At 49.7% G+C, this 117,416-nt stretch overlaps 3 protein-coding genes, 1 long non-coding RNA gene and 1 pseudogene across 16 annotated transcripts; 3 read left to right on the forward strand and 2 right to left on the reverse strand.

Annotated features, from left to right (window-relative positions):
- Positions 1-2,859: 2,859 nt before the first annotated feature.
- Positions 2,860-27,846, reverse strand: SLC25A42 (solute carrier family 25 member 42). 3 transcript variants are annotated; one of them, XM_057541519.1, is made up of 10 exons: positions 27,695-27,723; positions 16,842-16,953; positions 16,525-16,687; positions 14,628-14,742; positions 10,509-10,614; positions 8,853-8,878; positions 7,997-8,163; positions 7,484-7,600; positions 6,840-6,991; positions 2,860-5,210 (listed from the first exon to the last, which is right to left on the reverse strand). In XM_057541519.1, the coding sequence occupies exons 4-10, from the start codon at positions 14,706-14,708 to the stop codon at positions 4,903-4,905; spliced, it is 957 nt and encodes a 318-aa protein (XP_057397502.1). In that variant the 5' UTR covers positions 14,709-14,742; positions 16,525-16,687; positions 16,842-16,953; positions 27,695-27,723; the 3' UTR covers positions 2,860-4,902. The 3 variants fall into 3 exon arrangements, with proteins under 3 accessions (XP_057397502.1, XP_057397503.1, XP_007195498.2); XM_057541520.1 differs by lacking the exon at positions 16,842-16,953 and having other exon boundaries at positions 27,695-27,759; XM_007195436.3 differs by lacking the exons at positions 16,525-16,687; positions 16,842-16,953 and having other exon boundaries at positions 27,695-27,846.
- Positions 27,847-33,007: 5,161 nt separating this feature from the next.
- ARMC6 (armadillo repeat containing 6) lies at positions 33,008-46,974 on the reverse strand. 4 transcript variants are annotated; one of them, XM_007195440.3, is made up of 8 exons: positions 46,835-46,974; positions 42,793-42,962; positions 41,532-41,614; positions 38,133-38,706; positions 36,242-36,387; positions 35,438-35,569; positions 34,926-35,063; positions 33,008-33,776 (listed from the first exon to the last, which is right to left on the reverse strand). In XM_007195440.3, exons 2-8 carry the CDS (start codon positions 42,917-42,919, stop codon positions 33,564-33,566), a joined length of 1,413 nt encoding a protein of 470 aa, XP_007195502.2. In that variant the 5' UTR covers positions 42,920-42,962; positions 46,835-46,974; the 3' UTR covers positions 33,008-33,563. The 4 variants fall into 4 exon arrangements, with proteins under 4 accessions (XP_007195502.2, XP_007195503.2, XP_007195505.2 ...); XM_007195441.3 differs by having other exon boundaries at positions 46,731-46,869; XM_007195443.3 differs by lacking the exon at positions 46,835-46,974 and adding an exon at positions 46,636-46,781.
- Positions 46,975-47,127: 153 nt separating this feature from the next.
- SUGP2 (SURP and G-patch domain containing 2) lies at positions 47,128-84,046 on the forward strand. Of its 7 annotated transcripts, none has more exons than XM_057540292.1 (12): positions 47,128-47,280; positions 48,728-48,859; positions 58,810-60,417; positions 63,532-63,652; positions 69,172-69,659; positions 70,709-70,820; positions 74,576-75,096; positions 76,939-77,000; positions 80,322-80,458; positions 81,094-81,555; positions 81,750-81,843; positions 83,790-84,046. In XM_057540292.1, exons 1-10 carry the CDS (start codon positions 47,250-47,252, stop codon positions 81,212-81,214), a joined length of 3,333 nt encoding a protein of 1,110 aa, XP_057396275.1. In that variant the 5' UTR covers positions 47,128-47,249; the 3' UTR covers positions 81,215-81,555; positions 81,750-81,843; positions 83,790-84,046. The 7 variants fall into 7 exon arrangements, with proteins under 7 accessions (XP_057396275.1, XP_057396276.1, XP_057396278.1 ...); XM_057540293.1 differs by having other exon boundaries at positions 81,094-81,214; positions 81,413-81,555; positions 81,750-84,046; XM_057540295.1 differs by having other exon boundaries at positions 81,094-81,214.
- A 6,839-nt stretch (positions 84,047-90,885) lies between these two features.
- Positions 90,886-103,972, forward strand: LOC130707284 (uncharacterized). Of its 2 annotated transcripts, XR_009007180.1 has the most exons (4): positions 90,886-91,084; positions 95,148-95,280; positions 98,842-98,984; positions 101,680-103,972. It is a non-coding gene; the product is annotated as an uncharacterized LOC130707284 (long non-coding RNA). The 2 variants fall into 2 exon arrangements; XR_009007179.1 differs by lacking the exon at positions 95,148-95,280.
- A 5,665-nt stretch (positions 103,973-109,637) lies between these two features.
- On the forward strand, positions 109,638-111,505 carry LOC103002090 (heterogeneous nuclear ribonucleoprotein H-like; annotated as a pseudogene).
- Positions 111,506-117,416: the final 5,911 nt, after the last annotated feature.

The following is a 117,416-nucleotide window of genomic DNA, read 5'->3' on the forward strand; positions in this document are numbered from 1 at the left end:
TCAAGAGGGTCAACATCATCATTCCACCCTCCACCTGGTTAGGGGCCTTAGTTCCTGCAGAACTCAAAGATACATTATTATAGGGAAAAGAATCTGAAAAAGAATATATATATATATGTGTGTGTGTATATATATATATATATATATATATATATATATATATATATATCACTGTGCTGTACACCTGAAACTTACATAATATTGTAAAGCAAATTTTGATTAAAACTTTTTTAAAAAAGATATCATGTCTATCCCTTGAGGAGGAACTAGGACTCCGCTTTATCACTGCACTGCTGTCTGACTGCCTTTTCTCTGTTCCTGAATTCCTTTGTTCCCTTCAGATCATTAATTACTGAGACCTGTTCAAGGGCAAGCATTACTGCCAGGCTTAGATCACAAAATGGCTTAGGCCAAAATGGCTTCTCTTATGTCAAGAGAGCCATTCCTGGTTCTCTTTCTCTGGGGACCCCCTAACTTATCTGCTTACACAGGCACAGAGGAAAGACAAGGTGAAGATACACAGAGAAGACAGCCGGCTAGAACTCAAGGACAGACTTGGAACACATCCTTCCCTCGTGACCCTCAGAAGGAACCAAACCTGCCAACACTTTGATTTTCAACCTCTGGTTTCCAACACTGACAAAATTAACGTCTGTTGTTTTAAGCCACCCAACCCGTGGTACTTTGGTACACTGGCCATAGGAAACTCAGACACTGAGGGCATGTGGTGTAAATGGATAACATCTCTTTGCAGGAGTAGCTGATACTTCTGTTCATCTTTGGATAGATTCCCCCAGAAGATGACCTTGTCTCTAGGACTCAGGGCCCTCGGCCTGAGGGGTGACCTCAGGAAGCCCCTACGAGGGTAGCAACTTGAGACAGGGAGGGAAGGAGCCCTGCAGGGGTTGCCAGTGAGCAGGCGACTTTGGGCAATCTGGGCTGGGTCCTGCTGGGGACCTCAGGGGGGAAAACATAGCACACAGCCTGAGAGTGGTCCCACCCAGGTGGTGAGGGGCTGCACTACATACCCTCCAGCTGTCCACAGTCATTGGTTCCTGGACTGTGTTCCCAAAGGGAACCCCAGGCTGGGTCCAAGTGGCTTACAGCAAAAAACAGTTGGCGCGAACCATGAATTCCAGGCTTGGCATCGGCATCAACTGTACTGTTAATATATCCCTGATCTTTACCCAGCAATTTCATTCCTAGAAACTTATGCCACAGGCACACTAGCTTATGAACCCAATGAGGTACCTACAAGGAGGTTTGTTTCAGAAAATGCCAGGAAACTCAACTCTGTCTTAAATAAAGAGGATGAAATGACTCGTGCTGCTGGAAGCTGAGAGGCAGTTCAGCTTCAGGTAAAGCTGAATCCAGCATCCCAGACAATGTCACCAAGAATCCAATTACTCTGCTCATCTCTGCTCTACTTCCTGCAGTGGCAGGTTCACCCTGGGGTTGGTTCCTACCTTGCAGTCACAAGACAGTGCCAACGACCACCCAGGGTTGGGGTTTCTTCCCCTGGGGCCAGTGGAAGAGGAAGGGTGCGTCTCAAAGCTCTCCCTGGAAGAGGTTAGCAAACATCTTTACTGTCACAGGCCCAGATGGGATCGTGTCCACCTCTATACATTAGGGGATGCCGCAGTGGTGGAGGAGAGTGGGGAGAGGTTGACCTCACCCCTCAGGCTCAGGAGGTGGTGTGAGAAATGGGACTGACCAGAAATTGCGGTGGACGTGGGGGAGGGACGAGCTCAGGAGCCCCAAGGAGCCACTACCACGTTTTCGTGGCAACAGCTCACTAACAACCTAGCTACCCATCAATAAGGGATGGGTGGATCTCATCACAGGCCATCCCCCAGAGGAACACTAAACTGCCGCTAAACAATGAGGCCTGTACGCAACAGGGACCGACGTGATAGAAATACAATGGATGAATGCAGCACACAAAGGAGCTCGACAGACCGTCCTGGCGCCATTTACCCCTGCGCAGGTGCACACGCGGCACATGCGCTCACCTGGCCCCGCCTACCCCGGGCACGCAGAGGCTCCCACTGGCGGTCTCTGGCTGGGTGGCCCCTGCAAGTTATTCCAGATGATGGGCTGCCGGTGAAGCGAGTCTCAGTGGCCCCTGGGAGACCTCTGGTGGCCTCATCCTCCTGCCCCTGCGGACAGTGACACTCACGCCCGAAGCCTCAGCCAGTCATGGAGCAGACACAGGGCTGGGGAGAAACCACGGGACTTTGGGGCAGTGCTTCCTGAGTAGCACACGGTCCATCCCGACTGACGTCCCCAGAGGGACAAGTGTGTGTGCAAATGATCTCTCTGGAAGGAGACACGAGAAACTGGTAATGGGAGACATCCCTGCAAAGGGAACTGGGAGATAGACCTACTTTTCATGGTAAACTCTGTGTGCAGTTTGCATTTTCTAGCCAATCATTTAACAGTCCAAACAGCAATTACATTATAAAAAAAAAAAGTTTATTCAAAAATCTGTCGATGGGGCTTCCCTGGTGGTGCAGTGGTTAAGAATCCGCCTGCCAACACAGGGGACACGGGTTCGAGCCCTGGTCCGGGAAGATCCCACATGCCGCGGAGCAACTAAGCCTGTGCGCCACAACTACTGAGCCTGCGTGCTGCAACTACTGAAGCCCACGTGCCTAGAGCCCGCGCACCACAACGAAGAGTAGCCCCCGCTCGCTGCAACTAGGGAAAGCCCACGCGAAGCAACGAAGACCCAACACAGCCAAAAAGAAATAAATAAAATAAATAAATTAAAAAAAAAAATCTGTCGAAATAACTTCAACCCTGTTTTTGGTTCATGGGGGGTGAGGGTCAGAGCCGAAGAAGAGACATGGGCAGGAGAAAAAGTCATTTTAATTTTTATTAAATATACTCTCTTGTCACAAATCTTTAAAATATATAAACATTATATATAAACAAAGTGTCTTCATGGCGTCAAAATGTAACTCCAAATCGGGCCAGGCAATCAGTGAGAGGGGTGACTGCCGAGGGTGCAGGTTCGGCTGTGTGCAGGGCTGGGGGGGTCGGGGGCGGTGCTGCCGAGGCTCGCTTGGCTGGGAGCCGCCTTGGGGAGGCACGCTGGGGCCGGCAACCCTGGGGGACCCTCCCCGCTCCTGCCCAGCCTGCAGCTCAGAGGAGGGTGCTGCCTAACCACCCATTTGGTCTCACCCGCCCGGGGTGGACCGCCAGTCCCTGCTGTTCTCGCCTGGGGGCCCTCACGTTCCCATCCTGTCTCCCTGTGAGGGACGCCCCTGCCTCTCCTGAGCACTGGGCAAGGCTGGGGGAGAAGGCGGGTCGGATGCTTACCCGACAGGACAGCCATCACAGGCTGCTTGGGCCCCCGGGAATGAGAGTCTGGGGACAAGACTGGGGCTGGCTGATGGAAACATGCAGGAAGGACAGAAAGAGGGGTCTTCACACCCACGGGACTAAGGCAAGAAAAACAGAAACAGGACAGAACGAAGGGAGGAAATGAAAATCACAACTGGAAATGCATGTGTGGCAGCTAAGATACCCTCTCAAACCCTTTCACACATCGTGGCTACTGAGCCCACTGTGAAAACCTACCCTCTGGTGGTCCTGGTCCTGGAACCAGATTGGACTGGTCAGGGTGTACTGTGTCTAGACCCAGGGCCAGCCAAATTGCAAAACAAAACCAAAAAAAATCAAACTCCAAATGTCATTAGGAAACAGGTGTTTCCAAGTCCCTGTGATTCCCGGTGGGCCCTGGGGGGCCTCTGTGAGACCAGCTCTCTGGGGTACCCTGACTCTTCCAAGCTTCCTGCCCCCAGGCCAGATGCTGTCTCGGGCTCTCACTTTGGGAGAATCAAGGAGGCCAGCTGCCTCCATGTACTCCATTCATGGGAAATCAGACAACCCCACGGGCCTTAAATTGTCCCATGTCCCAGCCAAGTAACTGCTCAGGTGGGGAGCCAGGGATGTGGCAGATGCCATGGGTCCCCCCACGAGCCCCCATGCCTATGGGCAGAGGGTCAGGGCCTGAGGCCCAGCCTCCATTAGTGCAGCCAGTGGGGCGGGAATGAGAGTTTCCTGGCAACCCAGGCAGATGCTTCAGGCTGGGGCTCAGACCCAAACCCATGGCAATTCCTCAAACCCTGTTGCCCGGAGGAGGCGTGACCCTCCTGAGAACATTACGAACTGGGGCGTGGGGGGCACAACAGAGGGGAAGACCCAATCCCAGGGGCCCGGGATAGAGTCTGGGATCGGGGTAACACTCTTAGGAGAAGGCTGTGCCCAAGCTGTAGTCTCTGGGGACAGACAAGGAGTCATGTTACCGGGGAAGTAGTGAAGGCAGGAAAGGCGGGGCAGGCAGGGTAGGGTGAGAGGCTGCATTTGTAGCCACAGCTGAGCAGGAGGCTGGTCTCACGGGGGACAGGGCAGGAGGCCAGGCCTCAGCCCCACACTCTCTGGGGCTCCCCCCGCCAGAGGACATAGACTCTGAATGAACATAGACTCGGAACAACAAGGGGCAGGCGGAGTCTGGCTCTGAGCCCAGGGGGGACCAGGTCACTAGAACCAGGAGCCTGTCCAAGGACACAGAGCGCACCAGGAAGCAGTGCCGGCCACTCGTCACTCAGGGCGTTCATGGTAATACCTCCCGGGGCAGCCCCAGCCCTACTGAGGCGGGAAGAGGACAGCACGGGAGCTCCGGTCCCCCCGGTCCCAACAATGCACTTCGAGGGCCACTGGCTTTCCCCTCAGACCTGTACGTACTGAGCCCAGGCCCCCCAGCTTGTTCCACAAGGTGCATCCGCGCACCTCCTGGGTGGAACCCAGCACGCCCTTGCTCGCTGGGCTCAGAAACAGAAGGGGTCAGCGGTCCACAGCGAACTGAAGCTCGAGAGCAGCCGACCCCACTGGCCCCTAGCTCTGCAAGTGCCGCAGCAGGATCTGCATGAGGTCAAAGGTGGTGAAGCTGATGCCCACAGCGATGGGACCCTTGAGCCAGTTCATGCTCAGGCCCTTGTAGAGGCCGTGCACCACGCCCTCCTCCCGCATGATGGTTTGCATCGTGCGCACGATGGAGGTGCGCTGGTGGCCCGTGACGCCGGCCGTCTGCATGCGCCGCCGCACCACGTCCAGCGGGTAGGAGGCCGACTGCCCGATGAGGCCCGCGCAGGCCCCGAAGATCATGCGCTCAAAGGGGTAGGGCTGCGGGCGGCCGCTGTACTCTGCAGGGGGAGGGGTAGGAGGGGCTGTGAGAGCGACGGGAGGGGGCACACTGGCACCCGCCCGTGCACCCCTGCGCCCCGCGCTCACATGCGCTGGCAGTGTCACAGCTGCATTTCAGGACCTGACCGGCTCTCCTGGGCCTTCCCACCCAGGCCATGGCTTCCCTACTTCCTCACCTACTGGTCCCTCGTTTTTAATCAAATTTGAGAGATAAAAGATTTTTACAAGACAGAAAAGCACAAAGAATCATATAACCAAGTCCTAAGACCAAGAACAAGCTCACACCCAGTCACTCTTGTTTCTCGTCTAGTAAAGAAAGAAAACATCACTCAGTGGGAAGCAGCCGCATAGCACAGGGAGATCAGCTTGGTGCTTTGTGTCCACCTAGAGGGGTGGGATAGGGAGGGTGGGAGGGAGACGCAAGAGGGAGGGGATATGGGGATATATGTATGCATATAGCTGATTCAGTTTGTTATACAGCAGAAACTAACTCACCATTGTAAAGCAATTATACTCCAATAAAGATGTTAAAAAAAAAAAAAACTGGAAAAAAAAAAAAAAAAGAAAACATCACTCATGTCCGGAACCCTCTCCACGGCCCAGCCTGCCTGACAGGCGCCCTCCCCTGGGTGCTGTGAAGACGAGTGGGCTGGAGGGAGGAAGGGGCAGCAAGGGATCAACAGGGGTTCTTTAAAAATGTGTTGTAAATTGGAAACTAGGAATTAAAAACAGGGAGATGCCCTATTCACTCAGCAGATTGGCAAAACATTAAGGAACCTGCCAGCAGCACCACTAGGGGTGAGAAGCGGGCAGGGCGCCACGGCAAGCGCAGTCACTGGAAGAGCAGAGGGGGGAGAGTAAAACCAAAAAAACGGGGTCTCACATCCACACAAGGAGAGGAGCTCTTGATGTCAGCTGATCACAGAAAACCCACAAATGGCCTCACGGCGCCCCAACGGGGGACCCCCCCGCCTCCACTGCTAAAAGGATGGGTCAGAGCTGCACTACCCGGAAGTGCAGGAGGTGACCGCTCACTCACTTCCCATGACCAGGAAACAGCACAAGGCTTGTTCCCGCTACACAAAAGCACAGGTAGAAGGGTTTCCAACGGAGGTGAGGGGTGGAGCCCCACCCCTAATAAGGAGGCTCAGGGGAGTGGGGCTGGGGGTTCTGGACAAGGGATCTCAGCTTTACCTGGACTGTTTTCCTTCTTTAACAAAAAACATCCTGGAGCAAATAAGGCAGTTTGTTAATGACTCATCGGACCGGGCGGTGGCAGGTATGGGTGGGGTTACAATGTTCTTTGTACTTTTCTAGTTTCTCAAAATTACCAAAACACACGAGGGCACTTCCCCTCCGTCTAGGTTTTACCCGTAGGCGTGTGTGCGCACCAGGGGCCTCCAGCCCTCTGGGTGACACTCTGGACTTCACAAGGTTGCTCTCAAAATGAGGCATTAAAGGTCAGGAGTCAGGCTTCCCCGGGGCTGGCTTGATATGTGTCTTCTCCTGATCCAGACCCTGGGCCCCCGGCCTGCCCCTCCCAGGGGAGTCCTAGTGCCCCCCTGCCTCCACCCGCCTCCAGCTCTGCGTGACCCGCAGAGGCGCTGCCCTGGCTCCACACTCCTGACCTCTGTGCAGGCTCTTGAGTGTCTCGTAGGTGAAGAAGCTCAGGCCAGCGTAGGGAATGACCCCCAGCACGGTGGGAATGAAGCCGTGGTAGAGCGTCTTCAGCCCCTCTTCTCGGGAGATGCGGATGAAGACGTGAAAGATGTTGCTATACCTGCAGGACAGAGGGTGGGGGGGAGAGGGGGGGAGGCCTCAATTCACTAATTCTCCCCTCTTCCCGCGTCAGCGGGGACAGGCCTGGATGCTGACGGACAGAACCTCACAGAAGTTCTGGCATTCGAGGGGGCCATGCACGCCCAAGGCCATACGCCACCTTCACCACTGGGATCACTCTGCCATGCTCAGCGCTTGGCTGTGTCTGACTCCACATGAACACTTCGGGTTTGATGGAAGCAGAAACTGATCCCCAAGCTAAGAGACCCGATTATGGCCTTTCCGGAACAGCTGCGGAGCCGCACACCTGGCCCGCCCTGCGGTACCCGTGGGGAGGTGTAGGTAGCAGAGCCTCAGCACAGCTGTCTGCAGCTGGATGTGGAGGCCCAGACCCAAACCCCAGGGACCCAGTGAAGGGAGCCCACCCGGGGACCCCACTAGACACAGAGCACCCGCTGCCAGTGAAAACGTCGCTGTGCGTGGTAGGACTCACATTTCCTTTGGGGTCACGGCCATCCGTGCCCTGACCAGGTCCAGGGGGTAGGTCAGCGAAGCGGCCGTCGTTCCGGCCAGTGCACCCGCGAGGAGGCGGGGCCAAGGGGGCAGGGCTCTGAAAGAGGGTGGGGAGAAGGTCAGATGTCAACGCCCCGGGCGCCCACAGGTCTGGGGGGGAGGGATGGAGGAACGGGCACCGGCTGCAAGGAAGCCAGCCGAGTTGAAGCGGGTGGAGCGGGGGAGAGTCTCTGGGTGGATGCCATATTGAAGTCCCCCTGGCTGCCTCGCCTTTCCCCCTCCTCGTACGAATGAATGAACAACGAGCATCTTCCCTACCCGCTCTGGGGCATAGGTAGGATCAGTGGCCGTCCTGGGACTTAGGTTCTGAGGGGAGACTGGATAAACAAGAGAAGTTCTGACATGGTGAGCAGGTGGGAGGCAGGAGAACAGGGTGATGTAATAGCGCTGAGAGGGGTTTTTTTCTATTGGGGGGGCGGGGGGGAGGGCTCACTCTCCGCGGAAGCCGTAGTAGCTGCCCAGTAGGCGCTTGTACTCCTCGTGCGCGCTGAACTGGATGGCGGCGTAGGGCACCACGCGCACCATGGTGGCCGAGTTTCCGCGCCACAGGCTGAGGAAGCCTTCGTTGAGGTAGGTGAAGTAGAGGACCCGGAAGGCCTCCTGGGGGGAGGGCAGGGGAAAGGGGCAATGTCAGTGCCCTCCGCCTCCGCCTGAGCAGTGCCTTTGCTGCCAGAGCGCTGGACCTCCCTGCCCACCTTATGTTGCCCAGCCATGCGCCTGGGGGAGCCATTGTCCCCCTCCCCCACATTCTCTGGGCTCTGCGCTAGGACCCCCGCACGCCCAGCCCCAGTCCTCCGGCCCTGGGAATTGGAAAGCGAGCCAGGGGGAACCAGGCTTGCAAAGCAGGCTTAGAGCCCCACAGAGGGTGTTTTGTTGGCGTCTGGTAGTCTAGCTTTTAAAAATATTCTCCTTTTCCTTTATTAAGAAGGTTAACACCTGCTCCGTGTTTAAAAATAAATCAAATACGACAACTGTGAGTTTAGACTGTCAAGTCCCCTCACTGCTACCCCAAGGATAGGGGGGTCTCCCGTCAATTCCCAGGGTGGGCTGTGTCCAGGCAGAGCTCAGGGTGCAGACGGGTGGCCTTGGCCCTGGTGCCTGGCAGGGGAGGGCTTGGTCAGCCGGTGGGCCTGGAGCTGGCCTGGGGCAGGGGTGGGGGAGAACCAATGGGGAAAAGCACCTTGAAAAACGTTTCCCCAACCTCTACCACCCTCCTCCTCTGGCGCTGCCAGCCCAGCAGGGCGGAGGTGAAGGTCCTAGAGCCGGGGGTCCTTGACCTAGTGGCTCACCTTGGCAGAAAATCTTTTTGAGGACACTGGAAAAAAACAAAACACAACAGAGAGTGTGAGATATGAAGGACGGGACCCCCCCGCCACCCCAGTCTGCATGACCCCCTCCGCAGGGGTCTGGTCTGAGCACGGGGAGTGAGAGCCTCCCCTGGGAATGCCCCCCCCCCCGCCACAAGGGCTGAGGTGGGGGCCTCCGCAGCAGAGTCAGCCTCCTCCCAGGAGCCTCCTTACCGCCCCCGCCCACGTCCAGGCCCCTCTGCACACCCGCTTCTCCCCAGGAAGGGGAGCCCAGCTGCCACCTGACCCCCAGGACAGTGAGGATCTCTGTAGGGGCCTGTGGGAGGACGCACCCCGCCGGGCTTGACACCCAGCAGTCCCCACCCCTGCTGGACCCCAGTTCCACCAGACCCCTTTGGGGGAGGCATCCCAGCCACCAGCCGTGCGGGGGTCAGCCGAGGGGCTCTGGCTCCTGCAGGACAAGGCCACGGGGGTGTCTGACATCTGCGGCCTGCCCTCTCTTCTCCACGGCCTGGCCCAGGCAGCCCTAACGCCCACTCTCCCGCCCTCCAGGGCTGCCTGGCTCACCCCCCCCCATCCCCCGCTTCCCAAGCGTCGGCTGCGTTCCCGTCTGCATGGACGTATGCACACCACCTGCCTTCGGAGTTACACCCAGCTCCCTGTGGGGCGCTACACTGAGCATTTGTTCCAGGAACAACACAGCTGCCTGGGCGGGCGTGTGTGTGTGTGTGCGTGTGTGTGTGTGGTGGTGGTGGTGGTGGTGGGGAAGGGACGTGTGCTCAGCTGCATGCCCGTCCTTTCCCACGTCAGCTTGCTCCTCCTCCCCCTCCTCCTCAGGGAGGAGGTTGATATCAACGCTCCTGTTATATGGATGAGGAAACTGAGGCCCAGAGAGGCTAAGGGACCAGCTTGAGCAAGTGCGAGGGGCCTGGCACGAGTCTGCAGTCCTCTCCTCCTAAAGAGCTGAGAGGGAGGGCGTCCCACATTGTGACCGTCCTCCTTCCCAGCACCCCTCACGCACTGGCCACCATCTGCAGGACAGAAGGGCCTCATCTTCAGGGGACCTTGTGCCTGCTCAACCCTAAGAAGGGAGGGAGATGGATTCTTGAACTGTGTCCTCCCCAGAGATATATCCACGTCCTCACCCCCCGCACCTGTGAACACGACCTTAACTGGAAACAGAGTCTTTGCAGATATAATTAAACTGAGGTCATACTAGAGGAGGGTGGGCCCTAATCCAGTGACATGGGTCCTTATAAGAGGAGAGGACCCAGACACAGAGGGGAAGGCAGAGACTGGGGGGAAGCGGCCACAGCCAAGGATGCCTGGAGCCACCAGAAGCTGGAAGAGGTAAGGAAACGTCCACCCTCAGGGCCCCAGCAGGAACCAATCCTAGAGACACCTTGAATTTGGACTTTTGGCCTCCAGAAAGTGGGAGAATAAATTCATGTTGTTCTAAGCTGCCTCGTTTGTGGTACTTTGTGACGCCAGTCCTAAACACTAACAGACTTTCTAAGTGGATTCTACAGAGGCATTTTAAAAACCACTTTGCAGAGCAGTCTGGGGGGCCGCGGAGGAGGAGGAGGATTGCTTGGCAGCTTCTCTATCACATGGGATAGATGGACAGGCAGCGTTTACCTTGGAAGATTATTTTGGTTCGGTCCAGGGGAGCTACCGCCGTTTTGGCAAGAGCGCCAGCCAGGGCCCCTGACAGGAGGGAGCTAAGAACTTGCCTGTGATCACTCTGCAAGAAAACACACGAACACGCGGTCTGTCATCAGGGAGAGGAGGTGGCTCTTCTGCTCGGGAAAGTTTCCTGAGCGTCTTCCTTCTCCCCCTGGTCCAGGGCTGACAGACACACAGTGGCCAGAGTGACACAGCCCTGCTAGGCCCTGAGCATGCCGGGCACGGGCTGAGCCATGGTGGGTCCAGCAGCCACAAAGCCTGGTGGAACACAGTGAAAACCTCCTGGGCCACAGGGACCAACCATGACTTGAGAGGTCATGCACTGGCTGGGCTGTCCCGTGAGGTTCCCAGTTCTCGGAGATGGCCTACGACGGGACGAACTCCAAACGTAAGCGTCCCCCCTGACCTGTCCTGCTTTCAAGCCTTGGTTCCACCCACCACCTGTATGTGAGGGATTCTCCCGTTGCAGTGTTTCAGGGTAAATGTTCCTGGTGGTCTGGGGGGTGGGTGGGGCGTATTAGGCAAGCAGACCCTGACTGTTCAGCGTGTCTCCTTTCCACAACTTTCTATCAGGACTTCAGGGGCTGGCTGGCATCTGTGGCTCTTCATCCAGCCAAGGCAAGGGCGATGGTGACAGATGTGGCTGACCAGCACTGTGCACTCCTGTGGCCAGCCCCAGAGCCAGTGCTTGCCCAAGTCTTCCTGCGGCTCCCCGAGCCCCGGCTCCAACGGCCCTCCTTCCCTAGAGGCCCAGGGAGCCCTGAGTTGTCACACAGGAAGCCACCTGCTCATCGGGTTGGAGTCTCCATCCCCTCTGCTGACTCAGCCACAGAATTTTCTGGAAGTGCTCTTCTGGACATGCCCCACATGTCCTCAGTCTGCAGCGCGCAAGGATGGTGAGGAGCAGGTAGCTCAGTGACCCTGGGAATCTGTGAAGTCCACTCGGAGCAGGCGCCCTCAGGGGCCTGGAGACACATGGAGCGGGGCAGGGGTATGTACAAGCCTTCACCACTCCCCGCACGGGGCTGCCAGGCCACGGGGGGAGCCAGACATGAACTAACTCTTCAGACAAATGTGTGAAGAATCACCAATCTGGGACGGGCTATGAGGAGGGGGCTCGGGGCTCCAGGAGAATGCGGGGTGAGGGGTAAGGGACCGAGGTTGAAGGATGAGGTACACCTAACTGCAGGGCGTGTGTGTGTGTGTGTGCGTGCACGTGTGACACTCTTAGAGGGGGATGAACGCAACACTCAGAGGCCCCAGTGAGAAGGAGTGGGGGGCCCTGGGGGACCACGAGGAGGGCAGGGTGGCTGACACAGGGGAAGGGAGGGGCACAGGGAAGAGAGAAGAGACGAAAGGTGGGTGGCTGGACCCCACAGAGTGTGAGGGCCTGACGAAGAGGCTGGTCTTTGCCTAAAGAGAAATGGAGAAGTGTGGAAGGTGAACAGGCTATTTTAACTGGAACCAGAGAAGACGCAGCTCCTGTGAAACCCAGGATGGAGATGGCAGAGGCTGGGACGAGGGGAGGCTGCGAGGGGGGTGGGATGAAGGGGCATGTGGGGGGTACAACTGGTAGCCTGGGTGCCAGTGGGCATGGTGGAGTCCAGGGCTACGCCCCAAGTTTGCTCAGCTCAGCGGGTGGCTCAGAGGGAAGGGCTGGGTCTGTCCACACTCCTGGCCTGAGTCTGGGCTCAGCGCTCCCTTCACCAGCCCAGCCGACCTCTCGCTAAAAGAACAGAATCCCGTAGCAGTGTTTTCTCCTCTCAGTTTCTGAGGCCGAGCTTCACCATGGGGTTCCCTCTTCTTGCTTCACAGAGGCCTGTCACTGGGGACCCCTGCCTTTTCTGGGTCACACAGCAAGGCTCTCATCCTTTGGTCCCATTGGCGTTGAGGGGTGTGGACATCTGATGCCAGAAGGCTCAGTGGTGTTCCTGGCACCAGCTCCGAGGCCCTCTGCCTCAGTTTCCTCTCTGTGAGTGAATGTGGTGACAGCTGACCTCGAGCCACCGTGAGCAGAGGGAATGCCCTACGGGGAGTCCCTGTGCTCTGTGGGCACCAGAAGTGGAGCCGATGTGTCCCTTCACCTCCTTCACCAGGTTACTTCCTGTGCAACCTGTGGTTCTTACAATCACAAAGCCAGCTCTGCACATGGGGAACACACATCCTTAAACCCTAACTCTCAATGTGGCGCTCCAGGGACATGCCGTGAGCCCACTTCACACGCTTAGTGGAGGAGGCTGCTGCTGCCTTCGGCAGACGCTCCCACTGACTTTTTTTTTTTTCTTTAAAAGAGGCATCGGGGCAGCACATAGCTTATTTATTTATTTATTTATGGCTGCGTTGGGTCTTCACTGCTGTGCGTGGGCTTTCTCTAGTTGATGAGAGCGGAGGCTACTTTTCATTGTGGTGTGCGTGCTTCTCACTATGGTGGCTTCTCTTGTTGTGGAGCACGGGCCCTAGAGCGCGCAGGCTTCAGTAGTTGCGGCACGTGGGCTCAGTAGTTGTGGCTCGCGGGCTCTAGAGCACAGGCTCAGTAGTTGTGGCGCACGGGCTTAATTGCTCCGCGGCATGTGGGATCTTCCTGGACCAGGGCTCAAACCCGTGTCCCCTGCACTGGCAGGCGGATTCTTAACCACTGTGCCACCAGGGAAGCCCCCCACCCCCACTGACTCTTAAATGACCACAGCTGGCTTATTCTTTAAAGAGCTTGGTTGGTATAGGCATCACTGAATGGTCAAAGTCTCCATACCCATCATACGGAGAGATCCTGCAAATGAGAAAGGAGGCAGGCAGCCTGACGGAGAGGAAACAGGCGATCCACAGATGGGATCCACACCAGCGGTGAACATCACAAGAAGATGCCCGGCTCCTTAACCAAAGAAATGGGACTTTGCAGAGTGAGCTCCCTGCACTGGGCTGGCCAAGCAGGCCAAGACTGACGTGGGTTGTGTCAGCCAGCGCAGAGGTAAACCGGCGCTGTGTGTGTCCCAGTGCACGCCAAGCACAGGGGCCTTTGCTGGGCATGTCCGCTTGGCGGGATCCATCGGGCCCGTGGAGGGAAAGCCACGTCTCCCTCACACTCTGCCGCGAAGTTCACTAAACTGTGAGGGATGGGTGCCTGCTCTGGGGTTTGCCCCCCGCCGCCCCCAGCATGGTGACGGTGGCCCCGAGAATCAGTCCTCCTGCCCGCCTGGCATTCCACAGGGAGACTTGGAATTTGGGGAAAGGTCAGGAGGGCCAGAGGATGATGCTGCTTCAGGCTTTGAGCCCATGGACTTTGAGAACTGCCTGCGGGTGTCTGAGCCAGCCTGGCAGTGAAGGTGGGTTAGTCCATGTTCTAGGTTCAGCTGGGAGAACGTCTACCAGCTTCTATGGTGAACAAGCACAGGGTTGATCCAATTTCTTTTCTTTTCTCGTTTTCTTAAATATTTACTTATTTATTTATTTGGTCACGCCAGGTCTTAGTTGCAGCGGGTAGGCTCCCGCAGGTGCAGCTCACGGGCTCCTTAGTTGCAGCACATGGGCTGCTTAGTTGTGGCATGTGAACTCTTAGTTGCAGCATGCATGTGGGACCTAGTTCCCTGAACAGGGATCGAACCTGGGTCCCCTGCATTGGGAGCGCACGGAGTCTTAACCACCGCGCCACCAGGGAAGTCCCTGATCCAATTTCTTTATGAGGGAATAAGGCTTTTGTCTTCAGTTGAAGGGCGTAATCAGAGATGAATTTCAGAGCTGAGGGTAAACTCCTCCCTGGAGCGAGGAGTTCCCCTGCAGCCCACCCCACCTTTGGCTAATTCTCCTGTGTTGGCAAATCTGAGTGAGAAAAGGGGCTCAAGGACACCTTCGACATCCCAGCCAAATTTGGGCGAGGTTTTGGCTTCTTGCCAAGCGGTAGGGTAGCTGGATCCACAGCACAAATGGAGCTATAAAAATGGAATAGGAGGCGGCCTGCATCACCCCCTCACCCCCCCGGCCTCGCCCTCAGCGTGTTAGGGGGTTATTTGTAATGGGGTTCGAGTACAGAAGAGGGACTGGGTGAGAATGTCCAATGGGGGGGGGCAGGATACTTGCCTTTGAAGACACATGAGCGGGCAGGACGGGCTCGGCATCCTCACGCAAACGCACCACGCCTTCCTTCACACCATTACCCATTCCAGGCCTGCTCAGGACGGCGGGAGACTCAGTCCTGAGGAGCAAGAAGGGACGAGGTGAGAATCTGGCCTCCTCCACCAGCCTGGGGCCTCTGATTCATCCTCAAGTGGCCCGATGCCAGCACTGCCCCAGTGGCACGCTTCTCCTAACCTGGCTTCTGTCTCTCTGCAGGATGAAGACACCCGAACCTGCATCTGGATGCCACAGTCCCCTGACCTGATTGCTTAATCATTCACAAAAGCTCTTCTCATCAGCTCTTTTATTTCATCCTCACAAATGGGCCTCTGAGTCCTGTTTTTTTAACCTAGTACCAACCGCCAAGATTGGCTCAGAGAGGTTAAGCTGACATCTAGGTCACACAGCAGGAGGCAGGGGCGTGGCAGGATGTAGGGTGTGGAGGAGGCTGGAGGGCTCCACCTGCCCTGGAGCCCAATGCCCTCTGGGCTTATGCCAGCTTGGACCTGAGACTCCGTCCACAGAAATACTTTTCGAAAATTAATCTTTGTCCTACTGTGTGGCTGCCTGCCCTTTGCGGACAAGTTATAGTAAAGTGTCCTAATACTTGAGGATTCCTCCCTGGAAACCTGTGAGCAGATAAGTTAGGGGGTCCCCGGAGAAAGAGAATCAGGAATGGCTCTCTTGACATAAGAGAAGCCATTTTGGCCTAAGCCATTTTGTGAGCTAAGCCTGGCAGCAATGCCTGCCCTTGAACAGGTCTCGGTAATTAATGATCTAAAGCGAACAAAGGAATGCAGGAACAGAGAAAAGGCAGTCAGACAGTAGTGCAGTGATAAAGAGGAGTCCTAGTTCCTCCTCAAGGATAGACATAATAATAAATATATCTTTGAGTTCTTTGGGAACTAAGGCCCCCACCCAGGTGGAGGGTGGAATGATGTTGACCCTCTTGACTTCAATCAACTAAAGCTTGGACTCTGTGGACCTTTGCCCCAATTCTATGCTGAATTCTCCTCTGTTCAAGCCCTTTCATGAATATGCATGTACCCTGAGCTTAAAACTTCCCCAATTTTTTTTTTTTTTTTTAATAAATTTATTTATTTATTTATTTATTTATGGCTGTGTTGGGTCTTCGTTTCTGTGCGAGGGCTTTTCTCTAGTTGCGGCAAGCGGGGGCCACTCTTCATCGCGGTGCGCGGGCCTCTCACTATCGCGGCCTCTCTTGTTGCGGAGCACAGGCTCCAGACGCGCAGGCTCAGTAATTGTGGCTCACGGGCCCAGTTGCTCCGCGGCATGTGGGATCTTCCCAGACCAGGGCTCGAACCCGCGTCCCCTGCATTGGCAGGCGGATTCCCAACCACTGTGCCACCAGGGAAGCCCCCCAATTTTTTTTTAAATTAATTAATTTATTTATTTATGGCTGTGTTGGGTCTTCATTTCTGTGCGAGGGTTTTCTCTAGTTGCGGCAAGCGGGGGCCACTCTTCATCGCGGTGCGCGGGCCTCTCACTGTCGCGGCCTCCCTTGTTGCGGAGCACAGGCTCCAGACGCGCAGGCTCAGTAATTGTGGCTCACGGGCCCAGTTGCTCCGCGGCATGTGGGATCTTCCCAGACCAGGGCTCGAACCCGTGTCCCCTGCATTGGCAGGCAGATTCTCAACCACTGCGCCACCAGGGAAGCCCAAAACTTCCCCAATTTTGCTGTTCGGGGAGACACTGCTTTGGGAAAGGTCCCCGGTGTTCCCCTTACTTGCTGAAAGTCATAATAAATCCTTCCTTCTCCCCTCCCCATCTTTGGCTTGGTTGTGTCTATTGGCTTGACACCCACCAAGACGTGAACCCAGTTTTCGGATAACAAACCTACCTTTAACCTCCTAGTGCAGGAGCACTCAGAGCTCAGCCAACCACAGGGAGGGGACCAGGAGGAAAAAAGGATGAAGGACTGGCGTCGTGGAGATGCCACTGGGCACCGGTATGCTTGGAGGTATCCCTTGCTTTAAAATCACCCAGTGAATCAATATGCTTTCCTGTAAAATGATGCAAATGAGGCAGATGCCCCCCTGAGCCAGCTCTGGAAGCCCCTCCTGCCCTCCAGGTCCTCCCAGGCACCCGCTGGTACGGAACATCCTAGGAAGCTCAAGCAGGATTCTGTTCCAAGTGGCCTCTGCCGCTGTTTCCTACCTAAAATGGTCCCTGGCTCGGGGATGAACAGCCGCTTCTAAGACGGGGCCAGAAACTCAACGATGAGCCTGGACCACCCCGAGGTGCCAGGCAGGAACCAAAGTCAAGGGGACTGTGAAAATGGGACACAAAGGCAAATCAAAGAGCTCCTAGTGGCCAAAGTAGGAACACTGTGAGCAAAAAAATCAATAAAGCAGTGTTGTGTGGTTTTTTTTTTTTTTTTGGCTGCACCAAGGCATGAGGGATCTCAGTGCCCCAACCAGGGATCGAACCCGTGCCCCCTGCAGTGGAAGCACGGAGTCTTAACCACTGGACCACCAGGGAAGTCCCAGAAGTGTTGGATTGTAACCCAAAGGGTAAAATAAATAGCCAAGAGTCCACATGGATATAAATAAATGATTGAATAAATAAATAAATGGGGGAGAAGAGACAAATCTCCCAGGCAGAAGAATCCTAAATAAGTTACGCAGATGCTCAGTGCTGGAGGAAGGGAAGCGTCAGCACGACCCCTTAGGTGTGGGCCACGTGGCAACTTCCTTCCAAAGGGCACAGCACAGAAAGGGGGGAAGGGAGTAACTTTACAGTGAGGACACCTGACAGACACCACCTCAGCCACGTGATCAAGGTCAACACCGCAGTGATAAGTCACACTGACGGCACGTGCCCTGGACACATGTGTGATGAGAAAGGCACTTCCCCTCTGAGGTCCTCCTCTCCAAAGCCCAGTCCAACCATGAGAAAAACACCAGACAAATCCCAACCAAGGGCCAAGGGCCATAGGACACCTGACCAGTTCTCATCAAAACCGTCAAGGTTGTCGAAACCAAGAAAGTCTGAGAAACTATCTTAGCCCAGAGGAGCCTAAAGAGATGTGACGACTAAAGGTAACGTGAGGATGCTGGGACAGAAAAAGCACATTAGGGAAACACTAAGGAAATGTGAATAAACAATGGACTTCAGTTAATAATAATGTATCAGTATTTGTACATCAGTTGTGACAAATGTACCATACCAAAGGAAGATGTTATTAACATGGGAAATGGGGTGTGTGCGGTGGAGGGGAACTCTGTATTACTTTTGCAATTTTTCTATAAACCTAAAACTGCTCACAGACAAACAAACAAAGAGAAACTAGGCCTTAGGGATCTTTTCCAGCCAGTGGCTGGGGTATCAGTCTGTGGAGGACACTGTGACTCTAGCACCCTCCATGCGTCCAGCTGCCGCTCAGTGTCACCCCCAACATGATGGACCCCGGGGGACTGTCCTCACACCTGGGCACCCGGATGCAGATGGTGCAGCCTTTCTTTGTTTCTTCTCGCTGCGCTTCGCAGCATGTGGGATCTTAGTTCCCCGACCAGGGATCGAACCCGTGCCCCCTGTGCCCCCTGCAGTGGAAGTGCGGAGTCCTAACCACTGGACCGCCAGGGAATTCCCGGTGCGGCCTTTGTTAGGTCTGGGTAGGCGTGGTGAATGTGGACTCTGTTCTGCAAAACTGCCCTCCTGAGAAAGGATCCAGCCCTTTAGTCCCAGCCTCATACAGTCTAGAGTCTGAGCACTCGCCTCCCTCCCTCCCTCTGACTCCTGCTCCAAGCTCCCCAGGAGGAAACTGTTTCCCCAGGCAGGCGGTACAGGCTCAGGCCCAGGCTGCTCGTGTTGCCCTCTGAACCATTCTTCAACCCCTGGCCCGGGCCCAGGGCCTGCCCTGGGAGCTCTGCAGACGGCTCAGACAGGGCCTCAGTGTGGTGGACGCAAACAGAAACAAAGGCACCACACAAATCAGTGCAGACCTACAAGAGCGTGTCACTGCAGGTGACGGAGCGCCAAGGCTGAGTCACGGGAAAGCACCTGCAGGGAGCTGAACGGTGGCGCCCCCCCCCCCAAGACATGTCTCCCTGGAATCTGTGAATGTGGCATTATTTGAAAAAAGCGTTCACAGATATAATTAAGGTAAAGATCTGGAGATCCTTACCCTGGATGAGGGTAGGTCCTAACAACAATGACAAGTGATCTGATAAGAGACAGAAAAACAGACACAGGCAGGGAGGCCGTGTTTAGACAGAGGCAGAAATTGGAATGATACACACAAGCCACAAGCCAAGGAACACATGGAGCATAAAAGCTGGAAGAGACAAGGAAGAATCTTCCCCTAGAGCCTTAGGAGTGGCTCTACAGGAGGATTAATTTGGGATTTCTGACCTCCAGAACTATGAGAGAATAAACTTCTGTTGTCTTAAGACAGTTTGTGGTGATTTGTTACAGCGGCCAAAGGAAACTAAGATCCTTTTTGGCGGAGAAGCTGGGGTGCCTCAGGCCCCCCAACCCCAAGCAGAAGGGGCAGCCAGAGTCTGCAAGCTGCTTCCGCCAGGGCCCGGTGCCGCCAGGAAGCTCCCCAGGATTGCAGGGCGGAGAGAAGGAGATTCCTGTCCTGGGGCAGTGGCCGGTTGGGGGGTGGGGGGGGAGGTCTCAAGCTTTTGCCTCTTAGGCCAAAGGCTATTTTCCTAGGAAGTAAAGAGCTCTTTGCCCTTTCATAAACAAAAACAAAAAAACTCAAGACAAAGGCAAAGAAACAGCCGGGTCACTGGGAAGGAAAAAAAAAACCTTAAAAACATGACAGGTATCAGACTGCACTCATAATGAGAAAAGTGGGTTTAACCTTTGGTGGGGGGCTGTTGGCATGTGTGGGGACAGTAATGCAACTGGTAGATGAGACTGAGGCAGGTTGCGGGGAGCATCTCTCTGCAGGTGATTTGGCAGACGCCTTGGAATGTGTGCTGTGCCCCCAGACAGGTGAGCATGAAGCCTCGTGGGCCAGTAAGGCCACAGCCAGGTGCTGGTCCCAGTGAAGGTATGAAGGTCTGGATGGGAAGCTATGGGGGAGCGAGGAGAGGGGGACAGGGAGAATGTGTGACCTAAGCCCTCACAGGGGGGACGCCACCCAGCCTGTCACTAATGAGTGAACCTACCTGAACCCAGGTGGGAGGCTGTCCAGATGCAAAGACTGGAAGCAGACCAGGTGTTTATAGAGTGCTGTCAGCAGTGATGGGGGGCTTCCCTGGTGGCTCAGTGGTTAAGAATTTGCCTGCCAATGCAGGGGACACGGGTTCGAGCCCTGGTCCAGGAAGATCCCACAGGCCGCAGAGCAACTAAGCCCGTGCACCACAACTACTGAGCCTGCGCTCTAGAGCCCGTGAGTCACAACTACTGAGCCCGTGAGCCACAACTACTGAGCCCGTGAGCCACAACTACTGAGCCCGCATGCCGCAACTACTGAAGCCCACGTGCCTAGAGCCCATGCTCCGCAACAAGAGAAGCCACCGCAATGAGAAGCCCGCGCACCGCAACGAAGAGTAGCTCTTGTTCGCCACAACTAGAGAAAGCCCGCACACAGCAACGAAGACCCAACACAGCCAAAAATAAAAAATAAATAAAAATTAATTAATTAATTAAAAAAAAAAACAGTGATGGGGACTCGCCATACAGGGGAGGAGACAAGGGCATGGAGGGAGCCTGACTGTGGATGTACATACGTTCCAGCAGCTGGCATTTTGCCTCCCCCCACTCACCTCTTCAAGAATAACAGAGGACACAACCCACGTGTGGCTGACCCAACCCCCGCTGTGCCCTTCCCAGGTCAGAGCCCCTCCCCCTGCACTCAGGCACCCCCGCCATGCCCCCTATTGGCTTCCTTCCCCCAAACTGCCACAAGGTTCTGAATTTACCCCCCAACCTGCCCCGAGAGGCCTCCCTCACTGAACTGGGGTTCCCAATGCCCACACAGAATCCATACTCAGGACAGTTGCCAGGCTCCCTCTGCCACCAGCGTGGGGTCACCGTGCCTGGGACTTCTCCGCGCCCAGCCCCCCAGGTCGGGCCCCCTTATCTGTGCCCAAGAACATGGGCTCTTTTGGGTGTTGTCTGGAGTCCATCATTGGTCAGATGGTGACCAACAGCCCACGTGGCTGAGGGTGAGGCCCAGAGTATATGGCGGGTGGCCTCAGCTGGCGCTCGAAACTCCGAGGCCGGAGCCCCCTCCCTCCCGACTTCCTCCAGCCCCTGCGGCCCCTGCTGCCTCCCTCTCTCCAGGGCAAGAGGCCTGGGCTCTGCACCAAGGCAGGCAACTGGGCCAGATGGTTTCTTCACATTCTTTTGTTTCTATTGTACCTCGTCCCTTCTGTTGTTGCCAGTAATAGCGAATTTCTTTTTTTGTTTAATTATTTTTATTTATTTATTATTATTTTTTGGCTGCGTTGGGTCTTCGTTGCGGCGTGGGCTTTCTCTAGTTGAGGCGAGAGGGGGCTGCTTTTCTCTGCGGTGCGCAGGCTTCTCATTGTGGTGGCTTCTCTTGTTGCAAAGCACGGGCTCTAGGCGTGTGAGCTTCAGTAGTTGTGGCACGAGGGCTCAGTAGTTGTGGCTTGCGGGCTCTAGCGCACAGGCTCAGTAGTTGTGGTGCACGGGCTTAGTTGCTCCGCGGCATGTGGAATCTTCCTGGACCAGGGCTCGAACCTGTGTCCCCTGCATTGGCAGGCGGATTCTTAACCACTGCGCCACCGGGGAAGTCCCTCTTCTTCTGTTTTTGTTTTTTTACCCCGCTCTGCACAGCATGCGATGCAGGATCTTAGTTCCCCAACCAGGGATCGAACCCGTGCCCCCTGCAGTGGAAGCGTGGAGTCTTAACCACTGGACCACAAGGGAAGTCCCTGGCACATTTCATCTTATAAGTTGCAAAACCACTGACAAGGTAGGTCTCCCATTCTGGTCTTCATCTCACAGTCGGGAAGGCACAGGCGGTCAGAGGTTCTAAGCTTGGGTCTACTATCTTGGCTTGCCCACAGCGGCCCGGCCTCGATGTGAGGCCCTCTTCCACATCTCTCACCAGCACCACGGACCAGGTCCTTCAACCCAATCCCCTCTCAGGACCCTCTCGTGTTCCCCAGCCCCTCGGCCTTCTCTTGGGTCCCACAAAATCCAGGCTTGTTAGTTGCCTCTGCTCATAATGCTTCGTCACCTAGCTAACTCCTTGCTGGCTTTCAGGTCTCCGGAAGCCTTCCCGGCCCCCTGAATCAGCACCCCCAGCCTCTGCTCAGGACCAATCAATTACAGCGCCCCAATCACTTGGGGAAGGTCTGAGCCACATCCATGTTCCGTACCCTTCTGAGCCAGTGTTTCTGCCTCCTCCACACCTGTCCCTGACCCTGGCACACAGATATTTACAGATTGTAGAAAAATAGTATTGTTAAGGCTTCAAGTTTGTCCCACTCCAGGAGGCCGTGCTGGTGTTGGCATTCCAGGATGCCGTATAAAACGTCCGTGTCTTACAGTGGCTGGAAGCACGGTGCTATGGGTGAGTTGTTTGAAGGAGGACAGGGATCTGGATTCAGGACAATCTAGGTCTGTCCTAGCTTCCCCATGTTCTCCCTATGTATCTTCGGGCAAAGGTCCCCTGAAGCCTCGGTCACCTTTCTGTAAAACTGGGATGATCTAGGACCAAGCTCACAGCCTGGTAAGCATGTGCCAAAGGGTGGCAGAGAGCAAAATGAAGACATAATGTTCACTTGTCTGGGTGCTTGCTAGCTCGGAGCAGATGCCCCCATCTTCCAGCAGGAAGGCAGGTGAGTGAGGGAGCCCACAGGGGCTGCGCATATGGGCCATCTGGAGGGGCTGAGAAGTGTGCCCCGACCCTGCTGGCCTTGTCTTGTCTGAAATAGCAGAGGCTGCTGGGCAAGCACCTTCTTCAATAATGCCCTGACAAGAATGCTGGCTTCACAGCTGTAGGGGTTACATGAGGTCTTCCGAAGTTCATGTCCACCCAGGACCTCAGGAAGTGACTTTATTTGGAATAGGGTCTTTCAGGTATAATTAGTTAAGGATATCAGGATGAGATCACCTTGGGGACTTCCCTAGATCCCACATGCCGCAACTAAAAGACCCTGCATGCCACAGCTAAAAGATCCTGCATGCCGCAACAAAGATCCCATGTGCTGCAACTAAGACCCTGTGCAGCCAAAATAAATAAATAAATAAATAAATAGATAGATAAAAAGATGAGATCATCTTGGATTTGGTGGACCCTAAATCCAATGATGGGTGTCCTTATAAGAGGTCACACACACACACACACACACACACACGCACACACACACACACCCAGGGAAGAAGGCCATGTGAAGATGGAGGTGGAGATTAGGGTGATGGGGCCAACAAGCCAAGGAACTCAAGGACTGCCTCTGGCAGCCACCAGAGACGGGGAAAGATTCTCCTTCAGGAGCCCCAGTAGGAACCAACCCTGCTGTCTTAGTCAGTTCTGGCTGCTGTGACAAAACACCACAGGCTGGGTGGCTTATAAGCAATAGAAATATATTTCTCACGGTTCCAGAGGCTGGGAAGTCTAAGGTCAAGGTGCCAGCAGCTTTGGTGTCTGTTCAGAATGCTCTTCCTGATTCACAGATGGTGGCCTCTCTGTGTCCTCACATAGCACAAGGAGCAAGGGGGTTCTCTTGGGCCTCCTTTATAAAGCCATTAATCCCATTCATGAGGGCTCCACCCTCATAACCAAATCATCTCCCAAAACCCCACCTCCTAATACCATCACACTGGGGATTAAGTTTCAACATATGAATTTTAGGGGAGACACAAGCATTCAGTCTATAGCACCAGCCAACACCTTGATTTTGGACTTCTGAACTCCACAACAGGGACAGAATAAACTTCTGTTGTTTTAAGCCACCCAGCTTGGGGTTATTTGTTATGGAAGCCCCAGGAAACTAATACAGCAAGAGTCTGAGACCAAGCCCCCCAAGTGTGTACTGTCCCTCGGCTAGTGACCTGCCCATGACCCCGAGGTCACTGCACCTCTCTCTGGACCTCACAGGTTGCCCAGCTGGCAGAACTTCAACAGAAAACCTGGCTTCTCCTGATCTCTGTTGAGACCCTGGAACCCAAGCACTCAGCTGCAGCAAAAGGTATTCAGTGAAGAAAACAAATGTTGACAAGCATATTTTAAAAATAGCACAGGTATTACTCAGCCATAAAAAGAAACGAAATTGAGTTATTTGTAGTGAGGCGGATGGACCTAGAGTCTGTCATACAGAGTGAAGTAAGTCAGAAAGAGAAAAACAAATACAGTATGCTAACACATATATATGGAATCTAAGAAAAAAAAAAAAAAGGTCATGAAGAACCTAGTGGCAAGACGGGAATAAAGACACAGACCTACTAGAGAATGGACTTGAGGATATGGGGAGGGGGAAGGGTAAGCTGGGAAAAAGTGAGAGAGTGGCATGGACATATATACACTACCAAACGTAAAATAGATAGCTAGTGGGAAGCAACCACATAGCACAGGGAGATCAGCTCGGTGCTTTGTGACCACCTAGAGGGGTGGGATAGGGAGGGTGGGAGGGAGGGAGATGCAAGAGGGAAGAGATATGGGAACATATGTGTATGCATAACTGATTCACTTTGTTATAAAGCAGAAACTAACACACCATTGTAAAGCAATTATACTCCAATAAAGATGTTAAAAAAAAAAAATAGCACAGGGACCAGGGAGGGGCCACTGGGGGAACATTCTACTTCTTAAACTGGGTGGTGGTTTCGTTATTTTTTCTACCGTCTTTCTTTTCATGCACACATTACATACTTTTATTATTAAGAAGTATTTCACACTTAAAATAAAAAATACAATGCATTTTTAAAAGAGCTGGCTTGCAAAACCCAAACAAGCTAATAGCTCTGATCATCTCAATATTCCTCTAATGTCTAATTGCCAAAATAGAAGAAGAGAACAAAAAAACAGGATGACACATGGGAAAAGGCCTGCCCTCAGTCTGATGACGCCCTCCACCTGGCAACAATAGTGGGAAATCACCAACAACTCAAGAAAATCTCAAGACAACTTCTCAAATAGATATAACATCTGACTTGTCTCAATCTCATGTGACACCTTCATTCTTTTGCCGGATCCCGATGCTTAAAAAAAAAAAAAAAAAAAAAAAGAGCAACAGCCAATATCTCAGACCTCCCCTCCTGGGACTCCAGGCAACGCCTGCATCTCCTTCTCTAGAAGGACCGCCTCCCCTCCACCCCAACCCCCAAGGTTTCCTTCAGAGCTCTGCAGAGAAGGGACTCAAATATTTCTTGGACTGAACTTTAGACTCTGGAAGAGAAACAGAAATCTAATGTTTAATCACCACCCCCATGGGCCAGAACACCTCAGAGACAAGATAGGAAGACTGGAGAGACCAGAACACTTGATAATAACCGTCCTGGCCGCTGGGGGAGGAAACAGGCATTCCAACTTCACAGCTGAGAGAATACTGATGACAGCACAGCCTCCACGGAGGAACATTAACCATTTAAATGGACATGCCCTTTGGCCTGGCCACTCCTAGGAAGTTGCTGCAGTTGGATGTTAAACTCCATGAAGACAGAGAGGTTTCCACGCATCTGTGCACTGCTGGAGCCCCACACACCTTTACTACATATTTGGTCATGCAAAATTATATCTGTTCATTGCAGTTGGATTTGTAATAGCAAAATACCAGCAACAACTTCAACAGCCATCAGTAAGGGACTCGTTATAAAATCACTCACCCTTTTCATAAAATTTGATACAAATTTACCAGTGGTTTTAAAGGGGTGGTGAGGGGGGATATGCACATCTTCCCCACAGCCATAGACTATCTCTGGAAGGGAACATTATCATACATGAGAAACTATTAACAATGAGGGCCTCCAGAGGGGGATGGGGAACCAGCATGGGGAGACCTGCCTGTTTTTTACTGTTACGCCCTTTTGTACTGTTTGATTTTATTTATTTATTTTTTTACCATGTACATCAATGACCTTGTCAAGGTTTATTCATATATTCGCACGTGTGTGTGTGTGTGTGTATATATATATAATATATGCATGTACATACATATATATAAAATGTGTGCATGTGTATATATGTACATCTATATATATGCATATACATACACATACATACACACACATTTTAAATGACTCCTCTTGAATTTGGACAGAAAACCCCAATGGCTTCAGTTTCCACTGAAGCCGATGGTGACAAGACCCTCCAGAACATTCCAGCACCATCTTTGCAGGGAGAGACAGGAGAGGGATAAGAAGTACTATGCAAGCGTTACAGGAAATGGCATGTTATTGCTTTTTTAACAGTAAAGCCACCAGCCTCTTTCCACACCGCACACTTGCAAATCACCCTCCAGGGAACTTGAAAAGTTCCAGAAAAATCTTTATCCCCAGCACCATGCCAGGCTCCAGTTTTGCAGTTTGTGTCTAAGCGGCTGAAACATTAGCTCTCTCACTCTGAAGAGTGTTGCCTTACTCTCTCGGTTTATCAGCTTTAAGGCCTCAGGAGCTCTCCCAGGTCAGTGAGGGGCCTCAGTCTGTAAGAGCTGGGCCAGAGGGTGGAAGCCCAGCAAACCCCACCACCACCCCAGGAGACCCTACCAGCTGGGCCGGCGGCACCCTAGGTGTTGAAGCCCAGCTGCAACAGGGCCCCTGTCTCCACCAGCCCCAGGGCTCTGAGACACGTGTTCAGAAAGCAACCAGGGGAGCCCCTTCCAGCTCAGGCTTTCCAGACCCAGTCAAAGACAGGACTCCTGAGGAACAGCTGCAGGGAGGGTGGGGCTCCCCTCCTCCCCTTCTCCCCTCCTCCCCTTCTCCCCTCCCCTCCCATGCCAACCCCTAAGAGATAAACACAACAGATGGGCAAAAGTGGGGAAGGTCCGCAGAGAAGGGTCAGCAGCAATGCTCAGGAAGGGGTGAGCAATGCCACCCCAATTCAAATCGCTTTAGGTTTGTTGCTGGTAAAATGGAGATAATTCCGGTTTTGTCTGGCCCATGGGATTATTCTAAGCCCGGAAATCACTTTACAGACCGTCATAAGTGAAAAGATAACATCTGGGTGGGCTTTTCTTTGGGGGGGTGGGTGGAGGTTGCAGTGATCCTGAGATAGCAAAGGCTTGGGTGAATGTTGGAAAACCTGGATTACGGAGGGGGCACAAACACAGGTGCATGTGGACGAAAGTATGGGTGGGTGCACAGACTGGGGGTGTTCGAGTCAGAGGGGGCTGTCAGGGGTACTGGGAAGGCGTGTGCATGTGTGGAGGGAGTACCTGAGGGCACTGACCCAGATTACTTAAGGTGGGGGGGCAGTGAGAGGGGCCCAGACTTGGTTGTGAGAAAAGCTAGCGAGGGGATAGGAACAAGCACAGATGTGAGTGGGGGGCGGTGAGTTTGGGGTCACAGGCTCAGGTGTTGGGTGTGGAGGTGCAGGCCCAGGTGTGGTGGCGCGGGGGCCGGGGGTGGGGTGTGTGTGTGAGGACGCCCTGTGGTGTGGGGCTGTCATTGAGGGAAAGTCTCAAGCGACGTGTCGGTGGGTGTTCATGAGCGGGGGCGCGGTGTCAGGTGTGTGAGGGGGAATATAAGTGCGGGCACAGAGTCAGGTGCTTGTAGGGGTGCAGCGTCAACTGTGCGGGGCGCCTGGGGGCGCGGCCCCAGGGGTGCGGGGGGTGTCGGCGAGGCGGACAGTCTCAGGTGTATGAGGGGAGATGTCAGTGAGAAGGTATGTGGTGTCAGGTATGTGTGGGCTGACGGAGAGAGGCTCCGATCCGGCTGTGGGAGCCCCAAGGGGGCACCAGACTAGCGGTGTTGGGGGCGGGGGGGGGTAGGCTTTAACCTCTCCCAGTCCCCGCGATGCTGCTGTCACGCCCCGCCTCGTCCGCCCCCGCCCCGGGCCCATGACAGCAATGGGCCTCGCCCTAGGTCGGCCCGAGGGGCGCGGGCCCCCTCGACGCCTGCGCCGCCCCGCGCCCCGCGTGCCCCCTCACCGACTGGGACGTGTCGCTGAAGCCGCTGCCGCCGCCACCTCCAGCCGCCACAGCCCCGCCTCGCGCACCCTCCGCGCGCGCCGCGGGAGGGGTCCACGCCGTACTGCGATTGGCTGCGTGCTGGCCAACCATCTCTGGAGACAGCTGAGATTGGTAGACATGAAGCGGACGGGCAGCTCCTGAAGCCAATCACTGAGGAGTAGAGGCGGGGCTATCGGGAGACCCAGTGGGTTCCCAGGGTGGTCCTGCTGGGCGCGAGGTGCTGGGAGGCTAGGGCCTAGAGGAGGGCGAAGATTAGAGCTTTGGAAGAAGACGGGCATCCCTGGTGACCAATCGCTGCGGAGTAAGGGCGGGGCTCCGAAGAAGCTGGCGCTACTGGCGCAAGAAGAACGGAGGGCGTAGCCCGGAGAGCGACGGAGATTGGCTGCGAAGCTAAAGACGGGCAGGGCCGGCGGCCAATCGTAGGGGCCGTGTGCCCTGGACAAGACTTGGAGCAAACGAGGTGCAGAGTTCGGCCCTGAGCGCGGTGCCCGGAGGTGGCCTCGGGGGTCACGCGCAGGGTCCCCTGAGGCTGTGGCGAAGTCAGACCCTCGGGCCACGCAGCGCAGAAGCAGGACCTCCAACTTGGGCCCTGAGCTTGGCCATCACGGCTGAAGGACTCGTGGATAATTCTTCATCTCCTCACTACCCGCTGTTCCCCTGCAAATGATACGGAGAGGGCAGAGACTCGCTGGAGGTCACTCAGCTGCAGCTCCGGGTAGTGCGAACACGTGGAAATAGGTGGAGTCCTACTCACGCACTTCGTGATTTTCTGGAAATGTTTGACTTCTCCGAGTTCAAGCTTTCTCCTCCACAGGATCAAATGACCTTCCTATCGGGGCCACCTCCCTGCTAAACCTTTGGTGAATTAACCGAATCCTAACCACAAGCCCATGAGGTCAAAGAGACCACTGGCCCCATTTTACAGAAATCAGAGCACAGAGAGGTCAAGTTCCTTGCCCCTGGTCACACTGCAGGTCAGCAGGCCCAAAGTAGCCTGCTTTTTGGAAAAGGGGTAAGGCAGTGTCAGAGCACAGCCACTGGGGCCCTGAGTGACTAGGGTTTGAATACTTGTCCAGCCACTGACTGCATAACCTTGAGCAAGGCACTTGTGCGCCTCAGTTTCCTCATGGGACAATGATTCCTACACCTTCATCTTTCCTCTCTGGGGCTTCTCCCCTGGGAGAATTTATATTCCAGCCCTCACCTTGACCTTCTGGTGAAAGCCTTTGACCCACTGCAGGTCACATCTGGCCTGTGAGCCCCAGCTTTTCTGTGAGGTGCGGGGTCATGGGATTCTTTGCAGATAGGGAGGCAGCTGCTGTCCAGTGCTAGGCTGTGTCATTGGCACCTCCCCCAAGCCCACCCTGTTCTCTGACTCACCAAGTGCTAGGGCAGAGAGGATTACATATGTTCCCAGATACTGGCTCTTATTTCCTCTAGGTGTGGGCTGGGGTTGGTGGAGATCAAGTTCAGAACCAGGGAATCCTGAGAGGGAGCAAGGCTGAGCTAGACCCTAATAATGGCTCACATTTCAGGGCTGTGCAAGCCCCCTGCTAAGTGCGTAATCTATAACTTCTCAAAGGGCCCCTGTGAGGAAACAATGGGGGGCTCACAAGTGGGAGTAACTAGCCTGGGGCTACCATCTGCCTCCTGATATTCCCAGGATATTCCCACCTGAGCCTCCTCTCAAATATCTCCCAACTTGGTTGGCTTCCCTGCAACTTCCAGGCCCTAGTCTCCATTCTGCCCTCTGGAGAAGAGGAGCTGAGTGCTAAACACCTACTGGGTGTCAGGTCTTTGCTGAGCCAGGCACTTCTCAAACACCATCTCATGACCTGACTTCCAGATAGGGGTGATGGTACCCACTTTGCAGATGGGAAAACTGAGCTTCGTGCAACCGCTGTTTCTTGCTGGAAGGGCCTGGGGCTGGGTTTGAATCCCTGCTCTTCCTGACTTGCTGGCGACAGGACCTTCAGCAAGTGACTCAAACTCCCTGCCTCAGTTTCTCCAAGTAGCTCCCAGGGTTGATGGGAGCATTAGCGAAATGAATGGAAGCAAACCACAAACGTGTTGGTCTACAGCAAGTGCTTGCTGAGTGTTGGTTGGATAAACTGTTCTTTTCGGGGCCTCTGTTACCCTCTCTGTAAATAGCACTTGATGGAATGTAGACACAGACCAACTATGGGCGTGGTTTGCCACCCAAAGAGGGAGATATTTATACTGGAGGAGTCCCCACCTGCAGCACCCACCTGCCAGGTCCTGTGAGGGAGGCAGTAAGCTCCTGGAAGGTCTCACAGTACCCCCAGGGACAGTGCCAACTGAGGCAAGTGTCAGGCAGTGGCCCAGCACTGGGCTGCCTCTCCTGATGGTGCCAGTGGCGCTGGCTGGGCTCTGGCTTCTGTTCACTCATCAGCAAGCTGGTGCTGGCCAACCTCCCTGCCACCTCCCAACAATGGCAGGCAATGCCTCTTGGCATCAGCAACTGACACCCCCCACCATGGGCACCTCGGCTGTACCTGGTGAGGGTGCCCAGGGGATCCCAGCTTTTCCCTGTCTACCTGGCTTCCCCTGGGCAGGACACTGACTCTCTGCGCCGCCAGTTCCCGCTACTTCTCAGGAATCCCAGGAATCATCTGACACGATGGCCGTGAGCCAGGCCTGGGCACGGTGACAGGGTTTAATCAACCGAGGCTAGAGAGCCATTTGCCCAAGGTCATGTTAGCAACGCTGGCAACAGAGGAGGGGCATGGAGGCAGGCCGAGCCAGGTTCTCATCCCATCTCGGCCCCTTGAATGCCGACGAGTCTGTTTCTCATCTGGAAAATGGGGTTCACAGGCCCTGCCTCTCAAATGTGTTCACAGTGAAAAAGCAAGTGTTCCTTTCCCAGGACGCTGGGCCCTTCCCTGGCTGGAGGGACACATCCTTAACAGAGACGACAGTCAAGACTAACTGATTCAAAGGCAGCCTCACTCAGCCTCCCAGAGGCTCAGAGAGGTCAGGCCCCTCCTCGAAAAGCACACAACAGTAGAGGCAGAACTGAATGTGCTGACCCCTTTCTTGTAGAGGTTTCCCCCTTAGCCCATGTTTCCGTGTCAAAAACAAGGACAGTATGGCAAGCACTCCTTAAAACAGTGCTCTGTGCCAGGCATCCCCTGAACCAGGCCTTGCTGTGGCCCTGTGCAGTGACACACTTAGCTCATTTCCAGGTGAGGAGGCAGAGGCTCACCTGAGGTGGCAGAGGAGGGACTGGAACACAGGCCTGGCGGACCTCAGTGAAATGTGGGGTCTTCAGCTGGAGGCGGGGCCTCACCCAGCCTGGGGATGTCCAAACAGGCCCTGACCCACACCCGCTGGAGACACCCTCAGGCAAGGTGGGGAGGACTGATAAGCAGGAGCCACCCCTCCTGGAAGAAGCCTGCAGCTGTAGGAAGGCTGGGTGGAAGCCCAGGGGAGGGGACTGGGGCTGCAGGGGCAGAGGCCTTCCCTCCAACCACCCTGTGTACCTATTAATTTACTCAGGTGTACATTCAAAAACATTTATGGGAAACGAGCAGAGCGGGGACCCAGGAGCCTGCCCATATGGAGCTCATGGACGGGGGGGGGGGGGGGGGGGGGGAGGGGCAGACAAAGGAGAAAAGCCCACAAGTGAGGTGACCTTAGATGGGGTCAGAGATCAAGGACACAGCACAAGTGGTGAGTGGCGGGGGGGGGGGGGCGTGGGTGGTGGTGCCAGGGCAGGGGAACAATAGGGAATCTCTGAGAAGGCAATGTGTGATCTGGAACCTGGTGCCAGGAAGGAGCTGGCCAAAGGTAGGGCTGGGGAAGGATGCTCCATGCAGCGTACAATATGTGCAAAGGCCCTGAGGCGGGGAGGCTGGAGTGACTGGAACTGTGATTAAAGGGGAGCATGGGGAAGATGTGGGTGGGAGGCGGGTAGGGCCTGGAGGACAGTTTGGTTTTATGGGGAGGGCAATGGGGAGCCACAGGCAGGTTGAGAGCAGAGCTGAGGCAGGAATTACACGGCTGGCACCTCAGACTTCCCCAGAAATGGACTAGTAGCTCCCACCTCCCCCCACAAGAGACAGATGAAGAAACATGATGCTCACGGGGCCCAAGGACTGCTCCAAGGTCACATGGGTGGCCAACCTAGAAGTCAAGTCGGGGCAACCTGGAGCAGGTGTGGCTGAGTCCCCAGTGAGGGAGGTCAGGGCCGGGTGACTGGGTCAGAGGTTCTCATCAGCCCCACTGAGCTGGCAGGGCCCCACCCATCCAGGGGTGGAGGAGGTTTGGACACCACAGGAAGGTGGGACCAGGGTGATGCTCCCCCCATAGCTATTTGCATGGGCCAACTTCCATAGAAACCAGAAGCCTTCTGGGCAAGGGCCTGAGCTGATGTCAAGGACTGAATTCAAGACATTCTTCAGCCTAGAGGAGGTGAATGACCTGTAGTGGGGTGGGGACTCCGAGAGGTGAGAAGGGCTCCTAATGTGTGAGCTGGAGGTGTCAGGCATGGCGCCTGGAGCCCACCAGGGGGCCTGAGGCTGCCCTGACCCTGACTGGGCCACACAGGATGCACGAGCTGCCAGGTGACCACAACATGACCCCAAGGGTGAATGCAGAGAAGGAGAGCTGGGGTCTGCCAGGCACCGCTGCCTGGCGACTCCTCCAAGACACTTGGGGAGGATGGGCACTGGGGGCAGCAACAGTGATGCCCACTTTACAGATGGGGAAACTGAGGCTCAGAGAGGGAAGCCAGGCTGCCGAAGCCAGCCAGTGAGTGAGGACCTCAATGCGGCCAGGTGGGAGAGTGCAGGACGGTCTCCTGGGGTGACTCGGGTGCTAAAGCTAGACGGTCAGGTGTCTCCCATGTGCCCAGCTCTGCTCCAACACCCTTCGGAGGGGGCTCTATCCCCTCCCCTCTCCCTGCTTTACGGAGGAGCAAATCAAGGCTCAGAGAGGTTAGGTCACCAGCTCAAGGCCACAGAGCTGGGTGGGGGCTAGACACTGAGCACTCCAGCCCCCGAAAGTCAATGCACATTGAGGAACAGCAACCTTGGCACCCTTGGATCCCAAGTCTGACAATGACCCCAGCAGCCCACACCTCTGAGGGTGACAGTGAATCATACATCCCAGGCTGCTCTCAAAACCCCTTCACTTTCCTCAGTGAACCCATGACCTCCCCAAACATGCACCCCTCTCCCCTGTTCTCTGAGGCCACTGCTGTGGCTCCCATGCCACGTGGTGCTACGGAAGAGACCCTTCCATTGATCAACCAACAGTCCTTTATTACCAGGCATCACTGGCTGGCCTGGGACACCTGGAGACAAACGAGCCTTGGTCCCTGCCCTCTGTTCAGCACAGCAAGGCATCTGTGATCCATTTTACAGGTGAGAGAAGCAGTAGCAGGGATGAGAACGGACTTGTAGGAACAGAAGTGGGATCCCTGCCCTGCTTTGAGATTGGCCAGTATGGTTTCCAGGTTTCAGACAGACCTTTGGCCCTAAGCAATGCTGAGGGGGCGCTTCTACTAGGAAAGGGCAGTGGGGTTGGGTGGCACAGGACGGATGAAGCCGAGGCTGTCAGCCGGTGAGCAGAACAGCATGCGGGGAGGCCGGGACCCAGGGGCTGCTTTCTGCTGTGTAGGTACCTCACTAATGCTCCCTTCCCACCCCCTGGCCAACGCTTGGTACCCATCAGAAAACACTTCCTGTTAATGGGGGAGGAATCTGGAGGCAGAGTAGCAGGACATGATTCCTGCCCCCACCCTCTCCCCCGCTGTTCCTGAGTCACATGACTCACCCAGTCACAGCTCACACTGAGCCTGGGCTCACGGTGCCAGGTTACCCTTCTGGCCAGTCCACAGCTCTTGGAGCTCGACGTGGCAGCCCAGGTCCCTCAGGGCGGCCTTGGCCACGTCCTCACAGTCGTGATGGGTGGCACGGGCCCGCGAGATGAGTGCCTCAGCCCCCAGGTCCAGGATGGGCTGTGAGAAGGTCTGGCTTCGGGCCACCAGGTTTCGGATCAGCATGCAGGCCTGTTTCTAGAAGGGAGAGCAGAAGGCGAGTGGCTGTGAGCCAGCAGGTAGGAGCCGGGGGTGGGGTCCACTCTGACCTCGGAGTCCTCATCATAAGACAACATGGCTGCAGCCAACATTCAGCAGGTGCCTACGCTATGACTCATCAGGCTAGACTCATGCCTCCACTTCATCCTCTTGGCAGCCCTGGAGGCAGGGCTAATCACCCCAGCTCCCAGGTGAGGAGACTAAAGCTCGGGGTAGCCAAGTGCTTGGCAGGTGGGGCTGGTCCCTCAGGTGTGAGACCCAAAGTCTCAGAGCAACATCCCCTGATGCTGGCCGGGCAGCAGGGGAGGAGGGCAGGGAAACAGTGGGAAAAGTGGGGTTGTGTACAGGGTCCATCTGTCAATTATACTGTTATTCATTCAGTCGGCATTTGTGCTCCGTGTCTCTGCCGGGGGTGGGTGCTGAGAAGCACCCCAACATGGCATCCACCACCAGTGGGAGAGCAGGTGAGAAGCAGGTGAGGTGTGAGGGCCCGCCCGGCCGGGGTGGTCAGGAGTGGATAAGGTGATGGGCCAGCCAAGGGCACAGCATCCTGGAGGAGGGAGCAAAGGTCCCCAGTGGGACCAAGCCTGGTGTGTCTCAGGACCAACAAGGAGGCCCCTGTGCTGGGAGGGTATGAAAGGTGGGAGGCAGGGAGCGCCCTGGGGGCTGCTGCAGGGAGGAATGTGGGTTTCTGGCAGGGCTGCGCATCGCCCTGTCTACACTTCACCTCTGCTGACTCCCCAGCAAGGCGTGGACAGTGGCCCCACATGCAAAACACAAAGCAGCAGCCTAAGGTGGGGCAGGGAACCTTTCCCAAACCCCAGCAGATCCCCAGCTGCTGGTCCCCACAGCTCCTCCTCCTCCTCAGATCCCTCTAAAGAGACTGTTACGAAAGGAAAAGAGCAAATGCAAGAAGAGCAAAGAAGACAGCAGCGGGCAGAATTCAGCACATTTCTGGAGGATGGGAAGTAGATGCAGGACATCAGGGGCTGAGAAGGAAGGAGACCCTGGAGCCTTGGGTCATGATGGGGATGGGACAGGGACAAAGAGGACCTGCACCCTCCCCCTCCCGCCCCCGGCAACGTGCACGCCAGGCTCCCGTCCCCTCCTCCTGTCCCCCACGCCTACCTGCACGCCAGCCTCCTGCGGGTGTGCCTTCATGGCCTGCAGTGCAGCCAGGGCCCCGCCGCCCTCCACGATGATCCGGCTGTTCTCTGGCTTGCGCAGTGCCAGGACACACAGGGCCGCGCAGCTCTGCTCACACACCTGCGGGGTGGGTCATGGGGATGGCTGAGAGGAGGCAGACAGACCCCCACTGTCACCAGCTCCCCAGGTGAGTGCCCCGCAACCTCACCTGGACAGACCGCTGTCAGTCCACGTGTGTACTGGACCAGAAGTAACAGAAACGACACCAGGTGCATCAAACCAGCTCTTAGGGGTGATGGTCTCACCCCAGGCCCCTTGCTCACCCCACCCCGGCCCTCACTCACCCTGCCCCCAGCCTCTTGCTCGCTGACCTCACCCTAGGCCTGGCCCTGCTTCGGGAGATGGGAAAGACCGTTATGTAGATACAGATACTGATCTGGGAGTCCAGCCATGCAGCCCCACCTCGTGTGTCCCCCCTGCCCTGGGGTGGGTACCTGGGGACTGGCCAGGTGCCGGGTCATGGCGAACACAATGGACTCTGTCCCGCCAGCACGGACAATGGCATCCTTCACATCATCGTTGCCTGCGATAGCCCTCAGGGCGCTCAGCACTTGCTTCACAAGGTCCTGAAGAGAGGGCAATGCACGGGTCACACCCAGCCACACCCCTCTCCTGAGAGGCACCCAGGCATTAACTGCTTGGCTGTGTCTCGAGGGAGGGTCTGGGGCTGTTTCAATGTCTGCTGTCTGAACACAGGTGGGGCCACCCCGGGGCGTGCAGCTGGCATGGAAGAGCAGGGTTATTCATCACTTGCTGTATAGAGAAGGCAGGGGAGGCTCGGGGAAGTGGACCCTGTGGTTCAGGCCACCTGCATCCAGGCGAGACGTCTGGATGACTTCAACCCCCCCCCCCCCCCGCCCCTGCCAAAACACACACAGAGAGGCATGTGGCTGGCTCAGGCCAGTGAGCAGAGTGGCCTCACTGAAGCATCACACACCTGAGCTGGGGTCTGGACCAGCCCCCCTACCACTAAAGGACAGTGAGAGAGAGTGGGTGGGTTTGTTTTCCCCCTAAATTTGAGGTCCTTCTCATGGGTCATGAGAAGTGAAAACTCATCTTTGGATCTGGGCTCAGCAGACAGGGCCAGTGAGTTCTGACTCAAGCCTGGCTGGCTGATCAGGGCCTAGAGGGGCAAAGTTCACTGGGAGGCCCAGAGCCTTCCCCAGGTGTCGAGAGAAATGACAGAGTGAAACTCAGGCGAGGGGACTTCACACCCTAAGACAACTCTGGACGCCCACCTGGTGGTCACTGCAGTCGCCCAGCAGGGCCACCAGGACGCTGAGGCCCCCGAGGTCGACGACCTCCTGGCAGAACTCGTTGCGGACAGCCAGGCGGGACAGGGTGCTGCAGAGATCACTCAGGATGCTGGGGTTGTCGGGGAACGCTGCAGATGGAGGAGGAGGAACCGCTGGGGTGAGGAGAGAGAAAACCAGCCCAGGCTCCGAGCCAGTAGTCCTGGGAGGAATCCCGAATCCCGCTCCACCAGCGAAGCCTGGCCCCTCTGCCTGGCTGGATGGCCGCCTGTACCAGGAGGGCCCCAGGGACCACAAGGTGCGGGGGAGGGGGCGGGGTGCTGCCTGGGCCTGCAGTGCCCCCTGCTGGCTGTGGGGGAAGACACAGGACTGTACCTTCCCCTCCACTGTGCCCCAGATAAATTCCAGACCAACTGATGATCTCGGCTAAAAAAAGAAAACCATAATAGTGCTATAATAAGACATCGGAGACTATTTTTATGATCTTGGGTAGGGAACGACCTTTCTAACTGCAACAGGACACCTAGAAGCTGCAGAGGGACATATGGATAGAGTTGACCTGAGCAAAATTAAACACAGATGCTGAAGACAAAGCTCAGAGGCACCAGGGAGGAGAGGCATGACTGAGAATGATGGCGGGAGGAGAGTTAGGGAGTTAGCAGGGGGGCACGGAGAGCCATAATGACACAGAGCTCAGTGATGGTCATTTATAGGACCCCCTGGCCAGGCCACAGTCCCCAGTGACTCCATGAATACTAATCCGGGTGTGCCGTGGAGGCATTCTCTAGATGTGGTACATCCACGACCAGCTGACTTCAAGTAAAAGAAATGACCCTCGACGGTCTGGGTGGGCCTCATCTAATCAGCCAAAGACCTTAAGAGGGAAACTGAGGTCTCCCTGAAGAGGAAGAAGCTTGCCGGCAGAGTAGAGTGTTGGTTCCTGCCCAAGCCTCCGGCCCGCTTCACAGATTTCAGATTCAAAAGCCCCATGACCACATGAACCAATACCTTGCAATAAATCTCTCTCTCTCTCTCTATATATACACGTATATATGTATACATATATATACAAAAATACACACACACACACACACACCCCCTACTGGTTCTGTCTCTGTGGTAGCACTCGCACTGATAGGAGCTCCTGTAAATAAACAAGGAAGATGCAAAGCACCCCTCGGAAAAGCAGCCCAACTTTGCAGCTGGTTTTCACCCTCTCTGGAGATGTGGAGGGGAGATTGAGGCAGGCCCTACTCCCCCACAGACAGGGCCAGAGTCGCACACACAGGCCTGGTGAGAGAGCCAGAGCCACAGGGCAGGCTGGAAAGGGGAACTCATTCTTCTAGCACCTTCTGTGCACCAGACCCCAGTCAGGCCTTTTCCAGTGGGTGCAGTGGACAGAGGCCAGGGGCTTTGGTGCCCAAACGTCAGTGTTGTGACCTCCCTTGGCTGCCTCATCAGGGTCACCCCAGAGTCAGGCACATGGACATGCACAAGAATGGGTGGCCAAGTATGAACCAAAGTGTAAACCTCTGCCTGGGAGCGGCCACAGTGAGTGCCAGCAACACTCCCCCATCTTCGGGAAACAGCACCCTTATTTTTCCCTTTGAGGAGCCCTCTTTTCCACTCTCAGTCTGTGTTGCTGGACAGAGCCAAGCCCCCTCCCCAAATGGTTCTAGAGATGAGCATGGGATGTGGTCTGGGCCAATGAGCGCTGGCTTGGAACTCTCCTGGAGCAACTAGTAGTAAAGACACTGTTATGCTAGGGCTGCCATGCAGGTGGGACCAAGCTGACAAATACAAGTGGTGCCCAGAGCCAGCCAGACCTGAAGCAGTCCTAAACCCTGACTCTCACTCTTACCACACCTGCTCCTACCTTTGGCGGCCTCAATGAGCACCTTCAAGCCTCCATTCTCCTGCACGATCATCTTGGCATGGTCATGGGCACGGCCGAAGGGCACACGAATATCATCGTCAAAGGTCATGATGCGTAGGGCCCAGCAGGCCTCCCTGACCACGTCGGCACAGCAGCTGTGCCGGGCAATGGCGCCGGTCAGCAGGGGTAGCACGCCGGCCTTCACCAGGCTCTGCCGGTTCTGCTCGTGCTTCAGGCAGGCGTGGCGCACACAGCGGATCCCCGAGCAGGTCACGTTGGCCGAGTCAGCATTCTGGGCCAGTGTGGCCACCAGGAGCTGCAGGCCCTGCGTGTCCAAGAGGTCAGGCTGGCCATCAGTCAGGGCTGACAGGGCATTGAGGGCCTGGAGCAGGAGACCCTGGTCACCTGCTGCGGCCAACTTCCAGGTGGCGAGGAGGATGGGGTAGGCCCCCTTCTCGGCTGCCAAGAAGCGGCAGGCCTTTTGCTGCTTGCACTGCTCGCAAAAGCGGGCGAGGTGTGCTGACACCTCCTGGGGGTGAGAGCGGGCCATGGACTCCTGCAGGTCATCCAGGGCCTAAGGGACATGGGAGAAACCTCAGTGTCAGCTCAGTCCAAAGACAGTCACAGCGACAGTGCTGCACCCCTGTGGGATTCCCTCGTGTGGGATCTGGGCCTTGGTGGAAGTTCTGTGGGGCTAGTTCCAGCTGTGGCAGCTTCCACACCTGTGCTTTTATTTATTTATTTTTTAATATTTATTTGGCTGTGCTGGGTCTTAGTTGCGGCATGCAGGATCTTATAGTTGCAGCATGTGGGATCTTTAGTTGCGGCATGCGAACTCTTAGTTGTGGCATGTGAGATCTAGTTCCCTGACCAGGGATTGAACCCGGGCCCCCCCGCATTGGGAGCATGGAGTCTTGGCCCCTGGACCACCAGGGAAGTCCCCACTGAGCTTGAGAGGCCATGGAGGGAGGGAGGGAGGGAGAGGGAGAGAGGAAGAGAGAGGCCCTGCCATCTCAGTGTCCCTGACAAGGAGCCACACACACGAGTACAGACATTAAACATTCTAGCTCTAGCTGCCATTGCATGAGAGGCCCCCAAGTGAGACCAGCAGAAGAACCATCCAGTTGAGATCAGTCAACCCAGCAAAATCATCAAAAACAATAAAATGGCTATTGTTTTGGGTTGTTTGTTGTTGTTTTTTGGCCGTGCCATGCGGCTTGCAGAATCCTAGTTCCCCGACCAGGGATCGAACCCGGGCCCACAGAAGTGAAAGCACGGAGTCCTAACCACTGGACTGCCAGGGAATTCCCCTTGGGTTGTTTGTTATGCAGTCATAACTAACTGACATACCCACCAATGGCTAGCTCTCTAAGGAAGGTGAAAGCCACCTTTACCAGTCCTGCCCATATCATATACCTCCTGTTCATCTCTCTCATTCACTCCACAAATATTTACTGAGCACCTGCCAAATGAAACCATGCTGTACACACGGTTGGTTTACCCATGTTCAACTCTAAGCCCTTAGAGAAAAAGCTTATAATGAGAGAAGACAATTTGAATAGGGCACACAAGTCTAGTGGCCACTCAATGCCGTGACCTGAGGACCTGTCTCAGCTTGAGCCCAAAATGAACCCATGACCCTGGAGCTTATGACATCATTTGCATCCAGCCCTGGAGAGGGTGGGTCTACAGATACCATCAGCCCAAAGTGCTTTGATTTGGCCTTGACTGCCATGAAAGTCAAGAATGCCTGTCAGCCAACCCTCGTTGAGCTCTCATTTGTGGACTTAACTAAACATATGTTATGATGAAACAGAATATTAAGAAATAGGTTAATTGGCCCAACACTGTAAATCAACTCTACTTCAATAAAAAAGAAAATTTTTTAAAAGGTGAAAGAAATAGGTTAAAACCTATTTGTGTGTGTGACTTGAATAGATATTTCTTCAGGGAAGATACACAAATGGCCATTAAGCACATGAAAAGATGTTCAACATCAAATCAAAACCACAATGAGACACCATCACGCCCATTCAGGTGGCTACTATGAAAAGAAAAACAAACAGAAAATAACAAGTGTTGGTGAGGGTGTGGAGAAACTGGAACCCTGTGCACTATTGGTGGGAATATAAAATGGTGCAGCTGCTGTGGAAAGCAGTATGGTGGTTTCTCAAAAAATTAAACCAAGAGATCCAGCAATTCCACTTCTGGGTAATACATAAAAGAATTGAAAGCAGGGTCTCAAAGAGATATCTGTACACCCATATTCACAGCACCATTATTTATAGCAGTCAAAAGGCAGAAACAACACAAGTGTCCATCAACGGACAAATGGATAAACAAAATGTGGTACAGCCATACAATGGAATATTATTCAACCATACAAAGGAATATTATTCAGCCACAAATACTACAACATGGAAGAACCTTGAGGACATCATGCTAAGTGAAATAAGCCAGTTCCAAAAGGACAGATACTGTATGATTTCCCTTAGGTTCACATCCACGGCTGTCTCCCCCTCCTCCTCCCTTTTTTTTGGGGGGGGGGTCCATGCTGTGTGGCTTGTGGGATCATTTCTTCTCTTTGGATCTCAATTTTCCCATCCTTTAAATGGGGATGATAACCCTACCCTCAGAGGTGTCTTTGGGCGAATAACTGAAACGGCATAAGGAAAGCACCTGGCACAGAACTGAGTCCACAGCCAGTTCTCAATAAAAACTAGAACCTTCTGCTGTTTTACCAACAGTTTACAACCATCCAGTTTGATGGATGACCTTAAATAAAGGACTTAACCTCTGTGAGCTGTACTTTCCTTGTTTGGGTCACTGGAGAGCAAGGGCAGGTTCTGGGCTTCCGTTTCCCCATCAGAAAGCCAGAGATGACACCACCTACCTTGCAGGCCAGTTTGAGTGCTAAGGGGATGGGTTGTAATGTGCCAGTAAAGAGTCAGTGCTCAGTAAGTGACAGCCTTACTGTGATTGCATTTTCTTTTCCTGGGATTCCTGTCCAATTTTCTGAGCAAATTCAGTGGTTGGGAGGCCAGAGAGAGGCTCCTCCAGGGGGCCCTGAACCCCAAGGCTCCCAACACCAAGACAAACATGAATGCTGTCCGCCCCTTACGTTTGGAGTGCTATCCACTCCCTGTCCACTCTGGCAGCTCCAATCCCAGAATGTGGCATGTGGGTGGGTGGGCAGATCACAGTGGCCTCTGAGAGACCCTTTGACATGGACTCAAGGAGCCCTGGTTGCACACTCAGGCTTGCCTGTGCTTGCTGAGTAGGCTCTGACCTTCTGAATCTGTGTCTGCCATCTGGGAACCAGGGAAAGGTGCCCCCGACAGAGTTATGAGGTGATGCAGGACCATGCGTGTAAGGCCCATGTGGGCTGCCCTCTCCTACCTGCAGGATGTCATGTGTGGGCTCCTGGGGTCCATCCGCAGAAACTTTCGGCGTCATCCTTACAATGTTGCTCAGATCAACCCCTGCGGGGGATGGTGAAGTCAGGAAACAAGTGACAGCCATCATCCCCATGGGCCTGCTGGAGTCACACCTCACGTCCCTTCAGCTGGGACCACCCTACTCTGGAGGCCTTCAGGGATCTGCCCAGCTCCCCACCCCACTCCCTCCCTGCCTGGGCAGGGCCCAGCAGCCACGCCCACACGGGGGTGTGGGGTTGCGGGGGCGGGGGTCTTTGCACCTTTGCCCTGTCTTTGTCCTGTCCAGCCAATGGGAGCAGAGGAGTAGTGAGGCTACACACCAGCGCCACAGTGAGGGACACACTCTGCTGGTGGGCTGAGAAGGGAGGGGAACCCATGGCCTTCTCCCTTGGGGCTCCCATTGTTCTTCACCCTGGCTGCATCCCCAGCCTTGTCTGCACCCCCGAAGGAAGCCCCCACTGTGCAGAACCTGTCTAGGGGCCCCACCAGCCCCTGTCCAGTGTCTATACACTACTCTGTGCCCGGGACACCAGCTTCTGACCTCGAACGCTGGATCCCCAGTCTCCCTCGCCCTCTGGTGTCTGACTGGGTTTGGCCAATGGGAAGCCGGACTCAAGATCAGGGGCAGGAGGAGTGAGAGGGTAGGGTGTTCATCCCCAGCTTCCTGCCTCTGCCTCTATCAGATGACCCTCATCCCTTGCCTTGGCCTGTCATGGGAAGGGGGAGGTCCCTGCTGTGGCTAGCAGGGTCTAACCCTGCCCACATTATTGCAAAGAGCTCCCTCTTAACCACTCTCTTCCAAGGCCTGGCTGGAGCATGCCACCTGTTTCCAGAGGCTGGTGACCAACACCCCTTCTGCCTCCATGAACTCAAGCTGGGGTGCAGGTGGGGCAGGGAGACAGGTGGCCCTGTTTCTCGGGAGGTGGTCAAGAAGAGTCTCTTCAAGGAAGCAACAGTTAAAATGAGACCCACCTTGAAGGACCCAGCCCTGCAGATGTCAGGGTAAGGTCCAGGCAAGCAGAGGGTGGGCTCCAGCAAGGTGGGAGTGGGTGGCCAGCGTGCCTGGGGCAGAGTGTAGACAGAAGATAGTGCCCAGGGCTGTCAAGCCAGGAGGGATGTGGTCATGGCAGGATACCACTCCTTTCACATTAAGAGCTGTGGACTGGAGGCGACTCTTGGGCAAAGAGCCAGACCAGCGCTGAGACCGAGCCACACCGCCCTACCTTGTGATTCAAACTGCTCCACGGCCTCTTTCACTGCCTCCTCTGGCCCCATCTCAAACTCCTCGATGTTCTCCCGAACGGCTGCATCAAAGGTCTCCTGGGTGATGCGCTTGGAGGCCATCTTCATCTCCTCTGTGCGGGGTCAAGGGCACCCAGTAGCTGCTCCCAAGCTGAGAAGGTGAGAAGTAAGCATCATCAAGGGTCAGAGGGCAAATGAGAACCTGGCTACCATTTAGGGAGCATCTACCAAGGGGCCAGAGCCTATAACCACCCTGGAAAAATTCTTACAACCCGAGTCACAGGAAAGGGTGATCTCCCAACATCCACAGAATATCTAAAAGTACAGACAAGGGCAGGTAGTTCAGTATATTTTATCTAAAAAATGGGGAATGTTAATATAATGTATGTCCTTATAGTAAACAGCAGTAACAGTAAAATAAATATAAAATAATATCTTAATAATATTATGTTGTGTGTTGTATGATTATAATATACTATAATATTATAATATAAACAATATTATTCACATATTACTCTATTATATAGTTATATACTTCAAATGTACTTATCTAATGAAATAATATGTTATGATAGCATACCATTGCACTAATAAAATATAAAATAAAATAATGATATTAAATACTTATTTAATTAAATAATAACAATAAGTAATGTTTATTACTGTTACTATTAATATTTATTATTATTACTAAATGATAATAAATAAAAAGAAAAGTAAATCAAAAGCTAATAGAAATAGTTACCTGTAAGAGGAGGTAGAGAAAAGGATGGTGAGAGCAGGAATAGAAGCTGCATTATTCTCTCTTAACGTATCTTGTTTTACAGGTTTGAATTTGGTACTCAACTAAATGCTTTATGTGATTAGGAAAAGAAATATGCCAAAATAACCAAAATAAAAATAAAAGCAATCCCTAAAAATCAAGAGCAAAATGAAAGCCATGAACCTAACAGTATCTCTATGTGGATCAGATCATTTCATGCAACTTTAAAACACAGTGATATGACTGTATATTCTTACTGGGATCTACCCTAAGGATAGAACTGCAAAAGAAAATCTTCAACAGTTTTCAGTAATCATATTATTGGAAACCACATTAGAAATATTATTCAGAAACAATTATAGATGTAGCAAATAAGTAATAATGTTTATATCATTAGGAATGAGCATAAAAGAAAAAAGATTCTAACATAAAATCAAAGAAGTAAAAACTCAGAACTAAATTTGAACTGGAAATATGATATGAACTCATGATGCATTTTCTCTTGAGCAAATAACCAATTTTCTATTAATATGAACCGAAAATGCCTGGAGGAAATGATACCACAGCAGCAATGAGCAGCACCCTGAACACCAACTGTGGTCTCTAAATACCATTTCCCACCAGAGAAGCCAGGGCTCTTGGAGTAAGAGTTGATTCCAGGTCTGGGCAGGAAATGGGCCAGAGAAGCCAGGAGCATCCAGTGAGACCAGAAAGCAAAGTCGCTTCTGAAGACCACTGGGGTCATGCCGCGCGGTAGGGCCAAAAATTTAAAAAATGAAAAATACATCACTTTTCAAACTTATAGTAAAGTTGCAAGAATAGTACAAGGAGCACTGTATAAGCGGAAGGATCTCCTAGCTTCACCAATTGTTAACATTTTGCCATGTTAACCTCTCTATGTGAGTGAGTGTGTGCCTACGAGTGTGTGACACGTACATCATTTGAGAGTGTGTTCTAGTCATGGGACCCCTTCCTGCTACAGATGTCAGCATGAAGAGGACACTCTCATATACATTCACGCAAAACTGAAATTTAACACAAGAAATTTAACACTGATACAATGCTATTTTCTACCATATAGTACACGATGGACTTTCTTGATTGTTGTAATATCGTCTTTTAAAACAGTTTTGTTTTCTTCTGGTCCCGAGTCCATTCCAGAATCATGCATCATAGAAAGCACAGAAAGTGCGTTAGGGGGACAAAGGCACATGGGGGCACTAGGACCGTGGCATGGGAATGTGTAAATTTGGGCTGTGAGGGAAACAAGCCACTCATGCCCTCACTGCTCTTTGTGGAGGCAGCACGGGATGTGATTATTCCATCTGTGTTTGTGCAGACGCTTGGGCTGGGGTCGGGGGGAGGACAGGCTCCAGGGCCAGCCAGGGGGGCTCAAATCCCCAGCCCTCCACTTAACCTCACTGTTGGTCAATTCTCATGTGTGACACAGGGACAACCACAGAATCTACCTAGAGGGCTGCAGTGAAAATTCAACCCATCAATTTCTACAAAGCACTTAGAACAGGATTTGGCACAGAGCTCAATAAACATCACCTAGTTGTTCTTTTCCTTTGTTGCTTAAGAGGTAATTCAGCCAGTTTACTGGGTGGGGGGGTGGCAGACATAAGGGCATCAAACACCTCACCTCACTCCCTTGCAGATATCCCCCTCTTTATTCTCCAGAAGAACAGGGAGCCTGTTTAGGGATTGCTAAGGATTTCCAAATCAAAGGTGGAGGAAAAGAATAAGGATTTTCTGTTTCAAGATAAAGAATTTCTCACTGGGGAGCCCAGGCTGGTGGTGGTGGGGTGCTCCTGGCCAGCTCTGAGGGGCTGGATGCTGCTGGAGGGACTCTGCTTCTGGCTCTGCCACCAGACGTTGCTTCTGCTGCTCTGGCCATGCTTCAGACCCAAGTGAGCCATTGATGAGTGGCCACTTGGTCATAGAAGCACAGTCCTAAAGGGGAATGTCATTGTGCTTACTTTAAGGATGAGGAATCTGAAGCTCAGAGAGGCAGCGAGAGGCCTGGCCATGATCCTATCCTGTCTCATTAACACTTTCCCTCCACCTAGGTCCTCTGCGGAGCTTCCACCAGCCCTTCCAGGCCGCCTCCTCATGGGAGCCTTCCTTAGATACTCAGACAGAGACTGTGTACACTCGGTACCCCCCACCGTCCCCGCCCCAAGAATCTCCCTCTGCTCAGCCCTGAGATCCCTGAGCTGGGGAAGTCAGTGTTTGGCTCTGGAACCACCACTTAGGACAGTCCTTCAGGGTCCCCTGGGTCCAGCACAGGCCTGTGGGGGGCAGGGACAGGGATGAAAGTACAGCTCATGAGAAAGATGGTGCCTGAGAATGGTCATCTGGGAGCCACCTGGGGAACAGCCCAGGCCAGGAGAGGAAACAGCATTACCAACCCCCATGCTGCGTCCAAGGCATGCTGAGGGGAAGGGAGTTATCAAGGCTCTCAACTGACAGCCTGCTTCCCTCTCTAAGCCATGGTTCTGCTTCTCAAGAAAATGGTGCCTTGACATACCGGGGACCCTGAATGATTCATCTTCCTCCACCTGCCACACCCACCCTGGTTCAGGTGGCCTCACCTGCTTCCTTCCTGCCATACCCCGTGCCTCTGTGCTCTACAGGGCAGCCAGAGGGAGACTTGAAAGCACAGAGACCACCTCACTCACCTATTCAAAATCCCGCAGTGGCTTCCCAACCCTCTCAGAACAAAACCCAGTTCCCTTACCAGCACTTTCCCTACCTACACCTTCTCACCTGTGCTTCCCCGCTTCTTTCTCATTCTTCCCAGCTACCCAAGGTACATCCTTCATAACCACTTTGTTTAAAGCAGCCCCGCTCTCCTACCGCATCGCTCTCTTTTAGTATTTTAATACTGTCTCAACATGGAGCAAAATGATTCATCTATTTATTTGCTTTTACTGTCTAGTCTCCTCCCCAATGATATTTAACCTGAATGAGAGCTGGGGCCCGTTTTGTTAAACACCTTCCCCCCCCCCCAATGCCTAGGATGGGGCCGGACATGCAGCAGGCAATCAGTACATACATAGGAGGTGAAAGAATGAATAAATGAAAAAAAGCGAAGGACACGTAAGTGGGCGATTTTGTCCCTGGGCGGCATTCGTAACAGTCTTTCATTACCCAAAACCAAGTCCCAGACAGGCGCGGCACAATCACTAGTCCGACCCCGCGGCGTCCACTTTCTGCCTCGCGCGCGAGGGGGCTCGGCGGCCACCGCTTCTCACCCGGTCTTCGCGGCCACGTGGGGAAACGGTGAGGTTCGCGGCTGTCACCGGCTGCGCCGCCTCTGGTCCCTTTCGGCCGCCGTACGTGCGCAGGCGCTTTGGCGCCGCCTCGCCTCGGCCTCCGTCAGCCCTGTGAACCGCTCCCGGGGTGACCAAGGGTGACCGTGAGTGCAGGTAAAGCCGAGGGAGCCAACAGGTGTGTGACGGCGGCGTCTCTGTCTCCTTTTTCAGACGGTTCCCGTTGCCGCCGCTCCAGGCAGAGAAATTTTTTTGCCTCAGGAGTGTCCGCCCTGAAGACGGGGCTGTGCGCCTGCGCAAGAGAGTTTGGCGGCGGCTGCCTGCGCCTGTGCATCAAGGCTCGGCGGCGGCCTGCGCCTGCGCGGCGCGGCGCTGCGGAGACCGTTGGCTCATTTGCATGTCCCCGCCTCGCGCGGTGGCGGCGGCGGGTGAGGAACCTGAGGCGGCGGCGGGGGCGGCTCTGCGCGCGGTGGGCTCGGGGTGAGGCCCGGGCCAGGGCGTCGTCGACGTATGGGCCCCGGGGTGGGGGCTTTGGGCTGCACTCCGGGAATCCCGGGTCTCCACGATGGCGCAGCGGGCTCGGCCCTTGGCTGCGCGGCGGCCGCGTTGCGGCCGGGTCGGCCTGGGGGGCTGTCTGCGGCCTGCCGGGCCCGACGCCCCCTTTTCTTAGTCCTCGGAGGCCGGTAGGAGGCAGGCCGCGCCCGAAGGGGTTCATTCGTTCGGTCGTTCATTCATTCAACCTGAGCCGGGAGCGACCCCTCTGGTGGGGCGATAACGGCGGCGGGGCGCTGAATCCGGCTGTTTGCCATTTTTTAACTGGTTCCATGCCCACAGCAACCCCCATTATGAGCTGCCCATTCCATAGATGGGGAAGCGGAGGCACGGAAAGGTTAGGTCACTTGAATTGATCCCGGGCTACTTGGCCAGGAGACCCTGCCCTACGGTAGTAGAGAACAAGGGGGCCCCGGGAAAAGGGCTGAAGGATAGGAAAAGGGGGTGATGGTTATAAGAAATGACTATAAGGCAGGGGCAGACTTGGGTTTTGAGGCGGGAGGTTTCAAGATGGAAGGGATATCTTGGTGGGTAAGGACACTGCCACTGGATTGCTCAGTGTTGCTTCTCAGTCTTTTTCTACTAAGTCTTCAGGGCTTTGTCCCCACTTCCAGTGCCCTGTTTGCTAGGTTTCAGTCTGGGCTGGCTGACCTTGGGTGGGTCACTTAGCCTGAATCTCCCTTTTGCATTTTTGTGTAATTTCATTCAAAATAGGACCCACTTTTTTATTGGGTTCTTGCAAGAAGTAAACGGGATTGTGGGAGTCCCTCCCCTGCAACAGGACCTGGCACAGAATAAGCTCTGTCAGTAGGTCATCCTCACTGGTTAGGGATTTCTCCACTCACTCGTTGAGACACCTCTCTCAGAGGGGAAGTTAGCTCTCAGAGCCTCTTCGCCATGTCTGTGAAAATAGAAATGGGAAAGATCACATCTTTCCTAACCACCATTTGCAAGGGTTATGCTCCTACTGCCCTACATTGTTGTGTTCAGTTATGTGTGTTGCTTCATGTAGTCCTTCAGCAACCCCGGAGGTAGGACTGCTTTTATAGAGCTTCTTTTAAGGGACTCTGGGAAAATGGGCTCAGAGATGCAAAATAAATTGTCCAAGATCAACATGCTTGTCTTAACTCCTTCTCAGCCAGTACACACCTGTGAGATTCATGAGGGCAGAGCTCCCCTTAAAATAATCCAGCCTCCCTCTGAAGTACCATGCCAGATTATGGATTACTGCCTCCTTACTTTGAAGATTAGGTGAAACAGATCAGGCTCTGTGAGCATTAGTTGTCATTCTTAGTGTCTTTCGTTTCCCCCTTCTCACTACAGGTCAGAGAAACATGGCAGCAAGGAGAATTGCGCAGGAGACTTTTGATGCTGTATTGCAGGAAAAGGCTAACCGATATCATATGGACCCCAGTGGTGAGGCTGTAGGCGAAGCTCTTCAGTTTAAAGCTCAAGGTAAATTAAAGTGCCTGTTTTTTTGGGGGGGATGGAGCGTGTGTTTAGGGTTGGGACAAGACCCCGACCTGCAACTCTTCAGATCCTACCTTCTTATTTGTTAGGGGGAGAGAAAATTTTCTCTTGGTCCACCTGTCATGTCACATCATTATGTAGAAGGAGGTATTGTCATTATGTCGAGGTTCTTCTCCCTGGGCACCTTCCCCCACCTAAAGAAGGGTTCTTAAATAAACCTCCTGGCTCCATCCCCACCATCGCTACCCAGGTTTGAGCTCTTATCATTTCTTACCTGGATTATTGCAATAATCTCCTCCTGAAAGGTCTTTCAGCTTCTGGCTTCATTTCCTCAAATCTGCTTTCCCCACAGATCTCTTAATGCCAACCTTGCTGGGCCAAGGCCCTGCTTGGACTCTTAGGGCTCCCCATTTTGGGTTTACATCCTCAGACAAGTGCAGGAGCAGACAGGTGACTGGTATGTGCGAGACAGGAGGGCCTGGGGGTCCTGTGGAGCTGCTGAACGTAGGCCCTGCCTGAAAACATTCCTTTTGCAAAGTTTTGAAACATTATGCCAGCAGAATTAAAAATGGTGCCCACACAGATTGCAGGACAACTTGGAGGTCCTTCACAGCACACGAGGCTCCTAGCCCTCATCCCCTGCTTTGGGCCTGTTGTTTCAGTTATACTGTTTGCCTCTCTGTGTTTTGACTCCCTCATCCCAGCTCTGCATGGTTAATTCCCTCAGGCACTAAGACCCAGCTCACAGGTGCCTTCCCCCAGGAGGCTCTAGTAGGCCTGGAGATTGATTTTGCACTGTGAACTTGCTCCTCTGCCATGCGCTGGCCTCCTCCAGGCCTCCTTTGGGCCTGTGCTGTTTGCTGCTGCACAAGCCCTTGAGCCAGCCGAGGTGTAGAGGAGGCTTCCTCAGTGTTGGCTGGATGAGCCTAAGTGCTTGGGGTAGGGATAACTGTTATTATGTGCTTTGGACCTGGAGAAACTGAGGCTTAGAGGCTGTCTCCAGATTCTGAGTTTTCAAAAATGAGTAGCAGACAAAACCATTCCTGTTACAAAAGATTGGAAGAATTAAGTAGTTAAGAATAGGATGTAAAAAGCCTCTTTGCTGTTTCCTTACCCCTCAGCAGTAACCATATCTGTGGTGTTTTGTGCATCCTTTAATTCTTTTAGCCATATGTGAATCCTGAATACTTAATGTGTTTTTATATATATATACATATATGTGTGTATATGTATGTGCATATACATGTGTATATACATAAACGTGTGTGTATATGTATGGGTATTTGAATCTTGGTTTATCTTTATCTAGAGATTCAAACACTATTACATATCTTAAGTTCCCTCAGGAAAGGTTGGGGGCAGGGGAGACTGTGAACCCAGTAGGGTGCTAGATGATTCTGGAACCATCTCTTTGTCACAGAGCTGCATGGTCCATCGGTCAGCCTTTCTCTGTGCGTGTGCTCTACTCTGCACTTTTCCAATGCCTTGTAAACCAAGTCATTGGAAGATCCTGTTGTATAGAATCCAGCCACTGCTCTGCCTCTAGTGCTGCCACCCTCACCAGGCCATCAGTAACCATCACTGTCTGGATTCTCTTTTTTTTTTTTTTTTTTTTTTTTAATGTCTGAAACATTTATATTAACATATTTCCATACATATTTCCATACAAATACAAATATAAGATTTTTAGAAATTTCATGTAATGTCTGAAACATTTATATTAACATATTTCCATACAAATAACCCAATGAAAGTTTAGTATTAGTTGTTTTGTTTGTTTTTTTATACTGCAGGTTCTTATTAGGCATCAGTTTTATACACATCAGTGTATACATGTCAATCCCAATCGCCCAATTCAGCACATCACCATCCCCACCTCATCGCAGTTTTCCCCCCTTGGTGTCCATATGTCCATTCTCTACATCTGTGTCTCAACTTCTGCCCTGCAAACTGGCTCATCTGTACCATTTTTCTACGTTCCACATACATGCATTAACATACGATATTTGTTTTTCTCTTTCTGACTTACTTCACTCTGTATGACAGTCTCTAGATCCATCCACTTCTCAACAAATGACTCAATTTCGTTCCTTTTTATGGCTGAATAATATTCCATTGTATATATGTACCACAACTTCTTTATCCATTCGTCTGTTGATGGGCATTTAGGTTGCTTCCATGTCCTGGCTATTGTAAATAGTGCTGCAATGAACATTCGGGTGCACGTGTCTTTTTGAATTACGGTTTTCTCTGGGTATATGCCCAGTAGTGGGATTGCTGGGTCATATGGTAATTCTATTTTTAGTTTTTTAAGGAACCTCCATATTGTTCTCCATAGTGGCTGTATCAATTTACATTCCCACCAACAGTGCAAGAGGGTTCCCTTTTCTCCACACCCTCTCCAGCATTTGTTGTTTGTAGATTTTCTGATGATGCCCATTCTAACAGGAGTGAGGTGATACCTCATTGTAGTTTTGATTTGCATTTCTCTAATAATTAGTGATGTTGAGCATCTTTTCATGTGCTTCGTGGCCGTCTGTATGTCTTCTTTGGAGAAATGTCTATTTAGGTCTTCTGCCCATTTTTGGATTGGGGTGTTTGTTTCTTTGATATTGAGCTGAATGAGCTGTTTATATATTTTGGAGATTAATCCTTTGTCCGTTGATTCATTTGCAAATATTTTCTCCCATTCTGAGGGTTGTCTTTTCGTCTTGTTTATGGTTTCCTTTGCTGTGCAAAAGCTTTGAAGTTTCATTAGGTCCCACTTGTTTATTTTTGTTTTTATTTCCATTACTCTAGGAGGTGGATCGAAAAAGATCTTGCTGTGATTTATGTCAAAGAGTGTTCTTCCTATGTTTTCCTCTAAGAGTTTTATAGTGTCCAGTCTTATATTTAGGTCTCTAATCCATTTTGAGTTTATTTTTGTGTATGGTGTTAGGGAGTATTCTAATTTCATTCTTTTACATGTGGCTGTCCAGTTTTCCCAGCACCACTTATTGAAGAGACTGTCTTTTCTCCATTGTATATCTTTGCCTCCTTTGTCATAGATTAGTTGACCATAGGTGCGTGGGTTAATCTCTGGGCTTTCTATCTTGTTCCATTGATCTATGTTTCTGTTTTTGTGCCAGTACCATATTGTCTTGATTACTGTAGCTTTGTAGTATAGTCTGAAGTCAGGGAGTCTGATTCCTCCAGCTCCATTTTTTTGCCTCAAGACTGCTTTGGCTATTCGGGGTCTTTTGTGTCTCCATACAAATTTTAAGATGATTTGTTCTAGCTCCGTAAAAAATGCCATTGGTAATTTGATAGGGATTGCATTGAATCTGTAGATTGCTTTGGGTAGTATACTCATTTTCACAATGTTGATTCTTCCAATCCAAGAACATGGTATATCTCTCCATCTGTTGGTATCATCTTTAATTTCTTTCATCAGTGTCTTATAGTTTTCTGCATACAGGTCTTTTGTCTCCCTAGGTAGGTTTATTCCTAGGTATTTTATTCTTTTTGTTGCAATGGTAAATGGGAGTGTTTCCATAATTTCTCTTTCAGATTTTTCATCATTAGTGTATAGGAATGCAAGAGATTTCTGTGCATTAATTTTGTAACCTGCAACTTTACCATATTCATTAATTAGCTCTAGCAGTTTTCTGGTGGCAGTTTTAGGATTCTCTATGTATAGTATCATGTCATCCGCAAACAGTGACAGTTTTACTTCTTCTTTTCCAATTTGTATTCCTTTTATTTCTTTTTCTTCTCTGATTGCCGTGGCTAGGACTTCCAGAACTATGTTGAATAATAGTGGTGAGAGTGGACATCCTTGTCTCGTTCCTGATCTTAGAGGAAATGCTTTCAGTTTTTCACCATTGAGAATGATGTTTGCTGTGGGTTTGTCATATATGGCCTTTATTATGTTGAGGTAGGTTCCCTCTATGCCCACTTTCTGGAGAGTTTTTATCATAAATGGGTGTTGAATTTTGTCAAAAGCTTTTTCTGCATCTATTGAGATGATCATATGGTTTTTATTCTTCAGTGTGTTAATATGGTGTATCACATTGATTGATTTGCGTATATTGAAGAATCCTTGCATCCCTGGGATAAATCCCACTTGATCGTGGTGTATGATCCTTTTAATGTGTTGTTGGATTCTGTTTGCTAGTATTTTGTTGAGGATTTTTGCATCTATATTCATCAGTGATATTGGTCTGTAATTTTCTTTTTTTGTAGTGTCTTTGTCTGGTTTTGGTATCAGGGTGATTGTGGCCTCATAGAATGAGTTTGGGAGAGTTCCTTCCTCTGCAATTTTTTGGAAGAGTTTGAGAAGGATGGGTGTTAGCTCTTCTCTAAATGTTTGATAGAATTCACCTGTGAAGCCATCTGGTCCTGGACTTTTGTTTGTTGGAAGATTTTTAATCACAGTTTCAATTTCATTACTTGTGATTGGTCTGTTGATATTTTCTGTTTCTTCCTGATTCAGTCTTGGAAGGTTATACCTTTCTAAGAATTTGTCCATTTCTTCCAGGTTGTCCATTTTATTGGCATAAAGTTGCTTGTAGTAGTCTCTTAGGATGTTTTGTATTTCTGCGGTGTCTGTTGTAACTTCTCCTTTTTCATTTCTGATTTTATTGATTTGAGTCCTCTCCCTCTTTTTCTTGATGAGTCTGGCTAATGGCTTATCAATTTTGTTTATCTTCTCAAAGAACCAACTTTTAGTTTTATTGATCTTTGCTATTGTTTTCTTTGTTTCTATTTCATTTATTTCTGCTCTGATCTTTATGATTTCTTTCCTTCTGCTAACTTTGGGTTTTGTTTGTTCTTCTTTCTCTAGTTTCTTTAGGTGTAAAGTTAGATTGTTTACTTGAGATTTTTCTTGTTTCTTTAGGTAGGCTTGTATAGCTATAAACTTCCCTCTTAGAACCGCTTTTGCTGCATCCCATAGGTTTTGGGTCGTCGTGTTTTCATTGTCATTTGTCTCTAGGTATTTTTTTATTTCCTGTTTGATTCCTTCAGTGATCTCTTGGTTATTTAGTAACGTATTGTTTAGCCTCCATGTGTTTGTCTTTTTTACATTTTTTTCCCTGTGATTCATTTCTAATCTCATAGCGTTGTGGTCAGAAAAGATGCTTGATATGATTTCAATTTTCTTAAATTTACTGAGGCTTGATTTGTGACCCAAGATGTGATCTATCCTGGAGAATGTTCCGTGTGCACTTGAGAAGAACGTGTAATCTGCCGTTTTTGGATGGAATGTCCTATATATATCAATTAAATCTATCTGGTCTATTGTGTCATTTAAAGCTTCTGTTTCCTTATTTATTTTCATTTTGGATGATCTGTCCATTGGTGTAAGTGAGGTGTTAAAGTCCCCCACTATTATTGTGTTACTGTCGATTTCCTCTTTTATAGCTGTTAGCAGTTGCCTTATGTATTGAGGTGCTCCTATGTTGGGTGCATATATATTTATAATTGTTATATCTTCTTCTTGGATTGATCCCTGGATCATTATGTAGTGTCCTTCCTTGTCTCTTGTAACATTCTTTATTTTAAAGTCTATTTTATCTGATATGAGTATAGCTACTCCAGCTTTCTTTTGATTTCCATTTGCATGGAATATCTTTTTCCATCCCCTCACTTTCAGTCTGTATGTGTCCCTAGGTCTGAAGTGGGTCTCTTGTAGACAGCATATATATGGGTCTTGTTTTTGTATCCATTCAGCCAGTCTATGTCTTTTGGTTGGGGCATTTAATCCATTCACGTTTAAGGTAATTATCGATATGTATGTTCCTATGACCATTTTCGTAATTGTTTTGGGTTTGTTTTTGTAGGTCCTTTTCTTCTCTTGTGTTTCCCACTTAGAGAAGTTCCTTTAGCATTTGTTGTAGAGCTGGTTTGGTGGTGCTGAATTCTCTTAGCTTTTGCTTGTCTGTAAAGCTTTTGATTTCTCCATCAAATCTAAATGAGATCCTTGCTGGGTAGAGTAATCTTGGTTGTAGGTTCTTCCCTTTCATCACTTTAAGTATTTCATGCCACTCCCTTCTGGCTTGCAGAGTTTCTGCTGAGAAATCAGCTGTTAACCTTATGGGGGTTCCCTTGTATGTTATTTGTCGTTTTTCCCTTGCTGCTTTCAATAATTTTTCTTTGTCTTTAATTTTTGCCACTTTGATTACTATGTGTCTCGGCGTGTTTCTCCTTGGGTTTATTCTGTATGGGACTCTCTGCGCTTCCTGGACTTGGGTGGCTATTTCCTTTCCCATGTTAGGGAAGTTTTCGATTATAATCTCTTCAAATATTTTCTCTGGTCCTTTCTCTCTCTCTTCTCCTTCTGGGACCCCTATAATGCGAATGTTGTTGCGTTTAATGTTGTCCCAGAGGTCTCTTAGGCTGTCTTCATTTCTTTTTATTCTTTTTTCTTTAGTCTGTTCCGCAGCAGTGAATTCCACCATTCTGTCTTCCAGGTCACTTATCCGTTCTTCTGCCTCAGTTATTCTGCTATTGATTCCTTCTAGTGTAGTTTTCATTTCAGTTATTGTATTGGTCATCTCTGTTTGTTTGTTCTTTAATTCTTCTAGGTCTTTGTTAATCATTTCTTGCATCTTCTCAATCTTTGCCTCCATTCTTATTCCGAGGTCCTGGATCATCTTCACCATCATTATTCTGAATTCTTTTTCTGGAAGGTTGCCTATCTCCACTTCATTTAGTTGTTTTTCTGGGGTTTTTTCTTGTTCCTTCATCTGGTACATAGCCCTCTGCCTTTTCATCTTCTCTGTCTTTCTGTAACTGTGGTTTTTGGTCCACAGGCTGCAGGATTGTAGTTTTTCTTGCTTCTGTTGTCTGCCCTCTGGTGGTTGAGGCTATCTAAGAGGCTTGATGGGAGGCTCTGGTGGTGGGTAGAGCTGACTGTTGCTGTGGCGGTCAGAGCTCAGTAAAACCTTAATCCACTTGACTGTTGATGGGTGGGGCTGGGTTCCCTCCCTGTTGCTGTGGCGATCAGAGCCCAGTAAAACCTTAATCCACTTGACTGTTGATGGGTGGGGCTGGGTTCCCTCCCTGTTGGTTGTTTTGCCTGAGGCAACCCAACACTGGAGCCTACCCGTGCTCTTTAGTGGGGTTAATGGCAGACTCTGGGAGGGCTCACGCCAAGGAGAACTTCCCAGGACCTCTGCTGCCAGTGTCCTTATCCCCACGGTGAAACAGAGCCACCACTCGCCTCTGCAGGAGACCCCCCAACACCAGCAGGTACGTCTGGTTCAGTCTCCCCCAGGGTCACTGCTCCTTCCCCTGGGTCCCGATGCACACATTACTTTGTGTGTGCCCTCCAAGAGTGGGGTCTCTGTTTCCCCCAGTCCTGTCACAGTCCTGCAATCAATTCCCACTAGACTTCAAAGTCTGATTCTCTAGGAATTCCTCCTCCCTTTGCCGGACCCCCAGGTTGGGAAGCCTGAGGTGGGGCTCAGAACCTTCACTCCAGTGGGTGGACTTCTGTGGTATAAGTGTTCGCCAGTCTGTGAGTCACCCACCCAGCAGTTATGGGATTTGATTTTACTCTGATTGCGCCCCTCCTACCGTCTCACTGTGGCTTCTCCTCTGTCCTTGGACGTGGGGTGTCCTCCTTGGTGAAGTCCAGGGTCTTCCTGTCAATGATTGTCCAGCAGCCAGTTGTGATTCTGGTGCTCTCGCAAGAGGGAGTGAGAGCACGTCCTTCTACTCCGCCATCTTGGTTAATCGACCTCTGGATTCTCTTGATGGACTCCTTGCTGGAACATCCACATCCACTCTTGTCCCTTGTGGTCTATTCCCCACACAGCAGCCAGTGAGGTCGTCCCTCTGCTCCAACCCTCCCTCACCCTCCACCCCCATGGCTTTCTGTCTCATTCATAGTAAACCCCAGAGTCCCGTCAAGGGCCTGGCTTGATCTGGTACCCACCCCGTTCTGTTTGCATCTCCTGTCATAATAGTCCCCTAATTTTGCTGCACATTAGAATCATTTGGGAGCTTTTTTTTTTTAGAAATTCACGTTCTTTTATTTATTTATTTATTTATTTATTTATTTATTTATTTATGACTGTGTTGAGTCTTCGTTTCTGTGCGAGGGCTTTCTCTAGTTGCGGCAAGTGGGGACCACTCTTCATCGCGGTGCGTGGGCCTCTCACCATCGCGGCCTCTCTTGTTGCGGAGCACAGGCTCCAGACGCGCAGGCTCAGTAATTGTGGCTCACGGGCCCAGTTGCTCCGTGGCATGTGGGATCTTCCCAGACCAGGGCTCGAACCCGTGTCCCCTGCATTGGCAGGCAGATTCTCAACCACTGCGCCACCAGGGAAGCCCTTGGGGGCTTTTTAAAAACCCTAATGCCCAGGTCACGCCTCATTCTGGTTAATTAAGTCAGGATGCCCCAGGGACTTCAGTGTGCAGCAGAGTTTAGGTTCTGCCTTCTTACCACTTTGCCCCTCCTTCCCTCTGTTCCATTCTGGCCACATTTGTCCCCTCCTCGTCGTACCTCAGGGCTTTGTCCTCACACTCCCTCTGCCTGGTAGGCTTTCCCCATAACTGCCCGTTCTGACCCCCACAACAGGTCTCTGCTACTCAGACACATTGTTTCAGAGCTGCCCACCTTGACCAGCCTGTCTAAAAATGTCCTTCCCTCCTCATCTTCCTGCCTGTTTATTTCTTATTAGCACTTCCTTACACCTCAAGGACTTTTTATGTTTGGCTCCCTCAACTGACAGGTCCAGGAAAGTGGGGTCTTTGCTATCTCCTTTCCCTGTTGTAACTTCAGGGCCTATAAGAGTGCCAACATGCAGTAGGTGCTTAGAAAGTACTGGTTGGACAAATAAACTTGGATTTATACAAAGCCCTGGCTTCCTGTGCCCTCTTGGCCCATCACTACTTCCTGGCATCTCTCTCTCCCTTTTCTTACATTTGACTTTTTGACTAGGTAATAGATTCTGATTCAAAAGCTAGAAAGAAAGAAAGGCACTCTGTGCAGTCTCCCTGAGGCCCACTGTTCCCATATGCCCATAGTTCACTTCTATTGCTTGCTTCTTACAGTTTCATCTTTTTTTTCTTTTTTTGGCCGTGCCACACTTCTTATGGGATATTAGTTCCCCACCAGGGTTTAAACCTAGGTCCTCAGCAGTGAAAGCGTGGAGTCCTAACCACTACATCTCCAGGGAATTTCCCTTACAGTTTCTTTATGCACAAATGAGCAAATGCAAACATAGTTTCCTATTTTTCTCATTTCTCCACAGAGGAGGACAAAAGTACACAGTGTTTAGTTTCCATTGTGGCTGGCCTCTGTTGTTGTGGCTTGTTTAGCTTCTGCCTTCCCTCCTATCTGCTTCAGTCTCTGTTTTTTCAGGTATTGGTTGGCCTAACGGACCTTTCTGAGGGAGCCTGTCAGCCAACTTTGGGTCAGATGCTCAGCCAAGGCCCAGCCAGCTGTGGTGGGTGCAGTGTCAGATATGGCTCCTGCCTCAGTGGCACTGTGGGCCATGAGTTCCTCATAGGAAGCAGGGGAAGCAGGCATCCTCTAGAAAACCCATCTGCTGTGTGATAGAAGTAGAAATACACAGGTGTTCTGGTCGCAGTAAAGAAGCCCAGGTTATTTGGGGACCAAATACCCTTCCCTGAATCTAAAAGAGGGCTTGTAAAACAGAGCCAGGGCAGGAGATCTGAATGAGTGAGAGGCACTGCTGCCCAGCCTCGATGGACTGTCGTAAGGGCAAATGCAGGCCCAGTACTTGGAGGTCTTCTGTTTTTATAAGTAGTAAATCTATTTTTAAGTGAAACCACACACGTTTTCAATGTTGGCAACAAATATGAGCTTCTAAAATGCACCCTGACTGATAAAGCACCCCTGCTGGCTGGTGGTCTGTGGATTATCCGTTTGCAACCTGTGGTCTAAAGTACCTTTGTGTTTCTTTTTGGATTGTTTATTTCAGATCTTCTAAGGACAGTCCCAAGAGCCAGAGCAGATATGTATGATGACATTCATAGCAACAGCAGATACACTCTGGGCGGATCTGTAGCTCATCCTCGAGACACTGGGAGAGAAGGCCTGAGAGGTGATATATTTCCAGGACCTTCCTTCAGATCAAGCAACCCTTCTGTAAGTGACGACAGCTACTTTCACAAAGAATGTGGTCGGGACCTGGAATTTTCCCACCCTGACTCCCGAGACCAGGTCTTCGGCCACCGGAAATTGGGACATTTCCGTTCTCAGGACTGGAAATTTGCACTCCGTGGCTCTTGGGAACAAGACTTTGGCCATTCAGTTTCTCAAGAATCCTCCTGGTCACAGGAGTATAGTTTTGGTCCTTCTGCATTACTGGGGGACTTTGGCTCCTCCAGGCTGATTGAAAAAGAGTGTTTGGAGAAAGAGAGTCGGGATTACGACGTGGACCGTCCAGGAGAGGCAGACACTGTGCTCCGGGGCAGCAGCCAAGTCCAGGGCAGAGGCCGAGGTCTAAACATCGTTGACCAGGAGGGTGCCCTCCTAGGAAAGGGGGAGACTCAAGGCCTGCTCACGCCTAAAGGGGGGGTCGGGAAACTTGTCATGCTGAGAAATGTGAGCACAAAAAAGGTACCCACTATAAGTTGTATCACTCCCAAAACTCAGGGCACTAACCAAATTCAGAAAACCACCCCAAGTCCTGATCTGACCCTGGGGACAAACCCAGGGACGGAAGATGTCCAATTCCCCACTCAGAAGATCCCTTTGGGGCTTAATCTGAAGGATATTCGGCTCCCCAGAAGAAAGATGAGCTTCGACCTGATAGATAAGTCTGATGTTTTTTCAAGGTTTGGGATAGAAATAATCAAATGGGCAGGATTCCACGCCATAAAAGATGATGTTAAATTTTCCCAGCTTTTCCAGACTCTCTTTGAACTTGAAACCGAAACCTGTGCTAAAATGCTCGCCTCATTCAAATGCTCCTTAAAACCAGAGCACAGAGATTTTTGCTTTTTTACTATCAAATTTTTAAAGCACTCTGCTTTGAAAACACCCAGAGTTGATAACGAGTTTTTAAACATGCTTTTAGACAAAGGTGCTGTGAAGACCAAAAATTGCTTTTTTGAAATCATAAAGCCCTTTGATAAATACATAATGAGGCTACAAGACCGGCTGCTGAAGAGTGTCACACCCCTGCTCATGGCCTGCAATGCCTACGAGCTGAGTGTCAAGATGAAGACCCTCAGTAACCCCCTGGACTTGGCTATTGCCCTGGAGACCACCAATTCTCTCTGCCGGAAGTCTCTAGCTCTTTTGGGACAGACGTTCTCCTTGGCCTCTTCTTTCCGGCAAGAGAAAATCTTAGAAGCCGTCGGCCTCCAAGATATAGCTCCCTCTCCTGCCGCATTTCCAAACTTCGAGGACTCTACTCTGTTTGGGAGAGAGTACATCGATCACCTGAAGGCCTGGCTGGTCAGCAGTGGGTGTCCACTCCAGGTCAAGAAAGCCGAACCCGAGCCAACCCGAGATCAGGAGAAAACGGTTCCTCCTACCAAACCTGAAATTCAGGCTAAGGCTCTGAGTGGTCTGAGTGATGGTAAGGAAAGCAGCAAAAGTTTCTATTTGTTGCGATTTGCTTGCTTTTCATGTTTTCTTGTAATGTCTCTCATTCTCTTTGATATTTGTACATAAAACTCCTTTAGCCAGTTGGAAACAAATCAGAATTTTAGTAGTAAACTCACAATGACCAGTGTACATGCCTGCCATTCATTCTGTAAGCATGTAAGCATGCGTTAGGAATCTTCTGTCTGTTACAGAAGTCCTTAGACTTTCTGGGTCATGGACTCCTTTGGGAATCTGATGAAAAGCTGTGGTCCTTGCCAGGGAAAATGCATATATGTTTGTACACAATGTTGCACTTTCTGGGGTGTTTGTGTCATCTTGCAGCCAAGTTTTAAGAAGCCTTGTTCCAACAGCACCCCTTCTCTACCCCCGCCCCCGCCAACTTATTACTAGAAGGGAGAGTAAATGCTGGGCACAGTCTCTTAAGAATTCCCCAGGCTTCTAAGGGAAAGAAATCACAAAACCCAGCCCCTCCTTTGCTGGGATTAAGGGGGCTATAGGAGAGGCCCCAGCTCAGCTCAGCCTGGGGAGTCGGGAAGGCCATGTTTGAGCTGTTTTGAGGGATGCGTGGTGGAGGCACCTTTTCACCTGCTCGCTTTTCTAGACTGGCTAAAGGTTGAGAGATCACTTAGGTATACCTGGTAACCTGCAGTTAACGAGTTGGCTTACTGGGGAGGGGAAAGACCTAGAAGAAGGTAATAGAAATAGAAATGACTGGCTGTTTGGGGTCCCTTGTCCCTCCCCCTTTGCTCTCAGGATGGACGTTCTCACAACCCAGACATCCCAGATGTCATGAGCACACATAGTGGCCATGTGGCTATTTAGGAAGTCCCCTTTCCCTCTGATACAGTTTTCAGCTTCCATTGCCCCAGCCAAGTTGGGAAGTCTCATTTGTCCCTGAGTCTCTTCAATCCTCTCCACCCTCGTGGAGCCCTGACTGCAACAGGCACTGGGTAGGTCGCTCCATGGATGGGCGGGCACACCTACTCCCAGAGAGACAGCCTTCCAGTAGTGGGCTCAGGGCTGAAGCAGGACCTCTCCTCCCCACATCCCCCAAAGTAGTGGGGTGGAAAGTCAGTATAACAGCAATACTGAAGAACCGTAAGAAGGACAAAAAAGTCCCCCATAACCTAAAGTTGCCTGCCACCGTCCCCTGGTTGTGCTGCTATGCAGGCATGCCTGTAGCTGCAGTCTTGCTGTACTGAAAACACTACAATCTGCTCTTTCACAGGATTATCAAAGGCTCTTTTCTGTGTTTCTGCGGCATTTGCAGCATCATGACTAAATGTAAATTTACCTCACCTCTCCCTTGATGTTGGACTCATAGTGCCTTTTACTAGAGGCTTCTGAGGCTGAGCAGAGCTCGGTTCCCATGAGATTGGCATCTGCAAAGCATTGGCTCCTTTTCCGGTCAGCAGGTAGACAGCACCAGCGCCCACGCCTTATGGGGCGCTGCCCTGCCATTACTTCAGTACTGTTAGAAATGCTGGGATGACATCTTTGGTTGCATTTATTATTGCTATTATTTTCGTTAAAAATGTTTTTGAATCCTCCCTTAAAGGAGATATTCACAGAATGATTGCTGGGCCAAAAGTAGGACCCACTTTCTGGCCCTTACTATGGGTCATCTTCTCTAGAGATGGTTGCAGTGATGCACAAATTTCATTGTCTTTGAAAGCTTCTGACTTTGAATATCTTATTCTTTTGTAAAATCATATAAAACTAGCAGTTCTATAAAGTAAGAGCCAACAACAAAAAAAGGGAAAGTAATTTCAGAGGGGAAATGACATGACAATTGAAGGATTGACTCATCCTGTGTTAAGAACTCACATTGATGTTTAAAATACCATTCCACAGAACAAACTGGAAAACCTCTCCAGTTCAGGGGTGATTTTTATTGAATGAATGAACAAATAGACCATCTGTGCTATTAAAACTAGCAAATATCAGAAAACTAAACAATCTTAGTGTTTAAGGACATAATGCTCTTCTGCGTTGCTGGTGGCATTGTAAATTACAAGTTCTTGGAGGAAATTCACACTTTAAGAAATGTTTTCTTTTCGTACATTCAGCAGATATTTTCTGTGAACACCTACCTTGGAACTACTGACTTTTTTAATTGGGAAATTTTTCTTTGTAAATTTATGTATATGTTTTATGATTACAAAACACATGTGTGTTTAACTTTTTTTTTTTTTTTTTTTTTTTATTTATTTAAGAGCTCTGGCTTATTTATTTATTTATTTATTTGGCTGTGTTGGGTCTTCGTTTCTATGCAAGGGCTTTCTCTAGTTGCGGCAAGCGGGGGCCACTCTTCATCACGGTGCACGGGCCTTTCACTGTCGCGGCCTCTCGTTGCGGAGCACAGGCTCCAGACATGCAAGCTCAGTAGTTGTGGCTCACGGGCTTAGTTGCTCCGCGGCATGTGGGATCTTCCCAGACCAGGGCTCGAACCCGTGTCCCCTGCATTGGCAGGCAAATTCTCAACCACTGCGCCACCAGGGAAGCCCGTGTGTTTAACTTTTATAGATAAAGCAAACACAAAAAGTGAAATCCCTGATAAATCTACCACCCATAGATAACCTCTGTTAACTTTCTGGTATATTTCCTTCTAATTTTTTTCTGTGTGTCTGTATTTATGTATCTCTTTTCCTTTTTTTCGTATTGCAACTCACAGTTTAGATATACTTTTTACATATTTTATACCTAGATACATTTTATGTCTTTTGTTCTCCCCTTAATATTGTGAACATTCAAGTTAAGATGTATGCAAAAAGTGGTATGGAGTTGCTACACACCATTTTCTCCTATAGAATATGTATATATATTGCTCTGTACAGTCATCGTAAGTTTGTGACTATTTCTCTCCTAGTGATTATGCTGTTATAGCTTTTGAGAGGATATTTTGCATATTGGTTTCGAGAATAACAGGCCCCTTTCCTCTTTTCAATGTTGGTCTGTCGTGAACGAGGATTTCAGTTCCAGGTGCCTGCTTAGGCTCCATCCTAAGCCTTCAATTCTGTCCTGGTCTTCCCAGGCCCCATGTACTCCAGTGTGTTTCTCAGAAAAGCCCTTCTGTGTGTTCCAGAGGTCCCCCAGCGAGCAGACCACAAGGTGGTGGACACCATTGACCAGCTGGTCACACGTGTTGTTGGAGGCAGCCTGTCTCCCAAAGAAAGAGCTCTTCTCAAGGAGGACCCTGCTTACTGGTAGGTCTTTAGATGTTGCTCTTCAGAATTCCTCCCGTAAAGTACATGGCAATGTTTTTGTTGCTCTGATGATGTCCAGAGAAGAGGGTGAGATGCTTATTTTGCGCTGTGGTGTAGTCAGTGGGAAGAGCATGAGGGTGGGTCAGGTTCATGTGGGTTCAAGCTCCAGCCTGCTACTTACCTGCCATGTGGCCTTCTCTCATCTGGACATGGAGCACTTTGTCCCTGCTGTGCTGGTTTGAGGATGAGGTGAGAGGTGTATGCAAAGAGTGAGTGTAAGGTAAGGAATATATCACAGCAGTTGTTTGTGATTTATTGCTACTGTTTGTTAAACTGTCTTTTCCTTTTGCCTTATTGCCTCTTCACTTGAATAGAACTTTTTAAAATTAAGGTTTTCACCATAAATACAGTATTTGCTTATTAGAGAAGGTAAAGAAGAACAGAAAATTGGGCAAAGCCACCTGTGTGCTTACTGGCATTCACTGGCATTTTTGGGTATTTGCCTCCAGTCTTTCTGCTCATTGTGAGCTGTTTGGTTTTTAACACAGTTGTGATTATGCTGTGATATACCCTACTTCTTTTAGATAACACAGGAAAATGCTCGTATTCCCTACTTTTTGTAAACATTTCAGATGGCTGTGTTTACCGGTCCGCAGAGTAGGTGATCAGTTTATCTAGCCATTCCTCTCTTGTTGGATTTTTAGAATGTTTTTGATTGTACACTATTTTTAATTTTTTCTGTGAATAGCTTAATGCGTCACATTTTTGTGTGTGTTTAGGATTATCTCTAGATTAGATTGCTGGAAGTGGAAAGGTTTTATACTTCGTTAACTTTTTAAAAAATGATCACAGTGGCATACGCCCTTCGTAAAAATAGAGAAAAGTAAAAAGGCAAAGATGGTGTTACTCAGAGCTCTCCCACTTTTCCCCCACAGTGTGTGCTCTGTAGTTGTGTCCTGTGTTTTAAACTTAACATAATTGTCCTTATTATCAATGAACGCATACTATTCCTTCGTACACAGTATACTACACTCAACTATTGCCCATTGGTGGATTCTTAGATTCTAATAAAGTTATGATGAATGTTGTTTTGCTTTTATTTATGTCTACATCTCTGGCAGTTTATTACGGTAATATCTGGGAGTGAAATTGCTAGTTTAAAAGGAAAGCTCATTTTAGAGGCTTTTGATCTGTGTCAGTGTTTCTCAACTGCAGCATTATTGATGTTTGAGGCTGGATAATTCTCTGCGGGGGGACTGTCCTGGGTATCCTTGGCCTCCACTCACTAGATGCCAGTAGAAACCTCCATCCCAGCCAAAAATACCTTCAGACATTGCTCAGTGTCCCCTGGGGGACAGAGTTGTCCCTGGTGGAGACCACTGATCTTTATCATCAGGTTATTTTCCGTGATTGACACCCTCACTGCCACTCCGTACATGTGCCATGCCCTCACATGAGTGTTTTGACTTAAGATAATTTCATAGTGTGATGTTTTACCTTATATTCCTTTGTTAATTAAAGAGATAATGTGTTTACTCATAGGACTTCTAGTTGTAGTTCCTCTTTTTTGAGTGGTCTGTTTAGGTCTGGTATAGTCAATGTTGTATTCATACCAAACTCTCTATTCTTGCTGTTGTAATTGCTAAAGATGCTTGAAAGGTGTAAATTTCTGTGTAATGGCACCAGGGCTTTGGTCCTAACCAGCATGATTTTTCAGGAGAAGAGTTGGAACTTGTTATGGTTTTATTTTTACAGAATTCGTTTTTTTTTTTTTTGGCTGCACTGGGTCTGTGTTGCTGCACTCGGTCTTTCTCTAGTTGTGGCGAGCGGGGCTACTCTGTTGTGGTGTGCGGTCTTCTCATTGCGGTGGCTTCTCTTGTTGCAGAGCACGGGCTCTAGGTGCGTGGGCTTCAGTAGTTGCAGCATGCAGGCCCCAAAGCTCACAGGCTTCAGTAGTTGCAGCGCTTGGGCTCAGTAGTTGGGGCTCCTGGGCTCTAGCGTGCATGCTCAGTAGTTGTGGCGCACGGGCTTAGATGCTCCGCGGCATGTGGGATCTTCCCGGACCAGGGCTCGAACCCATGTTCCCTGCATTGGCAGGCGGATTCTTAACCACTGAGCCACCAGGGAAATCCTTTACAGAATTCTTGAATTCATCTAGATTATGTTCATGTGTTGAATAAGATAGGCATGTAACTTAAAAGGTAAAAAAAAAAAAGAAACCCAGCAACCTAATTGCCCCAGTATCATTTATTGAATACTTTTTATTTAGCAAATACTTTTGCTTTCTGTGCACTTGGTACCGTTCTAAGCACTTTACTGCTTTAAGCATTAGCTGGCCGAACCCTCATAAACAACCTTTTGAGGTAGATATGTTGTCATCCTGATTTTACAGACAGAAAACTTGAGGCTCAAAAGAGACCTCTTGCCTCAAGGAGGCACAGCTAGTAAAAGACAGAGCTGAAATTCACATTCTGGCTCTGTGGTCTCAACCAGTGCTCATACTGAAGGAAGGAGGCTAGATAGCCTCAGATTGACAGATGAAAGCAGAGACCAAATCCTCTGGGCAAGATGTCATCTAGACTTGGAAGACCCAGGGGCAATTTCCAGGTGATTGCCGAGGTGATTGGGCTGGAGGGAAGGGGGACCCTGAGAGGACTAGGAGCATGCCTCTCTGCCACATGACCACTGCGCACTACCCAGCAGGTTCATGATCACTGACAGCCAGGGGTGGCGGACGGAAGCATAGCCAGAGCTGGGTGTATGTGTAGTGGTGGGAGGGGGTTGCAAATCAGAAATGAGCATTGAGCTCTAAACCAAGTATTTGAGGGAAACTGGCAGCATGAAAGAAGACCACCCAACTCAGCAGATCTGGCACCTAAGAAGACAGTTACTATAAGAAAAAGAAGATTGTCTACAAGTACATATGTGTAGTTAATAGTCTTCGGTGAATAATAGCATATTGTATCCATGAAATAGGAACTGCTTGTTATGGAAAAGAACCAATTAAGGATCTTGGAATTGAGAAATGTGATTGCTGAAATGATCTCAGTGGTCGGCTGATAGAACTGACCTGGATGAAGAACAGATTAGGGAGCTGGACTCAGAGACTTGATCGCCTGTGACCTCCTTCAGAAAGAATTACCCAGAGACTGTAAGAAGAAAGAGTGTGCAAAAAACAGTGTTAAAGAACTAGTAAACTTAGGTTTTTGGTGTGTATATTTGAGTTCTTAAGTTAAAGTAGTACTTGTATGTGATTTACCAAAAAAATGAATTGAAGTAAACACAAAAGGCAAAATGTTTCTGCCATGATATCCATGGCAGAAACCATGGCTGTGCCATGCGGCATGCAGGATCTTAGTTCCCTGACCAGGGATTGAACCCGTGCCCCCTACAGTGGAAGTGCAGAGTCTTAACCACTGGACAGCCAGGGAAGTCCTACTCCTTGGAGACAGTCGCTTTTAGTTCATTAAACTACTTTTAACAGTTACTTCTGTATCTCTAGAGATGATAAGCCTATGTTGCTCTTTTTTATTTTATTTTATTTTTTTTTTATGACCACACTGCAGGTCTTGTGGGTTCTTAGCTCTCCAACCAGGGATCGAACCCGGGCCCCAAAAGTGAAAGCACCGAGTCCTAACCACTGGACCACCAGGGAATTCCTCAAAGCATTTTCCTTATAATGAAAAGTGTATAAGTCAAGCCTCACAGCAACATGATGAAGTAGCTTATTATTATCATCCGTCTCATCTTACAGATGGAGAAACTGAGGCACAGAAAGATTCAGTAAATCTCATGGCTAATAAGTGGCTACACTGGGATTTGAACCTGGCAGGCTAGCTTAGGAGTATTCTATGCTCTTGATGTTATGCTCCACTAGAACTAGGGGAGATGGGTTTGTGACTTATGTCCTCACACTGCACTTGGCATTAGAACCGACCAGGGGAAAGGGACTTACATCGTGGGGATCCAGGTCACCTGGGCACTGACTCCACTTTCTGCCCTGGATGAGGGGCTGCGTTTGACTTGAGAACTGCAGCTTCCGTGTTGGTCAACCTTCCCTTATGTGGGAACCCTTGCTTGTTAGGGTGCAGTCTTGCAGGATGCTGCTGTTGGCCCAGCAGAGTGTCCAGGGCAGCAGAGGAGCCAGCACACAGGCTGTTTCCTCATATCCAGCCAGACCTTGACTGTGCAGTGAGCATCAACAGGAGCTTCATATGGGGCTGCCCACCAGGGACATGCCACATCACACGGTGCTGCCAGTGTCCTGCTGTGCACTGCCACCTCACAGCCAATCAGTTTCTGTTATTGGTAGTTGGGAACCTCATCTAATATATGATCTCAACGTCAAGCAGTCCAAAAGCCGCATGAAATATTGTCATACTCACCAAACAGTACTCGTTCTTTAACACAAACTGAGATTGAACGTTCACAAAAACCTTGTTATGAATGAGGTTGTGGAGAAAATTACAGAATATCCCAGGAAAGGAAAATCACGTGGGCCACATCGTGCAATGCATAGAAGTTGAAACCAGCAACAGCCAAAATAAAACAGGCTTCTAAATAACTTTTGTATGAAAGAGAATTAGAATTGGAATTAGAAACTCTTCAGAAGGAAGTAGCAGGGAGAGCATTGCGTATAGAATGCAGCCATAACAGTGGTTGGGGGAAAGGTGTGACCTTGCGTGTGTATCAGAAATAAAGAGTGAAGGTAAGCATTCAACTCATGAAGCAAGAAAGAAATGGTGCAAAAAGCCCAGAGACTACAAGGAAAGGGTTAATAGACATGAAAGAAAGTGCTAATGAAATGGTCAACAAAGTAAATAATGTGACCTTCCCCTTTCTAACCCGTTCCTTGAGCAAATCCTTAAGTTTGCTTTATATTCTTTCAACCTTTGTGAAAAAAACAAATATACGTGGATGTTGTATACACAAAGCAGTTTCATATGGTACGTATCAATGTTGCTCTTCTTCTCTAGCTTGCTCTCCATGGGCTATATTACAGATCTCTTTCTATGTCAGTACATGTAATTCAAACTTCTCTTTTCTGTACTGTTCTCATTATGACTCTGGCACGTGATTTCACAGCAGTGGCACACTGGCCTTAATGATGTAGTTAAAAGGTCGCTGAGTGTCCACCATTTGAAGGGCGTCATCTCCTGAAAGTGATGTCCAGGAGCAACACCTGCCTCTCCCTGACAGCAGAGCGCTTCCATGGTTTCAGGGTAACTGGTTTGTATTGCGAGGCCACCAGGAGCTGGGAGCTCCTTCATGGCTGCTGATGACGGAAATTGAGGAGGAATCGACCAGTGTTCGGTCAAAGCTCCTGGTCACCCTGTGGTCACTCTGAGCAGGACAGGTGACCAGGGCCCAGCTCTGGGTCCTTGGTGGAGTCGGGCAGAGCCTCTCCAACAGCAGGGAGGCCACCAAGTAGAAAGGGTTTGCAGAAGTGTATTTACAGTGACAATTTGGTCATGCTGGTGTATTCACAAATGTCCTGCTATTCCTTTTTTGTTATATAGGTTTTTATCTGATGACAGTAGTCTGGAGTATAAATATTATAAGCTGAAGCTGGCAGAAATGCAGCGGATAAGCCAGACCTTGCCAGGAGCAGATCAGAAGCCGATGGCGGCAGAATGTGCAGTCCGGGCCATGCTATATGCCCGGGCGGTCCGGAGCCTCAAGAAGAGGCTCCTACCAGGGCGGCGGCGGGGGCTGCTTCGAGCTCAAGGACTCCGGGGCTGGAAAGTGAGGAGAGCGACCACCGGGACCCAGACCCTCCTCTCCTCAGGCACCAGGCTGAAACACCATGGCCGGCAGGCTCCAGGCTCCTTGCAGGGAAAGCCGCCCCAACCAGACAGAAATGATGCTGCCAAGGACTGCCCGCCAGACCCAGCCGGACCCTCTCCTCGGGACCCCAGCCCAGAAGCCTCAGGCCCATCCCCCAAGCCAGCAGGAGTGGATGTCTCCGAAGCCCCTCAGACCTCTTCTCCCTGCCTGTCTACTGATGGTGAGTGCTCACTCCTGTCCCCCTCCTCTGGGCCGCAGCCCCAATGCTCATCTATCCCCGGGGGTCTCTGCAGAGACAGGTGGCTTCAGTGGGCTGGGCTGGGCAGCAGGCAGCAGCGAAAGGGACCTGGCCAGGATGGCACACACAGGGGCACTCTCTCTCCTCTTGCTTCCTCATGGGGCTGGCCCTAGACTCCTGCTGCCCCCTTCCTCTTATCCTGAGTGTGGAGCTGACATGAGGTGCTGCCTGGTGACTCTGTGCTTCCCTGCAAGGTCCTCCTGCTGGCCAGCAGGGTGTGCCATGTGCCCGTGCTTAGGGCTTTGAGCTCCTTGATCCATGTCTCTCTATTCTTGCCCGTTATATGTTCCATAAGGCTGCCCGTGTTCTCGTTCTGCTTCCTCTTCCCCGCTAAGGTCTCTGTGTTTCCTTCCTTAGAGTTAGTTGACCTGCAGTTTCTTTTGTTTCTCCCAGCCATTACCTTCTCCTACTGCAACAGGCCTGCCCTCTGGCCAGTGCTTCCCGCTCGGCACTAGGTGGCAATGGAGAGGGAAAAAATTTACACAACTGCTACATTTCTCTAGCTATTGCTACGTAACAAGCCAATCCAAACTGTGGCTTCAAACAGGAGGCATCCAGTGTTGCTTTGAGTCAGCTGGGCCGGGCCTGGACACTGTCTGCAGGCAGCGGCCAGTTGTCTGGAACTGTCAGCTGAGGTGATAGGGGTAGTGGGCTACATGCCTGTCACCCACCAGCAGTTCACCTGACAGTCGGGTTTGGGCATCCAGGAGAGGCAGAGGAGGTGCTTGAGCCCTCTCAGGCCTGGACTCCACATTTCTGTCACATTCTTAGCCAGCAAGAGTTCCAGGGCCAGCCCCAATTCAAGGGGAGAAAAGAGAGTCCACCTCTGCTGGACAGAGCTGCAGAGTCACATGGCAAAGGGCAAGGGTACAGTGAGGGGCCATCTTTGTAATCAGCCTCCACAACCCCACGATGTTCACATGGGAATTGGCAGCTCAGAACCAATACATGACAGTTGCTTTATTTTGTAGTTGATACGAAGACAATGGAGACTGCAGAGAAACTGGCCAAATTTGTTGCTCAGGTGGGACCAGAGATTGAACAATTCAGCATAGAAAACAGCATTGACAACCCCGACCTTTGGTATGTACCCATCACACCCCTTTAATTTGAGCCCATGAGTGTCCTGAGAGCCCACAGGAGTTCACCCCATGAGTGTCCTGAGAGCCCACAGTGGGTCGCCCCAGGATAAATCACAACTTCACTTCTGCTGAGCTCAGGGCTGTTAGGGAGCATCTGTTTTAGGTTGTTGGGAGACCTGCCCTCATCTGGGGCATCAGGAAAAGCCTCTCCCAGAGGGAAGTTTAAGCTGGATCTTAAGGTTCAGTGGGCGTTGGCCCGGGGAAGGGGGAGAGAATGCCCTGGCCAAGGGACTTATAGTTTCCCCAGACCTTTGCAGAGGCAAAGAGGAGAGTGTGTCCTCGCCCATGAGTCTGAGGAGGAGGAGGGCACTGTCGCTGGTCATGCTGGCTACTCTGGGCAGGACGAGAATGTGCAGCTCATGTAGCATGTTGGTGGGTTTTGGTCCGGGTGTGAGCAACAAGCACTTCCACGCAGTGATGGCTTGTCACCCTTGTGCCAGGAGGGGGCACCATTATCCTCTCCATTCTTCAGATGGCGTAATCATTCAACACTACACAGCCCAGAGGCCACAGAACCAGAGACCCACTCTGCCTGCGGGGCGCGGGTTCTCCTTCAGGAAGCGGCTGCCTGAGGGCCATGTGTTCCCAGTACTGAGCCGTAACCCGGCTGGGCTCCCCTTGAAGTGGGTGGGGTTCCCATGCTGTGTGGATTGTGTCCTATTGCCAGCTAGGGGTTCCAGGCCCTCACCCTGCTCCCAACATGCTGGAGAGTCGTGCCGCAGCTTAGTTAAGAATACAGTTAAAAATTTTACATTTCCTGGAGCATTTCTGGGACCCAGTAGTGGCTAAGTGCACACTTCTGGTTTGGCCTTACACGCAATCTCTGTGTTTGTGGTGAGAATTTTTGGGTATCTTCCAGAAGGGGATTGTTGAATCATAGTTTAATGCAAACTAAGTTTTGTTAGTGCAAATTCCCCTCCCTGAGGGCCACTCTCCTAGGAGTGTCATGAGTGCCTGTCCCCACCCCCCACCTTTTGGCATGCCTTTGAGCCAGTGGGATTGGTGAGGAATTTCTAATTTTCTCAGTGAAGTTTTAGTTTGCATTTTTCTTATGAGTGAAATTGAACCTCTTTTCATAAATGTGTGTCCTTTGAATATCTTTCTGTAAACTGTTCATATCATTTGCCCTTTTTTAAAAAAAAGTTTTGTTGAGGTATAATTGACATGCCATAAACTGCACATATTTGTCTAATAAGTTTTTTATTAATTTATTTTTGGCTGCATTGGGTCTTTGTTGCTGCGTGCAGGCTTTCTCTAGTTGCAGTGAGTGGGAGCTACTCTTCCTTGCAGAGCGCGGGCTTCTCATTGTGGTGGCTTCTCTTGTTGCAGAGCACGGGCTCTAGGCGCGCGGGCTTCAGTAGTTGTGGCACGTGGGCTCAGTAGTTGTGGCACACGGGCTTGGTTGCTCCACAGCATGTGGGATCTTCCCAGACCAGGGCTCGAACCCTGCATTGGCAGGCGGATTCTTAACCACTGCGCCACCAGGGAAGTCCCTGTCTAATAAGTTTTAATGCGTGTTTACACTCATGCAGCCATCACCACCATCAAGATGATGAACACATCCATGACTCAAAAGTTTCCTTGTCATCCCTTCCTGCAGGCAGCTGCTGATCAGGGCTCTCTCACTGTAAATAGTTTGTATTTTCTATAATTTTGTATAAATGCAGTTTGTTCTCTCCTTTTGTCTGGCTTCTTACTCCACATAATTATTCGGGTTCATCCATGTTGTGTGTATCCATAGTTCATTCCTGTTTATTGCTGAGTGTATCGCATTGTATGGCTGGACCACAGTTATTTACCCATTCAGCTGTTGATGGCATTGAGATGTTTCCAGTCTGGGATGATTTCAGATGAACCTTCTGTGAGCAGTCATGTACAAGGTCTGCTTTTATTTCTCTCCAGTAAAATACTGAGGCAGAGAAAGGCTGGCTCACATGGTGGATCTGTGTTTAACTTTTGAAGAAACTTCCAGACTGTCTTTCTAAGTGGTGGCACAGTTTTGCATTTCCAGCACCTTGGGTGAGAGTTCTGTTTCCTCCCCATCCTCACCAGCACTTGATAGTGTCAGTCTTCATGTTAGCCGTCCTGGTGTGGGGGAGGGGTGTCCCACTGTGGTTCTCATTTGTGTTTCTCTGAGGACTAACAGTGCTGAGCATCTTTGCATGTGCTTATGTATTTCTTTAGTGAAGTGTCTGCTCGGATCTTTGGCCCATTGTTTTATTGGATCGTTTATTTACTTATTAATGAATTTGGAGAGTTTGTTATATATTCTTGATACAAGTTATTTGTCAAGTGTGTGGTTTGCAGATAATTTCTCCCAGTCTGTGACTTGTTTTCTCATTCTAGCAGTGTCTTTTGGAGGGCAGAAGTTCTTAATCTTTGCCCTTTTCTTGATTGGGCTTTTTGGATTTATTCTTTCTAGTTTCTCTGACCTTTTACCTGTAATGTAATTGTATCTATTTCCTTCATAGTTGGATATTTATCTTTCACGTTACTTATGGTATGTTTTGCAGCACAGAAACGTTTGATGTAGTCAGATTTCTCAGTTTTATCTCGTTGCACCTGGATACAGAGTTACAGTTAGAAAGAATCTCCCTACACTCAGATTATAAAGACATTTATGTATTTTCTTCTACAACTTGTATGGCTTGGTTTTTACATTTAGATTTCTGATCGGTGTAGGGTTATTAAGGAGCAGAGAGTACAGCATAGATCCAATTTAAATATTTTTGTAAAAAGCTGCCCAGTTGTCCCAACACCATTCGTTGAAAAGACTGTTCTTTTTCACAGTGGTTTGAGAGGCCACCTTCATCAGATACTGTGTTTCTGGCCTTTTTCTTGGTCTGTCTGTCCATAGACAAGTAGCACGCTGTTTTAACTGTAGAGGCTTTGCACACCTTGTAATACCTGGTGGAACTGGACCCCTTGTTGATCTTGTTCAGGGGTTTCCTAGATAGTCTTACATACTCATGTTTCTATATGAACTTAAGAATCATGTTCAGATCCAGAAAAAAATGATGCTTTTACTTTTATACATTAATATTTAATTAAGGGAGAATTGACTTCGTTATGAGCCTGAGTTGTCCTGTCCAAGAACAAGGGCTGTCTTTCCTTTGGCCCAAGTAAATTTTGTGTGTTTTCAGTTTCCTACACCAGCCGCAGCTCCAAGCTGTGGCTAGGGCCATTGGACTCCGAGGCTCAGAGAGGCCTTTTTGCCAGCACATTCACGCAGCTTTGCTGCAGGACATGAGGCAGGAGGTGACACACCTCTCTCCATCTCATGGCTGGAGTATGGGAGGAACCAGAGAGTCACAGTGAGCACACGCAGGCCCAGAGTGGCCGGTGATGTAATCAGAAAGAGATGAGGTAAGGCCCAGGTCGGATCTCCTGGCTGTAGTGTTAGAGCTCGTTCTAGCATGTTCTCTGGTCGTCCCTGCATACCTTGTTCCTACAGCTCCCTCCCCCAGAAAGCAATTAGGCCTCCTATGTTCTGGCTCCTTCGTTAAATTACTAATACTCTTCAAGCCTTCTATCTCATTGTAAAGCTGCCCATCAGCCACAGCTGGTGGAAAGAGGTCATGCGTTTGCTTCTTTGTCCCACCCCCAGCTTTGTCAGGTCCATTTGGACAGTTTCAGAAAATAGGAATGTTTATAGAGAACCCTCTGGTTAACCAATGTATTTCATCTTTATCCCAGGTTTCTACATGACCAAAACAGTTCAGCTTTCAAATTCTATCGAAAGAAAGTATTTGAACTGTGCCCATCGATTTGCTTTACGTCATCTCCGCTGAACCTTCATGCCAGCAAGAGCGCCGATTCTCAGGAGAGCCCCCTGGAGCCCATGGAGGGGGAAGGAGAGTTTGAGGATGAGCCCTCTCAGCACGAGGCTGAGCTGGAGAGCCCAGAGGTGATGCCTGAGGAAGATGAGGGCGAGGAGGAGGATGAGGCGGAGGACGAGGAAAGGGGTGAGGAGGCCCCCACTCCTGGAGGGGCCTCCAGGCTGGCAGGAGGGTCGACCAAGTCCGAGGGCTCGGACGGCAGCCCCCAAGCTGATGGCCTCCTGAGCGAGGTGGCTGAGGATGGCCCGGCTGGTGCGCCTGCCCTGTCACAGTCCTCCTCAGGGGCCTGCTTCCCCCGGAAGAGAGTCAGCAGCAAGTCGTTGAAGGTCGGCATGATTCCGGCTCCCAAGAGGCTGTGTCTCATCCAGGAGCCCAAAGGTGAGTGCCTGGCTATCGACACAGTGCCCCCAGCACGGTCTTCTGTTTAACACCTGAGGAGGAGTCATGGTGCTCGGTTGTGGGCCATGAAAAATTGTGGAGACGTTGTCTGACTGTTTTGAAGAATTTACCTGGCCCTCAGCCCAAGTTCAGGTGCAAGATGACCAGCTGGCCCCCGTCACCCTTTCCGCCTCTGATTGCTCCAGCTAACCTGGACATTACCTTCCAGAACACTCCCAGGGCTAACACAACATGGAGTTCTTCGGTCTTATGTTTTTAACCTAAAATAGTCCTATTGGTTTTGCACACAGTCCAAAACGTTCATGAGAAACTGACGTTTCCAGTTGGTCTGAGGTTGGCATTCTAAGGAGATGCTGTGTTTGGCTTCTAGCACCCCACATGCTGCTTGTTATTTTCCATTATTGCTCAGCTTCCAACAGGGGAGTCCTGGCTGTGGAAGGAACAGGCCTGGGTCATCTTGGCTGTTTCCTGCCTGTGATCTTGAGGCGTGCCCAGCTTTCTGAGTGCCCCCACCCCCCCAAAGACCCCAGGGTAGTGATGACTGCTTAGTGACGATGAGGCAGGAGGACACGGACCGGGACCAGTCTTGGGCAGCGGTTAGTGGGAGCTGTGCAACCCATGCTCTGCCAACCTTGGCCATGGAAGGCCATCTCCTACCTGCCTGTGGGGAAGGTCAAGGTTCTTGAGGTACAATATACCAGCAGTAAAGGTGCACCCTTTTCAAGTGGACAGTTCACGGAGTTTTGGCAAAGGTGTATAGGCATGAGCCCCCCAGTACGGCCAAGCTGGAGCTCGTCCGAGAAGTGTCTCTGTGTCCCTCTGCAGTTTCCTCCTCTACCCAGCCCGGGCAACCACTGACCATCTTCTGGCCTTGTGGTTTTGCCTTTTCTAGACTGTCGGTAGGTGAACCACATCATGTCCCGCCTTTTGTTGGACTGCTCACTGCCCACCCAGGTCTCCACACAGCTGGGCCTGTGTGGTGCTGATGCTGCGATGCTTGTGTGGCAGGTGGTTTTGGTGAACAGGCCTCTATCGTGTGCGGAGAGCCTGTGTGTGCTACGTTATTGAGACCATCATATTCACACCCAACAGTGTCAGTATAGTTTCTCCTGCTAAAGGAACAGTTCTCGTGGTTTGTGTTTGGAAACCTTGGTGTTGCAATGGATTTCTAACTGTTCTACTAAACTCTTATGTCCTTCAGAACTTATCAGAGTGTGGTAGCACATCAGAATGCTTGTTAAGATGGCTTTCATGGGGGGAAAGTGGAATTCTTTCTACTTTAGAAGCTCTCAGTTATTTTGATAGGGTGGTTGATGAGATAGTACCAGACCTGCTGATATCTCCTTTGTCAAATATAATAATAACAATAATAATAATGTGATGTGGTGCTGTGTATGAGAAGCATGGTTGTTTTTACTATAAAGTTCTGAGTGGACTTTACTTCTCTATCTATGGAACAGTCGCAGGGACATGAGGAGGGCACAGTGTTGCAAATAGCTCATTTGTTGAAGCAAAATGTATTCCTACGGTCATGGAAAATGATCCACGTGTCAGGTCCTTCGTCATAAACGTGGGAGTCACGCTTAGGTAGACTCTCCCACAGCAAGGCAGCCCTCAGTTGAGCCTCTGTTCTGCCTCTGCACTCTGTGGGTCACACGATTCCTTAGAGGAGCCAGGGCCGAATGGCTGGCCCTGTGGTGCAGCTCCTAGCCACCTTCTGTCAGCAAAGGGGCTATAAGCCCAAACTGCAGCACCCTCATCTTCTAAATAATTTGGGGAAAGTACATTTATGTGTATATATACATTTCTTTTGTCTTCCAGTTCACGAACCAGTTCGAATTGCCTATGACAGGCCTCGGGGTCGTCCCGTGACCAAGAAGAAGGTGAGTATGGCTGTGAGTCCTTACGTGTGACGTAGTCAGAGTTTGCCAGAGTTCCAAAGGGCACTGGCGTGACTAAGCTATACTCATACTTCAGGCCAGGTGTCAGCATACAAAGCACAACACACAGCCTTTTCTCTCCCGGGACTTCATATTTTTTTAAGCTCAAGCCTCTTGTCAGTTAACAACAGCCTGTATTTATTTATTTATTTTTAATTTTTATTTATTTATTTATTATTTTTGGTTGTGTTGGGTCTTCGTTTCTGTGCGAGGGCTTTCTCTAGTTGCGGCGAGTGGGGGCCACTCTTCATCACGGTGCGCGGGCCTCTCACTGTCGCGGCCTCTCTTGTTGCGGAGCACAGGCTCCAGACGCGCAGGCTCAGTAGTTGTGGCACACGGGCTTAGTTGCTCTGCGGCATGTGGGATCCTCCCAGACCAGTGCTCGAACCCGTGTCTCCTGCATTGGCAGGCAGACTCTCAACCACTGCGCCACCAGGGAAGCCCCTTGGGACTTCTTAAAAGTGTTTTGCATTGCCCAAAACCACAAGAGGGAGTAATTAGTCTATTTAATGGACGTGTGAGGCCTGATATGTGCAATGGATTGAAGAGATGAACAAGATAATGTCTCAGCCAATGAGAAGTTCAGATTTAGTAGACTATAATTGTGGTTAAAAGAGTGCGCTACTTTGCTAGTACGCCGAGTGCATGTGCGTGCGTGTGTGTGTTTATTAACTGGTCAGCACCTCTTGTGCTCCCCGCTCCATCTGCCCACCTAGAGGCAGCCATGAGCGGGGCTGGCAGCAACAGAAATGTGCAGGACCAGGAATGGTGGGTGCTGTGGGTGCAGAGAAGCAGGTCAAAGGGAGACAAGGAATAAGGTGGGTTGGGGGGTACCCTTTAAGCAGGGAGGCCTAGGAGAAGCCCCAGATCAGTCACAGGTCAGTAGGGAGCCCTTTGTGCCTAGAATGGAGTGATGGGGTGAGGAAGTAGAGGTGGCAAGCACCCAGGTCACATAGGGCTTGTAGATGGATGTCAGCACTGTGGCCCCTTCTTTGGGAGAGTCATTGGAGAACCACGGTGGGGATTTGGGTGGAAGACATGGCCACTATGGCTGCTGTGTTGAGAGCAGCCTGTGGGGTGGGGGGTGAGGCAGAGCCGGGGGGCCAGGAGAGGTGAAGGTGGAGTTGGTGGGACTTGTTCATGAATTGGATGTGGAACAGAGAAAGCCAAGAGTCCAGGGTGACTCCAGGGTTGTCGGCCTGGACAGTTAAGAGAATGGAGCTGCCATTGACTGAAATGGGGAGCCCCTGTGGGAGCAGGTCATTGGAAGGAGATGGGGGCACACTCCAGACAGCTGGGCTGACACATGTCGGGGCAGGTGAGGCTAGACAAGCTCACCTGGGATGCATGTGGGGACATCACAGGTCTCTAGAGGTCAGGGAGGTGAGTGGGGAACCAGGCGAGGTCTCTGCTGGTGTCAGGGGGTGAGCAAAGCCCAAGTTGTGGCTCAGACCTGTTCTGAGTGCATTGCGTCAATATCAATGGCCAGAGGAGGCGTCAGTGTGACCCCAGTTACAGCTGAGAGCAGGGACCTTCCTGTACCCGAAGCTTGTGGTCTTAACAGCTGTGTTGGGTTTTAAGCTGATCCAGCACCCAGGTACCCATCTGGTGGCCTGGGTGAGGCACAGCCTGCTGAGAAGGCAGCCTTTTCAGGCTCAGCCTGGCCATCTAATCTTGGCATGTGAATCCTGAGGTTCTGTTTTTACATCTGTAAAGTGGGGCAGTTGCACCTATCCTGCATGTAGGAGATACCTTGAGGATTAAATGAAATGTGTGTTAACCCGGTGTGCAGCCAGCTGGTGTCCTGCAAACATGGGTCTCTCTTTGGGGTGACTGCAGGCAGGAAGGAGGTCTCCCCTGCAGCTCTCTGTGCACACCTCAGCCTGGCCTTTGGTGCATGGCTTTGCTCCAGCCCCAGGAAACCAGGCAGGGTGATTCTTAGACACAGTTGAACACTCACTGTGATCTGTCCAGCTGAGTGGACCCCTGTTCCTCCTGTTGCTCCCACCTGAACAGCTTTCCTGAAGGGGGATGCAAGCCTGCCATTTGGGGACCCGTGGCCAGCCTTCCCTCTGCCTTCCCCATCCTCTTCCCCTCCCACACTTCCCCTGCTCAGATCCTCTCCACTACTCCCAGCTGCATTGATCAGGACAGAGGAACCTTCTCCCTGGGAGCATGTGAGGCCCTGGGGACAGGCTGTGTTCAGTGTTTAGTAAACGGATTAAAGAAACAGGCTCAGGCGGCAGGGACTCTGAGCCCCCAGCTGCCCAGCGGTTCCAGCACACTGTGGGTGCTAATGAATATTCATGAGTGAATGGAAATCCCCTTTGCTCACATGGGGCAGGCTCCTCCTCCAGAGGCCTCTAGGCTTTTTAATTTGTCTTCCCACAGTCAGCTCTGGAGCCCAGACTTCCTCTAGGGCTTCTTACCTTTCCATCCACAGGGTCTTTCCCAGACCCCATCCTTCTTCCCAGCTGCACTGGCTCTCAGTGAGGTCTGCTCTGTGCTAGACATGGACCCCAGAGTCCAAGTAAAACCCGGTCCCTGCCCTTGGGGAGCCCTCAGAGCTCCAGACCTGGGAAGGACCAGACAGACACATAGGTCAGTCAGGTTTGCTGAGTAATGCCTGAGGGCAGCCAGGAAAGCTTCCAGGATGGGGTCACTGCTCAGAGTTTTGGAAGCCCATGAGAATGAATGAAGCAGTGGGAGAGGAGTGGGGGTCAAATAGGGAGGACCCTTTGAACCGATTTTTCCGTACAGACTCTCTCCACTGCCTTTCTGGATCCCTCCTGCCTTAGCCCTGCTGCCCCTCTGACTCCTGCACTCCAGGGGCCTTCCTGCCTCAGGTCCTGTGCCCTGTGTCCCTCAGCCTGGGATATGCCCTCTGGTCATCACAGGGCCACTCTCTTTATCCAGGTCTCCACTCTGGGCTCTTCCTACTCACCCTTTGGCCCCAGGACCCACCATCCTCTCACGAAGTTTAATTCACAGTCTCAACACTGCAACAATAGTGGTCACGGTGAAGCCTGAGAGGCTGGTCTGGCGTGGTTCTGTGGGGATACCTCAAGCTGGTGACCTCCAACCTTTAGAGGTCTCAACCCACCCAGGGAATGTTGCCAGGACCATGGCTTGATCTTGAGCATCTGTGGAGTCAGGGAGGCATTAGTGGTGTTAGTACTGGACCATGTCCAGGTGTAACCCACGCAGACCCTTGCTCCAGGGGCTTTGCTGCACCTCACATGCCACACTCTTCTCTCTCCTCAGAAACCCCAGGACTTTGATTTCGCCCAGCAGAAACTGACCGACAAGAACCTGGGGTTCCAGATGCTACAGAAGATGGGCTGGAAGGAGGGCCACGGCCTGGGCTCCTGTGGGAAGGGCATCAGGGAGCCCGTCAGCGTGTACGCAGTGGGCGCTGGGGGCCAGGGGTGGGGATGGGCAACCGTGCCTGGGGAGATGAGGCTTTCTGTGGGATTCTGGTCCTAAGTCCTTTGACCTGCAGCCTGATTCTTAGTTTCCTTCATGTCGAACATGGCTTATAGCAGATCATTTACATATGCAGGTGTTCACACAGCTCCTTGCTGCACTTGCATAGACTTGGTCCCTAGCATTTGGCCACATTCATTATTATCATAAAAGCTTGACTGGTAATGCTGGGTAGTTACGCTAAGAGCCACTTCCCTTTTCCAGGAGCCCACATGAAGACTAGCCAGGGTAGAGCACGGCCCAGAGTTTATTAAGCCCCGTTAGCATCCAGCAAGCATTTCAGTTAAAATTGAGCTTAGCACCTGCTGGGGAGGCTTTCTGCTGTAATCAGGGGCTAGCTTCTGAGCACACTTCTCAGAAAGTTTGCATGCCTGCACGGGTGAGTATCCCTTGTTCCCCACTGTGAATTGTGTCTTTATTTTCCCCCTCCCTTGCTGTCACTGTTGTGTGTCCCTCATACCTCTGTCCCACTCTGATGGCTCAGGCTATTTTCCATCTGGTGGCCGGGCTCTGGGCTCAGGTGTGGCTAACTCTCCATTTTGCTCCTTAGGGGAACTGCCTCGGAAGGGGAGGGGTTGGGTGCCGACGGGCAGGAGCACAAAGAAGACACGTTTGATGTGTTCCGTCAGAGGATGATGCAGATGTACAGACACAAACGGGCCAACAAATAGGTATGTGTGTGAGCTAGTGTGGGGGGCTTTCTGCCCAAGCTGATGTTCTGGTACACAGAGACGCTTCCTCTAGAAAAGTTAGTGTGCCCCACTCAAAACCCAAACATCAAAATATCACTCCCCCCAAAAGATCATAAAATTTTGTGAGGGAAACAAGGAGTGTTTGGATGTGGATGTGTCCCACCTCTCACCTTCCAGGCTGAAGGAACGAGCCCCATGCTCGCCAAGCGCCACTGCACGCAGCCCATGGTGCGGCCTCAGCACTGGGCTCCCAGGTGCGACTGTACATGGCCATCTTGTGGAAACAAGCCACCACGGGAGCGGCCTGGTGTCTTGCAAGTGTAAGGGTGACCTGGAAGCTGGTGCTGCAGAGGACGCCACTCTGCCTCATCCCTTTCTGAGGGTCTTCAAATCCTTTTCCTTCTGAGGGGCCTTTGGCCTATAAATATCCTATCTTTCTCCTCTCCTTTTAGTTGTCCTCCCCACCCATAATTTCCATCTCAGTTTTGAACAAAATCGTTCTCTCCCTGAATAGATGAAAACCATTGGTGAGAAAGATAAGGCTTGAAGCAGCAATTACTCTTAAAACGCCACCTCTGTCCCGGATCTGCCCTGGAACCAGTGCCCAAGTAGGTTTGGTGTGTACACGAAAAACAAACGTCTCTGCAGTTTCTGGTGCGGAGGTTCCACCCGCTGGCTTTTCTTTTTCTTAAAAAAAGAACGCACCATTTCCAATCTGCTTTTGCCTTTCACCCTCTTCCAAATGCTTTTGGCAGCAAGTCTTCTCCAAGTCTCCCCTGGTTCCGCTCAGAAGGTGGGGCTGCCCTTGAAAGCATCAGCGCCCTTTAAGTGCTCAGGAACCAGCTCCTGTCGGTTTTCCTGTCCCTGGACACATTGCTCTCTAAAAGTGATCTGCTAGCAAACTTGATACCGAAACAGTCACAGATCGTATCTTCTCAAATTTAAATAGGGAATATAAATCAGTAATAATGAGGTCTGTGCTCTGGTACCACAGCTGTCAGTCGGAGTGCTGAAGCTCTTTAAACAAGTGGAGGTACTGGATTCGATGAACGTGTTATTTATGGAGTCTCATCTCTTAAATGCGTCCCAAGAGACTTAACGAAATTTCAGCAATGTATTCAGCAGCTGTATTCAGTGGGGAGTAATCATTACACCGATGAAACTTTCCCCAAATTTACGTGTCTCTTAGAATCCACAAAACAAACTAGTTTTTTTTTTTTAAACCACATATGGAGTCTCTCCTACAAAGGGGTGGGAGGTGTAAACTCTTCAAGACTCTTCATTTTTTGCATGTGTGGCAGTGTAAAGAATTGTTTTATTAGGGCCTTTGTACAGAGCAGAAAGGATCCTCTTGGGGTGGGCTCTGCAGCTGTTTGCTATTTCAAGGCATATGATTGCCGCCCCTTCCAGCTTCTCGCACTCTGCCTCTTGCAACTACATGCGAAATTCTCAGGCTGTGGGAATCTCTCAGCCCTTCCTCATAAAGCAGCAGTGTTGAAGTTTTAAATACATGCTAAAAATCTGGAAAACAGGATCCTGCTGATACTATAAGCTTGGGGGACACAGCAGTGAGTTTCCCTGTCAGCCACTCGTATTGGCTGTTGTGAAATCCTTGCTTTCTCAAAGCCCGAGACCTCCTGGGCTGCAGTCCCAGGCTCCTCTGGATCTGTCTTGTCTGTCTGGCCCACACTCACCAGCACAGCGTCACGGGCCTGTGCCAGCATCTCACGTGCCCGCCTGATGTTGCCCTTCTTCATGCCACGGGTAGTCCCCAGGGCTCTGCTTGCTTCTGGTCACTTTTGTTGCTTTGGCAACTGGCAGATCTTTATGGCCACGGACATGCTGGAGGTTCTTCAGCAGAGTTGAAATAGCCCGCAGGGGTGGTGTGGTTTGGGGGAACCACAGCTATGGGGGTTCACCTCCTTTCTCTTCTAATCTTTCCAACAGCCTTCCACGTTGGCTGGGGGTCAGGTAAAGGGATAGAACTCTGAGAACAGGGCCTCGATCCAGCATGGCCTTTCACAGAGCACCCTTTGGTGCTGAGTGAGGTGTGCACCCCCCAGCATGGGTCCTGGCTCTTTCTTCAAGCGTAGCTTTGACCATCATATTCGCTTTGTCCTAGTATGCTCATCCTTGGCTTTCTCTGCTTTTATTTATAAGTAAAATACTTTAGGAATTCCCGGGGTTTGAGCCCTGTTCCCACAGCCTCCTGCCACTCCTCCTCCTGGGGGTGTCCTGCTTTGAGCTGACACTGTGAGCCTTTGGCAGTCGTCAAAGGGAGCACCTACTTCTTGAGCCTGGAAAGTCCTGTAAGCACTCAGGTGGCGCTTCTGTGGAGTTGGCATTGAGGCAGTGAAGGCATTGCGTGGGCCGGGGAGGAGCGTGGTGGTGCGTCCCTGTGCCAGCTGTCGGCTGGGGACCAGCGCGCTGGCCCTCTGTGCCCGCCCTTGCCCTCTCCAGCAGAGACCGCTCTGCGGGGAGCACGCGTGAGAGCAAGTGCGATGTGCAGTTGCATAGCCTTGTCAAAGTCACAGTGTCTTTTCTGTCATTCTAGTTCCAGGGTCTCTTCCATGAGGACGACAGGCATCCGGAAAGTGCTAACTCACCACTTTGGGTGCTTACTGTCTCTGCCTTGTTTCCATCACTGGAAATCATATAGAGAAATTTAGCGTTTTTGGTCCTTGGTAAAACCTAGAAGACGTTTGTGATGTTACAAAATGGAAGCTTTGGGTTTTTTTTCTTTTTTTTAATCTAAGAAGTTGTGGATGTTGTTAATCATTTAGCAGTTGAAATAAATGTAGAGGAAACCCAGTTTTCCATGGTCTCCATTGATGTGTTTTAAAATCAGACTGGTTGGGGAACACATGGTAGATGTTGTAGGGCCTACGTGGAGCCAGGTCGTAAACACTGCTGCCTCCCAGGCATGCCCTCTGCCTGCGGGGGCCTTTCTGACTGGCTTGCTGCAGCTGGGAGGCCTGGTAAGTCACCGGGAAAGCCTAGAGGGTACCAGAAAGCAGGTAGTGATCAGGGCCAAACAGTGGGTGGGTCCACCCTGTTTTCTGTGGAGAGGGGGGTTTATTGCTGGGTACAGAAATCTGCCTTTGAGAGGGTGTCGGGACATGGGAGCTTTACCTGAGCTGCCCACAATTCACCTGCCCACCTCAAGGCCTTCCCTGATCTCAGGGTCGGGGTTCCAGCTGCCAGAGTTAGACCAAGGCCCACTTGGGCTTCCCCCTGAGTTAGGAGCTGGCCTGTGGGACATCTTCAAAGCTCCCTGCTGTTCCCATATTCTGCCCAGCCTGTGTCTGATTCCTCCATCAGCAGCCCCTTGGCCCATCTGGTGAGGAGGGAGGGTAAAGAGCACATAGGTGGGCAAGCCTGGCACCTACAGGACCTGCAGGGACCTCCACCTGAGCACAGTGTAATGGGCAGGAGCCTGGGGTATGGTTGTGCCCGGGGTAGCAGGGAGCCCAGGAAGGGTTTGGGGGGCTTTGTCAGCAAGAAAGGGGGGGATGGAGGAGACAGGGCCCCTTAGGAAGCTGGTGTCAGACCCCTGAACCTCTCCTCTCACTATGTCCCAGAGGACACTCAGGAGTGACGAGGACCCATATGATCATGATGGGAGCTCTTGTCACCCAAGAACCTCCCACACGTTTGCTATCATCTTCACCAGAGCCCTGGAGGTTGGGGTCTGACCATGAGCTTTAATGCCACTCCCTGAGAAAGTTGCTCAGAACCTACAAGGACCCCACCCATTCTCCTCCTCCCTCTTGGGAGACCCCCTTCCCAGTTCCCCTTTATCACTGTGCAGGGCTGGGGAAGGTCACTTAGACAAAGGCACACAGAATGAGGTTCTCCAGCCCAGGACGCTGTTCAGGCTTTGACCTCCGGCAGGTCTCTCCACCTCAGGCCTCAGTTACCCCTCTGCGATTTGGGAAGGATTTCTTCCTCTGCTACCTTGTCATTTAGGGCTAACTGGAACCTGAACATGCCATTCTGAGGCTGGAGGGCCCCTCCCCTCCACGTCCTCCCCCCACAGCCTCTCCTCTCCCTGGAAGCCTTCTGGACCAGGACCTTGAGAGGCAGAGGGTGCTGCCGGAGAAGCTCCAGTCTCCAGTGTTAAAGCAGGCCTTTGCTATGCCTGCACACGGACCTACATAACATGCGCGCGTAATACATGCAAACATGACTGTTCAAGCAACATGAGTACATTTTCTTTGTAAAAGATTTTTGAAAATGCAAGACCCAGATAGACGCGGAACAAAGCACAGAGATTTCCCTCTTTCCCACTCCCATGTAAAAATAACAAAAAAATTTAAGAATTTAAAGTAAGGCTTACCACGCATGCCGCCTAGAGACTTGCTTCCGCCTCATCTCAACAGTCTTTCCACATGAGTTTGATTTCAAGTACTGTTTGTGAATAAGTAATGCCTGGCTAAAGTCAGAAGGTACAGAAGTGTGTTTTGTGGGAAGATAATTTTCCACGACCCACAGCGCTCAGGTATCAGATCCCTATGTGTAGATTATTTTATTTTCTTTGTTTATATTTGGCCACGCAGCATGTGGGATCTTAGTTCCCCAACCAGGGATCAAACCTGCACCCCCTGCGATGGAAGCGTGGAGTCTTAACCACTGGACCGCCAGGCAAGTCCCTAGATGATTGTATATATGGGCATATTTTAGATACAGACCTTAAAAATGAAAATTGGACTTCCCGGGTGGCGCAGTGGTTAAGAATCCGCCTGCCAGTGCAGGGGACACGGGTTCGAGCCCTGGTCCGGGAAGATCCCACATGCCACGGAGCAACTAAGCCCGGGAGCCACAACAACTGAGCCTGTGCTCTAGAGCCTGCAAGCCACAACTACTGAGCCCGCGTGTCACAACTGCTGAAGCCCGAGCACCTAGAGCCCGTGCTCCGCAACAAGAGAAGCCACCGCAATGAGAAGCCCGCGCACCGCAACGAAGAGTAGCCCCGTCTCACCCCAACTAGAGAAACCCCGCGCACAGCAACAAAGACCCAACGCAGCCAAAAATAAATAAATAAATTTATTTATTTTTTTAAAAAATGAAAATTATACTTCACATTCTGTTTTGCCTTTTGCTTTTTTCCACTTAACTTTCCAAAAAACATTTAAGTATGTATATATGTCTTGAACTATCATTTATCTCACAAGTTCCCCATCCATAGCCATATGGGTTATCCCAAAACTTTGGCCCCAACATCGTAGAACACCTTTGTGGATAAAGCCCTACAAATGGCATTTCTGGGGTCTCCCCACCTCACTGCCTCCCTCCAGTGTTCCTGTGTCATCCGACTTTGGGGGCAACCCTGGGGGTGCCCCTGTTTCCCCAGCCATGCCTGCCTCACCAGGGCATAGTGGGGCTGTGGACCCTGGGAAGTGCTCCACTGCAAACCAGAGCCTGCAGCCCTGACCCCTCCGGACCACGTCCTTGCACTATATTCAGGACACAGGTCCAGCTGCCACCCCTCTCTTCTACCCCCAGATCCCTCTAACCCCTTCACCCCCTCCCTCCAATTTTGACCGTTCTGGAGCCAGCACAGCTGCAGCAGGTGACCTTGTTTTCCCAGGGGGCCCATCGGCCTGGGCAGGGGACCCTGCCTCTCCAGGCCTTGACTTCCCCCTCTATCCAGTAATTGGCCAACACCCACCCAAGGGGCATCATGAGGGCTGGATATGCACCAGCTGGGAGTTGGGGGGAGGGGAAGGGGAGCCTGCCACAGCAGGTGGTGGGACAAGGTGCCTGGCTTCCTCTAGTGAAATGGTACAGCCGATTTGCAGGGTAATCCAGGACCACTCCTAGAGAGGGTTTAGAGGGACTGGTTTTGTTACTGATCCTTCCATATCCTGTCCTCTTGGGCCTCAGTTTCCCCACCTGTGAAGTAGGCATTGTCCTTGAGGATCCATAACCCCCTTCACTGCGTGCCCTCCTCACCCCTCCCTGGCCAGCCTGAGGGTGGGGGTCACACCCCCAAACTGCCCCCTTCCACTGAGGAGGGGCTGAGGCCTAGGGTCCAGTCCCTAGGAGAGGGGTAAATTGTCAAACTCCCATGTGTTTGGGGCATGGGGACAGTCGGAGGAGAGGAGCAGGGGTGACAGTTATTGCTGGGGCTGGAGCCAAACTCCTGCCCAGCTACACGACTCTGCCAGCTGTCCTGTCCTATTGTACAGATGGAGAAACTGAGGCCCAGAAAGGGGAAGAGGCCAGTCCCAGGCTGCACAATGAGTTCTCCAAAGTCTCAGTGCCTGCTCGAGCCTCAGTTTCCCCATCTGGGTAGGGCTGGCACTGTGCTGCAGCAGGCAGCAAACTTTTGAGCCTGTTGTTGGGACATACGGTTGAGCCCTGGGGTCAAGTATTGGCTCCTACTCCTGGATGTCAAGTGTTAGGGAAACTCCTAAGCTGCCCAGCTGGCCATCAGTGGGGGTGACTCTCCACCCTGCCCCCAGGCTCCACTATGCCTGCCGGACCTCCATTCAACCTTCAAGGCCCATTTCCCATGTCTCCTCCTCCAGGCAGCCCGTCTTGCTCTCCCTGACAGAGGCCCTGCTGCCCCTTTGGCTTCCCCAGGTCTGTCCCTTACACCTCTGGCTTGGGGCGTCCAAGTCTGGCCCTGTCTCACCTGGCTTGAGAGCTCCTTCACCTGGGCCTTCTTGTCTTTAAACCCCCAGCATTGAATGAGTGTTTCATGAAAGGACAATGAACAAGTGTATTTTGTACAGTGTCTGAAGGGGACCCGCTTTGGGGTGGGACAGGCAGACCCAAGTCAAGTCCTAGACCGGGGGCATGACAGTGCGTGACCTTGAGCAAGCCCCATGACTTCTGGGACTCCATCTCCTTCATCCATAACATCAGATGATGATGTATGAGCTTGGGGAGTCCAAAATGTACCATTAATTGAAAAGCCACTTTTCTCCAGTATTTACATTGCCGTTTTTTTGTTTGTTTGAATTTTTGGCCATGCCGCACGGCTTGTGGGATCTTAGCTCCCCACCCAGAGATTGAACCCAGGCCTGTGGCAGTGGAAGCACTGAGTCCTAACCACTGGACCACCAGGGAATTCCCATACATCGCTGTTTTAATACACTGTATTGAACTATATGGAAATAGAGATACAAACTCAACATATATACCTGCACCATGCACCGTCACAGACAAATTCTGGAAAACTCCACACCCACTTATCAACAGGGGTCCTTGGGAAGTGGGCTGAGCTGCGGGTGGAATTTTTCCTGTTTACCTCATACATTTCTGTGTGGTTTGAAAGCTTTTGCTTGCATGATTTTAGAGTGACAAAAATTCATTGTCTATGAAAACGTGGATGATAAACTGAGCCTTGGGTTTGCTTTGAGAATCAAAGGAGATCACAGGTGTCAACTTCGCAGCCTGTAGCTCAGACAAATCTGTGACAAATCTTCTGACAGACAGTGGTCTCTTTAGACTCTAATCTTCACATCCAGCAGAAACTGGCCCATTTCCCAGTGGAGACACTGAGGCCTGGGAGCCTGACTCCAGACTCACACTAAATGCCAGGATTTCCAGTTGGTCTCATCTGGTTTTGAAGCTCCCCATATATACACACACGTGTGCATGTACATGCATATGTACACACATACAAAGACATACATGTGCACATGCAGACTCAAAAACACATGTATATATACAGACACAGATGCGCGCACACATGTGCACACACACATGCATGCATACGCACCATTCCTATTTCCCACCAAGCCCATGCTCACCGCCCTGAGAACTTTGACACTGAGGAATGGCAGCCCCACGATGAATCTGACACCAGCTGCTTCCTTCAGGACCCAAGGAGGGGGACCTCATGAGCTGAGCTTTTCTTTGCTTGATTTTTCTCCAGAGATTCCTCTGTTTGGACTTGTGGGCGCACCACCTCCCAGTTCCTGGAATTCCTGGTCCAGGTGTGAGATTTGAGGTTTCAGTTTCAGGATTTCAGTGTCCACATCTTGATAACTTGCTTTTGCCCAGAGGCAGCTCAGAGCAAAGCAGAACTTGAGGGTTTGAGTCCTCAGTCCTAATATGTCCTCCCTGTGCTGTGTGACCTGGGGTGAGTGATCCACCTATCTGAGCCTTATTTTCCTCATTTATAAAATGGGAGAATGGTAGTATCTAATGCCAGGCTTCTGAGAATCAGCACCAGCATGCTTCGAAGCTCACAAACGTTCACTGCACTCTTTCCATCGTTCTGTGACACTGGGAGCCTGTCATTGAGGTTTCCTGTTGGCCTGCTCCTCCTAAAAATAAAGTCCCAAGTTCGTGATGTGATGGGAGGGCCACATGGGTGATCTTACAATATTCACTTCACCTCTTGGAACCTCAGTTTCCTCATTTGTAGAATAAGGAGATTACCCCCATCCTGGAGCATCAGCCGAGAAGTGTGTATGAGCAAGGAATCTGGAGGAAAGCAATGCAGGCAGCCAACAGGTACCTGAGAAGGGGCGTCTTTGCTGACCACACGCCCAGACAAATGTTTAATGAATTGCTAATGCCCAGTGGTTGCCTGTGTTGGCAGGGACAGCACCGCCTTCCTTGCTGGCTTCCATGAGGATCACCCCAATTTTTTTGTTTCTTATTGATGTAAAATTCACATAACGTAAAATTCACCATTTTAAAGTGAACGATTCAGTGACATTTAATACATTCACAGTGTTGTGCAAGGACCATCTCTATCTAGTTCCAGAACATTCCCGTCACCCCAAAAGGAAACCCAATGCCCATTAGCAGTCACTCCCCAGTCCCCCCTCCCCCAGCCCTAATAATGTCTACTCTGCTTTCTGTCTCTATGGATTTGCCTGTTCTGGACATTTCATAGAAATTGATCATATACTATGTGGACTTTTGTGTCTGGTTTCTTTCACTCAGCATGATGTTTTCAGGGTTCATCCATATTGTAGCATGTGTCAGTGCTTCATTCCTTTTCATGGCTGAGTAATATTTCATTGTGTGGTTAGACCCTATTTTCTTCATCCATTCATCTGTCAATGGACATTTGGATTGTTTACTCCTTTTGGCGATTGTGAATAGTGCTGCTGAAAACACTCGTGTATAAGTTTTGGTTTGAACACCTGTTTTCAATTCTTTGGGGTCTATACATAAAAGAGTGGAATTACGGGATCCTATAGCAACTCTACGTTTAATCTTTTGAGGAACTGCCAAGCTGTTTTCCTCGGGGTTGCTCCATATTCCAGCCTTTTTTGCCAACTGATCTGGGCCAGTGTCTTTAAAAGCCATGATCCTCTCCCTCATGGGGAAACTCACCGAGGTCAACCCAGGGCATGACTCTCAATGTCCACAGATGTGAGACGGAATCCTGGGAACAAAGCAAATAGAGGGAAGGTAGGGAGAAGTTAAGGGGTCTCTGGATGTAAAATATGATGACGTTTTTCACAAAAGAGACCCTGGAGGACAAAATCCAAAGCGTGATGTGATTTTTGTAGGATCTGAAAGGATGAAATTGCAAAGTGTGATGTGATTTTTGTAGAAAATATATAAAATGTAGACAGATTCCCCCACGCAGAGAGTGAGAGGGGTTTGCTCCAAACTGTCTGAGTCACGGGGAATGTGGGAGGGGGGTGAGGGAGAAGCTCTTCCTATCCCTTCCCCAGCCATGCGCCTGGGCACACCAAGAGTGCATGCTTATGCAGTTTGAAAAGAAAACCCATTGAAGAACATTCAGAGGAAGTAAAAATGATGAAGCATGTGCTGGCGGCAATTGTCGGTCTTTGTTTCAGAGGCAGCTGTGGTCTTAGGAGAAAAAAGCACCAGATGTGAATCTAGACAGTCTCTTCCTGTGTCAAATGGGTGAGTAAACATTGCTTCCTCCAGGACCGCTGTTTGTAGGCTGCCATGAAAGTCCCTCCAGCATCTCCCTAGCAGACTCTCAGTAGCCTCTGTCCATCTATCTGTTGGTTCATTCATTCACTCACTCATTCATTCACTCACTCATTCATTCACTACGTATTTGAGAAACACCTAACTGCTCCTTCCAGGTGGAACTTTCCTTCCAAGATCTAAAACTAGTATGAAATTATTGGGTGGGCCAAAAAGTTCGTTTGTTTTTTTTCCATAAGGTGGCTCTAGTAGCACTTAGTGGTCTTTAACTTCATTCAAAACAATTTTGTTAGATTGTATGTGACAGCTGTCATATCGGCGTGCATTTAAAAAAATGACATCAAAATTTGTGTAGCCATTTTAATATTGAAGATGGAAGAAAAAAAGCAACATTTTCAGCATATTATGCTTTATTATTTCAAGAAAGGTAAAAATGCAACTGAAACACACAAAAAGATCTGTGCAGTGTATGGAGAAGGTGCTGTGACTGATCGAACGTGTCAGAAATGGTTTGCGAAGTTTCGTGCTGGAGATTTCTCACTCGGGTAGACCGGTTGAAATTGATAGTGATCAAATCGAAACAATAATTGAGAACAATCAATGTTATACTACACGGGAGATAGCCCACATACTCAAAATATCCAAATCAAGCGATGAAAATCATTTGCACCAGCTTGGTTATGTGACTCGCTTTGATGTTTGGGTTCCACATAAGTTAAGCGAAAAAAACCTTCTGACCAGATTTCTGCATGCAATTCTCTACTGAAACGTAATGAAAATGTTCTGTTTTTAAAACAAATTGTAACGGGCGATGAAAAGTGGATACTGTATAACAATGTGGAACGGAAGGGATCGTGGGGCAAGCGAAATGAACCACCACCAACCACACCAAAGGTCAGTCTTCATCCAAAGAACAGGTGATGTTGCATATATGGTGGGATTGGAAGGGAGTCCTCTATTATGAGCTCTTTCCAGAAAACCGAAAAATTAATTCCAACAAATACTGCTCCCAATTAGACCAACTGATGAATTTGGTCTAATTGGACGCATTTGATGAAAAGCGTCCAGAATTAGTCAACAGAAAACACATAATCTGGGACTTGCCTGGTGGTCCAGTGGTAAAGAATCTACCCTACAATGCAGGGGACGCGGGTTCCATCCCTGGTCAGGGAACTAAGATCCCACATGCCACAGGGCAACTAAGCCCACGTGCCACAACTACTGAGCTCACGTGCCACAACTACAGAGCTCGCGTGCCTCAACTAGAGCCCGCGTGCCGCAAACTACAGAGCCCACACGCCCTGGAGCCCGCGCGTTACAACTAGAGAGAAGCCCTCACACCACTAGAGAAGCCCTCACACCACAACGAAGATCCCGCGTGCCGCAACTAAGACCTGACACGGCCAAAAATAAATAAAATAAATAAAAAATAAATCTTTAAAACAACAAAAAAGAAAACACATAATCTTCCACCAAGGGGCTTCCCTGGTGGCGCAGTGGTTGTGAGTCCGCCTGCCAGTGCGAGGGATGAGGGTTTGAGCCCTGGTCCAGGAGGATCCCACGTGCCGTGGAGCAACTGGGCCCGTGTGCCGTGGCCGCTGAGCCTGCGCTCTGGAGCCCGCGCGCCACAACTGCTGAGCCTGCGCGCCACAGCTGCTGAGGCCCACGCGCCTGGAGCCCGTGCTCTGCAGAGGGGGAGGCCACCACAATGAGAAGCCCACGCACAGCAGCGAAGACCCAACGCAGCCCAAAATAAAAATAAATAAAATAAAGAATTAAAAAAAAAAATCTTCCAGCAGGATAACGCAAGACCACATGTTTCTTTGATGACCAGACAAAAACTGTTACAGCTTGGCTGGGAAGTTCTGATTCATCCACTGTATTCACCAGACATTGTACATTCGGATTTCCATTTATTTCGGTCTTTACAAAATTCTATTAATGGAAAAAACTTCATTTTCCTGGAAGACTGTAAAAGGCACCTGGAACAGTTCTTTGCTCAAAAAGATAAAAAGTTTTGGGAAGATGGAATTATGAAGTTGCCTGAAAATGGCAGAAGGTAGCAGAACAAAATGGTGAATACGTTGCTCAATAAAGTTCTTGGTGAAAATGAAAAATGTGTCTTTTGTTTTTACTTAAAAAACCAAAGCAGGACTTCCCTGGTGGCTCAGTGGATAAGAATCCGCCTGCCAATGCAGGGGACGCAGGTTCAATCCCTGGTCTGGGAAGATACCACATGCCGTGGAGCAACTAAGCCCATGCGCCACAACTACTGAGTGCACTATAGAGCCCGTGGACCACAACTACTGAGCCCACGTGCCACAACTACTGACGCCTGCGTGCCCTAGAGCCCACGCTCCGCAACAAGAGAAGCCATCACGATGAGAAGCCCACACATCACAACGAAGAGTAGTCCCTGCTAGCCACAGCTAGAGAAAGCCCACACACAGCAATGAAGACCGAACGCAGCCAAAAAACAAACAAACAAAAAAACCAAAGGCACTTTTTGGCCCACCCAATACAAACTGCAGTCAGTGATTTGAAGGAAACATCCAAGGTACAAAGAAAGGCCCATAATGGAGCCTGGTCTGGGAGATAACATTTCACTGGAGAACTGAAGGATGAATAGGGGCATGCCAGGCAGAGGGAGTGGCATGTGCAAAGGCCCTGAGGTGCAAATGATCTCAGCTGTGGGAAGAGGAGTGAGATGAAGAGAGGAGGGAGGGAGACAAGGGTGAGGGGTTTCTGGGGTGGGAGACAAGTATAGATTTTGTCCTAAGGCAATGGGGAATCACGGAAGGCTTCAGAGCACAAAAGGGGCATAGCCCAATTTATGCTTTTTAAAAATTGTGGTAAAAGTTACATAACATAGTTACCATTTTAAAGTGTTTAATTCCACGGCAGTTAGCACCTTCACAGTGTTGTATAACCATCACCTCTATGTAGTTCCAGAACATTTTCATCATCCCAAGAGGAAACCCTGTCCCCATTAGCAGTTGCTCCCCATTCCCGGTCCCCCAGCCCCTGGCAACCACCAGTCTGTTTTCTGTCTCTATGGATTTGCCTGTTCTGGACATTTCATATAAATGGGATCATACAACATGTGGCCTTTTACATCTGACTTCTCCAATGCGTACTTTTAAAAGGCAACTTAGAAGGACAGGAATGCAAATAGGCGCTGTGCTGTTCCATCCACACTCCTCCGTCCCGCTCCCTGTTTAACAACAGGCACCTGTGTGATTGCCTGTGCTTGCCAGGGCCTCGCCTGGGCTGCTGGAGCACCCGTTGCCTGCATGACCAACAGAAGGCCAGAAGTGCCTTGAGTTGACATCCCCCAGGCAGCCCTGATCAATAGCATAAGGTGTTTCCAGATCTCCCAGCAGGATAGAGCCAAAGTCACCCTCCAGGGGCTCTGCTGGATGCACACCCCTCACCACTGAATCCCAGTCTCTGCTCTCTCCCCTTTTCTGAGCCTCAGTTTCCTCCTCTGTAAAATGGGTCATAGGGAGGGAGCATATTGCACTCAGTGAACAGTCAAAAGTCACACTGGGTTTACAAAAAGTAAGATCCACATTAAGAGTGCAAGGAAAGGACTTTTCTGAGTGCTGATGGGGTCCACTTTGGGAGAGGTGTCAGGCTCAGGAGTCAAGACCCAGCAGGGAAGGTGTCGGGTGGGTGGGAGCCGCTGGAGACACAGCAGAGGCTCAGCATGTGGCTGCCAGCCCAGCCCTGGGAGGTCAGCCTCCGAAGGCTGCATTCATCCTCCCAGGAAAATCACAATTCTCTCTTTCCCCTCAGCGCCTCCCCAGCCCCCTCCTCCGCCCTAGTTTATTATTTACCCATTCAGGGCCACGATTTATTTTTGGACGAGAACATCGGTCCTCCTCACTCTCATGGCCACCTGCCAGAGCCGCGCGCTGGCCACGCTGGGAGAAGGAAGGCCAGAGAGAATCCAGTCTAGCTGAGAGAAGGCGGGTCCTTGGGGGAGGGTCTTGGTCACGCCTGGCTCTTGATCTTTTGTTTATCCTCATAGACAGCAACTAGGAGTGCGGGCGGCCGAATTTTCGGATTTCTCCACATTCCTGACGAACGAAGAGACTGACATGCCAGTTTACAGCACTGTCTTTGCTGTAGACATAAACAACGTCACTTAGAAATTGACATGGGTGAGCCAGGCATGGTTTGGGGTGGGTTGTGAAGTGTCCAAATATACACTCCTTTAGTTCATGCAGACAAATAAGGATGCATTCATTTTCATTTTTAAAATTATGTTTATTTTATTTTGTTTATTAAATTTTACAAAGTTGAATTCACCCTCAGTCCCCAACTTCAACTTGGCAAACTCCTATTCATCCGTCAAAACCCAATACACAGACTCCTTCCTCCATCCTTCACATGTCCACACAAATGCTACATCTTTCTCCTCTCTGTGCTGTAAAAGAGGAATCCTCCGGTACTATGGTCATCTGTTTATGACTCTGTGTCCCTCTCTGGGCTCTGTTCTAGCACCCAGCGCAGTGCCTGGCATATAGTGGGTGCTCAGTAAATGTGGAGGTTGGGGGGAACATTTTAAAAAACAGCTTTATTGAGACATAATTCACATATCATTCAATTCGCCCATTTAAAATATATAGTTCAATGGTTTTTAGGATATTCACAGATGTGTACAGCCACCACCAAGATCAATTTTAGAACACTTTCACCACCCCCAAAATAAACCCTGTGCCCATTTCAGTCACCGCCACTCCTCCTCCCCCCAACCCCTGGCAACCACTAATCTACTTTCTTTTTTTTAACTTTTTTTGTGTGTGTGGTTTGAGAGATGGAAATTATTTATTTATTTATTGGCTGCGTTGGGTCTTCGTTGCTGCGCGCGGGCTTTCTCTAGTTGCGGCGAGCGGGGGCTACTCTTCGTTGTGGTGCGTGGGCTTCTCATTGTGGTGGCTTCTCTTGTTGCTGAGCACGGGCTCTAGGCATGCTGGCTTCAGTAGTTGTGGCACGTGGGCTCAGTAGTTGTGGCTCGTGGGATCTGCAGCGCAGGCTCAGTAGTTGTGGCGCACGGGCTTAGTTGCTCCGCGGCATGTGGGATCTTCCCAGACCAGGGCTCGAACCTGTGTCTGCTGCATTGGCAGGCGGATTCTTAACCACTGTGCCACCAGGGAAGTCCAAAGATTGTTTTTTTTTTTTTTTTTTTTAATTTATTTTTATTTTATTTCTTTTTTGGCTGTGTTGGGTCTTCATTTCTGTGCGAGGGCTTTCTCTAGTTGCGGCGAGCAAGGGCCACTCTTCATCGCGGTGCGCGGGCCTCTCACTATCACGGCCTCTCTTGTTGCAGAGCACAGGCTCCAGACGCGCAGGCTCAGTAGCTGTGGCTCACGGGCCTAGTTGCTCCGTGGCATGCGGGATCTTCCCAGACCAGGGCTCGAACCCGTGTCCCCTGCATTAGCAGGCAGACTCTCAACCACTGCGCCACCAGGGAAGCCCCAAAGATTGTTTTTTTAATTTTATTTTTAAATTTAAGTTAATTTTATTTTTGGCTGCATTGGGTCTTCATTGCTGTGCACGGGTTTTCTCTAGTTGTGGCAAGTGGGGGCCACTCTTCATCGCGGTGTGCGGGCCTCTCACTATCGCGGCCTCTCTTGTTGAGGAGCACAGGCTCCAGACGCACAGGCTCAGCAATTGTGGCTCACGGGCTTAGTCGCTCCGTGGCATGTGGGATCTTCCCAGACCAGGGCTCGAACCTGTGTCTGCTGCATTGGCAGGCGGATTCTTAACCACTGTGCCACCAGGGAAGTCCAAAGATTGTTTTTTTAATTTTATTTTTAAATTTAAGTTAATTTTATTTTTGGCTGCATTGGGTCTTCATTGCTGTGCACGGGTTTTCTCTAGTTGTGGCGAGTGGGGGCTACTCTTCGTTGTGGTGCACAGGCTTCTCACTGCGGTGGCTTCTCTTGATGCAGAGCATGGGCTCTAGGCACGTGGGCTCAGTAGTTGTGGCTCACAGGCTCTAGGGTGCAGGCTCAGTAGTTGTGGTGTACGGGCTTAGTTGCTATGCAGCACGTGGGATCTTCCTGGACCAGGGCTCGAACCCGTGTCCCCTGCATTGGCAGGCGGATTCTTAACCACTGCACAACCAGGAATGTCCCATATGAAGAGATTTGTTTCAAGGAATTGACTTAGGGTTTCTTTGTTGCAGTCTTGAGGAGAATTCTTTTTTCCCAGGAGACTCAGTTTTTGCTCTTAAGGCCTTCAGTTGATTAGATAAGCCCCACCCAGAGTCTCGAGGATAACTTCCTTTCCTTAAGGTCAACTGATTGGAGATGTTAACCACATCTAGAAAATACTTTTTTTTTTTTTTTTTTTTTGGCTGCACTGCATGGCATGTGGGATGTTAGTTCCCCAACTAAGGATCGAACCCATGCCCACTGCATTGGAAGTGTGGAGTCTTAACCACTGGACCACCAGGGAAGTCCCTAGAAAATACTTTCACGGCACCATTTAGACTAAACCGCTGGGCACCATTGCCTGATGAAGTTGACACATAACTTTAAACCATCAGTATGTTTCCATGTCCCCACCTCACCACAAACCACCCATGAGAATGCCACCTCCTCTGAGAAGACTGCTGTGATGTTCCCTGGCCACAAAGGAGAGAACATGGAGGCATGTTGACCGGCTGCATCTGGACGGAGGGAGCCAGAAGGGAAGCAAGCAGGGCAGGCATGCAGGATATCTATGGGAAGGCAGTGGAGATGTCAGCAAGGGCGAGAGCTCCAAGGCCAGCCAAGGCTCTGGACTTTGCCCCAGGGCCATGGGGAGCCATAGTAGGTTTTAGAGCAGGAGAGTGATATGGTTGGATACACTAACGATTGAAAAACTTGTCACTGACTGATATGGGTCTCTCAGCACCCCTAGATGGGGGCAGCTGGGGTCAAGGCCCCAGTCCAGGCAGGAAATGGCAAGGTCTGGGCCAAGGGCTGTGGGGATGGGGGTGGGGCCGATTTAAGAGTTTCCAGGTACATCAGTCTGGGATGAATGTGAGTTGCTAAACTGTCATGCTGAGCTCTGACCATCGGTTCAGGCCTCTGATCTCTTCCAGGAGTTATTTCAGAAAATACCTCCTTGGGGTGCACAAGGTCAGTGACCTGACCGTGAATGTCTGTGACACCAGTGCCTCCCACCCACTGTGGGACCACTGGGGAGCTGTTGCCTAGAGATGGCTGCCTCCTCTCCCTGCCCCCAGTGGAAAGCCAACCCCTCTCCCCTGGCAGACAGTCTGGCAGGGAAAACGGGCTCCATCTTGCCATTCCCCAAACATGAAAACCTTCCTACCCCAGGGCTTTTGCACTGGCGGTTTCCTCTGACTGGAATGCTTTTCCCACCATTTTACCCATGGCCAGTTTCTCCTCGTCCCTAGGCTCAACTTAACTTTCACCGCCCCCAGGAAGCTCTCTCCACTATTGTCAGCCTCTATGACATCACCTGTCTTACCGCCCAGGATTTGAAACTATTTTATTTTATTTTATGCTTCCCCCTCTGGAGTATGGAGCCATGAAGGTGGGATTTTTTTGCCTTGATTACTGCCTCATCCTCGGTTCCCACAACACCTGTCTCTCAGTAACTGCTTGTCGAGTGAATGAATAAAGAGCCACATCCCCTTCTCATCATTCTCTCACCCTTCAAACCATGACTCTGGACTCATGGATTCCTTTCCCTCCTCTCCCCAGAGATTTGATGTCACCATGGAGACGCTGATCCCACTGCTTTCCTGGTCCTCTCCTATTGCTTGCCTGAGCCATTCCTGAAGCCTCCACCCTCACTCTGTCCGTTCCATCCCCCACAGCAGCCTTCAGAGGAATCTTTTAAACATGTAAGTCTGGCTATGGGCCTCCCCTGCTCTCACATTCTCTATGGCTCCCAATTGCCCTCAAGAGAACATTCCAACCCTTCTGCTCATTTTCCAGAGCCCTTCAGACTGGGCCCTGTCTCATTGCTGACTCTTTTCCAAACGCAAGTTGTTCCCTTGCCTAGTTTGCTCTTCCCCACCTCTCTGTTTGGTGAACTCCTATTCAACCTTCAAGACCCCACTCAAAGGGTCCCTCCTCTGGAAGCACTCCCTACCTTCAAACAGAGCCCTGACTCCCCTCTGAGGATGTCTGCATCCAGTTCTGTCTCCCAAAGGTTGGGGACTTTTGGGGAACCCCTGATATCACCTGTGAAAGATGGATCACACCGTCATCATTTATTTAACACAGGTAAGCATGTAGTCAGATATTTGAGTCACATTGTGAGTCACCTCTTCTTGGTTTCCATGTTGGGTCCAGACTGTCAACCACACAGACATACATCTGGCTAGCCTAGCCAAGGAGAACTGGGACAGATGCCGCTTGGATCCCGTCTTGCAGTACAGCTCCATCTTTGTCTATAAGGCGTTTTTACATTTCTACATGAACTTGTGAGGTCAAATCTTTCACCTGCTGCTGCGCAGCCCCCAAGCATGTCCCTCCCTTCTACATCTGAGACTGGATTCGAGGAGTTGTGATTCTTTTAGAAGTTGGGATTTTTCTCCAGTTTGTTGAGATTTGTCAACTCTCCTTCAAGGAATGTGAAAAAGCTTAAAAGCCGCATGCGAGCCAAGGGGACATGAGACATGCCCTGTTGGGACATGCTGTAGAAAATTCAGCTCCTCTCAGGAATGTTCTATCTTTTGAGGCTTAGTTGCTCTGCAAGACTGGTGAGAATTGGAAAGCCAAACATTCTTGCAAGAGGTTGTATTGATGACGTGGAAGGATCTTGCCTAAGGTGCAGTGCTATAGACCTCACAGCAGCCCCACTGGGGGCTCATCTTTTTTTTTTTTTTTTTTTTTTTTTAATTTTTTTAATTTTTTATTTTTTATTACTGTGTTGGGTCTTCGTTTCTGTGCGAGGGCTTTCTCCAGTTGTGGCAAGCGGGGGCCACTCTTCATCGCGGTGCGCGGGCCTCTCACTATCGCGGCCTCTCTTGTTGCGGAGCACAGGCTCCAGACGCGCAGGCTCAGTAACTGTGGCTCACGGGCCCAGTTGCTCCGCGGCATGTGGGATCTTCCCAGACCAGGGCTTGAACCCGTGTCCCCTGCATTGGCAGGCAGATTCTCAACCACTGCGCCACTAGGGAAGCCCGGGGGCTCATCTTAGAGATGAGAAGTTGGAAGCTCGGGGAGACCATCCACCTGATGGTACCTGCTGGGGGAGGCCTGGACTCTGCCCCACCCGCTGTGGGACACGGGACATCACTGAGCCTCATGTTCCTCACCTGAGCAATGGGAACCACGGTTAGACTTGGTGAGGAAGTGCCATGTGGGTCCACACAAGGCAGCACACAGTAGGACCTCAATCTTCATACTGCTCTTACATTATTACTTTTTTTTAGCTTGTCCATTGGTGAAATATGTATAACATAAAATTTACCATCCTAACCATTTTTAGGTGTACAGTTCAGTGGCACTAAGTATATTCACACTCTTATGCAGCCATCACCACCATCCATCTCAGGAACTTTTTCATCTTCTCGAATTGAACCTCTGTCCCCATAAAACATTAACTTCCCATCCCCATCCCTCCAGCCCCTGGTAAATTCTCTGCTTTCTCTCTCTATGAATTTGACTACTATAGGTTCCTCACATAAGTGGAATCATAAAGTATTTATCCTTCAAAAAATTTTTTGGCTACTGTATAGCACAGGGAACTCTACTCGATATTCTGTAATAACCTATATGGGAAGAGAATCTCAAAAAGAATGCATATGTGTATAGGTATAACTGAATCACTTTGTATACACCTGAAACTAACACAATATTGTAAATCAACCATACTCCAATATAAAATTAAAAATTAAATTAAAATTTTTTTTGTAAAATACAACATGAAATTTACCATCATAACAATTTTTAAGTTCAGCAGCATTAAGTACAATATATTCATTTTGTTGTACAAACATCACCACCATTCACCTCCAGAACTCTTTTCACCATGCAAAACTGAAACCCTGTCCCCATTAAACAACTCTTTAGTGCCACTTCCCTCAGCCCCTGACACCCACCATCCTTTCTGTCTCGATGAATCTGACCATTCCAGGTGCCTCATGTTAAGTGGGATCATGCAGTATTTGTCCTTTTGTGACTGGCTATCGTCACTAAGCATAATGTCTTCAAGGTTCATCCATATTGTAGAATGTGTCAAAACTTCATTCCTTTTTAAGGCTAATGTTCTCTTTTGTTTATCCATTCATCCATCAATGAACACTTGGGTTGCTTCCATCTTTTGTCTGTTGCAAAAAAAAATGCTGCTATAAACATGGTGTACAAATATCTCTTTAAGTCCCTGCTGTCAGTTCTTTGGGTACACCCAGAGGTGGAATTGCTGGATCCTGTGGTGATACTATGCTTAATTTTTTGAGGAACCATCAGACTGTTCTCCACAGCAGCTGTACCATTTTACATTCCCACCAGCAATGCACATGGGTTCCAATTTCTCCACATCCTCAACAATGCATTATTTTCCTTTTGTTTTTATTATAAACATCCCAGTGGGGCTTCCCTGGTGGCGCAGTGGTTGAGAATCTGCCTGCCGATGCAGGGGACGCGGGTTCGAGCCCTGGTCTGGGAGGATCCCACATGCTGCGGAGCTACTGGGCCCGTGAGCCACAACTACTGAGCCTGCGCATCTGGAGCCGTGCTCTGCAACGAAAGGCCGCGAGAGTGAGAGTCCCGCGCACCGCGATGAGGAGTGGTCCCCGCTCGCCACAACTGGAGAAAGCCCTCGCACAGAAACGAAGACCCAACACAGCCAAAAATAAATAAATAAATAAATAAATTTATTTAAAAAAAAACAAAACAAAACATCCCAGTGAGTGTGAAGTGATATCTCACTGTGATTTTAACTTGCATTTCCCTGATAACTAATGATGTTGAGCATCTTTTCATGTGCTTATTGGCCATTTGTGTATCATCTTTGAAGACATGTCTATTCAAATTCTTTGCCCAAAAATGGAGTTGTTTGTCTTTTTGTCTTTGAGTTGTAATTCTTTATATACTTTGTGTATTAATCTCTTATCAGATATATGATTTGCAAATCTTTTCTCTCATTCTGCGAGTTGCCTTTTTACTCTCTTGATTGTTTCTTTTCGTACACAAAAGTTTTTAATTTTTATGAATTTCATTTTATATATTTTTTTCTTTTGTTGGCTGTGTTTTTGGAGTCATATCCACGGAATCATTGCCAAATCCAAAGTCGTGAAGCTTTTGCCCTATGTTTTCTTATTTTTTTTCCTCTTACGTTCAGGTCTCTGATCCATTTTGAGTTAATTTTTTTTAAGTCTTTATTGAATTTCTTACATATTGCTTCTTTTTGTGTGTGTTTTGGTTTTTTGTCCACGAGGCATGTTGGATCTTAGCTCCCCGACCAGGGATCGAACCCACACCCCTGCATTGGAAGGCAAAGTCTTAACCACTGGACCGCCAGCGAAGTCCTGTTTTGAGTTAATTTTTGCATGTGATGTTAGGTAAAGTTCAACTTCATTCTTTTGCACGTGGAGATCCAGTTTTTCCAGAACCAGCTGTTTTGTTGAAAACCCTGTCCTTTTCCCCATTGAATGATCTTAGCATCTCTATCAAAAATCATTTGACCATATATTTGAGGGTTTATTTCTGGGATCTTTATTCCATTGGTCTATTTGTCTGTTTTCATGCCAATGCCACACTATTCTGATTATTGCACCTTTGTAAGAAGTTTTGAAATCAGGAAGTGTGAGTCCTCTAAATTTGTTCTTCTTTTTCAAGATTGTTTTGGCTATTCAGGTTCCCTTGAGATTCCATATAAATTTTATTGATTTTATTTTTTAATTTTTTGGCCATGCCACATGGCATGCAGGATCTTATTTCCCCGACAAGGGATCAAACCCATGCCCCCTGCAGTGGAAGCATGGAGTCTTAACCACTGGACTGCCAGGGAAGTCCCAAGATTCCATATAAATTTTAGAGTAGGTTTTTTATTTCTGCAAAAAAATGTCATTGCAATTTTTATAGGAGTAACATTGAATCTGTATATGCCTTTGGGTAGTATTGTCATCTTAACAATATAAGTTTTCAAACTATGAACTCAGATATCTTTCCATCTATTTATATCTTCTTTAATTTCTTTCAGCAACATTTTGTAGTTTTCAACGTACAAGCATTTTCCCTCCTTGGTTAAGTATGTTCCTAAGTATTTTATTCTTTTTGATGCTGTTGTAAGTAGAATTGTTTTCTTAAGTTTCTTTTTGGGTTGTTCATTGTTAGTGTATAGAAACATAACTGATTTCTACATGTTTATTTTGTGTTCTGCTACTTTGCTGAATTTGTTTATTAGTTCCAACAGGGGTTTTTTGTTTGTTTTTTGTTTTGGTGTGTGTGGAGTCTTTATGGGGTTTTCTACATATAAGATCATGTCATCTGTGAAGAGAGATCATTTTACTTCTTCCTTTCCAATTTAGAAGCCTTTTATTTCTTTTTCTTGTCTAATTGCTTTGGCTAGGCATTCTAGTACTAAGTTGAATGGAATTGGTGAAAGCAGACATCCTTGCTGTTATAGACTGAGTGTGCCCAACCCCACATTCATATATTGAAATCCCAACCCACAATGTGATGATATTAGGAGGTAAGGCCTTTGGGAAGTGATTAGGTCATGAGGGTAGAGCCCTCATGAATGGGATTCCTGCCTTTATAAAGAGATCCCAGAGAGCTCTCTTGCCCTCATTTCACCATGTGAGGACACAACCAGAAGGCAGCTGTTTGCAACCCAGAGGAGAGCCTTCACCAGAGTCTGACCATGCTGGCACCCTGATCGCGGACTTCCAACCTCCAAACTGTGAGAAATAAATTTTTGTTGTTCATAAGCCACCCAGTCTATGGTACTTTATTATAGCAGCCCAAACTGACTGACACTTGTCTTGTTCCTGATATTAAAAGAAATGCTTTCAGTTTTTCACTAAAAGCATGATGTGAGTGTGATACGAGTTATAAGTGTGTGATGTGAGTTGTGGGGTTTTCATACATGGTCTTTATCCTATTGAGGAAGTCCCCCTCTATTCCTAGTTTGTTGAATGTTTTTACCATGAAAGGGTGTTGGATTTTGTCAAATGCTTTTTCTGCATCAACTGAGGTGAGCATGTGATTTTTGTCCTTTTTTAAAGGTGGTGTGTCATACTGATAAATTTTCGTATGCAGATTAGTTTTGCCTGTGGCAGAATCTCACATAAGTGGAAGTAGAACTGAGTTCGCAGACACTGTTGTGGGTTGGCAGTTGGCTCTTTTTCATGGCTGTATAGTATTGCACAGCATGCCTCAAGCACAGAGTCTCCATCCTTCTGTGGATGGGCATTTTGGGTGGCTTCTGGTTGGGGTGACTAGGAATGGTGCTTCTGGGAACATCTGTGTCACATTTCTGTGGGGCAAGTCCCAGGAGTGAAGTTGCTGGCATGGGCATGGGTGCAAGCTAGGGGTGTTTGGATCCCAGCCCTCCCCACATCACACCATGGTTCATCATGTACACACTCACTTAACCTGGCCTCTTGGGTTGAGTCTGGGGGCTGCTCCCAATTCTCCCCAGTATTAGAAATGTTGGACTTCCCTGGTGGCCCAGTGGTTAAGAATCCACCTGCCAATGCAGGGGTTCAAGCCCTGGTCTGGGAAGATCCCACATGCCGCGGAGCAACTAAGCCCGTGCGCCACAACTACTGAGCCTGCGCTCTAGAGCCCACGTGTCACAACTACTGAAGCCCGCGCGCCTGGAGCCCGTGCTCCACAACGAGAAGCCACCACAATGAGAAGCCCACGCACCGCAACGAAGAGTAGCCCCCACTCGCCGCAACTAGAGAAAGTCCACGTGCAGGAACGAAGACCCAATGCAGCCAGAAATAAATACACAAAATAAATAAATTTTTTTAAAAAAGAAATGCCACTGAGCTGTGCATTACTGTGCCAAAATTTCACAGCCGCCTCTCGAGGAATGAGAGGGCAGGGGCATTTGAGAGTCCTTGATATCCATGGCCATCTGGCCTTCCCTCCAGAAGTCCCCAGTGACCAATGTCACAGGGTTCCTGCATGCTGATTTCCCTTCAAACCTTCCACTACTTTTTTTTTTTTTTGGCTGCACTACACGGCTTGTGGGATCTTAGTTCCCTGACCAGTCATTGAACCCGGGTCCTTGGCAGTGAAAGTGCGAAGTCCTAACCATTGGACCGCCAAGGAATTCCCCAAACCTTCCACTTCTGACTACAAAATTACTAGCTGCTAGTGCTCTGAACTGAGCCCAAAATGAATGAATATTCTGAACTTCTCCTGAAAGAGAAGGGAGTTCCAGGAAGCTGAGGCCACTATGTTCCTGTCTACATCATTTGTTTACAAATATTATGTTGCCACACTGTGCATGGCCCCACACCAAGTGATGCTGGACTCACGAAACCTCAATCCTCAAGATCCCCCCAGTCTGGGGAGCAAAGGCAAACACAGATTCCTCCAGTCCCATGGGGTCAGGGCTGGGTTGGAGGGAGGAATTGGGGCTGGAGGACCCCAGAACAGGGAGCTGGGCCCTGCCTGGGGGTTTAAAGAAGACTTCCTGGAGGAGGGGGCAATGACACTGGGTGTTGAAGGATGAATAGGAGTTCAGTGGGTAGGGAAGAGATGGCAGTGACCCTGACAGAGGGAATTTGCAAGAGCATGAGTCCGAGGACATTGAGCGAACATGGGGAACTGTGAGCAGGTGGGCACACGGAGGCAGGGGGGACATTGCTTAAGGATCCCTGTCTGTGGAGTGACCTCAGAGGGAAGCAGCTCCTGCAGAAGCAGTGGACAGTCTTCCTCAAGGTCAGCCTCACATGCTCCTTCCCGAGACTAGCTTCCACGTCAACATCCTGCAAGACTAAAGACTAGAGAGAAACTTTCTCTTATGGAAAGCTTACACCGCAGTGTAAGTGGGCATCATCTCTGTGCCTCTGGGAGCAATAATAGGACATCCACTGCATGCTAACTCCTCATGGCCGGAGGCAGAAACAGCAGCTCAGGAAGGTTCAGGACTTTGGATTTGAACACTAGGCTGCAGGCCTGGGCCAGACGGGGCCATCTCTTCCTTGAATCACTTCATTTCATCTTCACCCCCAACACTTGGGAGGAGAGAGTCTGATCTCCATTTACTGAACCTCCAAGAGAGGATTTCTGCTTGAGGGTTCATAGTGCTGGTGCCTCCAAGGAAATGCAGAGCCTGAGACCCCCACCTGCACCCATCTCCCACTTCCCCGAGTTCAAAATGGCAGGAGGCTGAGGCCCACTTTCAAGGCCAGTCCCTTCCAGAGGGAGCACCTGGAGTCACCCCAGGGTTTTACATGATCATTTTCCCCTAATTATAAAAATGTTAAGCAATTTCCTGATGGAGAACCAAAGAAACAGAAAAGAAAACAAACAAACAAAAAAAGACACAACCTGTCCCACAATTGCTCAGCTCAGAGATAATCTGCCCTGGCATTTTATGTACTGCCTCCCAGCATTTAAAAAATGGCCTTATTATATTTTTATTATCCAAGTAATGTGACTCTCCTGGAGAATAAGCAACTGACAAGATAAGGAGAAAGAAAACATACTCAGAAATTACCTATCATTTCCAAAACAAGAACTCTTACTATTTTTTTTTGAATTTTTGAATGTTATTTTATTTATTTTTTATACAGCAGGTTCTTATTAGTTATCTATTTTATACATATTAGTGTATATATGTCAATCTCCCAATTCATCCCACCACCACCAGCCCCCAGCCACTTTCCTCCAAGAACTCTTTCTATTTTAAAGTATTTATTTTTCTTAGTATGCAACACCTCATGTCTACTGCAAATGATTTAGAAAATACAACTAAACCAAAGGCAGAACAATTTCTTTTTATTCCTTCACCCATAGATGAGCCTCGTTAACTCCAGTTCTATGGTTTCTTCACACTATGAATACTCATGAGATGAAGAACAGCAAATGCTTATGAGCAAAGACTCTGGACCCAGACAGCTCAGGTTCAAATCCTAGCTCTGCCTGCTGGCTGTGTGACTTTGGACAAGTAGCTTCACCTCTCTGGGCCTCAGTTTTCTTATCTATACAACAGGAAGGATGATCATCATGCTTCCAAGGCACAGTGAAGATTGAGATAATGCACTTGCTGTGCCCAGAACATTTTTTACAACTTGATTTTTATGCTTCTTTCCTCTGCTTACAAAGTTAAGATGTGCATACCATATACACAAAAATACACATACACACACACACACACACACACACACGTAGCAACAGCTAATAGGAAGGGTAAGGTTGGCAACCCCACCCAGCAAAGCCCAGCCTAAAGCAAGTTAGGGCAAGAGACAAGCTGACGTCCAGCCCCAGCCTGATCCCACGGGGAGCCCTGGAGCATGAACAGCACCCCAGAGCTTGTCTCGCTCAGAGGTGAGGGGGCTGGGCTAATATATCCAAATCCACCCTCGCAGGGGCTATTATTTCTCTCCATTTTACAGAAGAGGAAGCTGGGACCCAGAAACGGGTAGGTGACTTGTCCAGGGTCCAGACTTGATCCATGACATGGATGAAAGAGTCAAGTGATTAGGAAAAAAGCTAATTCTTAAATTTTTTTCCTTTTGTTATTTTATTTTATTTGTTTATTATTTATTTATTTATTGGATGAAACCATTTTATAGATTAAAAAATGAAACTCCTAAAAAAATGAAACTCCTGCAATTAGTGAAAGTATATATTGGTCCATCCTTTTTGAAGTAAAATCTGACATTATATCCCAAAAACCTTATAAATATGCATGCCCTTTTGCTTAGCAATTCTGCATTTAGAAATTTATCTTGAGGAAATAATCACATAAGTGCTCAGAAAATGTTGTTAATAATAATACAAAACTAGAAACAAAACATTCAGAAATACAGTATTGCTTACAAAACTTATGGTACACTTGTACAGTGAAATGTGTTTCAGAAATGAAATATGATTATGCCTGCCTGTATTTATTGGTATGGAAAGACATTTATGATATGTTATAATATGAAAATCCAGGTTACCAAATAGAGTATGCACCTTTTAAGATATGTATAATATGTTATTTTGTTTTAAATACAAAAATATTATATGCTCAGTGTGAAAAATTCAAATTTAGAGTCCTGTTGAATAAAGGGAGAATCCCCACTTTGCCCTTTTGAGAGCAATTTGACATGCATCCTTCCAGTTAGTTTATACCTGCCAGGTATAAATATACAGATGCAGACATTATATACAATTTTTTTTCTTATTTTTACAGAAATGTGATTCTACTCTACATATTAATCTGCAAATTGTTTTGTTTACACACTGTTCTATGAATATATGTGCACATCTATACACATAGATCTACCTCATTTGTTTTCCTTAAATGGACTACTTTAATCCCCCATTGACATTTTTTGTAATGTTTTCTAAAATTTTTGGTAAATGTAAATTTATATATTTTATTTTTTCTTTATTATTATTATTATTTTTTAATTTATGGAGTTTTAATTAATTAATTAATTTATTTATTTATGGCTGCATTGGGTCTTCGTTGCTGCCCACGGGTTTTCTCTAGTTGCGGCGAGCAGGGGCTACTCTTTGTTGCGGTGCGCGGGCTTCTCATCGTGGTGGCTTCTCTTGTTGAGGAGCACGGGCTCTAGGCGCGCGGGCTTCAGTAGTTGTGGCACGTGGGCTCAGTAGTTGTGGCATGCAGGCTCAGTTGTTGTGGTGCACAGGCTTAGTTGCTCCGCGGCACATGGGATCTTCCCGGACCAGGGCTCGAACTCTTGTCCCCTGCATTGGCAGGTAGATTCTTAACCACTGTGCCACCAGGGAAGTCCCTGGTTAATTTTTGATATGGACACACCCAGGTAACCACCACCCAAGTAAACCTGGCAGGTCACCTGGTGCCCTTCCCAGTACATCATGTTTCAAATAGCTGTATGCATCTCACTATCTTCATAGAGGTTGTCCCCCACTTTAAAAAATAATTTTATTGTCCTCCATTATTTTCACTATCTGATCTTAATGTCTCAGCGTTGCAAGTCTTTTTCTCCCTTTCATTAAACTTTGGTTTTTGTTTTTGCTTTCAAGTTCTTTTTTTTTCGTTTTTTTAAAATTGAAGTATAGTTGATTTAAAATGTTGTGTTAGTTTCAGGTGTACAGCATAGTGATTCAGTTATATATCTATGTATATGATTCAGTTATATATTCTTTTCCAGATTCTTTTCCCTTATAGGTTATTACAAAATATTGAGTATAGTTCCCTGTGCTATACAGTAGGTCCTTGTTGGTTATCTTCATTAAACTTTTTATTTTTAAATAATTCTAGATTCACGTGCGGTTGTAAAAATAAGACAGAGACTTGAAAGTATATATTCATACAAGAACTTGCATGTGAATATTCATGGCAGCATTATTCATAACAGTCAAAAGTAGGAACAGATTTTCTTCTCAGCCGCGCCGAAGTTGTGTTTGCAGGCTGTTTCGACGCCAGGACCCCCTAAGAGACGACGATGTTGGGCACCAAAGGCGGCGAGGGATTCGTGGTGAAGGTCCGGGGCTTGCCTTGGTCTTGCTCGGCCGACGAAGTGCAGCGGTTTTTTTCTGACTGCAAAATTCAAAATGGGGCTCAAGGTATTCGTTTCATCTACACCAGAGAAGGCAGACCGAGTGGTGAGGCTTTTGTTGAACTTGAATCAGAAGATGAAGTCAAATTGGCCCTGAAAAAAGACAGAGAAACTATGGGACACAGATATGTTGAAGTATTCAAGTCAAACAACGTTGAAATGGATTGGGTGTTGAAGCATACTGGTCCAAATAGTCCTGACACGGCCAATGATGGCTTTGTACGGCTTAGAGGACTCCCCTTTGGATGTAGCAAGGAAGAAATTGTTCAGTTCTTCTCAGGGTTGGAAATCGTGCCAAATGGGATAACATTGCCGGTGGACTTCCAGGGGAGGAGTACGGGGGAGGCCTTCATGCAGTTTGCTTCACAGGAAATAGCTGAAAAGGCTCTAAAGAAACACAAGGAAAGAATAGGGCACAGGTATATCGAAATCTTTAAGAGCAGTCGAGCTGAAGTTAGAACTCACTATGATCCACCACGAAAACTTACAGCCATGCAGCGGCCAGGTCCCTATGACAGACCTGGGGCTGGCAGAGGGTATAACGGCTTTGGAAGAGGAGCTGGCTTTGAAAGGATGAGGTGTGGTGCTTATGGTGGAGGTTATGGGGGCTATGATGATTATAATGGCTATAATGATGGCTATGGATTTGGGTCAGATAGATTTGGAAGAGACCTCAATTATTGTTTTTCAGGAATGTCAGATCACAGATACGGGGATGGTGGCTCTACTTTCCAGAGCACAACAGGACACTGTGTACACATGCGGGGATTACCTTACAGAGCTACTGAGAACGACATTTATAATTTTTTTTTCACCACTCAACCCTGTGAGAGTACATATTGAAATTGGTCCCGATGGCAGAGTAACTGGTGAAGCAGATGTCGAGTTTGCAACTCATGAAGATGCTGTGGCAGCTATGTCAAAAGACAAAGCAAATATGCAACACAGATATGTAGAAGTCTTCTTGAATTCTACAGCAGGAGCAAGCGGTGGTGCTTATGGTAGCCAAATGATGGGAGGCATGGGCTTGTCAAACCAGTCCAGTTATGGCGGCCCAGCCAGCCAGCAGCTGAGTGGTGGTTATGGAGGCGGCTACGGTGGCCAGAGCAGCATGAGTGGATATGACCAAGTTTTACAGGAAAACTCCAGTGATTTTCAATCAAACATTGCATAGGCAGCCAAGGAGCAGTGAACAGCAGCTACTGCAATAGTGGAAGCCGAGCATCTATGGGAGTGAACAGAATGGGAGGGATGTCTAGCACGTCCAGTGTGAGTGGTGGATGGGGAATGTAATTGATCCTGATCACTGACTCTTGGTCAACATTTTTTTAAAGAAAAACAAAACTTAAGTTTTAACAGTTTAGCAATACAAGCTTGTGATTTATGCTTACTCTAAGTGGAAATCAGGATTGTTTTAAAGACTTAAGGTTCAGTATTTTTGAACACAAACATTCATTTAGGATGTAACTAGGTTGAGTAATCTATTACTGTTAAATAATTTTCAGCTTTTCTCACGTTAGTTATATTGTAGGATGTACTTAAGCAGTAGGTGTATTTAGGTTAAAGCAGTTGAATTATGTTACATGTTGCTTACACCACATTACATTGAACACTGTTGGATGCATTGTTGAAAGACATGCTTTTTTGTAAAACTCAATATAGCTGTGTCTACAATTAAAAGTGAAACATTTCGCATGTTTGTTAATTCTAGTTTCGTTTAATAACCTCTATGGCACGTAAGTTTAAGCTTTTTTTTAAGTTAATGGGGAAAATTTGAGACGCAATACCAATACTTTAGGATTTTGGTCTTGGTGTTTGTATGAAATTCTGAGGCCTTGATTTAAATCTTTTCATTGTACTGTGATTTTCATTTTAGGTGTATTGCGCTAAGTGAAACTTGTTGAATAAATATTCCTTTTATAAACTGAAAAAAAAAAAGTAGGAACAATGCAAATGTCTACCAACTGATGAATGGGTAAATAAAAAATGAGACATCTATACAGTGGGAAATCATTCATGCACAAAAAGGAATGAAAATACTGATACATGCCACAGCATGGATGAATCTTAAAAACATTATGCTAAGTGAAAGAAGCCAGACATAAAATAAAAGGTCACATATTATATGATTCTATTTATATAAAATGTTTAGAATAGGCAAATCTATATGTAGAGACAGAAAGTAGATTAGCGGCTGACAGGAGCTGGGGGAGGGGAAAATGAGAAGTGATTGCTAATGGGAACAGAGTTTCTTTCTGGGGGTGATTAAAATACTCTGGAATTAGATAGTGGTGGTGATTGTACAACTCTGTGAATATACTAAAAACCACTGAGTTGAACACTTTCAAAGGGTGAATTGTATGACCTGTGAATTATATCTCAATAAAACTGTTGAAAACAAAGAAAACATACAGAGAGAATTAGGGTACCCTGCATCCCACTTCAACCAGTGGGAACATCCTGCGTGACTACAGTACATTATCACAACCAGGAAATTGACATGGATACAATCGACAGATTTTATTCAGATTTCTCCAGTTTTACATGCACTCATGTGTGCTCCTCATAGAACTTTAAAGAAATAATAACGGCAGTAGCTTGAGTGCCAGCTGCACAGCAGGCCTACTGGGACCCAATCCCACCAGAGCTCTGCAAGGTGGGGACCATCTCCCAGAAGAGGCTCAGAGTTTTAAAAGGTGAACTTTTGTGTATGGCATGAGGTAGGGATCAAGGTTTGTTTTGTCCCACATGGATATCCAGTTGCTCCAGAAAATTTTCTTAAAAAGTCCATCCATACCCAAGCTCACACAGGTAACCAGGGATAGGGCAGGGACTACAACCCAGAAATATCCAACTTAACCCAGAACAGTCTCCAGGTCTCCTGTGGGCCTGTCCTAACAGCTAGCCAGCCAAGCAAGCTTTGCCCTGTCAGCAAAATGGAATGACTTTTTTAGAGCGTTTGCCAGAGGAAGCAGGGTGGGGAGGCAGAGGCCAGCTCTAACTCGCTTCCTTCCTGCAGGGATGGCGAAACATCTCACTCTGTCTCCTTCCCACCCTGACCCCACCTTTAAATTTTTTTTTCCTTTTTCTGCCTTCTTCTGAGGGGGAAGGTAGTTGTCTGGACTGTGTGTGCAGTCCCAGTGCGGAAGGTCCAGCATGTCTTTGCCAAGGGGACGTTCAAGTGCATGCCTACATATAGCACTTTTGTCCACTGGGAGAGGTGAACATGAGGCTCCCAGGCCACCCTCAAACTGGCCCAGTTCCCCCCTAGTCTCCCCAAATCAGGGAGAGGCTCCATCAAGCACCCAAATATCCAGGAGTCTCCCTAGATTTCTTGCCTCCCTCAGCCTCTAGAACATTCCTCCACTGGCCAAATTCTCCCCCTGTTCAGGCAGGCCATCTCTCCCTCAGAAGGTTTGGGGATGGTCAGGAAGCCAGGAGGCCTAGGGGCCACAGTTGGTGCCTAATAAATGTTGAATGGAGCCATAGTTATACTCCATGCCCCCTGACACCACTGTCCCTGAGTCCTTTCTCCCTACAGCAGACGCTGGGGGCTTTCCAGAACTTAAAAACCATATCAGGTTACTCCCCAGCTTACCCATGTCTCCCATCATCCTAGAATCCTACTCCCTGCGGCCCTCCAAGGAGGCCCAGTCCCTGCCCATCTCCTTGGCCTCCTCTTTCTCCCTCCCCCCCCTTGCTCACCCTGCTCCAGCCTCACCACCCTCCTCAATGTTCCTCAAACACTCCCAGCTCCTTTCTACCTCAGGGCCTTTGCATGTGCTGTGCCCTCGACCTGGGATGCCTTTCCTGCTGATCTCAGTGTGCCTGACTCCTACTCTTTCTGCTCTCAGTTCAAATGTCACGTCTCCAAATGCATCCCCCCCATGCTCTCCCAGCCATCTCCCCTTTCCTGTTCAATTTCCTTCTCAGTACCTATTGTCATGTGACCTCTCCTTATTTATATATTTGCCTTTTATGCTTTTTGTACACCCCCCCACACCCAGCCCAGGGCCCATGACATGGTTAGACCTCAACATATCTTTATGGAATGAATGAATGGATGGATGAATGAATGAATAAATGAAGGGACAGAAGTGGTTAAGGGACCAGAAGCCACAAGAACCTCTTCTGAGGTCCAGCTATGGGGTAGACTGTTTACACTTTCCCCAATTTGAAGATGACCCCAGCCATGGCCACTGGGCATCTCTGGAAGGGGCCAGGACTGGGGTGGGATGTGAGGATGCAGCCCAGACCTGCACTCATCTGGCTTGGTGCCCTGGGGCAACTCCAGCACTCTGAGACTCAGTTTCCTTCTCTGGAAAACAGGCATAATAATTTTGACTTCCTCTGCTCTCCTCTACCTGGTTTGGACCAGGGCAGAGTCCAGGAGTATCAGCTGCTGCCATTGCTGGGATGGTTGAGGAGCTGGGAGGCCTGGGTGCCATGGTTACACTTCATGCCCCTTTGGGCTCATAATTGGCAGAGCTCCAAGTTCTTCTCTCTGCCTCCCCTTACCCCTGCTCCAGGGGCATATGTCATCTCTGCCCTAATTGAACCCCCGGATTGGAGAGTAGGTGGGGAATTTGGTCCTTGGCGTTCCCACGCCCACCTCACCCCAGTGAGGGAACATCCACGGGACCCCGAGCTTCAGGGCAGCCCAGAAGGGGAAACTGAGACCCAGAGAGGCTTCCCTATTTGCCCAGCCTTGAGAAGGGAACTAAGGCGGGGGGTCTTCCAAGCGACGCCTCTCTGGACCTCTCCAGTACAGGCTGAGGGGGGCCGAGGTTCAGGGAGGTTACCTTGCGCACCCAGAGGTAGAGTGGGAAGGGGCAAAGCCGGGGTTCTCCTGAGACAACAGGGGCCCAGGCTGTCTCTGTGCCCTGCAGGACAATTGCAAAATCAGCCCAAACACGCCTGCTTCTGAATGCTGACAAGTGTCAGGTGTATGAGAGTCCAGCTTGTAGAAAAATGAGATGATTCTGAGCACCTTTCAATGGAGACCCAGGAAATACCCCTTTCCTTCCTCCCTCCCCCCTTCCTTTCCTCCTCCTCCTTCCTTCCTTCCTGCCTTCCTTCCTTCCTTCTTTCTTTCCTTTCCTTCCTCCTTCCCTCCTTTCCTCCCTCTCTCCCTTCTTCCCTCCTTCCCTCCTTCTCTCTAATATGACCCCGAAGGTCTTTAGAAACATCCTTGCTTTCTGGCCTCACAAGATGCTCCTGGATCCTCTGGCCCATTTCCTGCCCAGACCTGGAATCAGCCATTCCTCCAGGAGCCCTGGCTTCTTTTGTGGGAAATGGTATTTAGAGACTGCATTTGGCATCAAAGGTGCTCATTGTTGCACATCTGGTCACTGTTTCTAGGCCTTTTCAGTGGACAGAGTGAGAGCATACTTCTTCTGTTTGAGAGACAATACATGCTGTATTCTTACTGATTTTCCAATTCAACTATTTAGGATCACAGAATTTTACTTAACTTCTTTGCTTTATTTGTACATCTTTCCTCTAACACTGAAAATCTTGGTTTCTAACATTAACAAAATGACTTAGTTGCTTTATCCAAAATATATATATATAATAGTTTCAGAATAGCAACACCAATATTATTACTAATGCTATGATTCCCCACCAGGGAATATGATTTATGTACTGTATACTGTGTTCAAATGACTGTGTTCTAAAGTCATCTGAAATAATTCCTGTTTGTGGGGTTAAGCCAACAGCTCAGAAGCACAATTAGATTCATTTGTCTCTCTCTCTCTCTCGTTTTTTCTTTTTCTGGCCACTCCGCGCAGCTTGTGGGATCTTAGTTCCCCAACCACGTATTGAACCCGGGCCCTCCGCAGGGAAAGCACAGAGTCCTAACAACTGGACGGCCAGGGAATTCCCCATTTGTCTCATTTTTTTTATTTCAAGTTTTTTGTTTCTCTCTCTCCCTTTCATTTAATTTTGTTTTGTAACCGTGCAAAACAGTCACATGATCCCAAAGTCACATTTACAAAACAAGATAAACTCAGATAAATCAGCTTTTAGCCTGTCCCTTTCATCCTGTTTCTTCCTTTTAAATGTTGAGGTTTATTCTTCCGTTTTAAATATAAGTAAGTAAATATACATTCATAATCCCCCTTAGATAAATGATAGCCTGTTACATGCACTTTTCTCTATCTTGCCCTTTGCACTTTATAACATACCTTGGAGATGACTCCGGTAATATAGAGCTTTTTTACTCATTGCTTTTTAAAAATATATTTATTTATTTATTTATTTATTTGGCTGCATCAGGTCTTAGTTGTGGCACGGGGGATCTTTTCGTTGGGGCGTGTGGGCTCCTCGTTGCAGCGCGTGGGTCTGTCTCTAGTTGCAGTGCACACGCTCACCAGTTGCAGCATGAGAGCTCTCTAGTCGTGGCGTGTAGGCTCAGTAGCCCTGTGGCATGTGGGATCCCAGTTCCCTGACCAGGGATTGAACCGGCATTGCAAGATGGATTCCCAACCACTGGACCACCAGGGAAGTCCCATTACTCATTTCTTTTTACAGTGGTGTATTCCATTGGGTGGATGTATGGATAGTTCCTCCCATCATCCCCTCTAGGTCATTTCCAGTCTCTGTTATTATCATGCATTTCCCACACATCTCTTTGGACAAGATTCCTGGAAGTAGGGTTGCTGGTTCAAAGGGCAAATGAACATGCAGATTTGCTACATACTTCCACCATGCCATTATACTATTCTACATTCCCACCAGTGGTGAATAAGAGTGCCTGTTTCTTCACAGCCTCACCAAGAATGAAGGGTCATATTTCTATCTCCATGTATATTTTTCCCCAAACAAAATGGAAGTGTATTTTCTGTCTTGTAAAAGTCCAGAGGTAGATGGTCCAGGGCAGGCATGGTGACTGCTCCACAAAGTCCTCTGGAATTCAGCCTTGTTTTACGTGGTGGCCTCCATGTCCAATGTCTCATGGTTCAAGATGGCTGCCTCAGCTCCAGCCATCACATCTGCATTCCAGGCATAGGAATGATGAAGGGATAGAGAAGGTAGCAAAGAGAATGCCCTCTGTGTAGTTTTAATTTTCATTTCTCTTATTAGAGCAAGGTTGAGCATGTTTTCAGGGCTAGTGCACTTATTTAATGTGATCTCTTGTCCATTTTTAAATATAGGGTAATTGATTTTCTTCTTTATTTTTGGGAACTCTATATTAGGTATATTAACCCTTTGTCTGTGATATATATTGCAAATGTTTTGTCAGACTTGGAGACTGAGGCTTAGAGAGGCCTAGGGGAGTGGGGCTCAGACAGGGGGTGGGGATCGCGGTCCCATTTCTCTGCAGAGGAGCTTAGGTCGGCAGCCCCCTCCCTTCCACAGTGCGTGGATAACGTGGCCCTGCAGCTTCTCGCTGGAGCTGCCAGAGCAGACACCACAGTTTTTGCACAACCATGGGTGGCTGGCCTGCCTAACTTCGCCCCCAGCATATTCTCAACCTCGTGGCACACTAATTCCCTTCCCCAGCCCCGCCCACCATGTGTGACTCCACCCCACCTCGCCCACCAAATGGAACAATCCCACCCCCTCACTCCATGGCTCCACCCACCCGTTGTGAGTAGC

The sequence above is a fragment of the Balaenoptera acutorostrata genome, chromosome 2, assembly GCF_949987535.1.
Source record: "Balaenoptera acutorostrata chromosome 2, mBalAcu1.1, whole genome shotgun sequence".
Taxonomy (NCBI): Eukaryota; Metazoa; Chordata; class Mammalia; order Artiodactyla; family Balaenopteridae; genus Balaenoptera; species Balaenoptera acutorostrata.

Bases quoted from the DNA above. Each gene is read 5' to 3' on its own strand.
- SLC25A42 (XM_007195436.3), bottom strand. From the start codon at position 14,708: ATGGGTAATGGTGTGAAGGAAGGCGTGGTGCGTTTGCGTGAGGATGCC. The intron at 6,992-7,483 runs GTGAGTCCTACC...TCTGTCCTGCAG, and splicing joins GCCGTGACCCCAAAGGAAAT to GTATAGCAACATCTTTCACG. The intron at 5,211-6,839 runs GTCAGGAGTGTG...CTCCCCCTGCAG, and splicing joins ACTCAAGAGCCTGCACAGAG to AGTACAGCGGCCGCCCGCAG.
- ARMC6 (XM_007195440.3), bottom strand. From the start codon at position 42,919: ATGAAGATGGCCTCCAAGCGCATCACCCAGGAGACCTTTGATGCAGCC. The intron at 41,615-42,792 runs GTAGGGCGGTGT...CATCCCCCGCAG, and splicing joins GGAGCAGTTTGAATCACAAG to GGGTTGATCTGAGCAACATT. The intron at 38,707-41,531 runs GTAGGAGAGGGC...CATGTCCCTTAG, and splicing joins CCACACATGACATCCTGCAG to GCCCTGGATGACCTGCAGGA.
- SUGP2 (XM_057540292.1), top strand. From the start codon at position 47,250: ATGTCCCCGCCTCGCGCGGTGGCGGCGGCGG. The intron at 60,418-63,531 runs GTAAGGAAAGCA...TGTGTGTTCCAG, and splicing joins TCTGAGTGGTCTGAGTGATG to AGGTCCCCCAGCGAGCAGAC. The intron at 63,653-69,171 runs GTAGGTCTTTAG...TTTGTTATATAG, and splicing joins AAGGAGGACCCTGCTTACTG to GTTTTTATCTGATGACAGTA.